At 48.2% G+C, this 102,888-nt stretch overlaps 4 protein-coding genes across 6 annotated transcripts; 1 reads left to right on the forward strand and 3 right to left on the reverse strand.

Moving 5' to 3' along the window:
- Positions 1-11,346: 11,346 nt before the first annotated feature.
- LOXL2 (lysyl oxidase like 2) lies at positions 11,347-63,747 on the forward strand. 2 transcript variants are annotated; one of them, XM_032989974.2, is made up of 15 exons: positions 11,347-11,473; positions 14,003-14,110; positions 21,586-22,025; positions 24,484-24,659; positions 39,161-39,372; positions 45,456-45,678; positions 47,642-47,825; positions 51,958-52,109; positions 52,787-52,954; positions 56,377-56,542; positions 56,777-57,020; positions 60,064-60,179; positions 60,729-60,865; positions 61,621-61,732; positions 63,076-63,747. In XM_032989974.2, the coding sequence occupies exons 3-15, from the start codon at positions 21,665-21,667 to the stop codon at positions 63,153-63,155; spliced, it is 2,331 nt and encodes a 776-aa protein (XP_032845865.2). In that variant the 5' UTR covers positions 11,347-11,473; positions 14,003-14,110; positions 21,586-21,664; the 3' UTR covers positions 63,156-63,747. The 2 variants fall into 2 exon arrangements, with proteins under 2 accessions (XP_032845865.2, XP_032845864.2); XM_032989973.2 differs by lacking the exon at positions 14,003-14,110.
- Positions 63,748-65,242: 1,495 nt separating this feature from the next.
- Positions 65,243-76,669, reverse strand: R3HCC1 (R3H domain and coiled-coil containing 1). 2 transcript variants are annotated; one of them, XM_032989976.2, is made up of 8 exons: positions 76,522-76,669; positions 72,689-72,819; positions 71,560-71,697; positions 70,069-71,287; positions 69,665-69,837; positions 68,430-68,500; positions 67,490-67,585; positions 65,243-65,457 (listed from the first exon to the last, which is right to left on the reverse strand). In XM_032989976.2, exons 2-8 carry the CDS (start codon positions 72,781-72,783, stop codon positions 65,309-65,311), a joined length of 1,941 nt encoding a protein of 646 aa, XP_032845867.2. In that variant the 5' UTR covers positions 72,784-72,819; positions 76,522-76,669; the 3' UTR covers positions 65,243-65,308. The 2 variants fall into 2 exon arrangements, with proteins under 2 accessions (XP_032845867.2, XP_042657420.1); XM_042801486.1 differs by lacking the exon at positions 76,522-76,669 and adding an exon at positions 74,192-74,285.
- Positions 76,670-80,073: 3,404 nt separating this feature from the next.
- LOC104356568 (D(1) dopamine receptor) lies at positions 80,074-81,551 on the reverse strand. The gene has a single exon (XM_009972045.3). The coding sequence runs from the start codon at positions 81,545-81,547 to the stop codon at positions 80,183-80,185; it is 1,365 nt and encodes a 454-aa protein (XP_009970347.2). The 5' UTR covers positions 81,548-81,551; the 3' UTR covers positions 80,074-80,182.
- A 928-nt stretch (positions 81,552-82,479) lies between these two features.
- CHMP7 (charged multivesicular body protein 7) lies at positions 82,480-95,706 on the reverse strand. The gene is made up of 10 exons (XM_032989984.2): positions 95,302-95,706; positions 93,974-94,148; positions 92,382-92,567; positions 91,528-91,661; positions 91,076-91,124; positions 90,636-90,755; positions 90,237-90,335; positions 89,204-89,264; positions 88,439-88,600; positions 82,480-87,613 (listed from the first exon to the last, which is right to left on the reverse strand). The coding sequence occupies exons 1-10, from the start codon at positions 95,589-95,591 to the stop codon at positions 87,549-87,551; spliced, it is 1,341 nt and encodes a 446-aa protein (XP_032845875.1). The 5' UTR covers positions 95,592-95,706; the 3' UTR covers positions 82,480-87,548.
- Positions 95,707-102,888: the final 7,182 nt, after the last annotated feature.

Consider the following 102,888-nt stretch of genomic DNA (forward strand, 5'->3'; position numbering starts at 1 on the left):
TGGCTACAACTAGAGTACAGAGCCTCTAATTGCATGCTTCGATAAAGCAGCCCCCTTTGGGCAAGGGCTGATGTTAGTGGTAAAGTGGAGAGGAAGTATCAGTGTGTGACTTGGAAAAATCCAGGCAGATGCCAAGCATCTCTTAGTAGAAAAGAGAGTGTCGCAAATGCAGCAAGCAAAAAAAAACCCAACCCAAAAAATGCTAATAAAAAACATGAAAATCATAAAAGCATGAAAAAGTTGAAGGAAGAATGTTTCAGGCCTAAAACAGGATTTCTTTTTAGGTGCTGCAGCATTTTCTTTTTAGTGAAATTCTGACCATGTAAGACAATGAGAAAAAAAAAAAAAAAAGCCACCCAAAACCTAAACCCATACATCTTAATGTATAACTGCAAAATTGATTCTTTAATTGAATCAGAAGCTCATTCTTATTAAATAATGGACAGTCAGCGGGGGGGGGGGGGGAAAAAAGCTATTCTGGCCTTAACTAAGGTGGTATAATCACTTTTGAAAGGAAAAACAAGTCTAAAGTCATATAACATGTCCTGATGGATCCAAGTACAGGATTTCGATACTGCTTTCTTATTTTGTAGGATGGACAAACTGTGGCTGTGCACAATGAAGTGTATGTTTTATGGCCCCCAGAGCTTAAGAAGATTTTGGTAAAACAAACTGCAGCTAGCAAGCTTGGTGAATACAGTAGGGACAGGTACAGCGTTGGGATAATGGAGACAGATTGGTCTTGTGCTTACACAAAGCATCATGTGCCTGCTTCAGGGTTTCCACACATACTTTTGAAAGCACCACGCTGGGGAATGAAGATATGAAGCAGGAGTGTTTGGAATGTGAAGAAAGATAAGATGTACGGTGGTGAGAAAGTGATCAGGAAAATGGGGCAGGAGTAGGCAGGATGCTTTCCATGTACCTATGACTGCTCTGCAGTGTACACTGTCTTATTTTTTCCTTTGTCTTTTTTTTTTGCTCCAGGAAGTTAGCAGTGTTGTCCTGATTTTTCTAGTGATTCTGTTCAGGAAGGGCAGAATAAAGATGACTCAATATACATATATCCTCCTGTAATGGTAAAAAGATACTGCCAGTAGAGATTGTCTGTGGGAGCAGCAACTGTTCATTAAAAACCTAAGCAGTGCACGAAAACACAGATTCAAACACACCTAAAGGCTAGAAACTTGAGCTTTTTTCATTCATACAAAATAGCACCGAGGCCTGTTTTATATCCGTATTTTCCCCCCTTAATCAGATATTGGGTGGTAAACTGCTGGGTAAGGTGAGCACAGGTGTCGAGGTGCTTCAGAGTGAGGTGGGGGTGAATGTTATCTTCAAAACTAAAACCAGCTGGCTCTTGGGTGCTTGGGGACTTGCTTTCTGAAACCCCTCTGGGTCTTTAAGAAATCTCATGAGATGCTCAGCTGCCCCTCCCTGGGCAGGAGAAGGGTCAATTTGTCATGGTAATACCAGTCACCAAGTCTCACTTTCATAGCTTGTTTTTGGTATTTTCTTCCAATGAACTGTTTCCCTCGTTACTTCTTTGATTTATATTTCTTTGTGCAGGTTTTCTGCTGCATTATGTCTTTATGGTCATGATATTAACTGAAAGATTTGAGGGGAGTAGGCCGAGTTTCTTTAAATCCTGACTCTCGGCCGTTACTGTCCATGACCACACAGTCTTGCACCCTGGTAGGAGTGCGGTGAGCTTCAAGGGGTTCAGTACACTGGGAAAGCAGTGCTGGGACCCCATTTACTTCCAGCAAGCTGGGAGTTACCCCCCACAGGTACAGAGGGCACATTGAGAGGCAGCTGAGTTAATTAAGTTTCCTAAAGGTGCACAGGTGAGAGCCATCATAGTCATTAAAAGCAAGAGCCTATAAGGGCTGGGAGAACACTAGGCTGAGGAAGAGCAGATGGTGCTGTGCTTTGGTGCTCTTTGGACGTTTTACTGCTTATCAGAGGTGTTCTGGCTTCAAAGTGAAGATTTTCTTCTGTTGAAGAAGGGGTGGGATTATGTTTTTGTTGCTGTGGAACCATGGAGAAGGTGCAGAAGTGTGGTAGAAGGCTGTGGTGGGGAGCAAAGCGTGCAGGGTGATTTGCAGAGAGGAACTGAAGTGGAAAACCAAGCCTAAAACTGTCTGGTGGTTTTGGATTGATCTAGAAGCTATCCTGGGGTAAATTGCTATTGCTTGGAGAGAAGTGTGTGTGCTGAGAGGAGTTTTAGTCTCTGGATCTAAAAAGGTTGATTGTCCTTGGTGCGTACCTTTGGAAAGAGTAGAGCACCAATGACTTGAAACCTCTGGTTTTTGCCTTGTTCAGGAGGTGGTTTTAATGCTGTAACTGGGATGTGCTTGGGTTTTGGGTATGGAAGAGAGTAGGATTTTTGTTCTGGAAAAGTGTCATTTAGGAGAAAAGACATTTATAAAACCAGCGTTGAGTACCAGCCTGACCATCAGGGCAGTGTAGGGCAACAAAAGGGTGCTGAGCGTGTCAGCCTGATTATATCTGTGTGTACAGCTTTGTGGTGTGATCAGAGAGTATGTCTGTGCAAGGGAGCAGCTGGAGCACCCTGCAGATCACTCTGCTCCCATAGTCTTGCTGCTGGTGTGTCTGCAAGGTCAATGGGATGCCCTGTGGGGTAGGATTGGGATTAGGGAGCAGACTGCTCCTCACAGGCATCTCCTCCGGGGTGCTCCAAGTGCTGCTGATTAATGAGACTTTGGTCATCCATCCCCTGGTGCAGGGGCGAGCTCGAGCCGTGCACCATCCCTCTGTGCAATGCAGCACAAGATTTCAGCACAGGGTCTGTGTGAGGCCCTTCCTGTGAGGGCTTTGTGTGAGTTCATGGAGTGTTTGTGTTTGCTATATTGAGGCTGATGGATGTGCGGGTGCCTTTAATTGCTTTAAGAGCTTCAGGCCCACAAGGCATAGGGAGGAGGTACAGATTTTCAAAAACAATCAGCTGAGTGCCGAACCTAAAGGCCTGGATTTACAAGACTGCTGTGCTTTTTGGTGCTTGAACTATCCTGTGACAAGTGCTTGCAAATTTGGCTCTTACCTTTGAAAATCTAGCTGTAGTATCCCAATAATTAGAATTACAGTGTGTGTGTGGTGGTTTTTTGTTATTCAGGTTTTTTCCCCTCTCCAGGGGCACTGGAAGAGGAGGAAGAAGTTTGTGACATCTCCTGAGGAGGAGACTAAAACCGTATTATTCCTGAAGCTCTTTTTGCAGCTCCAGATGAAGGGGAGGGGGAAAAAAAAAAAAAAAAAGGAAGCCTTTTCATCCCACCCCTGGACAAGCCTGCTCCAAAGAGACTACAGTAAGCAACCCCACCAGGGAAACATGATTCCTTGAAGAGACTTAGTGATACTTGTTTTCACTCAGTGCCTGTTCCTGGGCTCAGATTCCCAAGTCACAATGGTAATGTTTATCTGTTTGTGTCTGCTGCTGCATTAACATGCTTTATTTTCTTTCTTCTGCTTCTCCTGTTCTCCTTGTCCTTTCTCCAGGTCCATTAAGGACAGGTAAGGCATGCAGAAAAACACAGGGGGGAGGCAAGGGCACTGCTCTTTGACCTATCCCAGTGACCTGGAATGGGCAGGCGAATGGTACTGAAGCTTTTGGCTTCATGGCTTCTTGAACGTATCACTCTTCTTTTTTATCGTTGTGTTTACGTGTGCAGAAAATGTCCAAAGCAAACAAGGCCGAACATGGCCCCTAATGGCAGAAGTGGTTGGGAGACAAAAGCATACCCATGAGAAAGTCGGGGTATGATGGAGAGGGTGGGGAAGGGAAGGAAGCACATGGCCCCTTCAGGAACAGCAGCCCTGCAGCTTGTGGAGACAAAAGGGTTTTCTGTCCCTTCGCCACTTAGGGAAGGGGACAGTCAATAGGAGTGACTTGATGGCCTGCCTGATCAGGGCACCTTGTTCTTACTTGTCCCATTGTTTCTGCCATTGTTGCTACTAAATAACGCATGAAGCTTATTGAAAGCCAAAATGAGCTCTTGCTGTGTCCCTCTCCCTGGGCACCAGCCTCTGTGTGTGTTGTGTTCAGTTCAGGGGACCTGGTCCTGACAGTTGTTTTTCAGGTCACCCTCCCTTTATTTAAAGAATGGGGAGGATGACAATGACTTTCTCGCTTGCTTGTGCTTGAAGGCCTTTGGTTTGGTAGGAAGTGATGCTGCGGAATTGCTTGGGACTGGGTTAGCAAAGTCATCCTAGATGATGTGTGATTTGTTTTGCTGGAGATACTTTTTAGAGCCCTAATCTTCAAAAGGGAGCGCTTGGCACTCTAGTACCATGTAAGATATAAATGCACTGAAGACACAAATGTGACGTCTGGGTTTTCCTGAACTCCAGATGCTTTCCGGGGTCCTGGAAGTTACTACCTCTACACTCCCTGCTAAAAATAATACGCAGAGCAGGGCAGGATTTGAACCTACAGATTGCAGATGTTTTCTATTCCTAGGTCTCTTGTGTGTGGCACTTGACCGGCATTTCTCTTCTGCTGATAATTCCAGTGGTGACTTGGAAACAGAATTCCAACAGTGCCAGGTTTTTTCCACATTAGGTGGGCTCTCTAGGTTGCTGTAGCCACATTTTGACAGGCCAGTAATAAATAGTGGAAGGGAGTCATCTCGTGTAACTCTTAGGGCATCGCCTGCCGCGAAAGCTGAAGGTCCTTAGCTCCTTGCTGATGACATAGACATGAAGGGTGTTAATGAAATGGTGGGATCAGACACAAGGGTGTGTAATGCATCTCCTATATAGCTGTTCCCATGTCCTGGCCTTGCAGTGAGCTCTCTTGCAAATTCAGCAAGCGGAGTCTCTGTCCTTGAACTAATTGTTCAAGATTCTGCATAAGAACAGAACCGCTAGCAGAGACTGTCCTTGTTAGGATGCGTTCTTTGGCCTGTCACAGTGAATCAGCACAAAAGACATTAAAACAGATGTTTCCATAACGCCTTTTAAGGACGGGGAGGGATGTGGTGCATTTGCCTGGGAGTAATGAAGACCAGTACGCTGTGTTCCTGGCAGTCTGAAGTAGAGGCCAGTTCTATCTGCTCAGTGCTCTTCAGGGCCAGAAGTCCCTTCTGTGGCTCCTGATCCCTGCACAAAAAGTCTGCGCTTGCAGAGGCTCTGCTGTTAGGAGGGGGACTCTTGCCATCTAGTGGGAGGGGATGGTAAACCTCCAGGACCTCTGCCCTACCTCAGGATAAGATGACAAAATGCAACCCTCCTTCCTGGACTTTTAGTGCCTTTCACTGCACATGTGGGATTAGAATCACAGACTGGTTTGGGTCGGAAGGGACCTTAAAGCCCCCCCAGTGCCACCCCCTGCCCCGGGCAGGGCCCCCTTCCCCCAGCCCAGGGGGTTCCCAGCCCCGTCCAACCTGGCCTTGAACCCTTCCAGGGAGGGGGCAGCCACAGCTGCTCTGGGCACCCTGGGCCAGCGCCTCACCCCCCGCACAGGGAACAATTTCTGCCTTAAATCTAAATCTGCCCTCTGTCAGTTTAAAATCGTCACCCCTCATCCTACCCCCACCCCCTGACCCAGAGTCCCTCCCCACCTCTCCTGTCCCCCCTTTAAGCCCTGGGAGGCCGCTCGAAGGGCTCCCCGGAGCCTTCTCTTCTCCAGGCTGAACCCCCCCAACTCTCTCGGCCCGGCCCCCCAGGGGAGCTGCTCCAGCCCCCCCGAGCATCTTCGTGGCCTCCTGGGCTTGGAGGAGATCATCCTTGACTATCAACCAGCTTTCTTGGGCCCTTCTTCCCTCCAGGGCTTTATCCCATGCTCCTCTACCCAGCAGATCCCTGAAGAGGCCACAGGCTGCTCTCCTGCAGCCCAGGCTGGCGAGCTTGCTGCGCGCCCTCCCCGCTGCCCTCAGGATCTTGAACTCCACCATTTCACGGTCACTGCAGCCAAGGCTGCCCCTGAGCTTCACACTCCCCACCAGCCCCTCCTTGTTGGTGAGAACAAGGTCCAGCACAGCTCCTCTCCTCGTTGGCTCCTCCATCACTTGGAGAAGGAAGCTCTCATCGAGGCATTCCAGGAACCTCCTGGATTGCTTTTGCCCGGCTGGGTTGTCCCTCCAACAGATGTGGGGGTGGTTGAAGTCCCCCCACGAGGACCAGGGCTTGTGAACGTGAGGCTGCTCCTCTCTGTCTAGAGAGGCCTCGTCGGCTCGGTCTTCCTGGTCGGGTGGCCTGTAGCAGACCCCCACTATAAGGTCTCCTGGCCCTGCCCTCTCTTTAATCCTGACCCATCCCCAGGCAGAGCTCCCCGCACTCCAGCAGGTCACTGTTATCGAAGGTGACCCCCCTTTACCCATAGTGTTGTCAGTACCTTTAAGTGGTGAAGCTGGATTTCTCAAACTCATTTCCTTTCTAGAAATCTCACTCTTATTCCTTCTAGAAATCTCACTTTTTCACATTTTTTTAGAGGCAAAACTCTGCTTACACCCTTCTATACTCATCTCCTGGATGGCTGAGTAGCAGAAGGAATCTGTCAGGCACCTGTATGTATGGGGAAGGATGCTGGTGTGTGCTGGCCTGATACTGCATGCCACCTGCACTTTGTCAGGAGGTTGCTTGGGGGGAAGTTGCCTTTCAACAGCTGATTCCTTGAATCAGTGCTCAAAGACAGCTAGGATCTTTGAGTAATTGCTCTTACAGATAGAGAATGAAAAGTACTTGCAAAGTGCCTTGCACTCAGGTCTTCCTTGCCCTCAGAAAACCAGAAGCTCACATTCCAGCTGGGAGATTGCAGTACTAACTGGCCTCCCCCCACCCCTTTCTTGAAAGGTCGAGGAGGAGAGAAATACAAGGAAGATGTATGTGCTTACTCTGGGTATGCTCTTCTCTACTGTTCAGACCGCCAGGGACTGAGAAGGAGCAGCTGTTGTCGTGTCCAAGAACAGACATCATCTCTGAGCCCCTGCGCCTGCTGCAGAAAGAGATCTGCTGTGAGTATTTCTTGGGGCTTCAGGTTTTCACCCACCTTGGTGTATGAGCCTTTCGCTTGCTCACGGGTGGGTGTAGTTAGTGGATGCTGAAGGTGTGTTACTCCCTAGATGATGCAGCCAGTCGAGAACTGGAAGACACGGGTCTATCACAGATCTTATACGAGGCTGATCTGCACTTCTGTTCAGACGGGCCATTTGTTAAGAGTCTGGATTTCAGCAGAGATCATCTTGGAATGTTTTTGTAGAGCATTGAGGTCAGCTGTGCCTCGGTGAGCTAGTATGAATTGCAAGACTGGGAAGTTGAGGCCTGCAGGTTTGAGGGGGTGAGTCTGCAAAGTATGGAAAATCGAGTGGGTGATGGAAAGTAAGCATGATGTGGTCATTGTCTGCATTGCATTGACTGTTAGACTAGGATACATGCAGAGGAGAAGAGAGATCTCAAAGGACTGAAGTTATGTCTTATAGAAAATGAATATCATTTTTCCAGCTTTGCTGGCTGCAGAAGAGCTGTGTCATACAAGGCTCCCTCCCTGAATAGAAGCAACACAAGTTTACCGTCCTTTCGACAGCAACTAGCAGTAACCAAGTAGCAGGGGATGGGAGTCTGGGAGGTTAACTCAGTCACTACCAAACTCCTGATGTGGAAACTGTAGAAATTTCAGTAGGGATTAAATATACTATATAAATTGGCTTATATGCCTTTTTTTTGAGGGAAGCATAGACCTGCTTCTCCAGAATTGCTGCTGTTTGTTAGCCACCCTGTGAGCTGAAAAGCAGGGATCTAGTTCTCCAATTACATGTTGCAGGAACTTTCCACTAGAGCCAATTGGTGTGAAAATTGCCACGTGTCATTAACACCGTTACGGGGCAATCTGGTCCTTCAGCTCTTTAGATATCACCTAGATCATCTCTGGACGGAGCAACCTTTACGGAGCTTAGTGTATCTGCTCTGTTAATTTGAAAAGTCAAGTCGACCTGTGGCTCCAGAGAGTCTACGGGGTGAAAACACAAGGTTTGGGGAGGCAATGAGCCTTCCCTTTTTAAAAGAACTGAAAATTGGAGAAGAGAGATTATAGAACCTAATAGTGCGTACCTAATTTTTGGGAGCATGGACCATGACTGTGACTACTTGGTCAAAACCAGCCTTGACTTGTCCATATGGCAAGGCGTGTCCTTCAGGCAGATGCAGAAGAAAACATGTAGGCAAAGGATGTAGAGCTGAAGTAGTGGCTGCGTGTATGGCCAAGAGACAGATTCAGCTGTAGCTGGTACCTGTACAAGTATTTTGCACGAAAATATCCATTGCATGTCACTGAATGCAGAAAATGCATGCCTGCCATTAGCTCTGGTATTGCTGCCCACAGGGGTGCATCTTTGCCCATTTGTTGGAAGAAGCTGAAAGATTACTGCTGGGGAGAGGATAAGATGGGGTGGTAGGTCTGTGCTTCCCTCCCGGTGAAGGGCAGCGAATTCCACAGAGCCTGAAGAACAATGAGGTGACAGTTAAACAGGTGGAGAGGGGATAGGATGGCTGGTGGGCTTGGCAAGTCATTTCCCTGGTTGCCTGTTTGCATGATCAGATGATGCAAATCCAGTTTGAGCAGCATTTTTTCTGTAGACTGTAAGACTTTGAGAGGTTTACTGGTTTAATTTTTTTTTTTTTTTTGTTAGGTGCTTGTCTTTTGGTCTTAACCAGCTGCAATATGAAGGGGGCAGCAAATTCCCTGAATCCAGCGTGTTACCTTGAAGAGCTTTGCTGAATTCCTGCTGAATGTTTCGCTTTATGCAACCAGCAAGCTCTTCCATCAGCTGGAAGCCTTCATGGCATTTGTTGCTTGTATCCTTACCCGACCCGGGCATTCGGCAAACATTCCTCCGGCAGGCTGTCATGTTTCTCCATGCCCTGATCAGCAGACGCTCACACATTCCTTCCTCTGGCCAAACTGCCTTCAGCTTCCTGCCAGTCTGAAACAGCTCTGCTCTGTGGAGCTTCTGCTGTGACACATTTTTCTCTTGATGTCCCTGAGACTGAGCAAGGCGAGTCCAGCCAGCCCTGGCCCACCCAGTGATGCTCTGCCGGCAGCCACGATGCTAATCATTTGCAGCATTTCACCTCTTCCAGGAGCATTCCCAGTACAGGAGAATTAAGGCACTGTGGACTAGCGTGCAAAACCTCCTGCTGCTGACCACTCGTGCTAGCTTCCCTAGGAAGAAGAGCCAGCTCTGTTTCACTGGCATCCTGGGTTTAAGTCCTGACATCTTGATGTTTTCTGTGTCACATCAAGAAACAACTGTCCTTTTTCTAATTTTTTTTTTCTCCTCCTCTAACAAGGTGATTGACCCTTGGGGACCGCCTGCAAGAGGCTTTACTGGCTCATGGGAATGTGGTTGTCATGGCTCTACCAATATTATCAGCTGGGGTAGTCTCCTCGGGGTAGGTATCATCTCGGAGCCTGCTGTGCCAGTAAGCAACGGGGCCATTCTTGTGTTGGGCTGAACCCTCAGTTCTGGACCAGACTACTCCACGTGCAGAGCCTGTGAAACAGGGAGCAAGAGAGACTTTGTGCCAAACACCTTAGTCTCTTGTAAGCCAAGGTTGAGCTGCTCTGGTGTTGCCGGTTTGTTCAGTGAAGAGCTATGACCTTGCTTAAGTGATACAGGGGTGCATGACACTTCCAAACAAGCCTCCTTTCTGTTGCCAGCATGTTGCAGGTTCCTCTAATGTTGGTGTCCAGTTCAGTGCAATATCCCTTTCCAAGAAAAGGTGGCATCAGAGAGTGGGGAAGCTCTGCACATCAACGCCAGAGCAGCTCTGACTAAGAACAAATGCTGCTTTTCCCATAGTTGGGGTTGAGAAAATGGAGTTGTGTTCTGAGCAGGAAGCAGGCGTTACTCGCGTGGGTAAACTGTGTTTAGGAAGTGATGGTAAGCCTGGGAAAAGGCAGAAGCCTGGTGACAAATATGTTCTTGTAGGGTTTGGTGTTACATTTCTGGAAAAGTATCCAGAGATGTGGATTAAGCACTTGAACTTTTCAAAATAACTGATAGATTTGAGAATTTGATGTGAAACCAGGCAGGACTAGCCTGGAAGAGTATGCTACAGGCAGCAGTCCTGTGCTAGTGAAGGGCTCGCTAGAAAATCCTTTACAAATATGAATATGCTGAAATAAATGGGGATATTCCTTTGAAAGTTAGCCTTTGGGAATACCTGCTGTTCTTTTTATGCCTATCAACTTTCTTCTGGTTTGTTTGAAAACCCCACTGAACGTAGATTTAAATAACTAAAGTCAAAGCTGGTGAGAAATTACATTTCCATTCTTTGAGAAATGCTGACACATCAGAATGTGTTGCTGTCCAAAACTGGGTCAGACGACAAAATTTCAAGGTGACCTCTGTAATAGAGATTTGAAAGCCACTGTTTTCTTGTTATTTTCGTGGTGACAGAAAATAGATGTGAATAGAATTGTTATGATGCATTAAAAGCCTAAATGAAAAAAAAAAAAAAGACAGTTCTAAAAAACGCAAACCCTCCCTCTAGTTGAAAAGATTGCCGAAGTTTACAGTTGCCTCAGAATAAAGTCTAATTGATTTAGCTGCTACTTGTTGACAGAAGAACTGTTTCAACTAGCTCAGACCAGTGTTACTATTTCACTGCTAGCTGTTAACACCACAGGTGCTCTGAATTTTCTGACACAGCAGAGGTCAGGATTTATGATTGGTCTTCTGTTTTTTTGTTTTGTTTTGGTTTTTTTAATGAAGAATTGTTTTTTAGCATCTGGTTAGTCTTTGGGACATCAAGGAGTATGGAGGAACTCTTGCTACAGATCTACATGGTTTTTAACTATGTGCCATGGTTTGAGGTACTGTAGTTATGAGCTTTAAGAATGTTGAACTGCTGGAATTGCAGTTGCTGGATGCTGAAGGGTTAAGGTGGGTGATACCTGAATAGGTGGGGAGATGGCATGCTGCAAAATCTAAGTTTGAAGATGCTGTACTATAAGAGCCTGCACTCCTCTGTGTTGTAGTGCTTAGCACCGTGAGGCTCTGAATCAAACTGGGGTGCCTAAAAACTGCTGTGATCACACTGTATTATTTAACACTGATATTGATGTGTTTCTCAATATTTGTTCTCTAGGAACATCCTGAGAAACCATTCATGTTCCTAATCCATCTCCTTCCTTGCAGCTCTGGCTAGACTTTCTGCCTCTCCCCCCATTTCTTTTCTGCTTGCAGTCCTTCTGCTCAGATTACAAGACAAGCCCATGATATCACCCGCTATGAGCTGAGGCTAAAGGGGCTGGGTCTTGGGAGGGGTTTGCTTGACTAACTCTAGTGAAATTTGCCAGGAAGCGGCAGCTTCTTGCAGCATATTTCTCTGGCTGCAGGATATTTTCCAGCGCAGAGGGGACCACTCAGACGGCACGCTCAGCCCAGAAGAAAGAGCTTCATGAAGCACGACAAGACAGAGGTGACCCCCAGCACAGCCTACCACTAACTCCAAGGTAAGCGTGGCATTAATGCTAGAGATGAAGGGGCTGATGAATTAGTTTAAACGTTTCTAACCCTCTCTTGCTTCAGGGCTGAAAGTTTGATTTCACTTCTTCCCTTTCCTCTTTGAAAGTATTTTCTTTCTCTCCCATTAGTTTGTTATAAAGTATGATGTTTGGACATAACAGGCTGGGAAGAAGGTAGACGTTTCTTCTAACTCTTGTCCCCTGAGGCTTGATTTGGCAGGGATGGGATGACACAGATATTCAGTGTCACTTTGCAAAGATGTTGTGACCAAGTTAAAGATTTGCTCACAGGCACGCACAGATGAAATAAAAAAAGACGTGTTGCAAACTGTCTGCAAGTTCAGGCAATATGTATTCTGTAATACTATTAAAATATGTTTGATTTAGACCAGAAAGCTACAGTACATGCCATCAACATTGTGTAAATGTTACCAGCTAAATTTCAGAAGCAGTTTAAATTCTCCTCTCTGAATAACTGTGCTCTTTCAGAGGAAAAGGCTTCAGTGCAGATGTTTCCCATTGGCAGAAGGTGCAAAACAGTTGTGTCCCTAGTTAAGAAACTTTTCTGCTGTCATTGCTTGGGATTCACAGCCTCTTGCAAAGCAGCCCTCAGCCTACCAGCAACTTTCTTTAGGCTGTTTTATCATGCAGCAATCACAGCAGTTTTCAGAATGACTCCAGGATAGCCGGTAGGATCCACCTGAAGAGTTGCTGCACAGAAATGTGGGATGTTTCTCTCTGAATGAACCTAGCCCAGGTCATGTTCTGATTCTTCAGCATGCACACCAATAACTCTGCCTTCTTTTAGATTAATGTTGTTGTTTAATTTAAACAGATGTTACTTTGTGGGGGTAAAAAAAGATCTAAAGACCAAGATCGTTTAGAAGACTATAGACAAAGGTCCCAGTTTAGCTATCTGGGAGTGTAGTAGAAAAACTGTTTAGCATCTCTATAATCAGCTCATAAAGATGACGTTGCAGGGCTTTCAAATTTGTACTGAACAGGGGCTGAAAATAATTGCTTTAGGGTTCCTACTTGCCAGTTTAATTTCATCTGTATTAAACCACCCACAGTGGTGGAATTCCCTCGGTTGGAAGCTAGAGAGCAGTTAGAAAACATAAAATGGAATATTAGCATGAACTACTGTAATAGCAAAGCATATAGGGAGAAACCACATCTTCAGCATAGTGTGCTGGATGCTTGTTGCTACAGGAATGAATTTCATGTGATGTTAGAGCAGGATGATATTGGAAATCACCCTTAAAAATCAGTTACTAATACAAAGTTTAATACTTCAGTCAGGTGGTAATGAGGCTCTAAGATTGTCTACTCTCCAGTCAAATCCAGTGTGGTGCTCTGTGAGTGCTGGGGCAGGAGTGCAGAGATGAGGTCTTCAGAAAAACCTTCAACAAGGTTTTAGCAGTTTAGAAAAGCCACTGAGGTTGAAAGGGGTGTTGATGATGTAGTAGAGGACAATGCCTTTGTCTTCAGCGGGGTGGTTTGATAAAGAAGCCATGCATTTTGCTGAAAGTGCTATCCTTTTGCAAGTTAAGCAGAGACCCCAAAATGCATGCCTAGTAATGTTCTCTGGTTTTTTTTTTCAACAGTTTGACTCCCAAGTTCATTGTCTTTACCTTACTGTACCACTGACCTCCCTTCTGTTTTTTCTGTTTCTTGCTTTTATGTTTATTTTAACCTTTTATTCTTTTTCCTCTTAAATTCTTTCATAACATTCCTGGTGCTGTTTAAGAACACGGTGATGTCCTTTTCTAGAGATTGTAGCTCCAGTAGATGGAATGATTTATCAGATCAACCAGTCTGTTGGTTTGCACATCACTTTCTGTGAAATCATCTGGGAGCACACGTGTGTGTGTGCAGATAAGTGTTTCCTATGAATTTCTGCAAATATACACATTGAGGAGGAAAAGTCCTACTCCTAATCTGTAGTAATGCTGATGGAAGTTTAATATTTCATAGGTAAAACAACATGCTGTTCTGAAGTCAACCTGTCCTGCCTCTGCCCTGCTGATGGGTCAGGCTGTACTAATGAAGACAGCATTATGCAGGGGCATGAGGGGGATCTTCGTGGAAGATATCTAGTATTTACTAACATTTTTCAAACTCTAGGTCATGCACATATCTGGCTCTGTGAGTGTGTGTGTCAGCTGTGGATTTTAATGTGGTACCTTTTTGTAGGATCTTCATGAATTAGTAGGGTATGTTTCATGAAAAGAGGAGTTGAATCACACAGCTCTAGTTGCCACTGTTGCTTTTGCTAAGTACAAACAGATTGCTCGGTCATCTTAATCACATCCACTAGCTGCAAATTAAAGATTTTGTACTACTGTGTTCAAAAATCACTTTTTCTCTTTAATTGTCTTGGAAGTATATTTGGGAGTAAGTTGTGTTTCCTGTTAAGAGTACAGCACAAGGTCTGTGGAACAGCCAGCTGGTGCTGGCCAGGAGCATGAGAGTTGTCATGATTCACATCTCTTCATCTTCATTCTCCAACACCAGGCAAAGGGGAAGAGATAAGGAAAATAAAGAACTTCCCAAAATGAAGCATATATGAATTGCAAGCCTGATATGGAGAGAAGATGCTGCATGTGTCCATCTGATCCCCAGGCAAGTTTTTTTGCCTTCTAAAATAAATTAATTAATCGGGGGGCTAATACCAAAAGCAGAAGCAAATTGCTTCAGTTGAAGAAGTAGATCTAAGAAGAGGCCACAGCCTGGATTTGGAAGCTGTAAGAAGCGTTCAGCTGAGCCCTTTCATGAAACATGGTGACTGTGGATCTGGGTGTTTTGCCCTGCAAAAATTACTGTGTCCTTGCAACTTTGGAGAGCAGCATACTTCTAAACATTTGGGTCTGATAGACCTAATCAAGCAATGATGCAAAGGGCTTTGGTTAGTCAACATCCACAAACACTGATTTTTCTGTTGTTAGACTTGGAGCTGTCTTTTAAAACACAAGCAAAGTCCTTTTTCTTTCCTATTCTCCTAATTAGTGCGTTTGTCCATCAGAGCTTCCCTTTTCTTTTGTCTAGCTTCAGTTCAAGTGATGGCAAGCAACATACATTCCTGGGCTGTATACATCTTTTTTTTTTTGCTGTCTGTTGCAGTGTATCCTCATCAGCTGGCAAACACTCCAAACTGTTTTCTGTTCAGGGTAGTACACACTTCAGTAAGCTTTTGGGAGGAAATAAAGTGGGCGTGTATGTAGGTATGTTTGAATGTGAAGCAGAGGCCAGAAGGTTCTTTAGTAATTATTAAATAATGTTGTTTGTCTCTTGAGTGAGATCTTGAGGCTGGTAAAGCCATGGCAAGTCTATAGCTTTGGATCGTGTAAGCTTTACCTCTGCTGCGAGAGGGCATACTGGGACTTTGCTCTCTCTTTCCCTGCAGCATCCCAACAGGCTAGAAGCAGCAAATTGCATTTGGTAGCTTTCCTGATGTAAACAACTGTTGAATTTGCTACTGGTTGCCCTTGGCCAGGTTGCAATAATGTGAGATTTGCTTTCTGAAGGTAGCTCTCAGCTCCCTGGTAGCAGGTTTCTGTTCCTGAGCAGTGACAGCTCTCTAATGTGACTTATGAAAGCCCTGCAGTGGTCAGAGAGCTCAAGGGAGCCCGAGTGAAAAGGATGAACAAATTAGCCAGTGGTACTGGCTAATAAGCATCAGTTCTTTTCTCCTCAACTGTGAAGAGAAATCTAGAGGAAATGTGTTCCTCAGAGTGAGCACTAGTGGATTATATTGCCATCCTTCTGGCTTGTAAAGTCTCTGGATTTGTAACATATCAAAGCGTCACCCTGAAATTATTTTTGCTGTCCTGTTTGTTCTGGGCTCTGCCTTGAATCCTATATGACGTTTTACCAAAAAAAAAAAAAAAAAAAAAACCAAACAAACAACCAAACCAAAAATCCCCAAACCTTTAGATTTCAATTGGTTTAGATATCCCCAGCAGCATTTCAGTTTCCTTCAGTCATTCAACTTCCACGCTCTTTGGCTTGCCTTAGCCTTTGCTGCCTCTCCTAGAAGTGTCTGTACCGGCACCAGAGGGGGCTTGCCTGACCCATCGGGTGTAGCAGGACAGCAGCTCGTCCCTGGGGAGGCCACCCCAGTCACAGAACACTACACAAGTTTTGTTATCAAGCCCATGCTCCTCTCCAAGGCGGGTTCAGTTACGCTGAAGTCAATCCAAAAGATGACCGGGGATTTCTAGGAAGAGGGTTAAGAGTGATGGTGATTTTTCTGATCACCCCAGTAAACTGTGTCCACTCCTTAACTGCTGGGGTGAGTACTGGTCTTACATTGCTCCTCTAGCTGATGGGTCTTTGCTGTAGATTTGGATTTATTGTCACTGCTTGGTATATCTGGCCCTGCCAGTGACTTTTAGGTCTTAGTGTTTTCAGAGTGTGAATGAGAGGGCTCTCATTCATGGCTTACACCAGGGTTGTAATCAACAGGGATTCAATCTACAGAAGCATTAGCCCTAGTGCCCTCAGCAGGGCTGAGTCTCTTGGAACAATTGGAGAGTGTCTGAGCTCTTGCCCAAATGAGCAGTAGCGTTTTTATTCACTTTAATAGTACTGGAGAGGGGCCCAGTGTGAATTGCCCTTGCGTTGGCTGGAGAACTGCTGCCATGGTAGAGGGAAGTCCCGTTCCAGCCCGGTGGCCGTGCCTGCTGCGGGACGGGTGAGTATGCCTGAGGAATGCACGAGGGGTGACGGGGCGTGGAATTGGAAGTGCAGGGCTGTATGATTCGGGCGGTGCTGTTTCAAGTGGCTGAACACCAACAGTTTGGTGCTCCTGGCCAAGACCCAGGCACGCCAGCGGTGGTCAGAGTGCTAATTGTCTCTTCCTCCTGATGGATGCCAAGCCAAACGGAGCATTGCTGTTCTCCAGTCACAAAGGACTCGAATCAATCACTCCAGAATTTCCTTTTGTTGGCTGGATAAGGATGCGAGCAGGAAAGCTGGTGCTTCTGGTTTTGGCTGAGTTGATCTATTGTTTGCATGATTTGGTGAAATTAAAAATGGGATCCTTGCTGGTAGGAGTGAGCTTTTGATTCGGGGAGATGAATAGCCTATTAGTTTCACCTGGTGAATTCTCTGAAGAAGTAAAAGCTCAACATTATTTTGAAATGAAACTCTTGCACATTTCCCTGTTAGCCTGTGTCCATCTGTTCCCTTCAAGACTTAAGACTGAAGTCCTGAAAAGGACTGAGTCAGCAGCTATCAGGAGCATGTCTTAAAGCCTTAAATTACATGTTAATGCAGCGATGGAGAATAGTCTTATGGCCTGAAGTACAGGATTGGGAGCCAGGAGACCTGAAGTATTTTCCTGACTTCTCCCCTGACTTTATTCAATAGCGTTTTAATGTTCTGTCTTGGATTCTTTTGAATGGGGAGACCAAAATATATACTTTTAGGATTACATCATTAATAAATCTGGAGGCTATTAACGACAGGGTGTGAGGGGAGGAATGAGCCCTACAATAAAGGGAATATCCAGCACAAACCAAACGCCCTGCAAATCTAAGCCTAGATTTGTTAGAAGTTCAGCATGTGCAGCTTTGAGACTTGGGGAACAAAATGCGTCCAAATCTTGGTCACAGGCAGCAGAGGAGTGGGTTTACTTATTAAATTGTGTTATTGTGGCTTATAATGATGCCACCATATATGTATGTGTGCAGTTGACTCCTATCTGATACTGTCCATGTTTGCTTCTTTAAATGCTCTTTAAGTGAGCCTGTTGCTGAATCGTCAGTGTTCTCACTGAAGAGCAGTGATAGTTTTGTTTGATGCTGGTGCAGTAAAACTAATGTCTTGCAGCTAAGGAGAGAGACTTCAGCAGGAGCCAGGAAATTATAAATCCAGGATTTGTGTGCCTGTTGTGCTGTGGAGTGGAAGAAGCGGTGTAAAATTTTCTGTGCTGCTTTATCAATCCTCTACTCCAGTCCTGTGTTACTGCTTGTCTCGCCTCCCAGTGAAGCCTGACCCGGGCGGTGTGGATGGATGCCTCTGCCAGAAGATGCCCAAGCCTCTCTGGTGCCGTAACTCCCTGTTATCCCTCCTGACCAAACCTGGTAGGGGACAGAAAGCTGAGAGCCCTTTTCAGTTCTGCAGTGCTGGGTGGCTTCCCTGGACACTGCTGGGCACACCGGGCTCCTGAAGTTTCCCCATTGTACCTGGGCTGCTGTTTCTTGTGGAAATACTAAAATATGCCTGTGTTCAAATTCCACTGCTTTTCCTGACATCGTGACTTAGTCTGAATAGTTTCTCTTAAGCACCTCAATAAACAAGACCTCTGGGTATGGAAGGTTTTATTTCTGGGGCGATGCAAACACTGTGAAAGCTTTGTCTCTTAATGTTTGAATGTGTAACTATTTTGAAGCGGATGGTAATATGACCTGAAGGAAAAACGGACTGTGGTTGCTAGTACACACTGCAGTGTTGTCTCCTGAAGCATGTAGGATTGCTGCTGTTCTGATCTTATGGAGAATTCCTCCAGGATTTGCTTCCACAGGTGGAATTAGTACTATAAGAGAGATTTCTGAATGTTTTTCCAGCACCTTTCCCTGGGCCCTCGAGGAGCCCCTTCTGATCCTTGCAGGGTCCTGACAAAGATGAGATACGATGCTGTATGACCTGAGCACAAAATGAGTCATTTTCCTTATTGAAGGCTTGGGATTGTGTTCGTTCAGGCGTGTTAAAATTCCTTTTTGGTAGCCCCACTTCCCACTGTGGAGCAGGGGGCTCTCAAGCAACTTTATCCTCCCTCGCCAGGTTTTTTTCAGTTCTATGGTAAATGGTGGGTTTTCATAGTCTTGCCTGACGCCGAAGTCTCTAAGCTTTTGGGGGGACCAGAAGCAAACCTGCCTGCAGTTGCCTTTTGGAGTCTTGGGGTTCCCGGCGTGTCTGATTCAGCAAGGTTTTGCCAAGAGTAAAAATTGCACCCACTATATTTACTACAATTAATATCTCCTTGACTGATCTTGTTATCAATTAAAGTAACCTAGAAGTCTGTTGTGACCCTCTCCCCCGCAGTGCTCACAGACCATGAGGTCTTCCAGCGCTGTGACTTTCCAAAAGGTTTGAGCATCTTGCAGTGGTCTGTCTGCTTTATTAATTAACACTTCAGGGAGTACTGCTCTCAGCTGGTAACCATTACATCCTGCCTCTGAATGGTTTCCCCAAATTGTTGTGTCTTTTGGCTGAAGTCCTTCAGTAAAATGTCTCGAGAGGTTTGAACAGAAAGCAGTCCTGGAAACTGGTGTTGCAGAGGTTTTAGCTATTCCTTGGCCTCTGGTCATGAAAGACCCCTATTAACCTGAGTGCGGAGCTGACCGCTGGTCATTGTTTGCCTTGGCACAAGAGGGATGAGTAAAACATGCTGACCTGCTGGTTACGCACTGTTTCTTGATCCTTTTCTCCTGTAAAATATTCTTATTTAGTTTACTATTGAGCTTTCTGGAGAATCATAAAACTGTAACCTAGAGGGGAATTTGGAGTATTCTGTTAATTACGCTGACATACCTCCTAATCTCTTGAGAGCCAGAGGTCCTTCAGGACTTGACTGCAAGGCTGCTCACCACACATTATCTGCCTTTCCCTTCTCAAATATCCTTCGTGTGGCCTGCTACACAGCACGACCATCCAGACGCCTCAGAAGGTCCCAGTGATATATAAACAGGGCACTGTGTTCTTGTGCGTGTGAGACAGCCATGGGAAAGCTGCGATGACTTCTTTAGAAACCCGACCGTGTAGCTTTAAGTCAGGGCCCTGCTACCCCTACTCATCTTAGTTTTTGGAGAGAGATTGCTCCAGTCCAGCTTAGTTTTTGATTAATATTTGCTGAGGCTTTTAAAACCCAATTTACGCAGTAGCAAGAAACAACAGCCACGTAAAATGAACTAGGTCAAAACAGATGTTTAAAGAAGATTAAAACTGAAAACCAGATTTTTCTGAAGCCCAGTAGGCTTGCAGTTCTGCTAGGCTTGAAGTTACACCCCCCCACACACGCCCCCCCTTCAGTGTTTTTACTTATAACTAACATATGTTATTCTTATCTCTTACGATCTGACTAAGGGGGTTACTTGAATTTTTTTTGTACTGTTCATGACAATTGCTCTGCCCATGTGTTTATCCTCTGGGCTAAAAACCATCTTGTATCCATGAAAAACGTTGTAAGAAGTTTCTTTTGAAATCAGTGCTAGTAGGTACTGAAGTCAGGCATGTCTGACTAGTACTAATGTGCCTTTAACTCGGAGCCTTTTGTTTTTACAGAACACATGTATCCTGCTCTGTCGACTTCATTTGCTTTGGGAAATCCCCTTTCTTTGCTGCTGGAGAGGAGCAGCCATGTGAAAGCAGTTGCACTTCCCTCCTCTCTTCCCCTCCAACTCTCTCTGATGTGGGGCAGGACTTTTATTTTATTCCTCTCTCTCAGCCTCACCTCCTGACCTGCAGAAAATTGAAAACTCTTGTTTCCATAGCAGTATTTCTCTAAATGCCTGATGAAAATTTACCAATTTGTTTTGGGAAACCAATGTAAAAGTACGTGGCTCCTTGAAACCAAATATTCATTTTTCAATAATTTTTTGCCATATATTTCCCACCCCCCTCCCCTATTTAATTAGACCTGTTGCAAAGTCTCCCCTTGCTTTTCCCATTTCCTCCTCTGATGTCCAGTGCTAGTCTTTTAACCCATATGCTTCCCATTTCAGTTGTCTTCCTTAGGCAAATGTCTTTTATCCCCAGATCTCAGAGCACTTCAGTAGGAAGTTTATGATCACCAGCCCTGCTTAACACAAGGGGAAACTGAGGCACAGCCCTGGAAGTGACCTGCCTGAGGTCACACAGCAGCTCATAGTCAGAGCTGAGGTTTGAACTGATGTTTCTTGGATTTCAGGCTCACAGCCTGGAATTTCTGATCCCTCTCATTAAGCAGCTTTAAAGGCTGAGTCTTCCCATGAGTGTGGGATCTTCGGGTCAGTTCTTAGGGATAGCTGAGACCTAGCAAAAATACTGGAGTATTTTAGCTTCTAGACATCTGGTTTTGGAGCCAAGTCTTTCCCCTTCTCCCTCCCCTTTGGTGATTGCCGGGAAATAATGGCGATTTAAAAGGCTGGGGGGCTTTTTCCCACCGCGCTTTGGCATTGCTCCGTTTGGAAACTATTGAATCCTCAACCCCCACGTGTGCCGCTTGGCCACCCCTTGTGCTGGGTGCCCGACTGATGGCCGGGTGGTATGTGAGCAGGAAAGGGGCAGCAGAGGACCGGGATTTAAACTCCGCACAGCATCTGGATGGAATTCCTCTAATGAGTCAGAAAACTTGCTGGTTCATACCTTAAATGATTAACTTCTTTAGCACTTTTCATACAAGTCCCTGTCCAGACTTAGTGACCAAAAATTGGAGACCATTAGCTACTACTCCATCGGGCAGACAGGGTTAGGCAAGACTGCTTCTGCAAAGTGTCTGTGTACAGCATCGTGTGTTGATTCTGTGTGGATGAAGCCAGACGTGCAGTGACAGAAATAAGTCTTCTATCATCATATTGGGAAAACAGACTTCAGTATAAATACCTCCCTTCTGACTATATTATAATACATTTCATTAGCCTTCTGGTTTTCCACTGTGATGGGTTTGGTTTCTTTATTGGAGGAGGTGTGGGAGAAAAATAGTTCAGTTCTGTCCTGGTAGGATTTGAACCAAGGTTTGCTGGAGCTTGCTGGAGCTATTGAAAAACTGGATTTGCAGAGAAATATGGAAGTCAATTGCTAGCACTTGTGACCTGTAGAATTTTGCCCTGGAAAAAAGTATTTTGCATCTGGAACTATTTGGCAAGTTGACCTAAACTTACAAATGGTTTTAATGTGGAGTTTTTTATGTTTGGGTTGTTTGGGTTTTTTTTGTTTTGTTTTGTTTTGTTTTTTTTCAGTTTGTTCCTACACGCCACAAGAAATAATTTACTTGACTTTGGTTTTTACAGGCGGCATTGGACGTAGCCTCTTCCATAGCTTTATTCCCTGCTGAAGCAAGAGATACAAAGTCCGTGTCATTACCAAGCCTTACTCAAACTTTTCTTTCATTTCAGGACAGCCACACAGTACCTACCTGCACTGATTGGCAGCTGCTAGCAGAGGACTTGGCTCTGAGAACTGTGAGCACTGAAAATGGAAAGATTCCTGGGTTTTACCCATAACCACTGTTTCATCATGCTGTTCTTCATCTCGCTGAGCCCGCTGGGCTTTGCTCAGTATGAACACTGGCCCTACCTCCCCGGTTACCCTGAGCCACCCCCACAAGTGTACCAGCCCCCCCAGAGACCAGCAAACGTCCCCAAGATCCAGCTGCGGCTTGCGGGGCAGAAGAGGAAACACAACGAAGGCAGAGTGGAGGTGTTTTACAGCGGCGAGTGGGGCACGGTGTGCGACGATGACTTCTCCATCCATGCCGCACACGTGGTGTGCAGGGAGCTGGGCTATGTGGAGGCAGTGTCTTGGCTACCGAGCTCCAAGTACGGAAAAGGAGAAGGTAAGGTGACTCCTGAGCGGTGGTATGGTACTAGCTGTCTTGCCAACCCCCCCAGTAATTCTTGACCTGTCAATCAAACCTAAGGTGTAGTGATATTTCCTGCAAATGTAACTGAAATAGCTTCCAGGTGAAACAGTGGCTCTTTAACTCAGGTTAAACAGCTTAAATAATAGGCGTTTGCTTGTTTTGACTGAGACAAGTTAAGGAGTGATGAGGCAAAGGGCTGAAGGACCGGATCACGGTGTGTGAACTTGGCAGAGGATGCTTGGAAGCGGCCGGCGGTGGGTAAGGGTGGGAGGCTCTACAGCAGCCAGTACGGCGAGTCAAAAGGGAAGCTGTACCCCCAAGTGCAATGTATAAATGATCCATTTCCCTATTCATGATTCCTTTGCCTTGCAGTGAGCCAAACAGGGCCTCTAAGCACTCCTTCCCCCTATTCTTTTTTTCCTCTGAACTGTTTAGGCTCTAAACAGACTGCCTGTGTGATGCTACGTAAATCTTTCTTTTCCCCTGTTAGCCCCTCTAGAAACTCATGCATCATATTCCGTGATGCAGACTAGCCTATGAAACCCCAAAGGAGTGTGCACACTTCGTGTCCTATATAGGATTATGTTTATAGTAATCCTCTTGGACACTCTCAGGCTGTTTCTGGTGGGGGGAAAGCTATTTGCCCTCACCTGAAATTATACAGCCTTTCTCGCTCTTTGAAACTGTACATAACGGCTGTGTGGATAATTGCAGATCACACCTTATTGTATCTCATTCCCAAATATGTGCTGAACAAAGATTTGGAAAGGTGAATGTGTATTATAGCAATGAGTTCTTAAAATCACAATACTTGAGAGAGGATAGCTTTGTAATAGTATATAACTCAACATATTGTCGTCTTTCGATATGCTGCTAGTTAAATGTTGACCAATGGAGAATTTTTTCTGCAAACATTGACGCCTGGCACGCTGTTGATGTTACCCACGGGCAGATTATTTCCACTGCAGCAGGGATAAACGTGCTGTATGTCTGTTACTCAGCACCACTCGTTAGTGCTCACATCTATAAACTTGCCTGTGAAAGACCAAGCAGGCCTTAACAGTGACTTGACTGAAATGCAAAACCTTGAATGTTGTCCCAAGCTGTGGATTTTGGCTCGTGGGGTAGAGCAGGAGATTTCCAAGCAAGAAAGAGGCCGTGACATTTGAAAACAAACCAGAAATTGATGGTTTAACAAGAGGGTTCTCTGCACTCTGGGTAAATCCTGATGCAGAGAGCCCGTGCCGGGGGGATCGTGCCTTCCTCAAACCGTAGAGCCAGGCTTTGCAGGAGCAATTTCTGCTCTCCTCTTTGGGGAACACGGTGAGGGCTGACAGATCCATCAGCTGGTGATTAACCAACTGAACCTGTTGGGGCTGCTGGGACAGCCAACAGCTACACAATCTCCTCGTGGCTCTGAAGGTCAGGCAGTCCCTTCTGTCCAAAGGACATGTTACTCTTCAGACAAGCAAAGCATTTGGTACCCCAAAAGTATGGGAATTGCTTGTTGGGCCTTGCTCCCTGCAATTTAGGGGGCAAATTACAGGAGAGCAGCATGTGCCCAGCACATCTCCAAGAGGAAAATGACCCCGTTGAAAAGATGAATCTCAGAGATGCTGTTGGTTCTTTTGCTCTCAGCTGCTCTTGGGAAAACATGGCCTAAATTTTGGAGGTGACACCTATGGATTTTTGTCTGCTTATCTTAGAAGTGAGTTCTGAGGGACTTGATTTTTTTTTTTTTTTTTTTAAGTATTATATATACATAAATATGCATGTGCACGTGCATGCCCATATGCACACGCACACACTTTTTGCTGGAGGGAAAATGGTAATTACAGTCTGGAAACTGGATATGGCAATTTTTTTTCAAAGAGCACCCAAATAACAGGAGGTTGCAATCAATAGCGGTTTGTTAAAGCTTTTGCAAAAATCTGCTTTTAAAAAGTTAGTGTATTTAATCAAAACTTTGAGCTGTCTTGTACAAGAGATTTAATGAGGATTTGATAAATGAAAAATGATGCAAAGAGAAGCCTTAAATACAGAAGGGATGATTTGATGAGTATGATTAGAGGGCAGGGTCTAATCAGCCAAATCAAGGCGACCCAGTGACACTGCGTGCTCTGAAGCGGCTGTCATCAGAGGAGGTCAGTTATCACTGGGAGCAGGGGTGCAGCAGAGATCTGCTTCAGGCTGCTGGTAGTTTTTTCATTACCATGCAGATAAGGGAAAGGGAAAGCTGTGGGGCAGAGCTGTTTCCAGTTAGTAAGTGCTTGAGGTGGATCGTTGCTGTTCCTTAGCTGTTTTATTCAAGCTTATTTTAGCAGTAATCTCTTCCCCTGACATAGTGAGAGCACAGCAGCCTTACTTGCTTTCAGTACAACCTAGATTTACCCTCTTTGTGAGTCTCAGTTCTATTTTCTTTCCCCTTCAGGGAAAATTTGGATGGACAATGTCCACTGTAATGGCAAGGAGACCACCCTGGCAGCATGCACTTCAAATGGCTGGGGAGTAACTGACTGCAAACACACCGAAGACGTGGGAGTGGTCTGCAGTGAAAAGAGAATCCCTGGCTTCAAGTTTGACAACTCATTGCTTAACCAAATAGAGGTAAACATACTTAAAACTGCAAGCTGCTGATCAAGAGCCTTCTGTGGACAGGGATGTCTGATGCTGCACATCATAGGTTATCCCAGCTGCACGCTGTGGTTAAAGCGAATTCTAGACAGTGTCTCTAGATGCTGGCTAAAGATGCAACTTTTAGATTTCAATTTCAGATGTTCAGAGCATTATATGTACAATAAGAATTTGCTTAGGTATTGTATAGCATAAGTAAGGGGAAAATATATTACTCCTGTCCTGCAATCAATTTTCAAAATTGAAATCTGGTTTATTATATTTCTAACGATTAATTTAGAGAGACAGGATGCGTGCTGTACTCACAGACATTACATCTGGGTGACTTTGTCAGTTCATAGTACTAAATTACTGAGTTTTCTTTCCCCTGATGCCTCCCCTTTCATACTGGCAGCAACTAGGAGGTCTGTGGTGTAACAGGGGTATCAGCAGGTAGGACTGTGTTTGAAGGTGAATAGGGCTTACGACCATGGCTTGAAATGGGTGGATTTATAAGGAAATATAGGGAGATATTTTTGCACAGTTTGGCTAAGCAATGATGAGGTAACCATGATAAATGTATGGAAACATTTGTGGGAATGGGAGATTAGTACTGGAAGTGGTGAAAGGAATTGAAGAGAGGAAACTGTGGGCTGGTCACTGGGGGAAAGATTCTGGATTGTAACTGGGGTAGACCGCTAGGCTGAGGTAGAGACTCTTGGGGAAATGACAGAAGCAAAACACTTGAATCACCTTCTAGTGGACTCGTTAGATTTCTGTAGAATAGAGAGCTGGGGGAATGCTGGGCTGGAAAGAAACTGAGCTGAGCTCTTCAAAGAAAAAGTGGGTTTTTTTCCTTCAGCTTTTCAGATTGGAAAATGTTTGTGGTGACTCACCTAACATCTCCCTTGTTTTGGATGCTCTGGTGTTTCAGTATGTGAATTCAGTGGTTGCCTTTGGTCAAAATTTATCAAAAGGGCCTATCCAATAACCACAGTCAAATCTTATTTTAAGCAGACAGGGAATCCAGAATGTATCAGATATCACAGTGTGGTTTACACAGCTGAATCTTGGCTTAGTTCGTGATCTGAAACAATGCATACAGCCTTCTTTATCACTTTAAAAGAAAATTATTCTAGCAGTTACTTTACAGCCACTGATTTAGAAAGCATCTCCCAGCATTTTCTTGTACCAGCTTTTTCCATTGGATGTTAATGCAGTGCAGCATACTTGACAAGAGAGGATAATACACTCAGTTCAACCTTTCACTGCCCTGCTGAGGCTTTTGGAAGAACACGGTATGGGTGAGCAGGCAGCATCCAGCATTTTCCTGGAAGGCTCCCGTGTAAGGGTGCAGATATGGGATGTGAGAGCTGAAATTCTGTTTGTTGCCTTGACCTTGCTTCATTTGGCTAAGGAGGGAAAGGAGGCTTTCTGGAGGATCCCAAGCTGCCTCTGTCAATGGCACTGTTGTTCGGGGAGCGAGGCGAGATCATGGAACATCAGTGATGGCTTTGGCAGACGTGTGCTTCACCAAAACCACAGTGAATCCTCAAAACAGAGGCCTGGAAGAAAAGATGCTTTAGTCTAGACGGAGGTCACTTCATTCTGAGATGCTTCAAATATTAATCATAAAAGCTTTGGAGGTTTCTGCTTTTCCATTAACTAAGCACTGGAGTTTGACTAATGACTTGAACACATTGGGTAATTGAGGGCTAGTTTGTGCTGATGGTGTGTGGGTGCTTAAGCTTCACATACGATAAATAAAATGAATCATGAGATTTGAAGCAGTTCATATAGCAGAAGCCTGACTCACCAACAAGATCACTTGGGAGAAATAGGTGTAAGAGAAGTCATATTCCCCATGTCCTGGCAGCTCGTGGGAGCTACGTATGGATGAAGGCATCCACTGACGTGACTTGTAGCAGCATTCACAGCTATTGCTAAGGGGCACTGGTGAATAAAGACACTGAACTGGTGGGGGAAAAAAGTAAGATAGAAGAACAGCTTTATTTTTAAGTCCCTGCACTAAGCTGAGAGCTGTCAGCCTGGGTGTCCCTGTGACTTTGTGCTGGTGGTAGAAAATAGTGTTGCGCTTTCTGGGCTGTGGCTGCTGTCTCCCCCGGCTCTACGTGTCCATGTCTGTGGTCGTGCTTCTTCCCTCCCTATCACTGCCTGAATTTTGTGAACAACTTGGTACCATGCTGTTGCTTCTTCTCTGCAAAGCCAAGCTGATTTTTCTTAACATCCCTATAAGATCACTGGCAGCTAAAAGGGCTCTTTTTCTGCTGGTTTCATTGCAGCAGGATTAAGGCTGAAGGTGATGTGCTATAAATTTTTAAGATGCCATTGTGGAAGTACTTTTCAGTCACAGCTAGCTGTCAAATGCTTAAAGCCTTTCCCTCTCAGCTTTCCTCCTCTTAATCTTTGCTTCATCTCGTTAGCAGCTGGTGCTGACATAGTTTGAGTCAAAAATGATGAGCAGGGTTACTCATAGGGTCATTAACTCCAAAACAGGGAGGTCAAAAGGCTTGTGTGAATGCAAGTTGAAAGTCTTTGCCCTCTCTGACATGCCTGGGAATTCTGCATTTCATACCTCACATTCACCAGAGGAAACATCATCTGTAAGCTCTGGGTTCTTTAGTCTGTAGCCCACAGCTTGCCCAAGTGATGTTTTCTCTTTGGAATGAGATCGGGGGTTGAGAGGCCTGGAATTTTCTACTGAGCAGCAATGCAGTGGTCAGGTCTCTCCACCGGTCCCACTGGCTTCAGCTATTGCACTAACAGAGCTGAATCAGTACAGATTTTCCCAATGGAAGATATTTCAGTTTGCCTTTAAGCTGCTTTTAAAAGCAGGCTTTACTCAAAATAGGTCTGGTTTAAGATGATGCGCAGAGCTGATGTGATCAACTGCATCTTCCGATGTTGCTTTCCCACACTAGTTGGTAACAACTGTAATGATTCCCAAATGGATCCGACTCTCTGCAAAGTGATGTTTTTACAGCCAGCAGACTAACAGGAGCGAGAGCTGACTTCAGTGTACATTCCTGTGTCAGGGTATAAGCTGCGGTGGGGTAGGAGCAGCAGTTTTGTTCTGCTTTTCAGGGGAAATACGTGCTCCGTGCAGGCTGGTTAACCCATCGCCAAACGCGTGCTGTCACACGTGGATTTCCCTTGCCTCCGTGTTCCCACTGCCAGGGACAGATGGACCATCTTAAATTCATCATTTAGAAAGTCTTAAAGACCCTTTAGCGCTGAGTTCTCCGGGGTTGCCAAGTGCTGCTAAGATCTACCGTGGAAAGCCCGTAGGTATAAGACAACATCTGACTTCATTTTGACAGGGCTCCAGCTCAGAGGGGCTGTGCAAATTGACATTTGCCCAACTCTGGCCTCACTTCCTAAAATCTGACGGGGAAAGAGTTCACACTCCTTTAAAAGCAACATGATAGCCCTCGAGCAGAGTTTATTTTTATTGGACATTGTACATACCTCCACTTCCCAGTTTGGAAATGCTGCAGATAAGTAGTATAGGATGAAATTTTCCACCACCATAAACCACTTGGGTTATATATATATTTCTGCTCAGACAGATCTTTTCCCATCACAGCTCATATTTTGAGGGTTACATCATATCTCTCCCTGAGCCTTCCCATTCCCTCCCCTGTTGGGAAGGGGCAGTGCCTGACCCTTGCTTCTGTAAGACAAGTTGCCGGTCACCGGCCAAAGTGAAACGTTTCAGTTTAGAGTGAGTGATGGAAGATCTGTGATAAGAAGATGAGAGACAGGCAGGAAGAGGTTAACTTCTAACAGGACCAAGTTTGGGGCAGGTCTGAAATCCATCAGTCTCTTGCTAAAGGGCAGAGAAACTCCCATCATTTTTGCTTGCTATTTTCCGCAGCGGCTGCAGCTTTTAGCCTTGGGACCTGTTCAAAGGATTATTTCTTGGAGGGTGATGAATGTGCGTAGCAGGACAGCCCTTTCATGGGCTGCTGGCTGGTCAGAATTAGCCTGATAGCCCTTTAGCTCAGTGGCTGCATAAACACTGTGGGTTGCTCACCTTTCAAAGCTAGAGCAGTGTTTGTTCAGTGCTGACGTGAGTGGAATGACATCGAGTGCATTTTACAGAGGGGCTTTTCCCCCCTCCCCTTTAAAGCACGTAGACAAAATACGCAGACAGTTTCTCATTAATGGAGAGAGCGAGGCTTGTGGTTTGACTTTGTCCATTATTACCTATTTGCCTCTGGGAGCATTGAGAAGAGAAAAGCAGGTACATATCCTGCTGGTATCTCACCCTCTCTCTCTTCCTACAGACCCCAGCTCCGTGAGAGTAAGCTGCGCAGCCTGAAAGGGTTACAAGAAAGCAGTAGCTGTGCTTGGAAGTGCTGCAAGTGTGTGGCTGGGCATGGCCTAACCCAGTAAGTGGGTTAATTGCCCACAGCCCTTTGGGTGGTTGGGGACTTGAAGTCGGTGCTGAACCTGCTTGCTGTGATCCTCCACGGAGGCATCTGCGCATCCAGCCTGATGGAGCCAAAGTCGTTGTTCAAATAGCACCATTGTTTAACTCAGAGTTTGATTTTGCTTGCATTCCTTCTTTTTTTTTTTTTTTTTTAGCCACAGCCTGGAGTAAAAGCTCTGTTTTGTGTACTGTGATTCACATTAGTGGCTTGATGTACAACTTTGGTCTAACCATGATGGCAGAGCACGTTACCCACTTTATTCACGATGGTAGCTCTTGTAGGCACTACAATGTGGCAGGCACATTGCGAGCGGTGTCTTGGGAGCTCAAAGGGAAAGAAAACTTTAATCACGTTGGGTTTAAGTGCTCAAAGCCTCTGAGAACACAAACTGCTTGCTGACTGATGGATTTGGGGAGGCACAGGCAGTCAGTGCTTTAAGTACCTACACGGAATTGCAGTAATTCAAGCTTTGTAAAATATGACAAGTGGAATCTGCTGCTTTAGCCAGAGATCTCTGAGCACGTGGGGCCTTGTGCTGTCTCTTTGCTCCAAGTAAGCACCACATCTGTTCTGCAGGTGAGCCTGGGGAAGCCAGCACAGGGAAAAGGCCTGGTTCTAGGAGTGAAGTGATTCACCTGAAAGCACAGCTAAGTGGAGGAAAAGAGCTGGGAGCAGAATCTGTGCATCTAGACTGACCTGAACTGCACCCTTCCTTCCATGGATATGCTGTGGCTAAAGATGCAAAGAGCAGGATAAAATGGATGCAGAAGGTGCATCGACCTTTGGTCGATTCTTGGCTTGCAGTTCACAAGTGTCTGCAAGCGGTCGGGTGGGCAGCGTGGACCTGCCTTGAGGCTCCTTCATGCGGTGCCAAAGCCTGCAGTTTAAATGTGTGCACAGTCGCTGATGTTTTCCTAAGTCTTTGCAGGATGCCAGAAGCTCTGAAATCAAAATGATTTAATGTGTGCTCACAAAACCATGAGCAGGGAGTGCCGCCCCCGGTTTTTCAAACAGTCCATGTAGCCACTTCGTGTTGTCCAAACGCAGCCCAGGCCCACCTGCCACAGCCTTACTGGGTTGACCAGCAATTTTAAGACCACAGTAACTAACTTCTACCCTCCATATATTTCTTAAGTAAATGCACGATAGGTATTTTTTTTTTTAACCCATCCCCCAAAACATCCTTAACAAAATATTTGTTGTCCACCCTCTTCCTCTGTGTGTACACACACAAGCTTCAAATAGGACATACTCTAAATATATCAAATTGCTGCAGCTGTTATAGGTTCCCAAATAGATCTGGTACCTGAGACCAGACCGTAGCTTTGGCCAGACGGTGGGCAGACAAGGTCTAGCTAAACATACCAGGCTGTGCTGCTATTTTTGTCCTACTTTTCCCTTTTGGGTGTATGTGAAGCACAAAAATCCCTCGCTTCAAAGCCCAGTGGCTCAAAGGCTCTGGTTATGCCAGGTTAAAAGTGGGTCGAGCTATACTGTCTGAGTTTCTTAACCAGTGGGGAAGAGCACTGCTAAGTCCAGCTGAGGTGATTTCAGTTAAATTGGCTCTGTGGATGAGGCCACATAAAATGCTCCTGTATGCTGAGCTGCTTCTGACTGGAAGGTGTGAGGAGGGGAGGACAGGGTTATTGTCATATCTAGTTTTTTGCTGTGCGAATCAGTGGAAACTCTCTCTGTACTGTGGGGAGTTGCAGTTTAGGTCACCACCATCTCAGACTTGAGATCTATATCTGGACCGTCCAGTTCTCAAGAATGTTTGACATTAAAAGGTTTATTTGCCTGTTTGTTATGACAACAGTGTTTCAATTTCTTTCCCCTTGGTGTAAATGCTTACTTCTCTGAACATAAACCCATTTGTAACATAAATGGTGGCTCTTCCTGTGTCTAGAAGGAGTCTTCAGCATCTCTTCTGGAGTTAACTCTAGACAAATATTAACAAAGCTGCCATTTGGGCAAGCCACTGTGCTGCTTTACTGCTATAATTTTGAAGTGTGTGCGATAGTTTCTAATTTCTTGTCTCAGCGGTTTCTTTGTGATGGCTCGTGGCATGTCAGGGTGCTGGATTTTCCTGACAGAGAGCTGGTGCTTGTCATCTGGCAGGAGGTATGAGCTATGGAACAGGCAGGGCTGAGAAAGCTCCAGGGCTGGTATTGCTGCAGTTCCTCGGGGGACGAGTTAACCTGTTTGTCTCCTTGCACCGACTGTATCCAGGGCCGGAGTAGCTGACAGCCGTCGTGCTGGATGCGATACCATTTCTCTCTTACACAAGGCAATATTTAACTACGCCTGAGAACAGAGAATGATCTTGTTCTGTTTTGCAGTGCGAGGTCAGGTAATAAATTTGGCTAGCTTGCAGCGTCTGAACTAGACTGTCTCTAAAATAGCTCGGTAGAAAGGAAACGGAGAGTGTAAAAGCTTTGCTCATCAAGAAACCCTCAGGCCATGATGTGCACAGAACAGAACAGCATCTTGTCCTAAGCTGAGCCTCCCACCTGTACCGAAGTATCTCCAGGCTTCAGTGCTCCTGCCTTCTCTCACTCACTTCTGTCACCAGAGTTTCTTTTCTCTGGTGCTTTTCATTAGCCTGCTTTGCATTGGCAGTCATGAAGCTGCCGCTGAAGCGTTGCACGGCTTAGCAAAGGCCTCGGCTTTTGTCATTTATAATCTGCACTGTATTTACTCCTGGACCCTAATCCTGAATTGCGCTCTCATCCCTTACCCTTTTGTACTGCACAAACCCAGAACAAAAGGTGCTTGCAGTCCAATGCAGCATAATGTTCCCAGAGGACTTCTGTCCCCCATAGGCAAACTGTCTTTGTCTTGCAGCATCTATTTCACCATGTTTATTTAACAGCTGGGACCTTGTTAGTGACTCAGAGGCACAGCTCCAGATGATTAAATGAAAACAGATTCCACCCATTACTATATATGTGAAGAGAGAGCTTTCTAAAAAAAAAGTAATCTTCAGGGGAAAAGACTTGGTAGCTGAGACTTCAGTGGAAGTGAAGGATTTAAATACAGGAGAGAAGATGCCTCTGGGATGAACAAAGTCTGTGTAGAAAGATATCACGTTCTTAATTGAGGAAGAAAAAAAAAAAATTATTTCTTGTCCAAGTCACAGCGTTAATGTCTTGGTGTTTGGGAAGCTAAGAAAACCTGGGGCTCCATTGAAAATGAAGAATGATCTGAATAGGTTTCTGCATGTAAGGGGCACTGAGATGGGTCAGGCATAAGGAAGGAAAAAGCGGTTCACAACTGGATCATGGGCAATCTTAAAGCAGGAGAGCAATGAATATGGACTAGCCAGAGACAGAAATAGCACACAGGCTCCTTGCATTTGTTAAATCAAGGATTTGTGGTAAGAAGTGCACCTTTGCCCAAGCTGCTTGTACAATCACCAGGTGGCCAGATAGCAGCCAGAGCCAGTACTGAATCCCTCCACTCTCTCGCTCTACTGTCCTTAGCATCACTCATGGTGATTTTTTTTTTTTTTTTAAAGAGTGAAATGTGAAATACACGGAAGTAAAATTTAATTCCAGTTACCTTTCTGCCTGCATTTGAGTAGTTTCTCTGGCTGCAGAGGAGACACACACAGCTGTAGCTGCTCAGCCCCACCACCTGCCTCGTGCAGCTCTCTAGCTGGTTTCTTAACATCGGCGCTGAGCGTGTGGGGGTGTGTTTAAGGTGAGTGTTGAGATGCAATTCTAAAGAGCCCCTCTAAAATCCTGGCTGCTGGGGCTTGCTTTCAGCCAGGAGCTAGTGATTCAGAACCAGGGTAGTGGCTGCAGTCTGCGAAGTAGCAGTCGGGTTTCTAGGAACAGAATCTGCTCCCTGTATTGATTACTGTGAATCCTCAGGGCTGTTGTAAGAAGAAAGGGTATCGCTGAGCTTGGGCAGTGGAGGAGGACACAACTGTGCTGCTCTGGGCATAATTGTTCTGCCAACACAAAATCGATGGCAAAAGGTGAAAGAAAATGTTATGAAAGTTGTGTCAGTTTTTGCAATCAGATCCGAAGCCATGGGGAAACATTTGGTTCAGAGAGTGGAAACAAAAGCAGCAGAGGCTCATGTGAAAACTTTCCGAGCCAGGAATCCTTTTGTGAAAGCTCAAAAACAAACCCCTTCCTTTTTGCTGTCTCCAGGCAGGCCCCGGTTTTTTGAAGCTGAGATTCATGGGTTTCGTAACAGAGCGCAGCGCGTTGGCTTGCGGTGGGCTTTTGTGTCCGGGACTGGGGAGCAGCAGCAGTGCAGGTCTTGGACACGGCTCTTTCTTCACAAAGGGGTGGAGGGGAATATGGCCCAACGCAGAATAGTTTGACACTTTTTTATATCTTGTTTTTATGCTAATATGTATTGTAGTCGTGTTGGAAGCCCCAGCTGAAATCACATCTTTGCTTTTGGCAGATACAGATGTGAAGCCCTTGCTGCAGAGGCTTTGCACTTCAGAGTAGCTGAGATGGGCTTAGCGTTGTCTTCCCTCTCCAGAAGAGGTGAGGAAGCGTGAGCAAGAGGCCAGAGGTAACGGCGAGGAGGTGGGGGAAGCGAGTTTGTGTGGCTGAAATCACACCGATTTGTGGCAGAACTGAGCAAGATCTCTTCAGCCTCAGACCACAGAGTTATTCTAGCTTCGGTCTGATTTTTATATCACTATGTACAGGCAAGTGGCTCCAGTGAAAAGCAGGTTGATGCGCAAGCCGTAGCACTGAATCTAGGAATAGATGTGCTACTCTTCCCCCCCCTGCCCTCCATACCCAGCTTTCTCTTGCTTTGTTTCTTCACACCTTCCAAAGCTAAGGAGGCTTAACGCAAGCAGGAGAAAAATGCTTTAGGACTTCTTATTGCTTGTGTGCTTCCTCCCTTCATGGAGCTTGTCAGTGCCAGAATGGATGTCTGTGAAAGCAAAGCTGCCGCTTGACGAACGAGGCCAGTAGCAATGGAGCAGACCCGCAAGCTCCATGCACGGGGTCAGCAATGCAACACACGCCGTCCTCTGAACGAGCAGCGTTCTGGAGAGCAGAAAGCAAAGGCAAGAGCTGATTCAACCACAAGTATGTGGGTGGGACTGTTTCATAAGCAAAGGAGAAGTTGGAGATCCAGGTCTGAATTATGCTAGTAGCTGAATTCTAAGGCTTGGAGTTCGAGGGGAGGAAGGAAAAGGGCTGGCACATCCATCTCCGCAGCTGTTGGCCTAAATGGGTGGAAATTTCGAAAGGCTAGCTGAGAAGGGGAGGACAATTATGCATGAGCCATGAGAGTTAACTCTTTCTGGGTTTGGTCTCTTCTCTTGCTTTGTGGCTAGAAATCCCCAGCAGCATTTTTCCTTTGTATCAAGGGAGATGAGCTGTGGGTCTGTGCATGGTTTTCTCCCTCCCTCCCTGCTCTGTGTTCCTCAACCTCAGACTGAGCAAACCATGTCCCATTAGCTTTGGGGCTTGGGCCTCTACTGCCCTACTTATAATCTGGGGGTGCTGTCAACCCAGTTTTATTTCCTAGAGGTAGTATTACTCTTTGAATGACTGCTTGGCTCCTGAAATATTGTTGAAGGCTCTACTTTATGGTTGATGCCTGAGGTGGAAGCCTGGCAGATGTGCATTCAGCTTCTGCGTTGGTTGCAGATACCTGCTTTGTGATCCTCAGATATCCTTCAGAGGATGTACCAGTCTGCCCTGTAGCTTCAGTGTATGGCTATAACATGAGCATAAGTAGAGCTTTCAGAGATGAGGTTTCCTTGTTGATAAGTCAGTTTGTTGTAGGTGTTTGTCTCCACGTGTACATAAAGCTTGGAGAGGGTGATTTAAAAGAAGTCTGCTTCAGCTATTAAGTATTGTTTGCTTTTGATTTTTATGTGGAGTCTGTTTTCACTGTTAGCCCAGCTGCTTTACACGTTGGTGTTGGAAGATAAAATATTTCTGCCTGTATTTGCATTATTGAATACTCCCAGTGTAACAAAAACTCTACAGTGAAAGGAAACCATTCAGTTCTGCAGAGTTATCAGGAGAAAGCTCTCAGTGGCCCTTTCTCCTTGAGAAACCTACAGTATACTTATTTTGATCCTTTGTTCTTTAATTTTCCAATATAAAGCTGAGGCCTACAGCGTGTTGAATTCTTAGACGTTTTGCTGTTTGTTCAGACTCAGTGCAAACCCTTGGGTTGCTATATCACTAATTCTCTGCTCTAAACCTACTCTGTGTGAGTGGGAAGGGGGCTGTATGTGGATTGGTTTTGCTCTCAGACAGATCATGAAAATGTCATTGCATGCCTGTCTGCTATAGCTATCTGAGGATTGAAATACCCTGGAGGGAATTAAATGATGGCTTATTTCTGACTAGGTTGGTCACTTCCCCCCCCCCCCCTTCCTTGGCAAATACAGGCAAAAAAAATATGACAAAAGAGTTGGATTCACTAAACAGAGTTCCAGGTCAGAGCAGGATTTCTTTTTGTGTCTATGTCAGCATCTCTGGAGGGGAGGGAGACGTGTTGTGGGACTTTTGTGCCAGAGCCTGCAGTGCCTGAGCTATCATGCTGGCTCTGACAATGTTTTGTCAAATTCAAGCACAAACCATCCAATTTGCACCTTATTTTTCCCTTCTGTATGAAATGACCAGCAAGGACAACACCGTCCAAGCAGTCAGTGGAAAAGACATGCCCAAGCACACAGCCTGGAAGGAGGAAAAGCAGGCACCTCGAGTCCTAGCCTGGGTCAGGGCACGCCAGGGTCCTTTACTGGGACTCCCACATTGCCGCTCCTGCGGTGGTCAGAGCTCTTCTGGAAGCAGACAAAGCAACCTGGTTTTATTTGCTAAGCTGCTGAACTAATCGCAAAAATAACAGGGAAATCAAGTTTCTGACAGCATTCCCTCTAACTCATTCTAACAGCGTTCCTTTTTTCAAGGGTTTTTATTTCTTTGCCACTTTGTGACTTCTCTCTCGTTTTCTGACTCAGTGGGCTGTTTTTGTTTTTTTTTTTTTCTTTGCCTGTTGCTCTGATATCATAAATCCCAGCAAGGGATTCGCAAATCCATCCAGGGTTTTTGAACATTAAAATATACCCTCCGGCTTGGAAAGTCTGTGAGATACAGACGCTTGGAAACTGCAGGAATGCAGCAGGGAAGAATTGCTGAACGTTGCCCTGTTCAGATGCTCTTTCCTCAGCATCTGTTACTGGCAGCTGTCGGAGACAGCCTGGATGTCTTTGGTTTTGTGCAGCACAGCTCCTGCTACGTTGGTGGAGCAGGAGGGATTAAAAAATCCAAATGTGCTTGGTCAGAACACAAGTGCTTCCGTGCTAGAGGTTTGGCTGATGTTCCCTGCTTGCAGGAGGGATCTTCACGTGGAGGTTAGAGTCGGGACCTCGGGATACTTGGATGCGATTTCCTGCCCTTGTGGTCTTTGGAAAAGCAGTTTGCTCTCTCTGCGCCTTATTTCTCAATCTGCCAAAAGAGGCTGAGGCTCATTGCTTTCTCCCATCCTTTGAGTCCCCTGTTTACCTTGGAGGCTTTTCGGATTTGTCACCACCTTCCATCTCTGTGAAGACCTCTGGTGCAGGAGCGAGGATAGTGATCTGTTAACGATGACTAAGAGGTGCAATGTGGGAATAGTGATTCTGCCCCTTTGCGGTGGGAGCATCAGGCAGATGTTTAACATCTGGAATGGCACTCTGCATGATTCAAATAGGGCTAGCAACTGCTGTTGAGCAGCTTCCTCACAAAACACAGGCATCTTGAACATCGTTCCTGAATGCGAAATCACATTTTGTTCCAAACGCTGCTCCTCTCTGTCATGCCGGTCCTCTGCCTGTCTAAATTCAAGCAAAATGGAAGTGGCTGTCCAGTGAAAACCACAAGTGGATTTTTAGCACGTTGCTGATGTCGGGTCTAGTCAGGGAAAATGTTCCATTTCCGTTACTTTAATATGCAGTAGGGCTGATACTGACGTAACTACGTGTAGCGAACATACTTAGGACTTTATATAGGGTGGATGTATCCTGCAGTCACAGACAGAAAAACTCACTTAGGCTGTCTCACCCACTTTCTCAGCTGTCAATGCAAATTTCCTCCTTAGTTACTATCTTTTCATGTGCTTTTCCAGTGCAATTTTAAGCTTTGGTTCTGTGTCCTTCGGGTTAATCCTTTTAATAGGCTTTTATTAAGAACACTTTTAAATTTTCAGCAGTCAAAACTAGTTCTGAATGGATTTAAGGCTTTGATTACCTCTTGTTTCCTGGTGAAGAAAGTAAGGCAAGGTAGAGGGAGCGGAGAAACAAGGTGCTCTCTCAGGCAGCACTGGCCTTAAGCTCCAGGTAAACATGCTTTCTCCATCAAGTCAAGAGCTGGAAACATTTCATAAACTGCACCAGGGGAAAAGTGAGTTTTGCAGGCTTTGGAAACCAGCCTGGGGAGGCCTTCAATGCACAGATACTTTCCTGACAGCATGTAGTCAAAAGCTGTGCAGTATTTCCAGAGAATCTGTCAAATTCAGAAAAACCTCTTTGTATTGCAAATGGACTCCCCAGACTACCCGGGAGCTGTACGAGTTTGCTCTTGCATTGGGCCCTTTGAGCATCTTAAAGTGTCTCACATGTAGCAAACTTTGGATATTGTTGTGGTTATTTTTTCTCCTTGAGGGCTATGGGAGCTTTCAAAACCTAAGTCCAAACTGTGACCCTTGCATGAGTTGTGCTACCCTACTGGGTAAATCACAAGGTCCCATTTTCCCGGGTCACTGGGGGTATCTCATGGATACTCCGCTGGAGTTGCTGGAGGACTGAATTCCTGCAGCTGAAGGTGAAAGGAGGGAGCAGTGACCTGGTTTGCTGTAAAACTGAGCAGTAAATGTAGGCAATAAAAAATAAAAAGGCGGTGGGGGGGAGCACAGGGCATCTTAAGTGCCTTGCCCAAGGTGGTGCAGCTGAGCTGTGGAGGAGGAGGCGATGCCAGCCCCTTTCCCTGCCCCAGCAGGCTCCTTCTCTGCAGTTGGTTTCCATTTGCCCAGGGTCTGTTAGTTGCATCGGTGTCGGTGGAGCAGCTGGAGAATGGATGTGCCACGTGTGGTTTGCAGGACTCGGCACGTCCTGCTGTGATCTCCCCGGTTCAACGCCTCTGTGTGCCGCCGATCAGCAACCAGAGGTCCATTTCTCTTTAAAGCTCTCGGCATTTTTCTTTTCTGAGTGATTGAATTTGAGCGAGGGGAGGGGAAGATTCCTCAGTTCTGATGTAACTGTTAGCAGAACCACGTGGTTTTATACATTTTTGACAAGAAAAGGTCTCCTGGAAGCAAGTTATAAAATTTTCAGTAGCTCTTTTGTAATTGCTTGCCACAGCGGATATTTTCCAGTCAGCCTTTGCTTTTGGGCTCAGGTCCCTGCAAGGTTGGTTTGTGCAGTGCCCTCACGTAGGCTCCAAATGTGAAATCCATTCAACCTTCATGACTCATTTGCTGTCCCAAGTAACGCTTCAGCTGGAGGAGAAACCCCGCTTGGGGAAGCGGTGAAATGCCAGTGTTGTCAGCACATCGAGATCCCAGTTTTCCCAGTGCGGAGAGGGCTGGGGAAGGGATCCCCAGGTGGGGGAAGAGCTGCCCAGCAGCTTGATGAGAGCCCCAGTGTCCTTCCCTGCCAGGGCTCCCGCTTCCCTGCACCCTGCCAGCATTAAGACAGCCCTAGCAAAGCTGAGCTCAGTTCACTTCCATAGTAGCTGAGACTGAATTAAGGTCGCTGTGCCTCTGAAACGAGCATTTCAATGCATTTAAGTACCAAAGGAGATTTGTTACATAGACATTTGTAAAATAACGCTGCTTTTTTTTTTTTTTATGAGAAAAAGCATCCTCTTTCAGAGGATGGAGGATGGATCTGCACAAGGTGGAAATGTTTGCTTCCTTGTTGTGTCTTTCCCTAAACAGCTCTTCCTTTCTGCCTCCCCCTGCTCAGCCCTGAGCAGAACTGCTTTTTTGTTTTCCACCCCAAAGCTACACGACCAGTTTCCTTGCAAGCCAGCATCATTCGTGCTTCTTTTATGCTTACAGAACATGAACATCCAGGTGGAAGATATAAGGATCCGTGCCATCCTTGCCACCTACCGCAAGCGGGTGCCTGTCACGGAGGGTTATGTGGAGGTGAAAGACGAAGGGACCTGGAAGCAGATCTGCGACAAGCACTGGACCATGAAAAATTCCCGAGTTGTCTGTGGCATGTTTGGATTTCCGAGCGAGAGGAAATACAACACCAATGTCTACAAGTAAGAGCAGAGCTTTGTATGAGACACAAGCATGTTTCTTTGAACACTCGGGGCCTTGTTCAAAAATGCAAATTGTCAAATGACACTGGAGACATTGAGGTAAAAAAACCTCCAACTGCTTCATTCCTTCAGATCAGATTTTCCTTCTGTGTAAATATTTGAAATGTCAAGCATTTCCTTGTGCAGACAGGGGAGTCGTTTGATCCTCAGCATCCTGACTGAAGACCTAGTGCAGTATCAGTTATAGTGTTTGATAGGTCCTATAATAGGAGATGTGGACAGTTGGCCCAAGAAATCTTTTTTTTCTTCTTTTTTTCTTTTTTTTTTTTCTTTTTTTTTTCTTTTTTTTTCTTTTTTTTTTTCTTTTTTTTTTTTTTTTTTCCCCAGCTATAGAATAGCCATTTCCTCCACCAGTGATAGACCATCCGTGTTGTGTGCAGGGGATGGATGGATGTGAACAAACTGATCACATTCTCCCAGTAAACCCATCAGCCGCAAGAAATTCTAACTGCTTACCCCATCCCTCTGCAGAAAGCCAGCTGTGGGATCAGATCTGGTATGTGCTGAAGGCTCCAACCACGTAATCTGGGAATAAAACAGGCCTCTGTTGCGCTTCGTCGCCCAGGTTCCTCCTTCCCACTACTGTGCTCAGTTCCTGGTCTCACACCACTCGTGACATGTTCACCCCCGTCCTCCAGCTGCTCCGGCTCTCTCGGAGGCTCACCGTCCGCGGTTCACGGGTGTCCAGCTGCCAGATCACCCACAAAGGAGCGGGCTGCCCAGGGGAACCTTTCCCAGTAAATCTCGTGCTGTTGTTCACCCCAGTTCAGCTCCTTTGGCACCGGCAATTCCTCAGGGTCGCCGGCTGGAAGAGCTGCCAGCCATCTCCAGCTGTGTGCCTTGCTCTGGCCGTCAAAGCCTGCTCTGAGCCGAGCTGAAAATGTCAGTAGTGCACCCGTGCCCTTCCTCCCGAGGTTGTTTCCGCCTGTGCATCTGAGGTGGTGCTTGTAGAAGGGTGCGGTTCGGGGCAGTTGGGATGGCGGTGTTGCTTTTTCTTCTATGACTGTAGTTTGCTTTAAAACGAGGGAAGAAAATAGTGATCCATAGGGAGAATGTCGTGAGCTGCGAGCTCGTCGGTTTAGGCTGTTTCCTGTTTCTTAAAAGCCAGGAACTCTGGTGTGTTTTGTTGTCGTTGCTTCAGCTTGCATTTTGTCACCAGCCTTCATCACAGACATGGTTCTTCCTACACTGTTCCCTAGAAATAACACCCTGAAGCAGACGCAAAATAGTTTAAGTGAAATTCTGTCTTGTTTCTTTCCTACACTGTGACCTATGGAGTGGGAAAGCATCGACCGGTTAGGGGGAGAACTGAATTCTCCAGGCAGGAGTTGTGGTTTTCCTGCCTGCTCCTTTTGGCATGTGCAATTGCTATTTCTGAAAGCTCCCTCTGGAATTGGCTGGCCACGTTTCATTTCTTTCATTAGCAAGATCGTGATCAATTGAAAAGGTCTTTGGGTTGGAATAGCGTAAAGCCACATAGCAGCACAAAGAATATAAAATAAATAATCCAAGTGGAATTCTGTTTTCAGGCTTCCCAGGGAGGTGAGTAGTGAATTAATAATTGCTACCAGGCAGGCTCACGTTTTGCCCTGGACACCGGTTAGAGGAGTGTTTGCTCCCATCAGTGCAGCATGTCTCCCTCAAACTCAACTCTGAGATTCCCACCCCTTGCATCAGAGCAGGAGGGCAGAATAAATTACCTCTAGTAAGACGAGGTAGGTTTTTCCTGCTTCTCAGTTGTGGTGTTTCCAAGAAGAGCATTAGCTTTAGCAGCTGGAGCCATCAACCTTAAATAACAGGGTGCTTGCTAATTGTCCTGTCTCTAGTACACATAGAGATGGAAAAACTGAGACACGGTTGTTCAGCATAATATTCAGCAACGTTGAAAATCCCATTCAGCGGAGCTGGGGTTATGAATATGCAGCGCTTACAAATACCAGGCTTGGTGATCTGTGCTACCGAGCCAGACAGATTGCTTCAGCAGCCTCAGTGCCCTGATACCTCCCTCACCTTTGCTTGCTTTCTGCAAGCTCGCTGGGCTCCTGCACCCACAGGAGGGTATTTTGGAAAATATGCTGAATATTATATCCCAGGTTGGAAGAAGATGGGATGTCATTTTATTGGAGGGAAGAGACTTGTAAAACTTTGTCAGCTGGACAGTTTGTTTGGATAGCATAGTGTGAAAAGCTGTGCTGTTTCTTGGGGCATTTGCCTTTGTGTTATTGGCAGATGCATCACATACAACCAGCACTGCTGGTGAGGGAGACCTCCCTGTTCTGGGCTGGGAACTTCACGAGTGATCTTTGCTTCACAATCAAGGTACTGAAATGATGACCACGGGGATCTGCTTTCCCGAGCTATGAGAACACTGTTCTGTGCTTTGTCCCACGTGCTTTCTGGTCACATTCTGTCTCGGAGGGGGAAGAGTTCATCTCTGACTGGTCACTTGAACTAAATTCTCTCTCCATGGGAGTGCGAAGCCTCAAAAACGTTCTTCTCATTTCTTGGGCTTTGCTCTCCCTGATTTCTAAATACCATTCTCCCACGAGCGGATCCCTTCCCACTCCTGCTCCGCAGCTGGGCGACGGGCTGGAGTTGGGTTTTTGCTGGCTGGGGCTGCGAGTGCCCCCTTCCCACAGCCCCACCAGTCCTACTCCCCACAAACTCCAGCTTTGCATGCTGAGCTAGCTGATGCTCTGCTTCTGCACAATGGTGGGAGGTGAAATGATTTGCAGATGGATCTTGCTTGAAAGAAAACAACTTAGTTCATTGTTGTCCCGGTGCCAGGGTTTTATTCCTGAATGTAACTTAGCCTCTGCAGTTGACAGCATGATTTATATTAGGAAATGAAGCAAATCTCAGTGTTGTTTCCATGTTCTTGTTCATTCTTCAAAGCGATTTTATATAGGCACCGCTTGTTAACTCCTCCTCCCGATTCCTGCTCTCGTTGAGAAAGCAGAATAGAATTAAATTTATTTGTCTGGTGGAGAGAATAGAAGTTTGTGACCGGAGATGCCTAAGGCAGAGAGATGGGCCTGCTGCCTCTGGAGGCCTCACAGCTGTGTGATTTGTCAAAGAATTGGATGCAGCAGCTCAGCAGTTCCAGGATGCTTTGTTCAATGTCAGTCCAAACAGCATCTCCCAGTTTAACCAGTCTGCTCGCAGCATTACAGATCTGGTCAGATGTGTAGGGCAGTTCATCACTTCTGTGCTCGTAGTAGAAACCCTCATTGTTTGGGTTCTCCCTAGCAAAGTCAGGCAGGCTCTTATGGGCTTTGGCAGACCGTGGCAGGTCTGGCTTCTCTTCTGCCTCCCTAAGGCTGAAGACAGCAAAGTTGTTAACTTCAGTAAATGCTTGAAGAATTTCTCGAGGGTAGAAACTTCATGCTCACGCCCTTGAAGGAGAGTTCACCAGCTTCTCTTCAGTGTGTTTTGGGTGATTTTTCCTGGTATGTATGTGTGTAATGCTTTGTTTCCTTCTCCCCAAGTCCTCTCAGATTCATTCTTAAGTAGCAAGGCTCCTTAAGCTAAACCCTCAGCTCCTTCCCACAGCCCTTGGGCTTAAGCTGTGTCCTTGTTTAAAGCTTATGTGATGAAGGTCCATCCCTTCTCACCAGTAGAAATGATTTGGACTCCAGCTTTCTATTGGCTAAACTCTCACAGCAGGACTGTTCGCTCACACCTCTGATCTGAGCAGCATTGCTCTTGGCTTATACCAAGGCCAGTGAGAGGTGGGTTGCACTCTTTCTGTGTTAAGAAGTAAATAACAAGAATGCCCTGACTTTCTGTCTGTAAAGATCAGCTGTATTCTACTTCTTTTGTTTGTTTGTTTTGGGTTTTGTTGTGGGGTTTTTTGTTTTTTTTTTGTTATATATTTGATCTGGGGAAATGAGGTGCGGCTTTCTCTGGCTATTTCTCCTCAGCCTACTAAGGGCCGTTAATACCAACCAGATGTTAATGCCTCATGAAATTTCCAGGATGAGGTCATTGTTTGCTATTATAAGGCATCCCCATAATTACTTCTCTAAGACAGGCTGTATTTCTTGTCTGCTTTGGAGCTCACGGAGCTCTCCGCAAATGTCTGCGGAGGGCTCTCAGTGAAAATACTCCTTCAGGTTCTCACTTCCATACCGAGCGCCCGGACTGGAAGGGTGGTGGGGCAGAGCTGGCTCGAGTTGGGGCGTATGGAGGGGTGTCACTGGGCACAGGCACCTCCGGGGGCTTTCCAGCGTGTAACGCCTGCCTGAATCTGCCCCCGTGCCCTGCGGTCCAAGAGGGCAGTCAGTGTTCAGGTGGGTCCTCGGTGCTGAGCTCCAGCAGTCCGAGGGCAGAGGCTTCCATGGCTTTTTGGTAGGCATGTAGTGTCCTGGGTAGTTTAATTAAAAGGAAGAAAAGTCATCAAGGTTTGGTCCAGGTTGAACTGGATATTCTAGCTGAGATGTGGCTGGCGCTTTCTTTCTGCCTGCGTCCTCCCTGGTTTTACTTTTTTTATTTTTAAATTTTTTGTTCCCCCCTTCCTATTTCCCATTCACTTTCTGTTGATTTGGGGTCCCTGACAGCTCTGGTTTGATGGACTTGGTGCCTGACAGCTAGTGATTTACCCACAGGACAGGCAGGTTGCCTGTCACTGCTCCGTGGGATAGATCTCAGCCCTGCCTCATCTTCCATCCTTTCCAGCACAGCATTTACTCCCCAGCACGTGGTGCAATTGCATCTCTATCTCCAGCCCGGATGTATTTGGCCCTAACTTCAACCCAGAGAAATTTGGTTCCAGAAAGGATTAGTCAGTGGCCGTGAGCCATATGAGCCTGGACAACTTCTGAGCTTGTCAGCAAAGCTTAGCAAGCACAAGGGGCGAAGATAGTCCCCTCAGGCAGCCGGGACCGTGCAAATTAGCCCACATGGGACCACCAAAGGGCATCAGCTGGGAAAACTTTGGCCTGCCTGGTTTAGTTTTAAACCAACAACTTATGAAAGGCTCTTTGTCCCTTTACCAGATCCTGTTCAGGCTCTCTGTCCTGCAGGGACGTGCTACAGTTAATCAGAATTGGGGCTCTTTCTCCCGGCAAGGTCCACCCGCCTTGCTATGCCATTTATCGCAGCTAATCCTTGGATCGCCAGGGCTGCGGGGCAGCCAGTCCTGGAATAAGGAGCAGCACAGGCATCTTGCAGAGCCACGTCAGGATCACAGCAGGGCGTTGGCTCCTCTGTGCATTTTTTTTTTTTTTTTAACTTCTAACATCTCCCTTTGATAATGATCTGACCTATATTTTTGTTTCATTGACTATTTTAGCTCTGATACAGTTGTCCGACAGCCTTGCAGTGCAGTTAGGATGGAGCTGGACTACTTTCTTTTCTCGTTTATCACACATGCCCCTTCCCACTTAGGAGTCCCTGGAGCACCTCCAGGCAAGTACTACAGTTTGGGAGCAAGAAGCAGAAACTGCTGCCAATCTTCTCTGCTGTGAACTTGTCATCAAGGGAATTGCTCTTGCTCTCGGAAATTGCTTTCAGGCTCACGGTTGTTAACGCTGCAGCTTTGAGAGGAGCCGGAGAGCCGTGGCTGTTTCCCAGGCTGCTGCCATCTCACAGCTGATAGGTGATGGTCAGCAGAGCGAGCGGCTCATTTACAGCAGAGGTCTTTTGGGGGCCTCTCCTGTCCAAACTCGCCAGCGGTATTTGCACAGGCCCTGTTTGTACGCTGCCTGTTGAATTAACCCATCTCTGACCCCTGCATAACGTAGGGATCTCTAGTACGTGTCTCCCCTTCGAGTGCATCATTGTTGCTCTAGCTGCACTGTTGAATCATACTCTGATCTTTAGCTTAAGGAGCAGACCTATTTACTCCCAAGTGACACCTTAACAGAGAGTCATTGTGTGTGTGAATTTAGCTTTTAAATAATGCTGTTCAATCCTCATTTTATTTCAAGGCGTTTTTTTTTTTTTCCCCAAATGTAGCTACATCATTGTAGTTTTTATGGATTCCTATCTTTTATCTTCCTGTTCTCTTTTATTCCTCTAAGGATGTTTGCCAGCAGAAGGAAGCAGCATTACTGGGCTTACTCGATGGACTGCAGTGGGAACGAGGCTCATATCTCCAGCTGCAAACTGGGCAATCACCTCAATGTGGATGCAGAGAAGAACGCGACGTGTGAGAACGGGATGCCTGCAGTAGTCAGCTGTGTCCCCGGACGCGCCTTTGCCCCCAGCAGCCACAGTGGCTTCCGAAAAGCCTTCAGGCAGGAGGTGAGCAGGGAGCAACCGCAACCTGTCAGGTCGGAAAAACCCCGGGGTGTAAATATTCACCATCAGTTATCAGCTACAGGGCCTGAACACGTGTGTGCCTGTAGCCACAAACCAGCCCGTGGTGCAAATGTCCCCTCTTTGTGCTCCTTTCTGAGTTTCTGTCCCCGCAAACACGCGGTGCTTTGCCTCCGTCTGCAGGCTCAGAAGGGTGGGAGACCGGCTTGCTGCTGCAGCTGGCAAGGCTGCGAGCAAGTAGTAAGAAAATACATTCGTCACGTTTCTTGTTTGAGCTGTTCTGTTCCAGCCAATTGAATGCGTGCCCAGTTGCTGCCGGGCTTTGCTGTTTCCCAGTCACTTAAATAACTGCTGGGTTGTTTTTCCCCGTAGAGGTAGAAGGGAAATCAGCTGGCATTTCCACTACCCCTGTGTCTTCTGCAAAGAAATGCCCTGAGAGACTGGGAGAACACGGCCTACAGGAAAGGGTGAAAAAGCCACGTGTGTTTAGTCTAGCGGTGTAGCGTAAAACTTCTCGGGTATGCAAAACGCTGTTATAAAATCACCCTGGAGTCAGTTGTTCTGTGTCAGTGGGGCAAGTGAATGTGAAAGAACAGCTTAACTTGGAGCAAACACGGCTTAGGTGGATGCTAGGGGAAGTTTTCCAGCTGTGAGGGATGTGCAGCCTTAGGATACAGGGCTGATCTCGGGGTCCGGAGGCCCTTAATGCTGGGTTAGAGTTTGTTTGGGGGGTTTTTTTTTGTTGTGTTCTTTTGCAAGGTGTATTAGGTGTCATGGATCTTGCCTGTAGCCCGTGGCTGTAGCCTGCATCCCCCAGCCCTATACCTCTGTGACTTTAGGAGTGGGTTTTCTCTTGGCACCTGAGAAGACCCCAGACAACACCTCCAGCCACTGCTGTAGTGGGAATAGCACAGTCCTGTACATGGTCGAGTCCGGGTGCTTCTCTGCACGAGAACTTGTAGGATCTAGGCCTCAAGGATTAAAGGTCTTGTAAATCATTACTAATCTAGTGAGCCACGCACATTGACAACTAATTCCTTAAAGCCTTTGTGTAGGCTTTGGATGTCCTTCGTGTGACCCCAGCCTGGAGAATTGTATATGCTTCCATTTTTAAAAGTTCAGGGTTTTTTGGTCTCGGACTCCGCACAAGCCATGTGGTGTTCCTGTGGCTGAGGCTCTGCCCCCACCACGCCAGCACATCTCTCGGGTGCAGCAGCAGCTGGCAGGTCTCTGTGCTGGGTACTGGGGAAAGCTGTAAGCGATGTATAGTCGGTGACTAGTAGAAATATAAGAATAGAAATTAATGGAACTGGACCTGCCGCTCAGCTGTGTGTTTCTGACAGCAATCTGCCAGATCACTTATTCCAACTGCAGCGGGCAGATAGGTTTTACGTGGCTGGAGTTCCACGTTGGTCTCCTCGGTTAACCCAGATGCTGCACACATCTGGAGATGCGTACGGCAGATGAATCCATCTGGCAGCTGAGCCACGGGCAGCAAGTGGATGAGATCCGTGTGCTAGCTGGCTCGGTGCGATTCCCCAGCCGCCTGTGAGGCTCCCGGGGGTTATGGTACGGGAACGGGGCTGGTGTGTGCCCAGCTGCCCCCCTGTGCAGCAGCTCTCTCCTGCCGCAGAACTGCTCGTTTGAAAAAGGCTCCTAAATCCAAACACTAAAACTGCAGAGAAGGAAGATGTCTTTTTATTTCTGCCCACGTATAGGGTTGTAAGAAACATACGTCTACGCATACCCTAAGTCTTAGCAGATAAAGGTGTCCTTTCATCCAGCCCTTTTGGCCTTTTGGATTACGTGCTCACTGTTTTAAGGTGCCTCAGGGTAATACTTTTTGGGCCGTGACTTACCTGCAGCCACGTGCCATAAATAAGAGCTGTAAAGAAAGGATGCTTCGTTCCTAGGTGGAGGTAACAGCACTTCTGTCTGTGTCTTCCAGCAACCACTGGTGAGGCTGAAAGGGGGAGCCAACACCGGCGAAGGACGGGTTGAAGTGCTGAAAAACGGGGAGTGGGGAACGGTTTGCGACGATAACTGGAACCTGGTGTCAGCCAGCGTGGTGTGCCGAGAGCTGGGCTTCGGGAGCGCCAAGGAAGCAATAACGGGCGCGAGGCTCGGGCAAGGTGAGAGCAGCGAGAGCTCCAGGGGCCGTTCGTGCCTCGCCCACCTCCAAGGACCCTTTCCTGATTCAGGGCAGAGCCTATTTTTCCTGGGATGTTTGTTTTGGGGACCGGGAATTTATTCTCTACCCTTAATAAGTCTCTTGAGTCCGGGAGCTTGAGGCTGAACTGGAATATGTGACTCTGAAAGATATTCAAGATTCCTTGAAAGAATTCTACTGATGATGAGTTTAACCTTTCCCTCAGACAGCTGTTCCAGTAATTACTTCTTCGTTATCACTTCCGTTGCTCTCAAATTCTCTTTATGAGTTCTCTAGATCCACATCATAGTGTAATGCATTACTAGAAGGTTCCTGGCAAAAATGGGTCCTGGATCTAGACTTCAAACACTTTCCAGTTTAAGACCAGAACGTTAATTTAGCCCGTTATAAATAGAAGGGCATTTGAACAGTTCAGAGCCAGGTTGGGGTTTGGATTTCCTGTATTTGGGAGTTGGTTTAAATCCCAAACTGTGGTAAATGGTAACTCAAAGCTTAACGTACACCCTCTCAAACCACCTTCTGAGTCACCTACCTTGCTCCCATAGTGTAAACCTTAAAGAAAATGACACCAAACCAAACTCTTTGTTGTGAGACTAAATGAATGGGTGACATTTCTTCAGCCCAGCGTGGCTTGGACAAGGGGAGGGAAAGTAGCAACACGTGTAAAGCGCAGCGGTGCTGTCAAAAATCTGGAAAGCTTTAAAATGTGACCTGTCTGTTGGATTTGCCAAGAAAATCTTGCGGTGGGACGCAGGAAGCTGCTGATGTGTTTAGCTGCATCTAGGAAACAGCATCAGCATCATCATGGAGGGGGGGGAAGCAGCTGCCACGTGAGGGAGGAACACGCCGTTCCTGCCGCCTGGAAACTCTTAGTGGCAGCTGCTGATTCCCAGATTCTTTGTTTGGTGGTTTTTGGTGTTTTGTTTTTTTGTTTGTTTTTTTTTTTTAATGTTAAACCCTGGCAATCACTCAGCGCACCCTGTCTCAGCTGTCCTCGGGGATGACAAGTGTTTGGTAACTCCCTTCAGCAGCCAGACTGTCACGTTGCGGTAGGAAAAAAGAGCTGGTTTGGCCCAAACTCACCTCCACACTCCTGTTGCACGGGGGAGTCTGGCAGCTGTTTAAACTCTTGTGTCCACGTGCATATTTACACTTTGCTTTGTTACAGCTGCGTCTTGGTGAATTTGTGTGTTCAAAGACTAATTTGAAGGTCCGGTCTCATCACTGCTGTGTCAGAACCTGATTTCACAGGGTAAAACGTAAAAAGATGGGCTCCGTGTCAAATCAGGGTGCAGTGTCTACAAGTCCCAATTAAGACAAAGCAACCCGTGGGAGATGAGTGCCTACCACAAAGAGTTCAGGGTACGGAGGGGATGATTTATTCCCCCTTTTATAAATTGGCAACTGAGACCCAGATTAAACAATTCACCCTTTTTCACAAGAGTCTGTTGAAAGGAAGCTACCGAGCCCAGATCTCTTGAATGCATTGTCCACTGCCAGCGTCCTTGGAGGCAGAACATTAAAAAAAAACTTCAAGCTGTAGGTGAAATTATATGTTGGATATACAGTCTTAATCCTGTTCGTCTACTAAAGGGAATGGCATAGGAGGAAATACAATTTTTCTCACATTTCAGCACATAGAGCAATGCAGCTTGGCTGCATTTCAGTGCCCAGGACAGCAGCACTTGCTGCCTCCATGTGCTGTAAAAGAATTTCCCTGAGAAGAGCGAATGTGCCAGGGTTACGTGGATCAGCGCCGTGGCCCGGCCCTCTTGCTTTGTCATTTCATTGCTATGACTTTATCGGGCTATTTCAGAGGAGAATGTCGGACTGGATCCATCCTGCATTCTTGGTGCATCACCCTCCAATTCTGGTCAGCATCAGGGCATTCCTCCCTGCTCAAACCGTTCGGCGGCTTGCAAAAATGCCTAGGTCAGTCTCACCATTTCCAGATGTAGACCACAAACAGGGTTTTACTGAGAAAAGCAAAAACTGCTAGATACACATTCCCCAGCGGCCTCAGCCTAGGAATCTGCTCCCACATTGTACAGATCTTGTGTGATGGGAGGATACAGGGCCGGAGCCAAATTAATCCTGTGGATGAGATTGAACCCAGTACGTTTACATCTCTGCTTTTGTTGTTCTTGCTGCTGTTGTCAGAAGGCAGCTCCAGGGCACATCCTAATTCATTCCACCACACAACTGTGGAAATATTCTAGAGAATGTTTGTGTTTTTTAATTGTTTTCTGTTTTCCCTGTGCCTCAGCAGAAGTCTGAGGAGGTGAGGCGTTCACCAGACAGATCATTAAACTGTCGCCCACGGTTAGGTCTCTGAGTCACAGGTGTGCTGGCTGCCACACAGAGTTAGAAGGGCTCCAGATGGCACTAGGGAAGAGGTCTTTAAGCAAAAGGATCCCACCTACTGTTAAGAAACCAATTACCTTTTCCTGCCTTGCAGAGTCAGCCCTTTGTTTTGAACTAAAAGGAGCAGGCTCGTAGTTGAGTAAAATATTCCTTTGCAGAGGAGTGAGCAAAAAAGCGTTCATGGTGAGGCAGCGGATGCCCGGGAGGCTGCTGATCAGAGCCCAGGTGGCAGTTGTGTTGAACTTCAGGCAGTTTGTGTTCTCCCTGGGTGCAGGCAAAGAAAGGGAGCCGGCAGCCAGGGCGTCACTTCCATGGAGTCTGTCCTCTGCTGATTTGAATGCTTTGAGGCAGGTACCGGCTCTGCAGAGACCTCATCACGTGCGCTGTGATGAGAATGGTGTTGCAGGGCTGAAGAATCAACGGTCGCTGTCAGAAATGGCAAGAAAAGGGTTGCTTTTCTACCTCCGTCACCCAGATGGGTCCGCCTGTGCGCTGTGCACCCCGACGAGGCAAACTCCAGACTGAACACCCACGGCTGGCGTCGCTCAACCTCTTCCAGGTGATGGAAAAGGCCGGTGGAGGCTATTAGTGGGTGGATGCTGCTCTCTTGGAAACTTCTGCTGTGGTTTTTGCCTTGGTGGTGCTGCCCCCGGCTGCTGCCCAGAGACGGGCGCGCTTGGAGCTCGGCGCTGCCTGGCCAAGGGCTGCAGCGAGGCCCGCGGGTCGGAGCACAGCGGCTGCCGGCGACCTGGTTATGCCGAGCCCGGAGAGAAGGTGGCGACAGCGACGGTCAGAAGGGGTTTTATCCTCAGCCTCCCGTCTCCGAAAGCTTCCTAGAAACTGCTGGAGACCAGAGGTTCTACATCTGCTACTTGCAAGGATCTCCCGTCAAAACTATCCGGTGTGTTGCTATCAGCAATTACTCATGGATTATACAGGCTCCAAGAAAGACTCCGGTGATTCTTCTGTGATGAAGATCATCTGCTGGAACCCCCCCCCCCGATTCATTCCCCCCCAAACTTCTTTCTAACCAGCTTTAAGCTCAGTTTGGAAACAGGACCCGAGGGCTTTGCAGGCTGGGTGATTGCCTTCTCGCATGTGTCTCTCCTCTTGCTGTCTGTCTCTGGCAGAAATGACAATTGTCTGCTGCCGCTAGTCCAGGGAGAAACCAAATTATTCTATGTGACTCCCAACACCTCAAGACCGTTCTCTGCAGGATGAAATGGTGTTCGTTCTCTTGCCTTCAGTGTTGTTGGAGTCTGTAACACACACCTGCCTCAGTGTTTATTTCACTGAATTCTCACACATCCCTGTGGTGTTATGTTTTGTTGTCCCAGCAAACGTGTCTATGGCCCATTTAAATGTCAGGGCTTGATTGGGAGCAGATTCCTGCACACAGACCCAGCCAAAACAACATAATTTACGAATTCCTACAGCTGAAGTTTGTAAATTATGTAACAATGGAAACTTGGCTTTTCCTGCAGTTCTTGCATGCTTGAGTCCCAGAGACTACTGGAAAGAATTTAATGGTAAAATTATTAGTAATAATCTTGCAGCTTTTTGTTTTATTTTTACAAGAAATCACTGGAATTTTTTCAGGATTACCATGTTTTGAATGCTAGAGGCCAGTGTGATGTCTGCAATGTATTAAGAAGCTGTTATTGGGTATTTCTTCACCACACAGTAGCATGGGAAGAAGGTGAGGACTCTCTTCTTTTCTCTCCCCCAAGGCATGGGTCCAATTCATCTAAACGAAATCGACTGTACGGGCTTTGAAAAATCGGTCACGGATTGCAAATTCAACACGGAGTCGCAGGGCTGTAACCATGAGGAAGATGCTGCTGTGAGATGCAACGTTCCAGCGATGGGTTTCCAGAATCAGGTGAGAAGCTGAGCGAGCACGGTGAGGTGGCTTCATCCCGGAGCATCGCCTGCCCTCCCTCGCTGTGCAGCGCAGGGCCCCGGGGTAGGAGTCATTTCACCGAAGCTGTGCCTCTATTCAATTTAGATTTTAACATCCGCAATTGTATTAGACAGGAGGGCAAAAAAGGATGATGTTCCCTTTCTGTGCTGAGCTTTGAGCTCCTCCAAGCGTGACAGGGCCTTATAAATGGTTGAAGAGCAGCCCAGTGGCCCTGTAAAGCTGGTGATGGGATCTTGGGTGGGTCTCGTGGCGGTGGCACCCCGGGGGGGGTGCTGTCCTCTTTGCCACGTGGGGCTTAAAAACTAACTGTGTGAAGCAGACACAGGTTCCTCCGAGTAGATGCCTCCTGCCAGAGGTCCAAAGGGAGTGGAGGGGTGAAGCTTTCCTAGGGGGAGCGCGTTGCTCTTCAGCTGTACAGGCTGCTTTCAGGTGCTGGGCTGCTCCCCGTCCCCGGTGGCAGATGAAGAACCAAACTGCATTAACTGCTCCGCCAGCAGCCGACCTGAGGTTTCTGGGCTCGGTGGCTCTAAGCACAAGCTCTGAGAAGCCCCCGAGCGTCGCTCGCCCGCCTGTTGCCTCTTCCCTCTAAAGCTTGCCCTGAGGTTTATTGATGTAGGGGTTGTTACGCCCTGCAGCTGCGTCTGAGCGGCGGCCGGAACCCTTACGAGGGCCGGGTGGAGGTCCTGGCGGAGCGCAACGGCACGCTGAGGTGGGGCACGGTCTGCAGCGAGAACTGGAGCACCGTGGAGGCCATGGTGGTGTGCCGGCAGCTGGGCCTGGGGTTCGCCAGCCACGCCTTCCAGGTGAGACCCCGTGCCCCGTGTTCCCGTCCTGGTGGCGTGGGTGTGGTTGGGGGTTGAGTAGGAGCTACTGGAGGAGGGAAAAAAAAAAAAAAAAAAAACCAACCCCAAAAAACAAAACAAACAAACAAACAAAAAAACAACCAAACAAAGAAACAAAAAAGCAAAACAAGCAAAGCAAACAAACAAAAACAAAACAAACAAACAAACAAACAAACAAAGAAACAAAAAACCAAAACAAGCAAAACAAACAAACAAAACAAAAAAAAAAAACAAAAAAACAAAACAAGCAAAACAAACAAAAACAAAACAAACAAAAAACCAAAACAAGCAAAACAAACAAAAACAAAACAAACAAAAAACCAAAACAAGCAAAACAAACAAAAACAAAACAAACAAACAAAAACAAAACAAACAAAAACAAAACAAAACAAACAAAACAAACAAACAAAAACAAAACAAAACAAACAAAAAACCAAAACAAGCAAAACAAACAAAACAAAAAAAAAACAAAAAAACAAAACAAGCAAAACAAACAAAAACAAAACAAAACAAACAAACAAAAACAAAACAAACAAAAAAAAACCAAAACAAGCAAAAAAACAAAACAAGCAAAGCAAACAAACAAAAACAAAACAAAACAATCAAAAAACAAAACAAGCAAAACAAACAAAACCAAAACAAAACAAACAAAAAACAAAACAAACAAACAAACAAAGCAAACACAAAAAAAACCAACACAGACCACAGCGTTTGGCTTTAAAGCATTAGCTGGAGAGCCCCTGAAGGTTAAACCTCATTGCCCAGCAGCCCCTGGGGGAAATTCAGGGCGGCAGGAGCTCTCGCAGCTCTGGGCAAAGCTGCTGTCTTGGTGCTGCTCGCGGCTCAGGTGTCCCGGGAAGCCCGGCTGCCTCAGTCCTGGTTGGGCTGGTGGGCGCGCAGTTTCTTGTCCCACCCTGAGTCCGTGGGGCGTTGGACTCCTCGTGACTGAAGGACGGGAGCCAAGTTGAACCTGGTGTCAAATCGCCCGAAAACAATTTGATTTTGCTCCTGGAGTTTCTTCTCAGTGCGGTGTGAACACGCCTGTGCAGTGGAGCTGTACGCTGGCTCCCTGTGTTGTTTGCATTTCTTGCTCCTTTAATGCCAAATGCCCTGAACTCTCCCTGCTTGCACGTGGCTAAGAATGGCGCTTAATAAAGGGATAAAAGCTATCAATTAATGAGCTTGGGATAACCGCAAAGGAATAAAGTGTTCTTTCCCAGCGAAGCTCTTTGGCTCAGTGAATGGCAGCCTGCTGTGCTGGCGGGGGGAAAGCAAGCAGCAACCCTAAGAGCTGGAAGGAGGGAGGGCGAAGGCTTCCCACCCAGTTCCCAGATGGATAAAGGGCATCAGGTGTAAGTAGCTGGTGGTGGCCAACAACCCTGGTGCAAGATACTCCTTTGCACTGATACATCCCTCAGGGACCACAAGGCAAAAGAGGGGCAGGCAGAACAAGACGTAAAGGTAGATTTTGAAAGCAAATATATAACTTCTGGGCCTTTATTGCAGCTCCCAGGCAGGCGGAAGATCGGGATTTGGGCTTCTAAAAATAAACTGGTTTCTCCCTAGGACAAAGTAATCCCCTGCCAGAGCTTGCTGTCTTGCTGTGCTCTGGAAAGGCAGCCCCTCTGAGGCATTTCAACCAAGAATCAACAATCGCCAGCAGCTTTGGGGAAACTCAGGCTCAAACAGCCACTGAATAAATAAACTTCATGTGTGTTTATATAGATGGAAACCGGCACGCAGAAAACAGCCTTAGATCAGTTCTGGAAGGAAAACTATTTTCCCCCCAACGATTTCCGGAAATCGAAAACTTGGGCAAACGAGTAAAATGTGGTTGTAGAAAGCAGAGGCTTGCCCCCCCCGTTCTCCAAGCTCGGGGTCCGGTCGGCAAGGAGGCCCTGAAGTAACTCACCGCCTCAGCATCCTCGGGGCTGGTGGTTCCCCGTTGAGAAAGCAGGAGAGGCTGTCGGCAGAAGCGGACGCTTAAAACTCTGCCTGGAGAGCACAGTCCTGCAGCGAGTTCCTCTTGAAGGAATGAGGGACTGGGCTCGTGGGCAGGCAGATTCCGACCGCTTTAGCTGTTATCCACGGCCACAGAGGGGATCTGCAGGTCCCCGAGGGACACGCTGGGGTCGGATACTTTAGGAGGTAGAAGGCTGGAGCTGCCCACGTTTCTGCCGTAGCAATTCCCCCCCCCCTCCCCGTGCGAGCTGGTGCCTCCAGCTGATTTGCTTGCGTAGCTGCCCAGCAGAGCACAAGAGCTGAGGACGGCCACGTCCCTTGCACACTGGCTTTTCCAACTGCCTGGCTCTGTTGGCATAGGCCTGAGAGTCCAGCAAGCAACAAGACATTTTTTCCTTTAGCTGAGGCTGCCGGTATTTAGAACAGAAAAGGCCCTTATGCATATCCCGGCTGCACCAGCTACGTGAGCATAAAGCTGCACTGTGTAGAACAGGGCAGCCCTGTGTGTGTGTGTTGCTAACAGGGTTAACAAACGGCCTGTTGCAATGGAAGCAGTGGTACAGATGGGTTTTCTTTTCCTGGAAACATGCTCCCAGTTTTGACAGTAACAGATCTGATTTTTTTATTTTTTTTTTTTTTCCTTCTTCCTTCCCTCACCTTCTCCCAAGCTTTGCGATTGCAGCTTCGACAGGGTTTAGCGCACTGAGTTGTGTGAGTGGTGTTATGCTGTGAGTTACTTTTCTGTCATTCCCACAAGTTTTATAAAACCGGGTGATGCAGATGAGTAGCGAGAAGGGTTTGAACATTTGTGAATTCCCTCTTGAAACCAAGAGAAGCAGACCCTGGTACTCCTCAAATGTCTCGTTTCCACTGGCGTTTCGAGCACGGCTGTTAATTCTGCCTCCCCTCCTTAGGCGAGCAGGCACTCCTGCATTACCTGCGGCCACGCCAAGTGCAGAGATGTCACAAGACAGATGTGGTTTAATTGCTGGGCATCTCTCCCAGAGGCGCAGCCTAGCTGACTTAAAGCAGCCCGAGGATGGATGAATTCATCAGCAGAATGGGCAGAGCAGGGTGGGAAAGTGAGTTTAGGGCTGAATTAAAAACAAGCAGAGGTTCAAACCAGCTCAGAAACAAGGAGAGAGATTTGCTTAACGCTGGTGAGAGGTTCAGGGCAGGGAGCATGGGGCTGGGATTAAAACCCAGGTTGACCAACCTTCTGTTTGACCAGACGTGGGCTCATTCCCCGGGTTACTCGTCTCCTCTGCTCCAGCATCTTGCTGGCAAGATCTGCCTCCTCGATAGTGCAGGCTCTTGCATCGACCCGCCTTGGAGGGCAAACGCAAGTTACAGGGGGGTGAATATTCCCCCAGCAGCCCTCTAAACGCTGGAGAGTGTGTTAAATGCCTTTTTCTGCCCAGGAAACCTGGTACTGGCATGGAGACATCAGTGCTGACAACGTGGTCATGAGCGGTGTCAAGTGTTCGGGGACGGAGATGTCCCTGGCCCACTGTCGTCACGATGGAGCCGACGTCTCCTGTCCCAGGGGAGGTGGTCGTTTTGGTGCTGGTGTGTCCTGCTCGGAGAGTGAGTAACTCAGGTTTTATTTCATTTTGGACATAAGCGTTTGCCCTGAGGTCCGTAGGTGGCCCAGGACACGCCTTGGAGAGGTCAAAACAGCGGCAAATCGCTGCTGACGGGGCTGAGAAATACTGGGTGGTGAAGGGGCTGGCCCCCCACCTCTGACAGATATTTGTGGGTTTTGTTTTGTTTTTTTTTTTTTTAGTAGCTCATTTTCACCCTTTCCTTTTCTCCCGCCAGCCGCCCCTGACCTGGTGCTCAACGCCGAGCTGGTGGAGCAGACAGCCTACCTGGAGGACCGCCCGATGTTCATGCTGCAGTGCGCGCTCGAGGAGAACTGCCTGGCCAGCTCGGCCGTCAACACCTCCCTCACTTCGGGGTACCGGCGCCTGCTGCGCTTCTCCTCCCAGATCCACAACAACGGCCAGTCCGATTTCCGCCCCAAGAACGGCCGCCACGCCTGGGTCTGGCACGACTGTCACCGGTGAGTGCCACCGAGATGGCTCTCGGTGCCTCCTTCCCCCCCTTTTCTGCCACCCGGGGGGGGGCGTGGTGCCGGTGGGGGGTACAGGGCTGGAGCCATGGGGCATCAGGGCAGCTCTGAGCCCCTGACAGCAAAGAAAGCAGCGTGTTAGGTAGGAATTATAGTTCAGAACCGGTGTGTGCACAAGGCAGATGTGGAGCTCTCGTTGGGAGAGATGCATCTGCAAGGGCAGCGTGTACGTGGGAGTACGTGTGCGCCTGTACCCGCCCTGTGTCCAAAGGTGCCACCACCTCAGCTACTTCCCTCACCTGGGAAAGGACTTGAGAACACACTGTAATTTTTTTTTTTTTTAAAAAAAACGCATCTCCGCTCCACTTAAACCGTGTACAGCTGGGAGATTGTTTTGTGCTTGTTTTTGACAAACAGTAAACTCACCCCCATAAACGCATCATTTTTCGAGGGGGGAAGCTGACAGTTTCAGCCGCAGTAAGTAAACCAGGGGGAGGAGAGAGAACTGGAAGCAAGCCATCCAGATGCTTTGCTTCCGACGCGATGGCTTGTCACAAGGTTGATTTGCTCTAATTTGGGGTAAAAAAAAAAAAAAAGCTAAGTAACAGCGCGCAGCCACTGTTGTCAGACTTTCGCCTTGCGGAAACAGCGGAGCGGTGAATTCTCGAATTTAACAGCCCTGATACGGTTTTGATAAACGGCGTGAGCGAGGCGAGACGGGGAGGTAGCGCCGCGTCGGTGGCGCAGCGCTGCTCGCCCCAAGCTTCGGCTCGTGGCGCGGGGCAAACGGTGGCCCCTTACCCCGCAGCCAGGCTGGTTTGTAGCTTGGGGTCGGGGACACGAGCAGAGCTGAACCCTCGGCAGCACGGAACCGGAGGTGCTGGGGGGTCTAAGGGAGCATCTGCCTCTCTGGCCCCGCTGGGATGGGGCTGGGGGGAACGCGTGGGCGCCCCAGGGCTCTGAGCACGACGCGGGCTGGTGAAACAGGAGGGGCGCTGGGGGCTCTTCGGGAGAGGCTGCGTAAAGCGAGGTGAGAGCGGGGGAAAGGATCAGGAAGAGGCCGAGAGCCATCTGCGTGCTTCAAACTGGATTCTGTTTATACGGAGGAGGAGGAACTCAATCCCTCTTCAATCTTTCCAGTCTGTAAACACCAGAATGTAAACACCTCTCTGAATGATTCAGACATATTTCAGAAACTGAGTCAGACTTGAGAACCTCAAACTTTTATCGGAGGCAGCCAAATTAGACAGCCTCAAAGTCAACAGCTCAGCTGCTGCAGAATGCCTCTTCTTTCCTAGCTGCCCCACTCCATCACTGGAAGCTTCTGTTTAGTTGGCTTTCGATGTGGAAGTACAATAAAAATGGGAAAGACCTGTAGCAGGGAGTGAAAGGTGATTAAATTCTGGCAGGTGGCAACTTTAATTTTTTTTTTCTTTTTGGTTGGGGGAAAAGCGGGAGGAGGTAAGAAGAAACCCACTCTCTAGAGGAAAAATTTCCTCCCCTTCCCTCCCTGCTCCTCCTTTATCTATAAATATGTGTGCAGAGTGGTGCTGCAGTAATGGTGGCTGGAAGTTTTTAAACCATGATTATTTTTACAGCTGGAAAGGAGAGGATTTCTGCACTTTTTTGTTGTGTTGGGTTTTTTTTGTTTTGTTTGTTTGTTTGTGTTTTTGGGTTTTTTTTTTTAAACTCCTAAGCAAAGGCTTTTGAAGGGAGGGCCTGTCTGTGCAGTTGCCTCACTCCTCTCGAGCTATGCAGATGGGCTCTGGTGTGTCTCAGCGCGCTGCGCCCGGAGCTGGGGTGGCACGCAGCGATCCGGGGACCCGCTCCGCTCCCAGCACCCCCAGTCTCTCTCCTGTTCCCCACAACGTGCTCGCACCGGGGCTTTGCTCCCAATTCCAAGGCTGGGATCGAATTCAAGGTGTTGCATCAGCACGCCCGGCCCTGACCACGGGGCCGTGTTTTAACCACGTACATCCCTCTGCTTCTTGCTCTGCAAGTCCCGTGGGCTTCAACTGGGCTGAAGCACAGGCTTCATTTTTTGCTGAGCCAGCAGTGTGGCACAGAAAAGGCCGACGTTCCCGAGTTTAACATCACCCAAACTTCACTGCGGTTTAATTTTGCTGGTTTAGGGGTCTGCAGCTCCTGGCTGGGTGCTCTCTCCTAACTGTTGCTGCACCCAACAGTGCTGGAGCGATCCCGGCAGCAGCCCGGCCCGGGCTGAGTTGGCACTAACACTTCCCCCTTTAAAATTATGAAACGTAAAACGTATCGTGTGTGAACCCCGCTGTCGGGTTGTTCAGAGCGGAGCGGAGTGACTGCTGAGCGAAGCTGGTTCCATCTGTTGTTAGTTTTCTGCCAGTAACTTTACGTTCTGCTGCTTATAAATAAATAAATCAATCGAAAGAGCCAGGTTGCTGGTCTGGGTGCACCCAGCTCTGTTTGCAGCCTGTCGTTAAGGAGCAGGTGAAATATTTCTTGTTCTGGTAAATGACAGGGCCACTAGAAATGATGACCTAGCTGATGATTGCTTTGATTTTTGTTTTGTTTTGGTTTGGTTTTTTTTTTTTTTTCCCCCTTTTGTTGCCATTATGAAGCAGTGTGATCCTACCAAGGCTGGGACAAGGCTCCCCCCCTGGAAGAGCTTTAGCACTTGATTTGCAAACAAATACCTGGGCCAGGAGCCAGCATGAAGGCGGCATGGGCTGTGGTGCCGTGCAGGATTATGCCCAGGGGAATATTTCCCGGCTGTGGTTTCTCTCCCTCGCCTCCCGCAGTGCCCCGTGGGCCGCAGCACTTCACCTGTCGTCGTGGATTTACCCCCGTGGCTGTGGGGCTGGGGCTGGGAGGGGGAAATGCCCAGCCCGGGGGATGCAACAGCACAAAGAGTCGAGTCTGGGCTACCTGCATCCATGGTGTCGTTGCCCCAGGCACTGGACCATCTCTGCTGGGGCAGCGTGCGGCCCTTTAGAGCTGGTAATTAAAGGGGTGTCTGTTTTCCCTAACGATAATTGTCCCTGTCTGGGCCTTGCAGGCATTACCACAGCATGGAGGTTTTTACCCACTATGATCTGTTGAACCTCAACGGCAGCAAGGTGGCTGAAGGACACAAAGCCAGCTTCTGTCTGGAAGACACGGAATGCGAAGCAGGTATCTTTGCCAGAGCCCTTTGTGCCGGGAATTTATTGCTGTCCCCATGCAGGTGACTGGCTTCAGAGTCCTGACAGGAGCCAGAAACCAGTCCTGAGGTTGTACGTGCATGGAGTGGTCTCGATGGGTATAAAAGAATCCCTGAAGGCCACATGTGCTGAGGTTTTCAGACCTCAGCTCCTTCCATCCTTAAGAGAATCCCTGAAGGCCACAGGTTTTCAGACCTCAGCTCCTTCCATCCTTACTCTGAGCCCCTCTGAAAACCTACACGTGCATTTTCTGATTCCTGTAAAGTGAGGAATTCCAACCTGTGCCCCTGGGTGATGAGGTATGGAAGGGGGCAGCTCCTCCCGTGCAGATAAGCAGTGTGTGTATCTCAGTGCGAGATGCTGTTGTATTAAATCTCACCCACAATGTCTGGAGCTTATCGCTGTCCGGGGGAGCTGGAGGACAACTCGCCCTTCCTCCGCCGTGCCCGAGGGTGGGAAATGCCCAGCCCCGCTTGCCGTGACTGGAACGCGTTGTGCCTTTAACTCTTTTCTCATTTAGATGTGCAAAAACAGTACGAATGCGCCAATTTTGGTGAGCAAGGAATCACAGTTGGCTGCTGGGACGTGTACCGGCATGACATCGACTGCCAGTGGATCGATATTACGGACGTCCCACCGGGCGATTACCTCTTCCAGGTGTGGGGCAAAATGAGGCTTTGAGGCACGGCTGATGCTCTTATCCATTAGGGCTGTCAGGAACCTCCCTGGTTTTATTTGCACATCTCCTACAGTACTATAAACTCCTGACTACAAAGAGATTATATTCCCAGGACACCTAAGAGTTGCCTAACGGGGCAACAGGATGCTACCAGGTCACCTGCCTCCCCAAGAGGAAAGTCAGGGCTGATAACCACAGCAGTCTTAAGAAATCCGTGGGCAGCTGGTACCCGACAGCCCTACAGAACCCACGTGCAGCCCCGGGTGGTTAAGGCCCAGCCTTACGTGTCACATTAGGGATACACAGAGCATCCCCCCGGTGTCTCGAGCTGTTGGTAAGCGATGCTCGCTTCACCTGGGGATTAAAAATCCCGGGGCGTCTGCGTGAGGAGTTAGGGCTGTGCCCACAGTCTTGTTTTGTGCGAGTGGGTGGAGAATTCTTTGGTTCTAAAAACAGCCACTTAAACTGGAGAGGAGGGAAGGGAAGAGGATTTATTTTTGCCTGCGCTGGTACTGGAAATGTAAAGAAGGTGTTTGAGGGTGTATCTTGGTGCACGGGGGAAGGTGTGATCCTGATCTGGCTTTCATCAAGGAGCTCGTCTCCTTGCAAAGTGGCTGACTTTTTTAAGAGAAAAAAAAAAACTTACGGTGTAAGGAAAAGCTGATTCTGTCTCCGCCTGACTGGTGTCGTTATCCAGTCCACCTTTAAATAACTTTGTGCTGTGTCGCCCTAGGTTGTCATCAACCCAAACTACGAAGTTGCCGAATCCGACTATTCCAACAACGTGATGAAGTGCAGGAGCCGGTACGACGGGCAGCGCATCTGGATGTACAACTGCCACATAGGTGAGGGGGCCCCCCCTTCGCTGCCGTCTGTCGCCCCGTAGGTGCTCGGAAAGGCGAGACGCTGAGCCCGACCCAGAGCCGAGCTCCTCACTCGAGGAGCTCCGGGTTGTGAAGAGCGAGGTGGCTGGGACGGCAGCAAAGCACAGCACGGGCCAACCTCTGCTCTGGAAGAAACCCCTCGGGCGGGGTAAACCGGGGAAAACAGATGTTCCAGCTGTGCACCTCTGCTACAAGGAAATGAGTGGTTTTCCCTCCGCAGACAGGCGTAAGGAAAGCTCTCGTGCAATCTTGTTTGGGGCGCCCAAGGAGGTCCAGGCAAACAACTCCAGCCCGGGACTGACCTCTCCAGACCCTCAAGCTTCTCTTTTCTTGAAAAGCAAACAAAGAGCCCCCTGCTCAAGCCAGAAATGAAAGTGCTCGGCTGCCCCTTGAATGGGAGGGAAAACTGCGTATTTTCTTGAATAGGCATAAAACGTTAGCATTTGGAATTTTTTGGGGGGGTCTCGGAAATATCAAAGCCAAACTAGTTTAAATTTGCATTAACAGTCAACTGTCACGACCATTTTAAAATGAAGTTGGGGGCTTTGTAAGATGATATATTTTCCTAGTTAACAGTTTAACAGCAACTGCCAACCTCCAAATAAAACCAGTGGTAATTTCCAGAGCTGGCTGAAGTTCTTCAAGGAGTGTTTGTCCTGAAAAAAAACCCTGTAACCACTGATTTTTTTTTTCTCTTTTTTTTTTTTTTTAAAGAAAACATTTGTCTCGTGTGTCACACTGCCAGTGGCGACCCCCTTCAGAAAAGCCAAACCCATTTTAGTTGGAGGAACAGGCACTTAAGTGTTGGATGGGCTCTTCAGCTGAGTTTGAAAATACTTCCATTTAAAAATAAACACATTTATCTTTCATTGTCCTAAACACATTTATCTTTCATTGTCCCTCAGTTAGCAAAAAGTAAGGGCCTGGTCCTATTTAAGAAGAGTAAACAGAACCCAGGTCCCAACAGCCCCAAGCAGGAGACCAGCTCACAGGCCCTGCTCGTCAGCACCTGGTTTTTTTAAGCAACAAAAGGTTAGCAGTGGGACTGAGGGTAGTTTCTAGTCTAGTCTTCCAAATGCATAAAAAGATTCAATCCAGTACTCCTGGGGCTTCTTGGCTGTTGCAGTTAGGGTAAGATTTAATTAATGCTTCAATTAGCCCAGGAAGAACTTTGCTCTGCTTGTACTCGCTCTGAGCCCTTTGTTCTCCCAGCCTCTTCTGCCGCTTGCACAAAACCCCCGCGCGTTGCAAACTGCCTTTGCTACCTCCTGCTCAACCCTGTGCTCTTTCTGTGAACTCCCCAGGCGGCTCTTTCAGCGAGGAAACGGAACAGAAGTTCGATCACTTCAGCGGACTCACAAATAACAAGGTGTCCACCCGATAGAACAGCATCGCCTCCCACCCCACTATTTAAAGAAGCGAGGTTTCCTGCTTCGGTGATTTCCCTAACCACTGCACAAGAAAGAAAATCAAGCAAACAATCAAACTCTAAATTAGCAAGGTAAATTATTTTCTAAAGATGCCTTCCTTCCCAGTTTAGGTGCTCAGACCACCCTGTGTCTCCTGTAACTCCAGTCCCGGCTACTGAGGTAGTTAGGAGCAGGCTTTTAAACTCCACTCGGCTCCGTATCTTCACCATCCCAACCTTCTCCACACTGATCCCTCCCTCCACTTTGCAGCACCGTCTTTATTCACAGACGTAGGTCCAGGCTGCAGCAAGCACAATTTGCCTTTGTTTGGGTACCAACAATCTAAGTGTATGTCTTTACCATTCGTTTTCTTCAAGGCATTAATTTTGGTATCTTTAAGCTCTCTGACTCAAGCCTGAACGCACCTTTGATGCAAACGCCTCCGTTTGTGATGCTGCTTCTTGAACACAGCTAATCCAACTGCCATGTCACTACTCCATTTTAGCAAAGACAGACAGGAAAGGAAAAAAAAAAAAAAAAAAAAAATGGAGCAGCTTTTTCTGAGCAGAACAGTATAAAGCGTAATTTAATACCGCATTGAAACTCTTGTATTCAACAATCAACTCCCAACACAATCTCTTAAGCGGAGCAGCTAATGCAGAACTGTCTTCTACAAGTGCAACAGGGCTCCGTGAAGCTGCACCTCCCTTGTAACACCTCCAAGACTTTGCAGATCTCCTGATGATGAGTCCACTGGACTGTGAATTTCCATTACACAGTAAGCTAGTCACCCAACAGATCCTACACACGTCTAAATATTACCTGCTAAGCTGGATATTCACTCTGTCTTTTCTTTAAAGGATGAATTTAGTTAAGGCATTGTATCCTCACTGTACCTTACAGAGGTAACTTCATGGCTTTCATCATCAGGGACCTGGACCTGTGCTGTCACAGACCCACCTGTGTAAGTTGTCTTCAAAAGGATTTTTACACTTAGTAAATTCATAATGGTGCTAAGTGTGTTCCTCTGTTTGTTTGAGGACACGCATTGCTACAGATTTTTCAGACACAGCTACTTGAATAAAAGTGTTTTACCCAGAAAAAATGTTTTATATGCCATTTGTGTCTTTCTACTCCATGAAAGTTTAGGGCCTTGTTCACAATTCCTAGTACTGAAGTTTTTTTTCCCTCTGTGTTTGGACGGAAGACTTCTACAAGCAGCTAAAAGTTAACAGAATACTCGTAGCTGACCATTTCAATCCACAGGGGGATTGAATCTGGCTGCATCTTACTCGTGCTCTCCATAACCTACCTCACAGGGATGTTGTGAGGCTTAAAGAATGCAGAAGTCTTTTGCTAATGCCTGTCAGAGTGTTTCTGTCATTTATCCAGTGGCCCAGATGGTGGCATCTAGCAAAGGTTTTTAGCCTACTGTGAAGTGGAAAACTCCATTTCGTTCTCGAGACGCCGGGCTGTGTAGCAAAAGCAGAAGCTGAGATGTGTTGGATGCTCTAGAGCTGCTGCCCCACCAGGACGTTTCGCAGCAAGGCTTAAGGCCAGGCTCTGGGAAAACTGGCAAGTTCTGGTTTTCTTTACCTCATCAGTGTACGGCAACTTCCCTTGCAGACGCTGCACCAAGGCAGGGCAGGCTCTCTAAACACGGTGTAGGTAAGGAAAAAACCCAGAAACTCACTTGCATTCAATGCCTGTCAGTTTTGTGGGATATTTTAACAATAACATTACAACAAAGTAAACAGGTTTTTTTGACTTCTGCAGATGCTCTGCCTTTGCTTACAGCTGAGTTTTGGCCAACAGGATACAATTCCCTTACTCTTGTGCATTGTTTTGAACATTACAGGGCAGGCTTTTCTGCAAGCAGCCTTACTTTCTGCAAGTGCCCCAGTGAGAGTTACAAAGTAGGGCAAGATGCTCTCCCTAACGAAGAGCTAACAGCAACCCTCTTGAGCTCAAGATTTCATTTAATAGTAAACTTTTCCCCTTCCCAACTTTAAAAAGAAAAGACGGTGCTAATCCATAAGAGAACATCCCCGTGGCAACTCACTGTTCTGCATGCAGTTTAATATCACAGCCATGCTCATCTGTACATCTTTTTTTTAGCTGAGATGGGTTATTCCTCCTGGTCCAAGCTTTCCAGCAGAAGCCCTTCGGTGCCTGAGCCTCCCTGCTGCTTGTGCTTCAACCCCAGGGCCCGGGTCACCAGCCTCTTCGCCACCGCAGTGTCAGTCTGGGGTCTTTCTTTTGCAAGGTGAAGGAGCTCTAGGTAACAGCGGGTGAAAATCATCCAGTTAGTGCTTGTTCAGGACCAGGCTTGTGGCTAAACCACAGGCCTGGCAGGCACAAGGGCTGATTTCTATTTCCTTAGCTCCTTTACGGAATTAGCCCGGGAGCATGAGTAAATCATCCTGTCTCTGTGCAGTAAATCGCCTTTTCTCTTAGAAGGATGTGCCTCCAGATTTGTCCTTAAGATTTTTCAATGACAGTTCAAACACTATTTAGCTACAATTAAGCTCCAGGCCTCTTCTGCAGTGGTAGAGAGAATTGTTCCCCATTTGCTTTCAGGAGCAGCTTCTTACCCATTCCCAGCAAAATTCAGCAAGTCACATCTCTGAGAACAAAATGAAGGCACGCAGTCCAACCAATTTATCCATGCACAGGAAAGTCTGATCTCAAATCAAAACCAGCAGCCTATTTCCTTAGAAAGCAGTAAGGAAAAAAAATCTGCATTTTTTAAAAAAATAGCTAAATGCATCAGATGCTTTGGGAAAGCCCTTTGGCCAGTAACCTCCATTTTCTGGCAGACACCTGGCTTGCTACAGTTTCATCTTACAAGAAATAAATACACCCAAACTTTACCAAGTCCACAGTAGTCTGGATTTGGTACAGTTACCTAGTTGTTTATCAGCAACTGTTTGCAAATGTATTATTCAGTTAGCAATGGGGGCTTTGCTTGCTTTTTCAAAAGTTTCATTAATAAAGGCAGCCCATCAGCAGCTTAAAAAGAGGCCAACTCAAAGCATCCACAGCTTGGAAAATAAAACTGCCACTCCTTCTTGACAAAACTGAAAAAAAAAAAAAAAAAAAAAAAGAAGAGACACTGTCATCTAATTAAGATCCAAATTTGTATTTGGAAAAAAAAAAAAAAATAGCAACTTAAACTGAATACAAACACAGTTTATATATAATGTTCCCCAGAAGGATTTTATACCCTGATTCAGAAGCGTGCCGATGGGCTGCAGCAACGAGAATCAGGAAGTGTGAACGCAAACAGCTGAAGGGGAGAGTGCAAAACCAAATCCAATTCTTTGACATTTCATTTAAATCTAGTAATCTTAAAAACTCAGGAACTTCTAACTGTGACAGTGTCCCTTTCAAGCATTAATGCTGAAATTTGTTTCAACTGCAATGTACTGTAGAAATAACGGTATAATTGTATGTTCAGCAAAGTCTCTACTGCTACAAGATTCACAGCATTTCTTTACTGTGGCAAGTATAACTGATTACAGTATGATTTTAAAAGGCAATAAAATAAATAAAACAATGTTAATGGCTAAGCTTAACAATTTCTTCCTTCACCTGATACTGAATAAAATTATGCCAACCACAAAATGTAACTGCTCTCGGTTTTGTCTCCTCTATTACCTTTAACCCTGCAGAATAATAGGTTTGTCTTCCTGCAGTCGCTGCTACAGCTGAACAACCCAACTGTTCACTTAAACCTTTACACAAGAGAATAACACAAGAAAAACTCAGCCTGAATTTCAGCAAACCACTTAGCTGAAGAGAAAACAAAAAGCAACAGGATCTGATGCTTTGTTGATTCAGTCCTTGTAGAGCAGGAAAGAGTGACTGAAAACTTAAGCACAGGTAACAGCTGTAGTTCTCTCTCCCAGAAGTAGCCTATAACGTAGTTCTTTTTCTGAAAATTTTTGTCATCACATTCACCTGTGCCAGCCACTCCTGCCTGCTGCCAACGGGCAGAAACCAGCATTACTGATGCAGTAAGTTTTAACTGTGTTAAAGGTTAGCTGAAAATACTGTATTAAAAAAAAAAAAAAAGAAACAACAGAAAACCATCTGCAGGCTTTTACTGAAGACTCTGCACAACAGCTCACTGTCCTGCAATGCAAATAATGCTGTAAAAAAAAAAAAAAAAAAAAAATAGAAAAAGAAATACTGGTCCTTAATATGTATATCCCCATTTAACTTGTCAGTGTAACCACTCAGGATACAGGGGACGGGTAAATCAAGAAATACTACTAATAATAAATTTTTAAAAAGATTGTCTTACTTGGTCGCTGAAGTGCCTTGATTTTAGACTGCTTCGTGGCATGGATCAACGGTCGGATCTTTAAAGAAGGATAACGTCGCCCCAGGGCCTGAGAGGCTTCAAAGAACAAAGATTGCTGAAATTAGTAGACTGAGTATCGGTGGCTTTAATCATAAAAATCAGTATATGGTACGGTAACACCGAATAATTTGAGCTTCAGCAGCTGTTGTGTTCTCTCAGGACTTGGACTAAAACAGCTCAACTAATTCTGGTCACCTCAGGCTTACATCACACATTCCTCACACAGGGAGAGTCCCAACAAAATATAAACATGTTTTAAAAGAGAACTCTGTCACTGTTAGACGCAATCCCAAGAAAACAGCATCAGCTTTTGGACTAGGTCCGCTGCTGGATGGAAAATTCTCTTGGGCTGGCTCTGACCTGAGCTTGGGGTGCCCGTCCCCGAGCAGGTCAGTTGGGCTGGAGGTGCCTGACCTGCGTGCCTAAGGGCCCCAGGAGGTTAGTGTGTGCTTGCAGGAACTGTGTCTCGTTACAAGAGGGGGAAAAAAAAAAAACAAAAAAAACAAAAAAAAAACCAAAACAAAACCCTGAAGTGGCAAAACAGATTAATTTTCAGAAATGCAACGTGAGTCGCTCCGTATACAAAAGGTGCCCTGGGTTATTACCCAAGCCCATTAAAAACCTGCTGTTCTTGCAAAGCCGAGTTTCCACACGCCACCACAGCAATTCCAGCTTCTCAAGCCCTAAAAGCCTTTCAAGCTTGAAGCGTGCAGGAGGAAAGACGTGATGAACCCCGAGTCCCTTCGGCAACAGCTTAGCCTGAGCAAAAGACTCGGCAGCCGCGCACCACGGCGTCGGTCCAGGGCCACCGGGCCAGAGCACAGACACCCCAGCAGCTCTGTGGGTCCCTCCATCCCAGCCCCGAATCCAGCCGTGTTACCTGTAGACGTGCTGGAGAAGATTCCCAGGGCGTGTGTATCATCGACCCACTGGATTTTGAAACCGCTCTCGCTAAAATTAAAAGACAATGGAGTGATATTAATTAAGAAAGGAAAAAAAAAAAAAAAAAAACAACCCACACGATAAAACCCATCAGCCACCTTGAGTTATCAAGGGTACTTAGTATTTTTATGTAGACAGCTGGTGCTTTTCAAATACCCATTTTAGATGAGGGGAAAGAGAAGGAAAGGAAGGAACAGAAGAGCATTAGATGTGCCCCTTTCAAGGCAGCAATGTACGATTCCCCCAGGAGCTGCCCCCAAGAAATCTCCCTCTAAAGAAACCCTTGGCCAAAATCAACCTCAATTTCAGGGATTGTCTCACAACACAAAAATAACGTTCGTCGTTCATGTAGCGCTTTACAGGCGTCACCCAATTGCTCAGACATCTACAATAAAAAGGAAGTGATTGATAAAAGCGGTTTACAAAGCTCAGGGTGAAGAGACCGATGTGAACATCTAATAACGTGTCCGTGGAAAATGTGAGTTTGGGAGTTCAAACATTTTCCCGCGGCACAGGAAATACAATCATCTGCTCAGATTAGATCCATCAATTTTCAGCTGAGTTTCACAGCGAGGGGAAAAAAAATACATTAGAGGGAACACACACACAATAGGCAGCAGCTTATTTAAAATGTAAATCATGGTTTTTTTAATTTAAGGGATCCGAAGAGGCGAAGGGCTCGCATCTAATCCATCAGGTGTGTTCGAGCGAGGAGGAGGATGGCGGGAGGAAAACGGGGACCGACGCGGGGCTGGACTCTGCTCTGGTCCTGCCCCTAAGCCAGTGTCGCTCCCTCAGGCACGCCGCTCTGTTCCCCACGTTTACGTAATAAACCTTATCTCCAACAGCAGGACTGAGCCCTTTTCCTTGCAAAGACTTATGTAAGCACGTAATTTCACTCAGGCACTAAGATGCGATAACCAAGAAGCTCTGAGGAAGCACCTGAAGACTCTCCCTGAGCAGGAGGAATAAGCCCCCACGCAGCTAATTCAGTGTATGACAGAGCCCTGAAGAACCAGGCGTGTCTTAAATCACGCAGAAGCTGCAGGAAAGCGCGCTTTGTGGCACAGAAAGGATGCGAGACATAAGGGCATGAAGGTGAAATGAAAATTCATCACGTTCTCTCGTGCATTCAGGTCCGACTAGTGCTCAGGCCCTCGGCGAGGTACTCACTGGAAATCCGAGAACGCTTCTAACAGGTGCTCCGTTTTCAGCGACGGGGCGAAATCATAGATTTCAGTTACGTGGCCAAAATCCCCCTCGCTGAGCTGTGCATCTCCGTAGCTGGAATAATCAACGCTGATCTTCTCAATGCTTATATCCTTCACGGTTAAATGACCCACAATCTGAGAACATTCAAAACCAAAAATAAACCCCGGACAAGGTTTTTACTTCAAAGAGCAATCCCGAGGGGGCCCCGCCTTGCTCCCTGCGAAGCCCACCTGCGGCCACACTCCTGCCAAGAGGTTCAGAGCCGCAGGGACCCTCCTCCCGCGGGCCAACGCCTTCCCCTGGGGCCACCCTCTCTCCTCCCCCCCAGTCGCTCCCCGCGGCAATACCGGTGGCAAAACCACTACCTCAGCCAAGAGCTCTGCGGTGCAGTCGTCCTCGAGGCCGCCCTGCCCGCGGACGGCCGCGCTCTCCTCCCGGTCGCCGGCAGCCAAGCGCAGCTCACGCCACAGCACGTCGGCCAAGCCCGACGGTTCCTTCTCCTCCTCTTCCTCCACGGGCCCCTTCCCGCCGGGGCTCCGCACGGGAGCACCCCCCCAGCGCTCCTCCTGCTCCTCACCGGCCGGCGCGGGTGCAGCCGGAGGCTCGTTTGGGGCTTCTTGGGGGTCCGGGTTACCCCCCGCCTCGACAACGCCGGCGCGCTCTTGCTTTTGGCTTCCCAGTTTGGAGAAACCCTTGCCCCCCTCCACCGCGCCGGCATTCACAAAGTCCTTGCCCTGTTCTTCAGGCGGTGACACGTTCCCGCCGCTCTCCAGGCTCCTGGCAGCAGCACAGCTCTTATCTTGATTTTCCAACACCAGCGACGCTGCACTCGACTCTGCCACAGCCGGGTCTCTGCGGCAGTTACTGCTGCGACTTTCTGACGGGGAGGAGTTTTCGCCGCACTCCAACCCACCGGCATCCCGGCTGTTTTGGTCTTCAGCTTGCAGTTGGCACAGGATTTTGCTACCTTCTGATGTAACAGTGTTGTCGCCGCTCAAATCTTGCTCTTCGGCTTCAGCTGGGGTTTTTTTGTGGACAGAAGAAAGGGAATCTGAACAGTCTTTCGCCTGACTTTCCTGCTCAGAGAACTCGTTGCTATTCTCTAACGATGGGACGTCCGTACAACACGGAGGACATTCAGTGTTTGGGTCATCGTTATTCTTTCCTGAAACACACTCTTCGCCAGGTTCCTGTTGCTTGCCACGGGCCAAGGAGACACCACCAGGGCTGCCTTCAGCCTCGCCCAGCTCCTCCTCGGCGTCCCCAACTGAAGCTTTAGGGCAAATCTCTTCTTCTTGTGCCACGTCCCCACCCGACTCGGTGCCAGCTCCCCCGGGGCTCTCCTGCTCCCCCCCTTCTGCCTTCTTGCGCATCGCCTTGGGGATGTACAGGGCTTTATCTGGCTTCTTCCTGGGCGGCCTTTTTATCCTGCCAGACCCCACGCAGGCTCGGGAGTTGTCCCCGTGCATCTCCCCGCCGTGCCGCAGCCTGCCGCCCCGGCCCCCCCGGCCCCAGGGCTGCGGAGGTCGCTGAGGTCTCGGTGGGTTGCTGCTGGGTTTTTGGTCGCTTGTCTCGCTGGGCAGCCTGGGACCAGAACGGCAAGATGTGAGCGGGGAGCAGAGGAACCCGAGCAACACAATATTTGCAAAAGAGAGAGAGGAGGAAAAGCATCAAATCCACATAGAAGTCAGTGGATAGGGGGAGATAAAAAAAAAAAAAAAAAGAAAAAAAGAGCCTCTGCTTCCTTAATGACTGGAAGATGCTGCCGATAACAGATACAACTTTGTGCTTGTAAGCTTCAACAAAAACCCCGCGGCCACAGAAAGGAAAGCACCGTTACACTGAGGGCACCATACCTCACGGCCGAGTGACAGATGACCGTCCTCCTCCTCCATCCTTCTCCCACGGAAAAGCTGCTCAACAACTCCACGTTGTCCACGGTGCGATGGATCAGGTACCTGAGGCGACTGGACAGAGGGGGGAACAGGAGCACTCTGCAATGAGAGAGGCCGAGGGCAATCAGCGGCTTGCAGGAAGGAGAACGGGAACGTAGCGAGGATTTAGCAACCTCTCCTCCCCAGGTGTTCCCAGGGCAGGGTTTAAATCCAAGCCCAAAAGCCGAGCAGGACTTTTTGGTATTGAAGAGCCAAAATCCCTCTCTCCATCCTCGATATCTAGACAGGTGCGCTCGCTTTTCACATAGCACGGGGAGCGGGCTTCCTGGTCGCAGGGGCCTCTGGCTGGGATGCTCCTTCCTGCCTGGATCCCTGCTGGGAATGACTGGGAAGCACCAGCAGAAGGTTGCTCCCAGTCCCCTTCCTCCCAGTCCGAGTGCACTCCAGAAACCAGCCACTAAAAGAATATGAGCGGGTGTGTAAACACCACATTCGATTTCACTGCATTTAGACACGTTTTTACAATTCCAGTTCCGTTCTTGAGCGTTTTACAGCTGCACAGGTCCTTGCTCTGCCAAACGTTGTTGAAAAAGCAAATACTTAAGGTCATATAACAAGCTGTCAGGAAGCTGATCTAAACAACCCCGCGCCTGCTCCCGTTTAACGCCCTCTTTTGGGCCATCTCAAAGGTTTCTGAGGTCACTGGATCAGGGACCAGGTCCAGTTAAACCCAGGCCAAAGGAAAACGCCGCAGCAATCCAAGGTGATGGAATTCGCTGCCGGGGAGGAGGATCCGGCGCGCAGGAAGCCCTCAACAGAGGGGGGGGGGGGGGGGGGGGAGAAACAGTTTGATTACAAAACTCTTCGTCTTAAGTTGTTGGGCTGGCTAGTGAGCTGGGCCAGGCCGCGGCTGGTGCAAAAGGACTCTGCTTGAAGGAGCACGGAAGGGCGCCCGGCTGAAGCGTCCCTGCGGGCCAGGCCCTTGCAGCCAGGCTCCAAACGCCGCCGTGCAAACCCACCCTGGAGAACCCCCCCCCACCCCCCCCCTGCAAAGACCCTTCCCTGCACCCCGGGGCGGGGGCCGTGGTACCTGTGGTGCTGCCCCTGCAGCATGAAGTGCTCCAGCTCCTCCGCGATCCTGCCCACGAACTCATCCTCGTTGGGCGAGAGGAAGACGCCGTCCATGCAGCGCAGCGCCAGGGTGGCAGCGGGAGGGGACGCCTGAGGAGGGAGGGGGCCACGTGGCTGCAAGCCCCCACCCCACCCCAAAAACCTGACCCAGCCTGCAGCCCTGCCCCCGGCACCCCCAGAACTGTGTTACTGCCTGCCTTGCACCTTCCCAGCACCCTGCTGCAATGTGCACCCCGCTGCACCCCCTTTCCCTGGGCACCCCCAGCACCCTCTGCTGCTCTGTGCACCCCCTTAGCACCCTGCTGCACCCCCTTTCCCTGTGCACCCCCCTGCACCCCCCCAGCACCCCCTTTTCCTGTGCACCCCCAGCACCCTCTACTGCTCTGTGCACCCCCTTAGCACCCTGCTGCACCCCCTTTCCCTGGGCACACCCAGCACCCTCTGCTGCTCTGTGCACCCCCCCAACACCCTGCTGCACCCCCTTTTCCTGTGCACCCCCTTGCACCCCCCCCAGCACCCTGCTGCACCCCCTTTTCCTGTGCTCCCCCAGCACCCTGTGCTGCTCTGTGCACCCCCTTGCACCCCCCTTCCCTGCACAACCCCCCCAGCACCCTGCTGCACCTTCTTTCCCTGTGCACCCCCAGAACCCTGCGCTGCTCTGCACACCCCCCCAGCACCCCCTTTTTCCTGTGCAACCCCCCCCCAGCACCCTGTGCACCCCACTGCACCCCATTTCCTTGTGCACCCCCACCACCCTGCTGCACCCCCTTTCCCTGTGCACACCCAGCACCCTCTGCTGCTCTGCGCACCCCATCTGCACCCCCTTTTTCCTGTGCAACCCCCCCAGCACCCTATGCTGCTCTGTGCACCCCACTGCACCCCATTTCCTTGTGCACCCCCAGCACCCTGCCGCAACCCCTTTCCCTGTGCACTCCCAGCACCCTCTGCTGCTCTGTGCACCCCCTTGCACCCCCCTTCCCTGGGCAACCCCCCCCAGCACCCTCCACCGCTCTGTGCACCCCTTTGCACCCCCCTTCCCTGTGTAACCCCCCCCCAGCACCCTGCGCTGCTCTGCGCACCCCCTTGCACCCCCTTTTTCCTGTGCAACCCCCCCAGCACCCTGTGCTGCTCTGCGCACCCCGCTACACCCCATTTCCTTGCGCACCCCCAGCAGGCTGCTGTACCCCCTTTCCCTGTACGACACCCCCCACACACACCCCTCTGTGCACCCCACTGCACCCCCCAGCGCCTCGTACGGCCCCGTGCACCCCTCGACACCCCCGGGCGGCCCCGTTACTCCCTTCCCCTCCCCCCCCCGCCCCACGTGCTGCCTTTCGCACCTTATAACCCCCCCACCCCCCTCCCCCCCCAGCACCCCGCTCCCCCCCCCGCTTCCCCCGCACCCCCCAATCCCCGCAGTGCCCCCCGGACCCCCCCCCCGGACCCCCCCGGCCCCCCTCACCGCCAGGCCCGGCCGAACGGCGCTTCCCGCTGCGGCGCCTGCGCCCGGCCCCGGCTCCTCCCGCCGGGCAGCGCCGCCCCCGCGACACGCGTGGGGAGCGCCGAGAGCCGCCCCCCCCGCTCCCCAACAAACACACACACACACACACGGCCGGGGGGTGCGGGGGTCACGCGTGTTTGGGGAAGCGATCGGAGATGGCGGTGGGAGTGGGGGATCCCCGGGTCTGGGTGTTGGGGGAAACCATGTGTCCACGCAGGAGGTGGCCCTAAAACACTAGCTCCAAAAAAACACAAAAAACAAACAAATAAACGAAAACAAAACAACAAAAAAAAAAAAAAAAAAAAAAAAAGAAAACAAAACAAAAAAAAAAAGCAAACAAAACCGAAAACAAACAAAACAAACAAAGAAAGGAAAACAGAAAAAAAAAAAAAAAAAAAAAAACACAAGCAAAACAAAAAAGTAAAAAAAAGAAAAAAAAGAAAGAAAAAAAAAAAAAAAAAAAAACAACCAAAACTAAAAACCGAAAACAAACAAACAAAAAAACAAACAAAAACCCAAAACAAAACCAAAAACCAACCCAAAGCAAACCAAACCAGAACATAAAACAACAAGCCAAAACAACAGCGAAAACAAACCCCCCCAACATCCACCTACCACCTCCCTCCCCCCGCCCCAAAAAAAGAAAACCCACCCACCAAAAAAACCCCACCCCCGAAAAAAAAACCACAAAATAAGAACAAAATAAAAACCCCAACCTTTTTTGCTGATGCTGGACTCGCCCCACTCCGGGGGGGCCGATTCCAGCCAGACGAGCTTTACGCCTGGGAAATCTTTTACTTGCTCATTTCCCCTCGAAAGACAGACCCCTGCTTTTCCTCCAGCCAAAAGTCCCAGAGTTTTCAACCATTTTTTTTCCTCCTTAGCGAGGCCGTGCACAGAGCAGTTGTCAGAAGCAGCCTCTGATGCCAAAAGCCTCCGTTTTGGGCTGACCAACTGGAGATTTGGGCCTGTTTCGGGTCTGCCAGGTGAAGCCACTGAGACTCAACATTTCTCATTATCCTCCTAGTTTCCTTAATGAGTTCACGCGTAAATCCTGGGGGGGGGCAATTTGCCCCAGGTGCCAGTTTCTGGAAGAGTAAGGGTCTCCAGAATTTAAAACATTGCTCAGAACTGAAACAAGGGCAGCATCACGCCGACCGACCGCTCTCCCGGCGTGCGGGGGGGTCCCCCAGCTCAGCAACCGCCGCTGGTCAACACAGCGGCGAGGCTGATGGAAACCAAGCGCGTGGTTTGGTAGCGAGCTGTTCAAAGGTAACTTGTGACCCGCGTTATTTCTCTTGCAGGAGCAGAAAAGAAGTGGGTCTGGGCTTCTTTCCACACACTGCAAGACACCCGGGCAAATCGGAGCCACCCCTGTGCTGGTGCGGGGAGATATTCTGGCCTTGCTCTCACAAAACCCTCCTTGGCCGGGTTAAATCCCTCCCGCCTCTCCCCCCTCGGCTGACTGATTGCTCGAAATTACCATCTAGATTGAGAAAGCCAGGCTCCTGATTTCCACCAGGGCCTCTGCCAGGCTCCTCCCAGCATCTGGAGACCCTCATCCAGTCTTGACCCCTGTCTGGAGCTGCTTTCCTTGGAGATCAACCCCAGCTTCTGCTTGATGAGAAGAGCGGCTGATGTTTCCAATTTGGAAGCAAAAATCAGGCAAGACAGCAACCTACACCAGCCACATCCCATTACCCTTCCCTGCCACTATTTTTCTTTGCTAAATCCATTCCTCCTCAACTTAAAAAAAAAATCACTCTGGGGGCAACAGCCATCCCCTGCCCCACACTGTCCCCCCAATACACTCCTCCTGCAACCCAGCTGGGAAAGGAGTGCTGAGCACGACTGTGCATCCGTCTGCTGCAGCACCAGCACCAACCACCCGCACGCGGTTAATTCCCAGAGTCTTCCTGTCTGCCCCAGGCCAACATAATAAAACGTGCATCGATTTCATGATTGCACAGAGTAAGACATCGCCCTTTTCCCAGCCTTGCAGCATCCTTTCTAATTCGCACAGACACAAGCAGGGAGGCACAATTTTCCAGGTTTGAGACGCGAAAGCCCTGCTCTCCTTTTCCTTTAGAGCCAGGCTGAGACAACCAGCCCTGAGCGCGGGACCAGCAGCACAGGCTTGCAGAACAGGAGCCCCCTCCGCTGCAAACCAGAGCCAGGGCACGTGGTGCCTCCGTCCCGCGTCTGCAAACCACAGCAGTGCTGGCAGCGGGCACCCCCACAGCCCTGAGAGGCAGCAGAGCCCCCCCACACACACCGCTGCTGCCGTTTACCTGGGAGCAGAGCTGACCCACGGACCCTTTTCTCCACGGCAGACTCTCCAGGAGTGGTTTTGAGCAATCCGCTGTGTCTCATGGTAACTGCGCTAAATGTCTCCGGGCTGCTCGCCGTTCGTCGTTGCGGCAGGAACTACGCAGGGAAGAAAAGAAAAGAGGAAAAACCCTGCAGAGCTCGAAGGAGCCTAAGGCCCACGGCCAGAGCCTGAGCCCAACGGTCCCGCGGGAGGATGGGACCACGCACGCTGTGGCTTCAAATGGGATTTTTATCTGCACAGGGCTGGGGAATAGAGGGGAGCTACAGGAGCGGGCAGAGCACAGCGGTGCCTGGTGAGGCACTGAGATCCATCCGTAGCAGGGGCAGCTCAGAGCCCCTGCGCAGCCACCTCTGTCCCCAGCCCGGTGCTGTCTCCTTCCCCAGACACATGCTTCCTCAGGCTGGGGGTCGAGTCCCACCAGCCCTGCCCTTTGTCCAAGCTCCCGGGACAGGCTGCCGGCTGCTGCCCCTTCTCTCTCAAGAACAGCCTCCAATTTCCACTTAAATTGAGATTTTAATGCTCCTAGTCCCTGTGTATCCAGGTTTAGTGAGTGGCTTCACATGAGTTGTGTCTGATGGGTCCTGGATACCTCTCCCTAGTTAATGATCTCTCTCTTCCCGTAACCAGGCACCTAATGAGATAATGTTGGGGCCCTGGTACCTCCACAGCAGCAGAGGGACACTCAGAGCATTAAAGATGCCAGTTTGTTACTTTATTCCACAATCCAGCTCACACCAAATAGGATTTGAGCTCCTCTTTATTCATTTTATTCTTCTCTAGGCTGCTCAGTGCTGACAGCTGCTGTCACCCTGACAGCCCCAAAAAACCCACCCATCTTCACAACCTGTCTGCAGGGCGAGCCAGCGCTGGTGCCCTCAGTTCACCCGTGGCAAAACCAGAGCTCCAGAAAGCAAACAGGCTTACCTGGGATTACAGGGCAGGAACAGAGCTAGCAACAGCACACACGAGCCTTGACTCGCAGTCCCTGCTCCAGGATCAGCCCCAGGTAGGAATTAATTGCAGCCACCTCTGAAATACTGAAATAGAGGCAGGGATGTAGCAGTACGCTGCCCGACTGTAAGACGGGAGGAGGAGGAGGGTGATTCCCTGTGGGACTGCAGAGACCTGTGCAGGAAAACCACAGCAGGAAAAAAATAAACCCATTCTGAAGCCAGAAACAAAAAAAAAAAAAAAAAAAAGTGTATTTTTGCCAAAGGAAGCCCAAGTTACACCAGTTTGGAGCTGTTGTCCCTCTCCCAGACTGACCACAGAAATGTGCAGAGGCCTGTTCCATAACCTGGAAGTTTTTAAGTTTAGCTCATTGTCACCATCTCGTCTCTTCATCAGATGTCAGGAAGGCCACAGGTCACAGGTAAGAGGTCCAGCTGGAGGGAGCTGGTAGAGGAGAGCCCCACTGCTCTGAGGACTGTGCAGTGGTCGCCAACACAAGTTAAATGCAGGCAATAACCAAAACAAAACAAAACAAAAAAAAAATTCACATCATCCTCTCCATTGTCTGTCTTTTGCAGGTTCACATTGCAACTCATTGCAGGTAACAGTGATACACTGAGCTACTTGCTTTTCTCCAATCTCTTTACAGTCATGGATTAAGCCTCATCTTGTGGCAAAGTTCTGAGTATCAGTAAACTCTTCAAAACCAGGGATGCCAGGACAGTACTGATTTGAAAAAACCTGGGTACTCTGACTCCCTCCCTCCCACCAAGCCAGGAGTCCCAAAGTAAAGCACAACCGTACTACGTGTGCTACAACACCCTGCTTTCAGTGTGGGATTTTTTTTTTTAATATATATATATATATATTACAGCAACATGCAAATGAAATCAGTCACATTGGGCCTCCTAGAAACAGGCCAGATGATCGTCCCCATCCCAGAACAAGCACTCCTTCTCCAAGTTAGCCTGTATCACCCTCCCAGAGCTGAATATCCTTGAGGCTGTCTGGCTTTTGACAGCTAGCCAGGGGAGATGGTTATACATGAAGTTGAGTCTTACCAGTGCTTCCCTAGAAAAATCCACGCATCAACCTTGGAGATACCGTGTGCTCTGCTCCTCTCCCACACTGATTATGCTGTAACTTGACTATAATTGGGCTCTATTTAATAATTACCGTTACTCTGTAATTATCATTTTCTGATTTTTCTCTTTGTTAACATTTGCTGGGGAGGGGCGAGAGGCTTTTCTGCTGTGCCAGAGAGCTAAAGATGTCTCAGATTCAAGACGACCTGGATGTGCCGCTCGCTGCTGCAGTGTTTAACCAGGCACCGATCAAAACACCTTTCTGAAGTCAACCATGTCACAGCCGGCAGTGAAATGCTGGGGGCTGTTCACTTGCTGTTTCTACCCCCAGCTAACCAGACACAAGCTCCCATACGCACAGGAGAGGCTAATTAAAGAGTACAGGTGAGCAAGGAGTGCTTCTTAAGAAGCCATTATTATTGAAATGAGACAGCAAGGGAGGCAGCGTGGAAGGATCCTTAATGAAATGGGGGAGGAAGGGAATTAGAGGGAGAACAAAGTAAAAGGGGGAAGAAACAGTCTAGGAAAAGGAGGAGGACCTGACTGATGGAAGATGTGGCGGAGGCGCAGAAACCAAAACAGCAAAGTTCTTGCTTTAACAACTGATTTTCTCCTCTACCCTCCGTCTGAAGGGCTCAGACACCCTCACTCCCAAAGGCTCCAAGCAAACGGTCCAACGTCCTGGGGCTAAAAGATAGTTTATGTTCATCCTAGACTGCCCTCAGCTGTGCATGTCCCAGCTTAGAGGGAGGCTGACTCTTGCTCCAGGGGCCAGTGCAGACCTTTAGCACACCGAATCCTTCCCTGAAACACGCTCCAGACAAGCTGCTGCCCAGCACAGCTTCAGGGCTGCAGGAAAGGTGGCTGCGTACCTGTCCAGACCTGCAGCAGAATTTGCCTGAGCAACAGAGAGGCAGTCAGAAGTGAGCCTAAGAGAGTTATCCTAGCAAGGCCACTACCTCCTTCCTGCACAGCCCACCAGAAACGTGGGTTTCCCCAGCTGAAAGCTGCTGTGCAGCACAGCACCATCCCACTGAGCACAAGGCAGGGTTATCTAGTTCTGCCAGCAGCAGTTATCACCAAGTAAGCAGCTGTATTTGGCTCGTGCCCATTTAGCAGCCTTGGGCTAATGGCCTCTGGGACACGGGCAGTGGCAAAACCAGCCTCTCTCCCCACAAGCACAGCCACGTTTCTACCTCACTGACTACAGAGGAGAGGCTCAGCGGACCACACAAGTCTTTGCTTTCTCAGCTGAAGTCGCAAGCAAAGCAGAATTCGAGCCCTTGCATTTTTGTCTTTTGCAGAAAGCATTTTTCTACGGGTCAACTAGAGAGAGCAGCAACACAGATCTCTGCTGCCCACCCGGGCCGGATCTGAAACTGCGAGTTACAAAAACAGGTCTCTGAACCCCTTGAGCCACCTCAAAAATCACTCTGGCTATTCCACACTTATTAATGTAAACTTCTGCCCAGAGTACAATATCCACATTATCCTCAAAATTCCTCAGAAAACAGGCAACTGCAGTAGTGTCCGTGCTTCCATCTCTCCTCGAGGCCATCCCACCACCCCGTTTCCAACCCCGCCTCAATCAAACGCGTTGTTGGTGAAAGGTGTAATCTTCTCCAGCGACAGAGCCATTTCACACTCCACGTGCGTGACTGCAGGCAAGGCATCCACAGGGTAGGTGTTGCGAGAGGGCTCGGAGACCTGAGAAACCTTGTCAGGGGACACCTGGTTGTTTTCCAGCTGCAGAGCAGCGTGGGGGAGAGGCTGGGGGTAGCTGAGGGTCACCACTTCCTTCTGATACGTGGTGTCATGGTGGTAGGAGACGAGCTCATTGCTGAAGTTCACGGTCTCCACTGCGTTGCTGGGGCAAAGGCAGCCACAGCCCAAGATGGTTGCAAAAGCTCTCCGAAAGTCTCCACTGAAGGCATAGATGATAGGATTGAGGGAAGAGTTGGCCCACCCAAACCAGACAAAGATGTTGAAGACAGTCTCGCTGACACAAGGCAGCTCTCCTGGCTCATGCAGGTCAAGATTACAGAAGGGCACCATGCAGTTGAGCACAAAGAAGGGCAGCCAGCAGAAGACAAAGACGCCCATGATGATGGAGAGGGTCTTGAGGACCTTGGTCTCCTTTTTGAAGGAGTTCTTCAGGGAGACCTCGTGAGGGCAGTCGCTGCTGTGGCAGTTTTGGGCATGTTCCACTGCCCTCTCCAGGGAGGAGATCCTGCGGATCTGCCGCTGGGCAATGCGGAAGATGCGGGTGTACGTCACAATCATGATGGCAACAGGGATGTAGAAGCTAATGAGAGAAGATGAGATGGCGTAAGTCCTGCTGAGACTGGAATCACAGTCCTGTTCCTCCCCAGTGACATTAAAACCTGGCTCCTGTTGGCTAAGGAACTCATGATCCTTGTGCCACTTCAGCTGCACAGGGATGAAAGAAATCAAGAGGGACAGTAGCCAAGCCACTCCGATCATGATGAAAGCCACACGCTGTGTCATCTTCCTCTCATAGCGGAAGGGGTTGGAAATGGCCCAGTAACGGTCCACGCTGATGATGCACAAATTGAGGATAGAGGCTGTGGAGCACATGATATCAAAAGCCACCCAAACATCACAGAAAGCCCCAAAGGGCCAGAAACCCACCACCTCGGTGGCAGCCTTCCAGGGCATCACCAGTACAGCCACAAAGAGGTCAGACACTGCCAAGGAGATAACAAAGAAATTTGTGACCTTAGAGCGCAAGTGTCTGAACTTGACCACAGCCACACACACAAGGGTGTTGCCCAGGAGCGTGGAGAGGATGAGGAGGAGAAGTAAGGCAGCTGTCACCACACGGGAGGACAACTTGGAGTTGCTTTCCTCTGCCCAGCTCTTCCTACTGCTGGTGTCATTGATCATATCCTGCCCATCTCCTTCTGCGGAGGAGTAAAAACCATCCATGGGTTCCCCTTTGTTCCAGTCCCTCGAGAGGTTTCACAGCTGTTCAAGTACCCATCAGCATCCAAAACCCCTTTTTACTGCTCTGCTGACATCTCAGATGCACCAACTGCATTCCTCCCAGCTCTCATGCCCAGCCAGACGACCCAGCACCAGGAAAAGTCCTTGAAGCTCTCACTCCTTTGCAAATCTGCTGCTGACAGCGTGGCGTTTGTTTTTTTTCCCCCTATTGCCTCCCACCCCACTTTTCTTTCTTTGCAGCCTGCCACTCACAAAGAGCTGGCACTCACCTCCGGCACTTGAACAAGCTGGGAGGGCTTTTGCTGCAAGCCTTCCTCCCTCTCCTTTCTCAGAAGCTCTTCGTCCGTTGTTGATCTGGTGCCGGCTACAGAATCCCAATCAATCCCTTCTGCACTGGCCAGGCTGGGACTTTGTGCCAGAGACAAGGGGGAATCTGAGCTCTCTGCTCTTTCAGACGGACCTTCTCTGCTCATAGAACAGGCTGCTCTGCTGTCTGCTCTTCCCTCTGTTGCTAATTGCCTCTGGATTTCACACAGGTGAGATCCTTCTCTGCCCGCACACCAAGTCCCCCCTCGCCAGTTTGGTTCTTTGCAAGCTAAGAACATCACGGCATTGGGAGTCTGCAGCTGACAGGGTAAGTTGCTTGGGAATTAGACAATAGGGTTGTAGGGGTAAAATAACAAACATTCAAGTGGGATTTGAGGGTCTTCAGTGCAAATCAGGATGGAAATTTAGTGTCCTTCATCTCTGAATAAGACCCCCCGAATTCACTGCACAAGCATTGAGCCATGGCTCCGATGACCCTGAACCAGTTACTCTCCACCCCCCCATCCCGAGCTGCCCAGCTGCAAGTGGTGCAAAACAGGCATTTACTTTCCACTGCAAAATTCCTTAAATCCATGGGAAGAAAAAAATAAAGAAGGAAAAAAAACCAGGTTTTATTCTTTTTGAGAGTATCAGACAGCAGTTTTCAGACAGTCTTTCTGTAGAGGTTATGTGTAGAACCAAAAAGGATACTGAACATCACTTTGATAAGTTTTTTTTTTTTATCCTGAATAAACATGAGTACTCTCAGTGAAGTGATATAAGGTAGCTTCTCTTTCAAGTTCATCACTCTTTAATTCCTAGCTAATTCCACATTAGCGATCAACTGACAGCTGAGAATGTTAACCAGAAAATCGGGATGTTTTTCCAGCACAGTACCCAACCCTGTCAGCAAAGAGTGATCACCCCAAGAGGTGTCCCCACTCCCCTCACCGACCATTCCTCCAGAGGCACAGCGTAGCTCTGCCTTCTCGCACAAGGGCTGAGCAGCCCCAGCCCGCTGCCCTGCCGGGACCAAAAGGCAGCTACCACAGGCGTTGTGAAATCACAGAACTGGGGGCAGCTCCGGAGGGATGAGCAGGGATATTCCCCCTAAAACTACTGCTCTTCCTACCCCATAAAGCTCTCTATTCAAACTGACAAGCAAATGTCTCTGCATGACTCTCCCCCTCTCACATTGAGGGGAAAAACACCACAGTATTAGGAACCAGGTCTGACTTACTAAGGCACAGTTTAGCCTTAGAAGCACTTGTAATCCATCACTTTGTAGCTAAAGCCACTCTGTAAGCAAAAGGGCTCCTTTGATCAAGAAATGTCAGAATAATCCTTCAGGAGACAAGTTTCCTTGAGAGCCAGCTTTGTAACAGCTGCCTAAATGGGGACCTGCTTTTGAGAAATGCTTTGCTGGTAAACTGCCCAAGGTGGAAAAGAGCAGCAAAAGCTTTCCAAATCAAACTGAAAAAAACAACCAGGCAATTAATTCGCTCATTACACTGATAGTTGCTGTAGTGTATCACGATGACCTCTGCCTTTGCTTGTCACATAGACCACTTCCGAAGAAAGCAGCAGCCAATCTGCAGAGAGTCAGCTCAGCTGCACTGAGATTTAATTAACTTGACCCTGCCACCCAGGCTTTGCATAAACCCAGATAGAGCAGGAACTGCTCAAGAACAACTCTCAACTAAGAGCACAATTATTCTTTTGAAGATATAGCACCAAGAAGCTTCCTCCTAAAGTAAACAGCACGCTTGCTTTGTGGCAGGTTAAAGAAACTTGTTGCCAGCATGTCACAGCATTTACTTCTGAAGGCTTTGTTTAATTAAGCCTCATTAGTTCCACCGTCTGCAGCCTGCTCCTGCCAAGTGCCTATGCCAGGAAGAGCAGCTAGATGGCACCAGCAGCCGGCTCATGGCCCTTCCCTTCCCCTCGGGTCTCTTGTGCCAGGCCAGCATCCTCCCTCCTTCCCAGGATTTCATCAGAGGAAAAGCAGGGCCACCTAATTGCCCAGACACCACAGGACCCTGGCACTGCACGGATGCATGCAGATGCACTGTCCTCTGTGCCTTGAAGGACATTCTTCCTCATATTCCCTCGACAGGGTACAAGTTATTTTTTGAGATTTAAGTTGCAAGACACAAACAGGATGCTTTCCCTGTGCTTCAAGAGAGCAGCGACGGCAGGTGACCTGTCATACAGCGTTAAATCACGGCAGAGGCTCGGACTGGCAGCTCATGGCACACTTGGGTCACACACGCTGAGCCAGGAGGCATTCCAGGAAACCATTCCTCGAGATACAGGGAAGCCTTCCTCCACCTTAGGAGCTTAAAAACATTTAAGAAAGGATCTCAGCCTTGCACACAACTAATACTGAAGCAGACATTCAAAGCTGGGTTGTCAGGGGAGGAAGATGGGATGGGAAGGGACCCAGTACATTACCAAATTTCTGTGCGTCCCAGAATACACCTAATAAAGAAAGGACTGTTAACTCCGCTGTCGTAGGCAAACAAAATGCAGTTACTCAAACAAAATACAGGCAGTTAGTTACTGCTGTTCACAGATTAACTCCTCCTGCCTGCTAGATGCAATCTTCTCTACTGAGAAAACTGTTCTGCTGCATTATATTACTAAACAGTTGCTACATTTCCTCACATAAGCACCTGCTATTTTTTTCTGAAAATCAAGTTAAGTACTATTTTAAACAGCACTCAAATATGATAAGGTTCCATTTTGGTGGCAATTCAGCTCTAGGTTTTTATATTTAATTTCCTCACCCAGCAAGAAGCTATCCTCTATTTCCCTTCCCTGCTGTCTCACCAAAATATACTTAAAATTCTCTATTCAGCCATCTTGATTACATTCCCCACTTTGCATCAAAGAAGAAAATTACAAGCCACTTCAAATAAAGCAGCAGCTGCTTGGGTTTAACTCTTAAATGTCTCTTCCAGAATGGCTGTCTGTGTCAGATGCCTTACAGAATTACAGGAGAGCATTTATTCCTACAGGAATCACTTTGTACTTTACTTCCAGAAAAGTACAAGTTCTGATAGCAGGGGAGAAATGAGGGGTAATCAGATCCTTTAAAAAAAAAAAAAAAAATCTGTAGATAAGACCTGAGTCTTGCAAAAAACAAAATGAAACACCGCCACAGTAGCTCTCCAGGGATCAGCATGCCAGTTCAGATCAAACCTCTTGTGCAGGCTGGACTGCCTGCAAGTTCAAAGCTTACTTCAGGCATCCTGGTATCAGAGGAAAGCAGGAGTAATTTGTTTTGAGTAGTTTATACACCAGGTTACTCCATTTAGATTGTCTTTACACAGAGGAAAAAACCAGTACCAGTCTCCTTGGCTGCACTGCTTAATTACAATAAGAACAAGAAGCTGGACAAAAACTGTCCTGGAATAAGGCTTATGTATTGTTTAGTACAAAACCAAGGGATCAGTTAGAATTGACTTCCTGGTATAGTGGTTTTCACCATGGCCACAGCAAGGTGGCTGAGGCAAAGAACTGTTGGGCGTGAGCCCTGAAACTGCACTAGCTTGTGAGGTGCACAGGGATGATGAAGAAGTGGAAAGACAGGCTGAAGTGAAGAAAAAGAAGCAAGCTTTTCCAAAAGTACACTCATAAAATCAAGGTGCCACAAGCAAAAGCCACTACAGGCTACTTGGTAAAACCAGACGATTTTAAAAAGTTCAACACAGTAACTGTTGGGCTTTTTTTAAACACAGAAAAAAGGCTCGGGAAAATTAAAGCCTAGTACAGCAGTTATTCAGTTTGTTTTTTGACAAAGCAGCTCAGGAATCTGCCCATTTACTTCCAGCAGACAAGTTTTACAGATGCAGCAGCACAGCTGGAACACAAACATGGCAGTGATCTGTGGCACAGAGAAAAGGAGGTACCACAAGGAACTCTGGTTCCTCCCCTTTATTACACGTAGGCAGAAAACACAGTGGTTTTTCTCCCCTTTACTTACAAAGGCAAGGAATACAGAGCTTCAAGTCATTTCACACAATTCCGTGTGCAGCCTGGGCAAACTGCTAGCTGGCTACAGCACATCTTCTCTGGCAGGAGCCTGCACTAGTAACAAAAGAAGCCAGAGCCAACACAGCACCCTAGAGACACCTGTAACTTCTTCCCCTCTCCTCTGAGGCTAAAGCTGGGTCGCCAATAATTAACAGGACATGGGAACTCCAGCCCTGGTTTTCCATTCACCCAAGCTGCCATCCGCATGGCTGGAGCGATGGAGTGTGGTACAGGAGGCAGCACAGAAATGGTGACAGGAATACATTCCGAGTTAGGGAGAGGTGCAGAGGGAGGAGGACTGGTTATACATCAACACGTAGCTAGTCAGTCCCCTGCCACGCACAGGCTCTGTGTGCAGTAAGCCCAGTTAACAGCACATTCCCCTCCTGAAAATTCATTTATTCATGTTAGTTATCAGGCTTTCTGCTCTTCCATGTGCATACACATAATAAAAAAGTGACCTGCAAAAGATGATGATTTTGCTTCTGATGGGTAAAGACAGCCTCTAAAAAAAAATCTTCAGTTGCTGTGCCTGGGCTTGGTGGGTTTTTTGTGTTTTTTTTTTTTTTTGTTTGTTTGTTTTGTTTTGTTTTTTTTTTAATTAGAAACATTTACAGGGTTTTGGTTTGGGGCTTTCTGGTAACCCATGATCTTGGGGAATTGCAACATCAAGACTGAAGGCAAAGGCAAGGCTGTTACACAAAACTGTCCTCTCTGAAAGTGAAAACTACGCATCCATTCTCCCACCCCAAATCACTCAATACAAGAGGTCAAAGCAGATCACCCTGCAGCTCCCAAGAAGTTTTGCAAACAGGGAAGATACAAAAATAGCAAGCAGTTCAAATTTCAAGTAGCAGCAAGCAGAAAATTGTATTATAGTGACAGCAAGCCTTTGTTACAACAGGAAGCGTAAGAAACTCCTTAATTTAAAATCTTTTGCAGGTCTCCCTTTTAAGGCCTTAGTGACATTACAGAAAGAGGAATTACTTTTGTCTTGTGCTTGCAATTGCTGCCCCCTAGAGCAGCAACAAAATCTCCTACAATTTAACAGTTACAGTGTCTAGTTGTCCACGACCGTGCAAAATACAGACAGGGAGGGATAGAACTATCAACAGGTGTTTAAGCTCGTTGCAGATAAGTTATGTCAAGAACAGTATTTATGTGCCAAGTGTTTTAAACAACCACACAAACAGCCAAATGTTGAGCAACTGCAATACTGCTGCAACTCAGATTCTCAACATCAGCCACAGCAAAGGGGAAGAAAAAAAAAAACAAAAAACAAAACAAAAAAAAAAAACCACCCAAAAAAAAAACCCCGAGCACTGTTATGGACATAGAAGAGTTTATCTTCACTGGGCAGAATAGTGAACTGCATTCCCAGAAGGGAAGACTGGATGTCGCAGAGTGACTTGGGATCACAAGTCAGATTGAGACCAGTGCAGATGTTGGCACAAGGATGACAAACACCAGCTGGGGCCAGTTCCAGAGTGGATTGTCATGGCAGGAGATCCTGTTGCTGAGCAAAGTGATATCCATGAAGAACAGAGGAGCGATACCCCTCTCCCCAGAAGTTCTAGTCATTAGTTAAGGAATCTTAAGACAACTTCTCAAACTTCAGCAACAGGACACTGTTGGGTCTTTAGAGATTCAGTCCCAGAGCTGTTTTGGGTTCAGAGGAAGCAGAGGGAGTCTTTTGTGCCAAATCTGTAAAGAAAATTGCAACAGGAAGAGATCAGTTTTCATCAGTAAGATGGACTAGATCAACCATGTCCGTAACCAAGAAATACCATTTCAGAGCACCTCAGTGCTTCAATATTCAATTCCATTCTCTTGGAAAACACATGCTTCATGTCTAATAAGGGATGCTGAGCATTGTTCTGCTCTGAAACATATTAGCTGCCCAAATAGATAGAAAACTATATGGACAGCCCTGTGTAATTGTTCATTAACAGATTCCTGAAAGGAAAATTAGAGTTTATTTACCCCTGTCCAAGACAGATCTAGGGAAAACTCGGCATGCAGTTTAAGCCCATAAGATCTGGTCACCCACTGTTACTAAATAAAGACTAGTTTAAGCAGACATCACACCTATAACACATAAGATGTAGTCAGCATTCTAGGACAGAGAAGATGCTGCATGCTTGGCAGCAACAGACATGAAAATGCTGGTCTACTTTATCACTGTTAACAGAACATACGAAAAACACTGCCTGGCTTTGTACAGTCTTTGTTAAACCATGACAAAAAAATAACTAGTTCAAGCACTAGCTCCCTCACAGGGCCTACAACTTTCCCTATACCCCATGGCAAAAAGTCCAGGCAGAACTTCTAGCAAAGAGGGTGGTTCTCTCAAGACAGATTCTGGTAGTGAAAGACAGTGCCACCGAGCACCGGGCAGGGATAGTGGGAGAGCTTGCTTTCAACTGTGTAACTGGAAGCAGGAAAGATTCTAGCTCAGACTTCAGTTTTGCTAGACATCTTTCATTTTGCAAGGGTCAGATCCTAACAGCAGCTAGCTGACATCCATACCTCCATCAGAAACAGAGAGCTTTTCCAATTCAGCTTCAAGCTCAGCATCAGAAATGGGTGGATTCAGCACCTTCTGGGGAACAGGAGGCAGATCTACAGGCTCCTTAGCTGAGTCCTGGAGGAGACTGTCCAGCTCCTCCTCCAGTTCCTCAGTGTCCATCTCTGCTGATTAAAGAAAACATTCAGTTCCAAGCAGAATCAAGTAGCATCTTCACAGCACAGACAGAAGTCCAAGTTTAACAGAGGTATTATTAATCCCATTCATCATTACACATAATAAGGAACTCCCTGTGCTGCTTCTAAAGGTGAAAATTCAGTCCTGATCTCAGGGAGAAGCTATTCCTTTAGATGCCTTTGCACTCAGGCATTTAAGGGCAAGAAAACATTTCAGCAGAGACAAACAAGCTGCAGCAACACCCAAGCCAGAGGAAAAAGATCATCACTTAAAAAACAAAGCGGCAGCCACTCTAAAAATAGCTTTAGATCAACATTACACAACTCTCAACTGAAATCCACCAGCACTTAAACTACAAGACTTTGGAGATGCACAAATGCTGATTCCTCTGCAACTCACTGTCAGAAAAAACCTGTTAGTCGTCATCCCCCTACAAGGCACCAGTAGCAATATCCTTGGTGTTTCTGTAAGTGCTTATCCGCCCAGGAAGGAGGACTAGGCATACAGGGGGAAGGAGCAGGGGAGGGGTGGAAGCACAAAAGGGCAGTGACAACAGAAAATGAGCAAAGGATGAAAACCCCAAAACATACCTAGACCATTGATCCCCACTCCAGCCAGAGTCTGGGCTACTTCGTCTTGAGTATCACAAAGCTGAGGAAAAATACACAGTGTTTGATATAGAAGATAAGCTAATCTTACATCTTATGGTAGACACCTATATCACAAGTAGAAATAAAAAAAAAAAAAAAAAAAAAACAAAAAATTTCAGGGCAGCAAAAATATTTAAAAATAAAGTCAGCAGGTACTAGTTCAGAAAAAGTCTTCCAACGTGACTGTTTTTTCACTAGTGAAAGCAGCAACATGGAAGATTATTTAATAAAGTGCTGTAAGACAAAGTAGCACGTTTGAGGATCAAACCTGAAACAGCATTTCACAGTTAAAAAAAAAAAAGTCCCCCTAATTTAACTTTTTCACACAAGTAACAAGCTTATATTGTGGCTTAGACTAACAAAATAAGGAAGCTAATAGACCAATACATCTCAGCTATGGTATTTTACAGACAGCCCCTCAACTCACTAGTTAAAGTCACTATTTAAGTACACGGAGCTGAAGTTGCTAAAAAAGTAATCCTTTCCTGTTTTTTACACCAGCTTATGCAGACAGATTGCTCTTTTCATTTCAATTCCCTCAGAATAAACTCAACTCCTTTCCCTTACCGCAGAAGATTATGGGTTAGGCACTTTTAAGACCCTGTTTTTATGCACATAGTTGCATTCCAGCTTCCAAAGGCATGACTTGTATTTCTTTTTAATAGATCGCACTAAACGTTTTCTAGGAAAGTTGTGTGCTTGCACAATATTGCTAACCGAAAGAACACATGAAATGCACATATTTAACCTAAGTTGTCATTACTAGCCAGCAATAAATGCAAATATGTAAAATCAAACAGCTGGTTACCCGAAGACCTCTGCTTGCTGATCTAAAAAGATCAAGTCAGGTTGCTCTGGTGACATGTGGAATAGAAACCAAACAGCACCAGAAGTCTCAGCATTCATAGCTGAGCAAGCTTGCTTTGTACATCTACACACCACTTCTTTATTTAGATGTGCTCTTATTTCATACCTCTTGTATCTGATCCACCAGGTTCTCTGCCTTCTCCACGGTAACATCCTTCATAGACAGTTTCAGAGCTCCCACACCAGCTTGATAGGCATTAAATACCTTTAAAAAAAAAAAAATGTTAACTAAGAACAAACAACACGCAGTGTAAGCTTCTCTCAAGCCTCATTATCCAAGCAGGACCCTCAGAGAAACATTAGCATACAAGCAGAAAACAGAGCCACAACCAGGTTTATTCAGAGCAATAACCTAACAGCAAATTTGCTGTTTCCTAGAGCAGAGAATGAAGTCCCACCAGCCAGCTTACACCGCTCAGACACAAGCTCTGACAAGCAGGTAAAGCAGCACAAATGAGAAAAACGGGGCTAGAGTGAGAAGCACAAGACAAAATTAACACACTACCATCTGGTCAGTCTGGGAGGCGTATATACGATCCAAGATCCCCTGCACTGCATCCAGCTTGGAATGAAGCTCTTCAATGCGCCTTTCCGTCCTTCGTTTGGACTTCAAACATCTCAGTGCCTGGAGACATCAGATGCACAGACTTGGATCACAAACCAGGCAGCAGCCAAAGAAAGTGTACAAAAAATAGCAATCCTTGTGCAGCAAGGCACACACACAGAGCTGGCTTACAGAGCTAGATATGTCCATTTCTCTTCACCACCTCACCCTGGACAAGTGTATTCTTATCTTCGCCTTAAGGAGACCTTTGGCCTCAGAAACACCACTTCAACACATCTAAGATGAAGCATACAGTGTCTAACCCTGACCATTATCTACAGTTATTGGACCAGCTCCACCACACTTAAATTCTAGTTTCTCCCAAGTAGAACAGTACTTACCAATTGCTTTTTCCCAGCTCTACAAGCACTCCGGGCATCCTCTTTACACCTGTACAGATGCAAGAAGGAAACAAAGCTTATTCCTTTGCAAGCAGTAGTTCTTTTACAAATCAGCAACCATCCTCACTACCTTGCTCTAATCCAGAGGTGACCAAGTAAACAAAGTATTTTGGATACAACCACCCTTAAGCCATTGTTGCTTTTCAGTCGTCCTTGAATTCATTTCAAATTTTTGCACCAACTTCTGACAGCTGTTCACTGCATGTTGTTTTCATGGGGATAGCGAACAAAGACTGGAAAACCTGACCTACTACATGACTGTGGCTATGATGTTTACTCAACAGGAAAGAACGACTTGCACTTTCAGAAAGCAGCTTCGTTCTAACAATGTCACAGGAGTACAAAGCTCTACATCACACAGACATTCTTCCCGCCACCCTTCCCCAAATTACTTCTCTGCTTCCTGGGAAAGGGACTCCACCTTCTGTGACAGCAGCTGTTCGCTTTGCATCAATTGATATACTCCAATGTCCACATCATTCATTGGGGAGACTTTGGCATGAAGACCTCGGGCAAACTTCACTATCTAAAGAAAGAGAACCACATGCTCGAGTCACTGGTCTCTAAAATCTGTGCCTGCACTAGAAATACTTTCACTCCAATGAAGGAAAAGGTGCTTTTACATCCCCAGTTTAAGCCTTGTAATCAAGTGATGAGGACATACCGTACAATATATACACCATATAACCTAATATTAAACTAGACAGGATCAAGTAACATCAGTGTGAAAACAGAAAGCCTTAATGAAATATCCTAAAGATTTAAAGTTGTCCTAGTGCTCTGAACAGCAGACGGCAACGTCACACTGCTGAGGACTTCAGCACTGAACTGTACAGCACAGAACACTACCAGGAAACATGCCATCCTAGAGATGACAGTGCCTGCATCTCTAGTTACTGACAGGCAGAGAAAACCTTTTCACAGTAAGTGGAACACTGATTCCAGTGGTGTGGAATGGTTTTAATTTAGGTAGCAGGGAACAGTCAACCTGCAGGTAGACAACTACAGTACCTGCCAATTTTCTAGCTGCTATGTTACATAGGTAATATTACAAATGTTTGAAGAACCTGTCACGCAAGAATGAGGATTTAATCTCATCTATAACCAGGTTACAAAGTTGCAGTACATTGAATTTCCTCTTTCAAACAAAGAATATACATATTTAGCCAATAAAGTATTCTTTCCAGCCAGATGAAATGCAAGACAGGGATTAAACCACCCAAAAGCAGTCACCTTTACCCTGTACCTTCTCTCCATTCTGTTCCAGGATCGTGACCCTCTTTTCCTTTTGCAGCTGGAGAAGCAACAGGTAGAACGTCCTTTCATCTGGACAAACACTGGCACAGAGGGAACGCAGCTCTGAGAGGGCAACAACAGGGTGAGAAGAAAGCGCAGAGTTCTGATATAGGCGATAAACTTCCTCTGCTTTCTCCTGAAAGGAAGCAACAGAGCTGCCTATTAGTTTACACAGCCCTCTTCCTTCTCTCACAACTGCCAAGTCCACACCTGCTTCCTCCCACACACTGAAGGTAAAAAGTTCGACACATCGTATTTTGGGCCGGACAGACTTTCAGAATGAATTGAGTGTTAACATTCAAAAGCAATTACAGTGCTTTAAAAACATCACCTTTAATGGAATGAAAAATAATACTGTCTTCCATGAGAACCAAAACTACACCGTTCACATTCCCTGTGCAAATGATATGGAACAACATAAAGAACTATGCAGGCAGCAAGCTGGCTTCCCTCTCACTTCTGGAAATCCATGACACACACACCCCCCACCCCCCCCACCAAGTTTAAACCCAGTAAAAGCTTTTCTTTAATCCCACTGTGATTGTGCTCACCGAGTCATTTTGCATCATTCATATGTGGGCAGAGGAAAAAGAAAAGTCTTCCCCATTTCAAGTGAGAGTTATGGCCCACTTAAGACTATACAAACAACTCTTTCCATCCACCCCCCAGATTCCACATCAAGGCTTATGGCTCTCCAGGCACCTTTTTAAAATGTTTCACTCCCTTCCCCTGCACTCACCCTCTGAAAGAGCTGCAGAATACCCACTGCAGAGGGAAGACATTGTCTGCTATCAGACTAACTACAAATAAAGGAACACATCGACAGAGCTCTTGCATTTCTGCCAGTCCCAGTCATTTAGACACCACTTGCATGCAACAGCAGCAAGCCTCTGTGCTATTTTTAACAGTCAGAGAGTAACACAGAGAAGGACCCAAGGTCTCGACTGTCAGCACTGCAGCGACCAAGTCAGACTGAGTAACAATGAGTTACATGAATTCCCAATACAACTCACAGGTCTACCACTACCAATGTGCCAAAGAAAAGGGTCTTTGACAGGATCCAAGGGCAGTTCTAATCAGGTCTGAAAAGGCAAGATGAAAGTACACACTCCAAAGTGAAAGCAGCCTTTAATAACGCACATGTGAGTTCAGCTCGACGATACACTGGACTGACAGCCAGTGACTTCATCATCCGTTTCCCCCTACGACAGATGGCACTCAATCTGCAAGTTTCTCTTGTATACTACACTTGCACAAACTCAAACCTGAGATTTACTGCGGTCTCACAGCATACTACTTGCCTTTCTAGGTAAGCAAGCAACCCTGCCATTTCTTGGAAGTCATGAAAAGCCATTACGTTAGTTTCAAGGAACATCTGTAGATATAAGCCCTGAGCTATTCCATCCATCTTCCTACAGGCTTTTTAACATCTAAGGAATACAAATGAAGGTCTATTCAACCCAAATCCTTCCTCACTAGCACATAAAATGACTCGTGATTTTTCTGGAGATGCATAATCTTGAGAAAGCTCTCAACACTCACCTGAAGCAGCTCCACATAAATCAGAACTTCCTCTTCCTCAGGTATTTTACTGTCACCCAGCACGCTGGAGAGAGTCCACTTCAGGGGCTTCAGGATGAAGACTCCCACACCCCAGGAGATCCAGCTGCTGTCTACACTGGCCATGAAGTCTGACTCCCTCTGCAGCTTGCCGCGTCTAGAGAAAAGACATGCGTGCAAAACTGAATACAGCCAGTCTAAATCTTTCCATGGGCAGTGAGCAAGAATGCCAGCATGGATAATTATTAACTGAAACACTGCTCTATGCTTTGCACATCCACAGTCCTACTAGTGTCTTCTAACACCGGCTTCTAGCTAAAGTTTGATGTGTTGCTACTGGGCATGAAAGTGTTTAGAGGTGTCCACTCCTCACCAGCTTCCCCTGGACACAAGGGTCTTCTGTTCACTGTTTTTCCAGTTTCACAAGTTTCTCCCAGTTTTCTGACTTGAAACTGATGTGGCATCGAGCAAGAAAATCAATGGGAAGGGTCGGGTTTTAGAGGGGGCAGTTGCACATTTCAGGATACTTCAGTTGTGCGTTAAAATTGCAAACATAACTTTTCTCTGATGCAGAGATTTTATTTTCTGTTAGAGACACGGACTCTGCTAGCTCCTGCTGTTCTTGAATCTTTTCAGGGTACCAGTCCCAGGCTCCAGTTTCACAACACAAAACACTTGGTTGCAAACACCAGCGCACCCAACATCCCCACGTGCCCTACACCACCGCACACCGTTCGCAGCTGGGTCATCACAACAACGGTTTCACGGAACACAGCACAACTCAACACAAAGCCCCCCCTGCCCAGGACTCCCCTGGGGAGCATTCCCTACGGCTCACTGCCCTCCCAAGCCTCCTGCTAGCCTCAGAATGAGCTCCTCCTTTCTATGCTTTACCTTGCACAGGGCTCCCCAATTTCCCCCCTGTACAACGCAACCCCCTATTCCTTTGGGTCTCTCTGTGCTCTCCTCTGCAAGCCCTGCCACAGCAACAAAACCCTCTCCCGCGCTCGCAGGCCCGACCACCTCCCCAAGAAGAGCGCCAAGCTTTCCCTCACGTCCCCCTGCACCCCTCCGTTTGTCCAGCATCCAGCCGTGCTCTCCCTACCATGCCCACAGCGGGCATCTTCCAGGCTGACACGACACGGAGCTCTCCGTGCCCGCATCCATGGCGCAAAGCCCCCCTTAGGCCCCCTTCTTTCCGCAACCACCCCTCCTCAGGCCTCCCTGCCCTCACAGGGGGCCCCGGGGGGCTCCAGACCCCGCAGCCGGAGGGCTGCCAGGCCCAGCCCGCGGCCCGTCTCCGGCGGTACCTGAGGAGCTCCCGGAGGACGGTGCCGAGGCCGAGCGGGAGGCTGCCGCGCCGTTCGAAGCCGTGCTGGAGGTCTCGCAGGCAGGTACGGACGGCGCCCCGGCGGCGGCCGCGGGCCAGCACCAGCCCGACCCAGAAGGCCATCTTGCTGTCCCACTCGGTGCTGTTCACCTCGCGGCTCTGCTTGAAAGCCGAGAAGAGGAAAGCCATGCGCTCGTCGTCCGTCTCCCACTCGGGCGGCAGGTCCCCCGCCGGGGCCGGCCCAGGCGGCGCCCGCCCCGGGCTGCACATCTACGCGAGCCCCCGGCTCCACCGCGGCCTCCGCCCGGCCGGGACCCGCCTGGCTGCCGGGGAGACGCACACAGCGCATGCGCACTGCGCCTCCCCAAACATACACACACCCCCCCACACACGCCGCCTTTGTGGGGGCCGCTCCGCACTGCCACCCCCCCCCGCCTGCTGTGGTGCGGCCCTGCGCCTGCGCACTGCGTACCGCCGCCTTCCCGCCGCGCGTCGCAGCGACTGTGGGGAGCGAACCCCAGCCCCCCCCTCCCGCCCCGCACCCCGAAAACACACGTCATGTGGTGACGTCACGGGGGGGGTGGTTAGGGTGTGATGTTATTCTGCAGAACGGGAGAACGGGTTTTCCCCTCCTCGCCTGCTTGCCGGAGTCGGTCTTGGAGGCTGAGGCGGCTGTGGGCCTGCTCTGGGGCCCTCAGCCTCCACACACCCCCCCCCGCAGTGTCCTTCAAACCCAAGCTGGAGCGAAGGCGGGCGGGGGCCCCTGGCAAAAACACCAAGGGGATCGACTTTTTTGTGTGGTGAACCACACAGGATTAATGTGGCGAGGGGTGGCTTTTGCCTTCACAGTCCACCTGTGCTTCGAATTCAGAGGAACCAAGTGAAAACTAAGGCTGTTTGCGTTTTGCTGCTGTGGCCCAGCAAGGTGCAGAGCCTGACAGGAGCTCTTGGTGGACAGAAGTGGTGGTGGTTCAGCAGGGTCAGCCCTGGCTGCAAACATCCGAGACTGGAGATTCCCCCCCCCATGTCATCCCAGGGACCTGCAGCACCGCAGCACACCTTCCGAGCAAAAATCGCCCCGCTAATGCTTCAAAGGCAGGGTTGTACAGTCATCGATGGCAGAAGGGGAGCTGCGCACACACAAACCCCACAAATCATGCAGGGCTGAGCCAGCGGCACAGCGGTGGCGAGCGGAATCCAACTGCTGCAGGCAGCTGGTGCTTGGTACGTTGGAGGAGATCTGAAGAGGGAGAAACTGCACCGCTAAAGTCCCAGTCCCACGGGCACGTGCTGAGAACAGCCCCGGCAGACACCGGGGCTGCTCCAGCCTGGCCTTGCCGGGGCTGCTGAGGGTTGTGGCAGCAGCTCCTGTCTCAGCGAACATCCACAAATGTTGACTTTCCTGTCCTTTCGCAGCTGCTTCTCTGGGTTTTGGCAGCATGATTGCCATTCTCCCCCGTTGCCCAAGGGGCATCACATGAATGTTGGGATGCAGGAGAGGAGCTGCTTCCTGCGAAGTCTGATGTTTCCAGAGCAAGGCTCAATGCTGCTGAAAAAAGGGGAGGCAAATGCTCTCGCTGAAGCCAGAGCTGCCAAGTTCTGGGTATTTCTGTATCACTGCATTCGCCATATGTGATATTTCTTGCAGAGCAGGGCGGGAATCAAACTGTGTCTGGGACCTCAGCTCTGGGGTGCCCTGTCCGTCACGGGCACACTTGGGTTAATCAGCCCTTGTGTGATGGAGACAGAACCATTAACACCCCCAACACGTGTGCTTGGACTTTCCATGTTCCTCAGTTGTGTTTGGCTTCCCTGAGAGGCACAGAGGGGAGGATTGCTTTGGTCCGTCTGCCTGTGCTTCCATTCCTCTGGCAGGCTCTGAGTCAGACTGGTGCTGTGCAGTCATCAGCTTAACCCTGTAGCTGCTGGGATGCAAGAACCACCTTGTACCCGCAGGCTTTCTCCAGAAATCAGGGAGAAATCACCCAAGCTGTGACCTCAGAGACACAAGACGTGGAGCTTGGTTTACCCTGTGTTTTTGTTACGAGGGTTTCCTGAGGCTGCTGAGCTGTTCTGAAGCCTGTTTGGGCTGTGGTGCATTCATGGAACCACGAGTGGCTGCTGGTTTCATTTTCATTGAAGTTTTTTTACATTCATTGTCAGAGTCTGTCCTTAATGCAGCCCTGCTGACAAAGAGCATTGATACTGGTAAATAAAAGCCATCCATGATCCATTCAGAGGGTTTGGTCACACCGTCTTGGCTGTCTTCCCCTGGCCAGACCTGTGGGGAATTCAGCAGGTCTCAGAGCAGCCTTTAAACACACCCTGATCCATGTTTTAAATCACGAGATGACTCAGCAGAGGCAAGAGCCTATTTTTATCTTCTTCCAAGCTTTCCATGTCAAGCTGAAATTTTATATTGATCCTTTGAGCGCTAGCCCCAAAATAATGTCGCCTTCTAACTGTAAAGCCATTCATACCCGAGGACCTGACATCTCCAGGAACCCTTCTGCTAAAAACCAGCCTGGCTCTCCCCTGCTAAGGAGGGCACGTTCTGGCGGCAGTCAGCAAAGCAAACACTGCATTCAGGAAGCTGAACAGCAGCATCTGACCACGAGTCTTGTTCAAAGGAACCGCATGGGGCTGTGTATGCCTGAAAAAATCGGCCTTGAACTTGTGGCACTGCAGGCTGTTAGTCCAGGGCATCACATGTTCAGCAATAAAAAGAGCCAAACGATTGTCTGATGCCGCTCCCACAGGATCCTGCCACGTGAGAAACCCTCATGGAAATTCAGCTCTGGAAAAAACTGTGATACAAGATAGAAATTAAAAATATATATTGGCTGAAGAATGTATCCATGTGCTTTGAGAACTTTGGGGAAGAGATTCAAGGCATCCTCTGCATAACCCCCAAAGCCAGTTTTTCATTTGCTTTTGTAGCTGTGCAAGGAGATATAACAACAGCAGCTCGGTCCTTTCGTGAAGACTCGGGGCTTACGCATGGCAGGAGATGAGACTGGTCCCGCTGGGCAGTGGTTTGGCAGGAGACAGCTCTGCTCTGCCACGGCCACGGGTCTTGCTGCCGCCGGAGCAGTTGGGCTGTGAGAGCAGGTATTTGCGGGGTGGCCACAGGCTTTTCTAGGAGTTTGTAACATCCTAGCTTTGCCCCGTGGAGATTTAACCCGGGATGGGACTCTCCAAGGTTGAGTAGAAAGCTGGATTTTATGCAATATTGATCATTTCAAACTGCAGACCTGCTGAGCCAGAGGTTTCTGCTTCAGTTTTGAAGCCAGCAAGCACCTTGGTCTGGATATTGGGCTGCAGCTCACAGTCTGCAACACCCTCACCCTTCTCCATCCCAGAGCTCCTTTTAAGTCCTGGTTCAAGGGGATGAAAGGGAGGAGGGAAGGGAGTAGACTCTACATTTGCTGTTTAAAATTTCCCCTTGCTGGGTTGGCAGGGGAAGGAGAAGCGTTTAACCCTTTCCCCTGTCCAGTGGCTGCATGCTCAGAGGCAGGGAAGCTGCATCAGGAAAGATGAAGGGAGAAGAGATGAGGAGATCCACCTGCTTTCCCCGAGCATTTCCTGAATCCCAAAGATAAGGCAGGCAAAGGGAGTGAAAACAGAAGTGTGAGCATCCCTCTGCCACAGAGGGGAAACTGAGGCACTGAGGGACTGGGTGGTTTGCCCAGGCTTGCCCAAGGAGGGGGCTGCGGTGAAGAGGGGAGTTGAGCTCTGTTCTCATGAAGTTCACAGCCTAGACTGCTTGCAAAACCTTTTCCTCCCTCTTTTAAAGAGGAACCTGACATTTATGAGACAAATCATTTGTTTATCTGGCGGGGGGAAGGTCAAAATTATCAGGTGGCTTCAGATTCCTCCCAGGCACAAAAACAGATGAGAGGCAACAAAAAGCTGAAGGTAAAACTGATGCTGATGTTCAAAAATAATACATATAGGCACGTACCCCATCACCTCCCCGGGGTGTGCTGAGGATCACAGTTAAAAGCGCAATGCTCTGGAAGGGGAGATTAGAGCCTCCTTCACCCCCCCAATCTCTTTGAAAAATGGACAGTGAGCAAACAGGCACTGCATTAGACAGGACACGAATATTTCAAGGGTCTGAACTGTTGAGCTTCGCAGAGGCAGCCAGCTTGCACGAGCTTAACCACTAACCATGGCCGATAAGACTGGGCTTCATTTATTATGGCTGTCCTGTGTGGGCAGTTTGGGCTCCAATCTCCCTTCTCCCCGCGGCGAGGGAGCAGGAGACAAGCCACAGCACTGCTCAAAACCCTTGCACTCATTTCATTTTCTATGTGCAACGGAACTGAGGAAGCAGGGAGGGAATTTGGTATCCCAAACCCACGGTGGGTCCTCTTTTCTTCTCAGTGTGCTTAATTTACCCCCGATGCTTCTGCTGTGGTGCAGCCTCCCCGGGTGCTGGGGGGCTCCTGGTTCAGAGGGAGCTGCGGGATGAGCAGGCTGCAGGCGATAAGGACTTGGTGCCTGCCAGGAGGCCTGGCCTTGGGTGATAAACACACACCCCTCTCTCATCCAGGACTAGAGCCGGCCCTACAAATCAGCCTTAAATGGAAAGAGTCAGCACTGCTGGGGTGGAAATTCTTGCTTGGCGGGTGAATGACGTATTTACCAGGGTGTCCCACCCCTCGGGATGGCTGGGGAGTGGGAGAGGGTGACCGTCGCTGACCTCGCTCAGTAGCTTAAATACCCATGGGTCAGCCACAAAGCCATCTTTGTTTGGAGCTGTGTAAAAACATTATCTCTGTGGTTTGTCAGCACAGATAACTCTCTTAGTCCAATTTTATAAATGGGGAGATTGAGGTGGACGGAGAAGGCACTGCAGCTTCGTAACAAGTGTTTGACAGGGGAAGGATGAGGTCTTGGGATCTGAATGCTGAGTGTCAGTCTCACTGCTGAGATGTGTCTGAGGGCCCAGTATAAACTATGGGGCAAACTGGGAATCTCCACTTCTGTGTCCCCCTTGCTCCACATCCAGCCTCCTCCTGTCTTGAGTTTATGGCCGTTCCCTAAAGAGCATCAGGTTCATTTTTCAAAGAGGGGACGGACTGTGTCCTTCCCCATCCCACTGAATCTGCACAGAATATGCAAATGCAGTGGACTAGCACTTATTCTGACCTAAGTGAAAAAATTAATTGTTCTCTAAGGACCCAAATGACTTCAGCTGAAGTCAGTGGTATCTAGAGCAGAGAACACATGGTTTTGGTTAAACAAAAGGCCCTGCATACTTTTGGGGCTTGTAATACAAGTACCCACCCAGGAAGCAAGCAGGAATTCTTCTTCTCCTTTAAATCACGCTTCAGCTTAATTACTTTCAGAATAAACAGGCCCTAACTTCTGCAAGGAGAAAACCAGGTTTCCATTCCTCGGCATGGCTGGGTGCACAAGGACTCGCTCTGCCACGAGTGTGGTCACCAAAGATGCTTCCCAAATATCCACATCTTGAGTGGGTCAGCAACGGCTCTGGTGGTCCCCTTGGACCCGAGGAGCCTCACTGCCTTCCTCCAGGTCCTGGGGCTGACGATGGCACCAGCAAGCTGGTCAGCAGCCCCCTTGGCACCCAGATTTTTAATCCACTGAGCTCTGTACCTGGCGAGCAGCTTTTTTTCCTGCAGCCCCACCTGAGCCCTGCCACCCATTTTCAGGATCTCACCTGCAGTTGCCTCTGCCTTGGGCAGTGCTCAGAAAAGCATCAGTCACTCCGAAGTTAATCATTCGCAGCCTCCGGTGAGTCATGGCATTTTGGAGGGAGGGAGGGAACCCGCCTGAAGCCTTGGGCTGTTATATCCTGCTAACACACACCAGGATTACTTAGCTCGGAGTTCAGGGCTAGGAAAAAATTAACAAGTCACCACATCTCTGCCTCGTCTTTCTTTTCACAGAATCACAGACTGGTTTGGGTCGGAAGGGACCTTAAAGCCCCCCCAGTGCCACCCCCTGCCCCGGGCAGGGCCCCCTTCCCCCAGCCCAGGGGGCTCCCAGCCCCGTCCAACCTGGCCTTGAACCCTTCCAGGGAGGGGGCAGCCACAGCTGCTCTGGGCACCCTGGGCCAGCGCCTCACCCCCCGCACAGGGAACAATTTCTGCCTTAAATCTAAATCTGCCCTCTGTCAGTTTAAAATCGTCACCCCTCGTCCTACCCCCACCCCCTGACCCAGAGTCCCTCCCCACCTCTCCTGTCCCCCCTTTAAGCCCTGGGAGGCCGCTCGAAGGGCTCCCCGGAGCCTTCTCTTCTCCAGGCTGAACCCCCCCAACTCTCTCAGCCCGGCCTCCCAGGGGAGCTGCTCCAGCCCCCCCGAGCATCTTCGTGGTCTCCTGGGCTTGGAGGAGGTGATCCTTGACTATCAACCAGCTTTCTTGGGCCCCTCTTCCCTCCAGGGCTTTATCCCATGCTCCTCTACCCAGCAGATCCCTGAAGAGGCCACAGGCTGCTCTCCTGCAGCCCAGGCTGGCGAGCTTGCTGCGCGCCCTCCCCGCTGCCCTCAGGATCTTGAACTCCACCGTTTCACGGTCACTGCAGCCAAGGCTGCCCCTGAGCTTCACACTCCCCACCAGCCCCTCCTTGTTGGTGAGAACAAGGTCCAGCACAGCTCCTCTCCTCGTTGGCTCCTCCGTCACTTGGAGAAGGAAGCTCTCATCGAGGCATTCCAGGAACCTCCTGGATTGCTTTTGCCCGGCTGGGTTGTCCCTCCAACAGATGTGGGGGTGGTTGCAGTCCCCCCACGAGGACCAGGGCTTGTGAATGTGAGGCTGCTCCTCTCTGTCTAGAGAGGCCTCGTCGGCTCGGTCTTCCTGGTCGGGTGGCCTGTAGCAGACCCCCACTATAAGGTCTCCTGGCCCTGCCCTCTCTTTAATCCTGACCCATCCCCAGGCAGAGCTCCCCGCACTCCAGCAGGTCACTGATCTCGAAGGTGACCCCCCTTCCTCATCTCCCCTGCCTGGCCCTCCTAAAGAGCTGGTATCCTTCTGTCCCAACACTCCATCATAGGAGTCACCCCACTACATCTCCGTGGTGCCAGTGAGATCATAGTTTTGTCAGAGTGATTTTTCTTACACGCTATCCAGATAACTGGACCGCAAAAGAGCTGATTGTGTAATGGGAGAAAGTCCAAAGGTTTAACTTTTTCAATTTTTTTCCCTTCCAGCTCAAGTTCCACCCCACAAAAAACAAAACACCACCACCACTACCACCCAAAAAAAAACCAAAAAACAAAAAAACACAACCCTAGGTGGAATTTCCCCACTTTTCATCTCAGAGGCAAAAAGATGACTGTTCTGCAAGACAGGCAAGCATTTCGGCAGAGCTATGCTGTGCACCTTGCGCGGCTGTGGCCCGTCCCGGGGAGATCCGGCAGTGGCTGGAATTTCTCGCCAGGGTGTATTTGTGTAACCCTCTTTTCCCTGGAGAACAAAAAACCTGAGGATTTGCTCGCTTGAGGCGGATGCTGCGTGATGGGGAAAAAATGCAAGCCAGCCAAGGAAGAACACCCTGGGAGAAACATTCCTGATGGCTCCCATCTGAATTGGGA

This window comes from Tyto alba, unplaced genomic scaffold (genome assembly GCF_018691265.1).
Source record: "Tyto alba isolate M040663 unplaced genomic scaffold, T.alba_DEE_v4.0 Super-Scaffold_34, whole genome shotgun sequence".
In the NCBI taxonomy this organism is placed as follows: Eukaryota; Metazoa; Chordata; class Aves; order Strigiformes; family Tytonidae; genus Tyto; species Tyto alba.

Excerpts from the sequence above, each read along its gene's own strand:
- CHMP7 (XM_032989984.2), bottom strand. The coding sequence starts at position 95,591 with ATGTGCAGCCCGGGGCGGGCGCCGCCTGGGCCGGCCCCGGCGGGGGAC. Across the intron at positions 91,125-91,527 it reads CTTTCCCAGGAAGCAGAGAA|GTGTAAAGAGGATGCCCGGA; the intron begins GTAATTTGGGGA and ends GCATCTGTACAG. Across the intron at positions 88,601-89,203 it reads AGTGGGGATCAATGGTCTAG|AGATGGACACTGAGGAACTG; the intron begins GTATGTTTTGGG and ends TTTAATCAGCAG.
- R3HCC1 (XM_032989976.2), bottom strand. The coding sequence starts at position 72,783 with ATGGACGGCGTCTTCCTCTCGCCCAACGAGGATGAGTTCGTGGGCAGG. Across the intron at positions 71,288-71,559 it reads ATCTGTCACTCGGCCGTGAG|GCTGCCCAGCGAGACAAGCG; the intron begins GTATGGTGCCCT and ends TTCTGGTCCCAG. Across the intron at positions 67,586-68,429 it reads CTTCTCCAGCACGTCTACAG|CCTCTCAGGCCCTGGGGCGA; the intron begins GTAACACGGCTG and ends TGTTCTTTGAAG.
- LOC104356568 (XM_009972045.3), bottom strand. The coding sequence starts at position 81,547 with ATGGATGGTTTTTACTCCTCCGCAGAAGGAGATGGGCAGGATATGATC.
- LOXL2 (XM_032989974.2), top strand. The coding sequence starts at position 21,665 with ATGGAAAGATTCCTGGGTTTTACCCATAACCACTGTTTCATCATGCTG. Across the intron at positions 39,373-45,455 it reads TACAACACCAATGTCTACAA|GATGTTTGCCAGCAGAAGGA; the intron begins GTAAGAGCAGAG and ends TATTCCTCTAAG. Across the intron at positions 57,021-60,063 it reads GTCTGGCACGACTGTCACCG|GCATTACCACAGCATGGAGG; the intron begins GTGAGTGCCACC and ends TGGGCCTTGCAG.